This window comes from Myripristis murdjan, chromosome 7, assembly GCF_902150065.1.
Source record: "Myripristis murdjan chromosome 7, fMyrMur1.1, whole genome shotgun sequence".
NCBI lineage: Eukaryota > Metazoa > Chordata > Actinopteri > Holocentriformes > Holocentridae > Myripristis > Myripristis murdjan.
Genome location: NC_043986.1, coordinates 24,523,007 through 24,658,453, shown reverse-complemented (window position 1 = coordinate 24,658,453; position 135,447 = coordinate 24,523,007). Strand labels below are relative to the sequence as shown.

At 41.5% G+C, this 135,447-nt stretch overlaps 8 protein-coding genes across 13 annotated transcripts; 3 read left to right on the top strand and 5 right to left on the bottom strand.

The window, feature by feature from the left end:
• The first annotated feature begins 17,202 nt into the window (after positions 1 to 17,202).
• Positions 17,203 to 65,390, top strand: syt6a (synaptotagmin VIa). 3 transcript variants are annotated; one of them, XM_030056404.1, is made up of 8 exons: positions 17,203 to 17,359; positions 21,722 to 21,724; positions 55,433 to 55,829; positions 57,421 to 57,982; positions 62,567 to 62,687; positions 63,796 to 63,967; positions 64,623 to 64,773; positions 65,319 to 65,390. In XM_030056404.1, exons 1-8 carry the CDS (start codon positions 17,203 to 17,205, stop codon positions 65,388 to 65,390), a joined length of 1,635 nt encoding a protein of 544 aa, XP_029912264.1. The 3 variants fall into 3 exon arrangements, with proteins under 3 accessions (XP_029912264.1, XP_029912263.1, XP_029912262.1); XM_030056403.1 differs by lacking the exon at positions 21,722 to 21,724 and having other exon boundaries at positions 55,436 to 55,829; XM_030056402.1 differs by lacking the exon at positions 21,722 to 21,724.
• A 4,535-nt stretch (positions 65,391 to 69,925) lies between these two features.
• c1qtnf12 (C1q and TNF related 12) lies at positions 69,926 to 98,834 on the bottom strand. Of its 3 annotated transcripts, XR_003928492.1 has the most exons (9): positions 98,261 to 98,834; positions 90,373 to 90,477; positions 90,158 to 90,269; positions 89,716 to 89,900; positions 88,860 to 88,968; positions 88,584 to 88,677; positions 87,346 to 87,424; positions 86,720 to 87,258; positions 69,926 to 69,937 (listed from the first exon to the last, which is right to left on the bottom strand). XR_003928492.1 is itself a non-coding variant. In XM_030056406.1 (8 exons), exons 1-8 carry the CDS (start codon positions 98,438 to 98,440, stop codon positions 87,160 to 87,162), a joined length of 963 nt encoding a protein of 320 aa, XP_029912266.1. In that variant the 5' UTR covers positions 98,441 to 98,834; the 3' UTR covers positions 86,090 to 87,159. The 3 variants fall into 3 exon arrangements, 2 of the variants coding, with proteins under 2 accessions (XP_029912266.1, XP_029912267.1); XM_030056406.1 differs by lacking the exon at positions 69,926 to 69,937 and having other exon boundaries at positions 86,090 to 87,258; XM_030056407.1 differs by lacking the exon at positions 69,926 to 69,937 and having other exon boundaries at positions 86,090 to 87,258; positions 98,279 to 98,834.
• On the bottom strand, positions 70,127 to 74,666 carry olfml3a (olfactomedin-like 3a). The gene is made up of 3 exons (XM_030056405.1): positions 74,556 to 74,666; positions 72,915 to 73,227; positions 70,127 to 70,911 (listed from the first exon to the last, which is right to left on the bottom strand). Exons 1-3 carry the CDS (start codon positions 74,664 to 74,666, stop codon positions 70,127 to 70,129), a joined length of 1,209 nt encoding a protein of 402 aa, XP_029912265.1.
• Positions 98,835 to 101,164: 2,330 nt separating the features above from the next.
• On the top strand, positions 101,165 to 107,873 carry sdf4 (stromal cell derived factor 4). 2 transcript variants are annotated; one of them, XM_030056302.1, is made up of 7 exons: positions 101,165 to 101,393; positions 102,373 to 102,708; positions 103,917 to 104,053; positions 104,738 to 104,851; positions 105,023 to 105,181; positions 105,890 to 106,065; positions 106,329 to 107,873. In XM_030056302.1, exons 2-7 carry the CDS (start codon positions 102,398 to 102,400, stop codon positions 106,503 to 106,505), a joined length of 1,074 nt encoding a protein of 357 aa, XP_029912162.1. In that variant the 5' UTR covers positions 101,165 to 101,393; positions 102,373 to 102,397; the 3' UTR covers positions 106,506 to 107,873. The 2 variants fall into 2 exon arrangements, with proteins under 2 accessions (XP_029912162.1, XP_029912163.1); XM_030056303.1 differs by lacking the exon at positions 101,165 to 101,393 and adding an exon at positions 101,409 to 101,537.
• A 2,873-nt stretch (positions 107,874 to 110,746) lies between these two features.
• ubxn10 (UBX domain protein 10) lies at positions 110,747 to 111,706 on the bottom strand. The gene has a single exon (XM_030054794.1). The coding sequence runs from the start codon at positions 111,704 to 111,706 to the stop codon at positions 110,951 to 110,953; it is 756 nt and encodes a 251-aa protein (XP_029910654.1). The 3' UTR covers positions 110,747 to 110,950.
• A 781-nt stretch (positions 111,707 to 112,487) lies between these two features.
• cptp (ceramide-1-phosphate transfer protein) lies at positions 112,488 to 115,071 on the bottom strand. The gene is made up of 3 exons (XM_030055871.1): positions 114,962 to 115,071; positions 113,863 to 114,027; positions 112,488 to 113,680 (listed from the first exon to the last, which is right to left on the bottom strand). The coding sequence occupies exons 2-3, from the start codon at positions 113,994 to 113,996 to the stop codon at positions 113,158 to 113,160; spliced, it is 657 nt and encodes a 218-aa protein (XP_029911731.1). The 5' UTR covers positions 113,997 to 114,027; positions 114,962 to 115,071; the 3' UTR covers positions 112,488 to 113,157.
• On the top strand, positions 114,563 to 122,632 carry ints11 (integrator complex subunit 11). The gene is made up of 17 exons (XM_030055869.1): positions 114,563 to 114,752; positions 115,036 to 115,133; positions 115,832 to 115,905; positions 116,005 to 116,233; positions 116,353 to 116,451; positions 116,543 to 116,577; positions 116,674 to 116,812; positions 116,977 to 117,041; positions 117,503 to 117,692; positions 117,836 to 117,919; positions 118,016 to 118,105; positions 118,663 to 118,825; positions 119,025 to 119,135; positions 119,843 to 119,904; positions 120,107 to 120,249; positions 120,502 to 120,631; positions 122,267 to 122,632. The coding sequence occupies exons 1-17, from the start codon at positions 114,725 to 114,727 to the stop codon at positions 122,330 to 122,332; spliced, it is 1,806 nt and encodes a 601-aa protein (XP_029911729.1). The 5' UTR covers positions 114,563 to 114,724; the 3' UTR covers positions 122,333 to 122,632.
• Positions 122,633 to 122,706: 74 nt separating this feature from the next.
• LOC115362087 (lysophosphatidic acid receptor 6) lies at positions 122,707 to 124,365 on the bottom strand. Its single transcript, XM_030055870.1, has 2 exons — positions 124,294 to 124,365; positions 122,707 to 123,899 (listed from the first exon to the last, which is right to left on the bottom strand). Exon 2 carries the CDS (start codon positions 123,741 to 123,743, stop codon positions 122,787 to 122,789), a length of 957 nt encoding a protein of 318 aa, XP_029911730.1. The 5' UTR covers positions 123,744 to 123,899; positions 124,294 to 124,365; the 3' UTR covers positions 122,707 to 122,786.
• Between the last annotated feature and the right edge of the window lie 11,082 nt (positions 124,366 to 135,447).

Below are 135,447 nucleotides of genomic sequence, written 5' to 3'. Positions count from 1 at the left end.
TCTGTATAGGTAATGTCAGAAGAGAAGATGGAGTTTTTATACACCACTGTTTTTGAGGCTCAGACTTTTCATGCAGAGATTGTGAGATCAGTAAATCATGTGGATCAGTTACAAACAGCCTATACACCACATAGGCCCCTATTTAACTTTATAGAACTGTAATAAGACACGGTGTTATTGTGGGTTTGAATCAGCACAAACACAGTCTCAAGAATGTCTGGTTACTTATAAACTTTATTTGGCTCATGCACACATGCTTTTCAAACACAGATAATGTTTGCTTTGTCGGTTCCTCCGCTCACCTGCCCGGTCTCTCTGGGGGGGCGTGCGTTTCCTTCTGTTAAACATAAACGTGAATATCACAGGGTAATGAGCCGTCCCCCTCTGTCTCCACCATGTGTCGGGCTCAGGTCCAGCATTGTTAAACAACAGGTAACACCTGTGCCAGTTAAGCTCAACCTGGCACTGCTCATATGAGCCACTCCCACCTAACGCTCCCCTGCAGCTGAGCTCAGACCACACACGACCATCACAGTAACAAGGTCGAGCAAGTACACTACATGGACAAAAGTATTGGGCCACCAACACATTACACTTACTGGAGTTTTTATAACATCCCATTCTAAATCCATAGGCATTAATATAGAGTTGGTCCCTCACAGCAGGTATAACAGCTTCCACTCTTCTAGGAAGGCTTTCGACCAGATTTTGGAGTTTGTCTGTGGGAATTTTTGTCCATTCATCCAAAATAGCATTTGTGAGGTCAGACACTGATGTTGGATGAGAGGGCCTGGCTCACAGCCTCTGTTCTAGTTCATCCCAAAGGTGTTGGATGGGGTTGAGGTCGGGGCTCTGTGTGAGCCAGTCAAGTTCTTCCACACCAAACTCAGCCAGCCATGCCTTTATGGAGCTGCTTTGTGCACTGGGGTACAGTCATGCTGGGAGACAGAAAAGGGCCTTCCCCAAACTGTTCCCACAAAGTTGGAAACATGGAATTGTCCAAAATGTCTTGGGAAGCTGAAGCATTAAGATTTCCCTTCACTGGAACTAAGGCTCCTAGGCCAACCCCAGAAAAATAGGCCCATAGCATTATCCCTCCTCCACCAAATTTTACAGTAGGCACAATGCAGTCAGGCAGGGAATGTTCTCCTGGCATTCACCAAACCCAGACTCGTCCATCAGACCGCCAGACAGAGAAGCGTGATTGGTCACTCCACAGAACATATTTCCACCACTCCGGAGTCCAGCGGCGGCGTGCTTTACACCGCTCCATCTGACACTTGGCATTGTGCTTGGTGATATAAGGTTTGCGTGCAGCTGCTCGGCCATGGAAACCCATGCCATGAAGCTCCTGGCACGCATTTTTTGTGTTGATGTTAATGCCAGAGGAGGTTCGGAGCTCTGCAGTTACTGAGTCAGCAGAGCGTTGGCCACTTTTACTCACTATGTGCCTCAGCACTCAGTGACCCCGCTCTGTAACTTTACGTGGTCTGCCACCTGGTGGCTGAGTTGCTGTGGTTCCTAAACACTTCCACTTTGCAATAATACCACTTACAGCTGATGGTGGAAGAAATTTCACAAACTGACTTGTTGCAGTGGTGGCATCCTATTACATTACTATTACAGCACCATGCTGGACTTCAGTGAGCTCTTTAGAACGAGCCATTCTTTCACAAATGTTTGTAAAGGCAGACTGCATGGCTATGGGACTGAATGAAACACCTGAATTCAATGATTGAGAGGTGTGTCCCAATACTTTTGTCCACATAGTATAGGAATTTGATCTGCAGTGTGATTTCACTCAGTGAAACTCTACTAAAAGTGACTGATTAGTATAGAGTTTGCATTATAAACATAAAGGAAAGTGACATAACATCAGGCAAACACGATCCTCAGCTGCACAATTGATTCAAGATGGCAGTCTCCAGTGACATCAACCTCATAAAAAACATAAGTTATACCAGGCTTCTTAGACCAGCAAGAGTCTGTTGTATTTCAATGTTTAAATGCAAATTTATACAATCCATTGAGCAACACTTTTGACAAATGGTGCCATAAGCATCAGTGAGCCAAGCTCATATTTCATGAGTCTTCAGAGTTTGGGTGTGAATTCATTAAAACCTTCCAGTCCTCTGTTAAGCCTTGGAGCGGTTGGCCCTTCTCTCACATCTTCAAATTACAGCCTGAACTCAAACCAGACATCATCATCACCATCATCATCATCATGTGCTTTCTCCCCTTTGCCCACATTTGGAAGATAAATATTTGTGCATATGGTTTTTGCTTAAAGGAAAATCTGCTATCGTTTCATTTTATCTGCACTGGATGTCAAAGCCACTCAGATTTCACTGATCCATGGATGGACTGACTCTCTGTCAAAAGCATTTAATCATACACATGGCTCTTGATATGTGCTAGAGATAGGCTGTTCTGTCAGGCTCGGAGAACAACAACCAAACTGATGGTATGCCTCTGCTCTCCACCATGTCACGTTACTTTTGTAATCAAAATGACTGGGTAGACTTGATAGCTTTGACAAGGAAGAATTTTGTGCAACGGAGCCTCCAGCATGTTAGTGCTGCTATTCTGGAACAACACTCTAACAAGCATGTTTTTTGTTGTTGTTATATATATATTTATATATATATATATATATATATATATATATATATATATATATATGGACCTGTAGGTGCTTATGTTAATACAATGGAGAGTCTTAACACTGACTAATAAAGCTGTTACAGAATTGTTACAGGATTGGTCTTTAAAGTTCAAGCAATGCAATTCCTATGGGAATTAATAAATTCATCCTTCAGGTGTCCTCACTCAGTCACCCTGCATGGATTTTAACAAGCAGAGCGGTGATTGGGAACAATATCTGCCAGGGCTATCACCATGTTTAATTCAAGAAACTGCTTAAAATTCACTCCATGGAGGATACATGTACATCTATCTACCCCTTCCTCTCATCCATGAGAGGGGATAATGAGGAGGCAGGAGAGAGATGGGGCCCTGGAATGTAAAATAAAGGTGAATTAGCCTTCACAGTGCAATTATGACTGGCCTGCAGCTGAACTTTCTCTGGCCTCATTGTGTCTCTCAGGCAGTGGAGGCCAGGGAAATGCTGACAGGCAACTCTTACAGGGGTCACACTGACATTGCACCACTGGTGCCCAATTAGATACCCATAGAGACTCTTATGATCAACATATTATGCAAACAGATCCTGGTTTGGTAATTCACAAACATAATTTCTGACTAGATTTATTTACACTGAGCTACAATTTGTGCATGATCATACTTTTTTTTTTTTTTTTTTTTTTTATATCTGAGATGGATATTCAGTTTAACATAAATAATTTGAAATCAAGTCAGCAGTGTAATGTCTGCCCATCAGTGACATGCATAACATGGTCAAACTCTATCCACAAACCTAATTTGCATTTACTTGATTAAAAAAAGTGAAAGCCCCACTAAGAAAAAAGCCAAGCTCCTTAGTACTTTAATCAACAAATTTAATTATGATCATGCTAAGATACATAGTCAAAGAGATAATCTTTCTTTTTTGTGACTTAGGTAGTAATAATCCTCCAAGAAAAGACCAGTAAGTGATGAATTCAACACCACTATGCTATAAATCAGAAAAAAAGTAGATTAATTGATTTTATTTTGGGGATTAAAATATGCACCTAGAGGATAACACATAAATGTGTTCAACACCTATTTTCCAAGGCGGTCCTTGGAATAATAATTTCATGCACATGTATGAAAAAAAAAAAAAAAAAAAAAAAAAAAAAAAAAAAAAAAACCTCCTTAAAAATAGCTCACATAGTTATTATTGTTTCATCCAACACACATCTGTATCAAATCATCAAAGCCACAACTGTAGAAAAATAGAAATACCCTTCAGAAATATCTGTCACAGAGCAGTAATTTATAAAAACGTCCATAATCATAAACTACCATGGTATCACAACATAGCTTCCCCCACAGCTTAACATATGTTGGAAGGCAGTATCATACTTGCCACACTTTGATTAAAAAACAAACAAACAAACAAACAAACAAACAAACAAACAAAAACAAAAAAAAAACAAGCATGCATGTAAAATCCTGTTTGGTCACTAGATGGAGATGTTTTATACCTTTTGGTTTACAGCCAGAGTGACATTTCCTGAAAGTTCACCAAGGCTCTTTGGAGAAAAATAACCTCTCCCTCATGAATTTATAATGGAAAAAAGTTGATCTAGGCACTAAAATGCTTTTGGGCATCCCAGGCTACCTTGGCCTGGCCGTAAACAAGAGCTTCGCTTCTGTGTAACAATCATCATTATTAATGTATTCCTGTGCAAGGTTGCGTGTGCAGCTACTTAAAAGGGTTTGGTGCATTTTGGTCCAAAATATTGCTTGTGTATGCTATAGGAACCATGCTACAGTAATAAAGTATGCAGCAAAAAATAAAACACAAGAAAAACAAAGTCCAAGACATAAAATAGCATACTGGAGAAGCAGGTCTGACTATCCTAGCCTGTCCTACCCAGCACCACCAACCTTGCACTGTCTGTGCACACAAGGAAGTTCCAAGAAAACCTTATTTGGATAAATATTGGAAGAAACCGCAGGCAGGCTGAGTCAAAGAGGGATCCTCCACCAGGGTGGCCGAGTGTGAAATACATACCAGAAAATCATGCCAGAATGACAAATATTCTGTCTTGTTAGCTGAATGTTGCATATTCTTACTGTTGCTTTAAAAACATAATAAAAACTGTATATAAATTACATGAATGCACACATGACAGCTCAGTGGTATATGGTTATTTATAGTATTTGAGTAAACTGACTTTTCCTTCTTTTCCTGTCATTGTTAAAGTTAGTGTAGGGAAGTCAGTGTAACACAGTAATTAAATTTAGGAAAAAGTCTTTCCTGTCAATCAGCCATTAAAAATCATAATATTAACAGTATTAAAAGTAATATATTAAAAGTAAAAGCTATAAATTATTAGATATGATTTGATATGATTTATGATTTTTCACTCTGTGCATCAATAATCTCTAAAGTTCCCCATGTTTTAAATTCCCAGTTTTCACTAAAATGAGTCATAGACACACACACACACACACACACACACACACACACACACACATACATACACACACACAGAGTAAACTTTTCAATGGAGACAATGGCTGTTATTGTTCAGACTGTCTGTCGAGCATCTGCTGTGTCCTGCATCTTTCCATCTTTTCTACATTAGTCCTGCTGCCGATTTGCTTTTTGTCAAATGTCCCCAAATCGAATCAAAGAACATATCGAATCACAAACAAATCAGTCATTGGAGCAGTGGCACAGCAGTGAGTCAGCTGGACCTCTTCTGTAACTACATCTGTAAAAGTGATTGGGCTTAATGGATATTTGTCCTCTTGATGCTCCATCACATACTTAAGGGTGCAGCACAGTCAGTGTGTGTAAATTATTGATATGACAGACTGCCGCTTTGAATGTCAATAGATCCCTCATGAGCCAGAGAGGAGAAAAAGAAACACATGCAGCCGCAGAGACAGAGGGATGGCTTGAGAGAGGTATAGAATGAGGAGGACTAGAGGAAGAAGAGTGACATTGAGGGGAGAAAAATAGAGACACACTCTCAGAAGGAGTTTGGGGCAGGAGGTCAAATGAGCCTTGTAGAAACCACAGCTGGGACTTGCATGCACAGTCCTGCATGTCCTATCTGATGTCGGACAGTAATCACTACCTCCTCGTGTTGTGTTGGGGTACAATGTGATAAGATATGATGTGCTATGGCTAACTGAATTATTAAAGCAACAGTGATTGAGGGCTTCAGTGATAACATACCTTGACTGTCCTGAATCAGGCTGAGAGTCATTTGAGAATCTGGGTGTGTAGGGAAAGCAAAACACTGGGTAGTGCCATAGAAAAATGGAAAAATTCACCTTTATTGCACTCTTTTCTTGGTTTAACTATCATTTCAAAAAGCAGGGTGTTGCTCAAATGCAGCAGGCTTGGTCAGCAAAGCCTCCCCATAAATAAAAGTTGTTTTTTTTTTTTTTTTTTTTTAAAGTTCAGTTGTTACTCTCGCATTCAAATTTTTATGAAGTCATGATTTGATGTATGGCCTCTGGTAGAAAAATTAAGGTCTACACTTGGAGGATTATTAATGATTATCTCTAGTAGGGTATGTGCAGAGTATTTTCTTCCAGCAAAGATAAATAGCCAGTGGTGCAGTGATAGTGTAAGAGGTTGTTATACTGTGACCCCAACATCTATTTATTTGTCCATGATAATTAGGCTGCTCCCACTGTTTTGCTCCCTCCTAAAAAATAATAAAAAAAAAAGGTGCATTCCAGGTCCACAACCAAATTACTCTCAGACCTGCGCCTCTGCTAAATAGGCATGCAAAAAATGACAAACCAATTATTTGTTTAGGGAAGTTGTTTTCCCATCACGCATTACACCCAAAATAAAGTAATCTCTATTTCTAAATATGTAAAAACTGTTGTTGTCATTGGCAGTAATGGAAAACCTTGGGTTTATATGGCTGAGCTCATCACCCATTGTAAAGATCTTTTCAGAACTGACAAATTTAAATGTAGCAGATGATTAATTGTTCATTTGATTGAGTTTATTATCGTGTCATTAGTTGTTATTGTATAAATATGCCCAAGACACCAGACATGATAAGCCAGATGAGAGTCCGGCACACATATTGACAAATATAATACAGTACATGATCTAGAGAAAAAAAAGAGCTACACCAGTTTTACATATAATCAGATAGTCACAGCTTTGTATCAAAACTACATGGACAAATGACCCACATTGCTTGATTTTCCAACCTTTTTGGTTTATTATTGCTTATTAGTGGGAAAATTAACTTCAGAGAGACATCAGACTTAAAGGTGCTCAGTGGAAAAATGCAGAGGGTTGATTTAAGTGTGGAATTGTGAGACTCAGCTGCCAAAAAAGGGGAATAAGCTCATAACGTATCAGTGTGATGGGCCAGTGATGAGAACCATGTACACTCAACCATCAAATTCCATGCTTAATCCACATTTTACGTCACTTGAGTTTAAATTTCCCTTGTGAACCTTTAAACAGTTTTATTGGATTTTTTTCATCATCCCTACATCCAAAAAAACTGAGTTTTGATGAGACTTTCATTAAAAAGTGTGCTTCTTAAACCAGCTTGTGCAAAAGAAAATGCGACTCGCACTCCACTCCTGCCAGATCACACAGCTCGCCCAGTATATTTACATTTTGATGCCTTGCAGCTGCACCTCCCTTTTGACAAGAGCGTGGTAAAGGAGAACACAGTAGAACAGTGCAACGTTCATCCCTGTGCCTGAAGCTGATCGATGTGATCCCACATTTGTTTGTTGTTCCATGTTGCTGGGGCCCCGCCATACTGCGACGGCGCTGTCAACCGTGCCATAAAGAGCATCTTTCAACGAGGCGTCGCCACGGCTGCCTGTGTGCGGCTCCTGTAGAATCCCATCATGGTCTGGAAATCTTTTGCCTTTGTGGACTGTCAAACCTCGGAGTTATCACCTATTATTTCCATGAATCACTCATGTACAGTAATACACAGTTAATGCCAAATTACACATTGAGGCCATCTCCCTGTTCTGGCAATTTTCACTCCTCCCAGCCAGTTGGTGTTTACACACTGTGTTGAAGTCACAAGGGAGAAAGGGAGCGAATGGGAGAAACAATTATTACATCATTTTGTTTACATTCATCTGCGACTCCTGCTCATTATTGGATGTCATCTTTCTGCTTGCTGATCATTTCTGCTCAGTGAGCTGCAAGGGAAAACAAAATCATTAAACCTAATCGTGGAATTTATCAGCAATCAGCGATGAGATTGAAACTCAGAGAACTGAGCCGTAGATAGTTGGTTGTAGTTGTGGTCTCTAGTGGCTTAGCATCATACAAACGCACAAATGTGTTGGACCCAGTCGTCGGTGTAGGTTGTGCTGTGTTTGCAGTCACTTACAGTAGTTTATCTTGTGTAAGGCAGTTACTTTCTGTTGCTGGTGTATTCATTGGAGGAAAAACACCTTAGTGTTGCTTCATTGTGATTAATAATTTCTGAAGGCATGGTTATCTGCTGGCCTGATGCCCACCGCCTACATCATAATCTGCAGCCTAATCCAATCATATGTTGCTGATGAGTGGGACAGGACTTGTGGATATTACCTCCGCTGGCACGTCTGCATTCGCTGAGTGCACAGTAAGAGGAATAAATATAGAGGGAATTTGCAAAATCCTCTCCATTTTCTCTGCATTCGCAATAAAATTGCCTGATGTCCCTCCTCAGTCTTGCGAATGGAATGTGACCAAGATGGTTTATGCTGCCATTACAGGGGCCATCAAAGCTCCTCAATGGGACATTAGAACCCATTTATCCTTCTAAAAAATATATTATTTGATCATTCCTAGACAGCGTTTTTTGAAGACTTCAGCAAAATGCTTCTTCTGGTTTCAAAGTCACATTTATCATTATACCAGTCCTCTCTTTCACACAAAGAAGAGAGAGTAACTGCCCCCCCACCGCTAAGAACTCACAGCCATCCACTGGCTTAGTTTGCCTTCTAACACGACACAATTAATCATGCTGTCACACAATGTATGCATGGGTGCTAGATGGCCCTGGGTTACCAGGCACCAGAGTGACACATTCAAACAAGATAGCAGGGGAGGTTAACCGCTGTTGCCTTATGTGCAAAAATTGTTCTTCATTATCACTTGGACCATGCGAGTCTTTCAGTATGCAATTCTCGTAGTGCGTATTAGTCATCCTCCCTTACATGATTATTTTGTAATGTGTTGGCTTTGCAAAATCCACTCCAATCAGTCACTTAGTTGGCCTCACAGATGTCACAGTCTTCCAGCAGGCCAAGTAAAAATAATAAGACAGGGTGGGGGACAATTTGAATGCTTGGATGGATGTGAAAAGCAGGAGCTGTGAATGCTTTAACATATGCTCATGGATCCTGTTACATGTAGCCATGCACTGACAGTCACCTAGTTAAAATTAGAAAACTCCCCTAACCCAGCTATGAGTTAAATTGAGGTTAGAAGATGCATAAAAGATGTGTCAAGCTCTTCCACATGGCTTTTTGACATGGACTTAAAAGAAATAATTGGATAACAAGGCTCTATATTTATGTATTCTAATCTTCTGCCTTATTTAATTCTCACTGAGTTCATGAGTAATCCCCCACCATCATCCCCCCAAAATCATTTTTAGATATAAGATGCCAGCTAAATGAACAGTTCATAATGAGTGGGGAATTTTCTCCTATTTTCCATCATTTCAGCAGCCAGCTACCCGCCTCACTGCGTGTACAAAGGAAGTGACATCAACACAGTAGCGCCCCTGGTGCCAAAACTGTTCATTCTGGTACTGTCCGCGGAAAATAATAAGACATTAAACCCTAGGAGGGCTGGGGAGCCTTATGTTCCTCGCAGCCTGTTTTTAGAAGAGCAGATTTACCTCCTCTTCACCCAAAGGCACTTAGAATCGGGGGCTCCTGCCTCCTACCACATTTCAGAGGCAGCTGTGTTATTATGGATGGAGATTGCTGAGTGTTGGTGGGCTGCAGACAACCTCAACTGATCATTAGGGAAACAATAAGCCAGCCTGCTTAACCAATGGGGAGGCATGCCGGCTTTATGCTTGAGTGCAATTATGCTAGAGAGGTCTGATAGATAAAGAATATGATTCAGCTAAACCTCTCCAAGGTTGCTTTACGTCTCACCTTTGGATTAGACAAAGGCCAGCTCTGCGAGTGTGAAAGTCGCATTTAAAATGTCACAACATTGTTATTTTCAATACATCAATAATGCATTATTTCTGTCAATGTGGCTGTCGCAGCAACAGAGAGGTGTCAGAGGTAAAATATCTTCAAGACTAGCGGCGAACAAAACCAAGGCCAATTAGGTGGGTAGCTGAACCTGTTTACCCCTGGTGTGATTATTTTCAGTCAAGCACACTTTGAAATTGAAATGAAAAGTGTTCTCAATCGCCGAGACAACAGTGAAGGCTGTGTTTATCCGCACAGAAACAAATCTCATGCTCCTGCTCCACAGCCAAACATCCTATCATTCTGCTGGGATGATTTCATGCTCCGGGAAGTCGAGGTTAGAGGGAATATATCAGGTGGGAAGGGGCGGCATAAGGACTCTGAGCTGGCAGTGACTTCTATAGGCAGACAAGCCGGCGTGCTATGTGCATGTTGTAACACAGGGACGTTATTGGTGTATGGCTTTGCAGTTTTGCAGGGCGGCTGGTGTCTCCACATTGTTATTAAAGCACTATCTATATGCTTGAAAGGCTGTGTGAGCTATTTGACTCACCCACTTAAACACTGAGAATCTGAGTTGCCTCAATCAAAATTATAATTGGCTGAATCAGATGGCTGCTTTGGTGTGGATGGTGGCTGCTAGGAGAGAGTATCAGTATTTTTAAGCGGACAATAGAGCTACAATTTCTATGGATTTATCGCACAATATGTAAAAAAAAAAAAAAAAAAAGGAAATATTTTTGTGAATTTCTTGAACTATATCACAGGCATCCCTCATCCTGACACATTTGTAATCAAGTCTTGCACCCCCCCAACTCTTAAGGACCCCTCGAGTTTAGATTCTTGATCCTGCCCATACCCTTGGGTTCAGTTGCCGTGGTGACTCGTTCACATTTCCTCCTGAGGAATGAAAACAAGCTCATTTAGTCTCTCATCTCCCGGCTCTGCATTCCTGCAGCTGTTCAATATGACGCCACACACATGTTAAATCACACATCTGCTCACACACACACACACACACACACACACACACCTTGGAGTACCATTTATGTGTAGCCTGGGGCAGATGATCCATGGGATTGACTCTGATGCAGGCACATGAGGAAGAGGGAGAATAAAGCTTGGCCTCAGTATCAGCAAACACTGTACACTAGACTCTATTGGAAAGCTTCAACAGGTCTTTCACACCAAAACCAGCCTAATCCCTTGAAGACAGACACATTTTGAGGAAGTGAACCATTAGGGTTGACCCTGACAGGTTTCAGTGTAACACAGGACAAACTATCTATGTATCATTCCACTTAGACATAGAATAGTTGTGGCTATGCTTAGTTATTATGCTTATTTTTTTCAGTCTGCCCAGTAAGTTAATCAAATTGTCAGATCAGGCAAAAACCCCCAGTCTTTAAGATGCAGACTTAAAGGAATAGTTACAGTAATGCCCCAAAATACTACCCCAAAATGAAAATTCAGTCATCTGTCAATCAAACACAACAGAGCAGGTCCATCTCAGCCTTCTCCCAAACTTTTGAAGTCAATGGCAGGCCAGCTTCTTACATGTCCAAAAAATGCATAAAATATTAATTAAAGTTCTTGGAACAGCTAGAACCGCAATTGTTTTGTAGCCAAATGTGTACACAGCGGGTTCAGAAGTTCAATATTTATCTCATCATCTCCCATATTTCTGCTGTTAAAGACTCTGTTAACAAACTTTAATTTGACTGTCACAGAGTGACAACATAATGACTGTATTTTCATTTTGAGGGAAACTGTTCCTCTAATGTTGGGTGGAAACATTATATTCCTTGCTAAATGTAAGCAGAAAGCTTACAGAAAGCATCTCTTTGCTTTATGCCTGTTTTTGGGGAACATTACATAATCCCCTGTGTTCAGCACTTTTACAAATATACAACAATCGGGTTTATTAATGTATTTATTAGTTTATTACTCATAAAAATTCCTTATTAGGTTCACTTTTTTGCAAGAATTCATTTTATACAATGGATGGTATTTTCTTGTAGGTGCAAGCATTTTCAAGGCTTCTTTGTGAAGGCCATGTAACTGTGCGCATGTTTATTGCATGCTATAATGCTTTCATAAGGGATTATCGACCTAAGTATAAATATTTATGATTATGCATGTCACCTGATAATAAGGTTAATGATGCAGTGTAAGTAGTACCATAGTGTATTAGGGATTCTAACACCAGTGCCAAACAGACTCCAGTGTATGAAAGAAAAATGAGCCTCGTGCTGCATGGTGTATTACAGCTACCGAACTTACTGTCCTGTTCTGTATCACTGCAGATTATGAAGTACAACTGTCTTAAGTGGAATAATGTCTCATGAATATTAAAATGCACTATTGCTTGTCTGTGCAAACTCTAGGTAAAGTGACAAAAATTGCCTACTATTATCATTTCATCTTCAGTTAACATTACTGGAAATTGTGTGATATGATAACATAACTGTAAGAACGTATAAGCTTCATACAAGTTTTATTTTGCACAAAAGTTTGTGAAAGTCATGTCTAGTGTTTATTTGTAAGCAGTTTGGTAGCTGTAAAGTGCTATGCAGCCCTAAACACAAGTGCCTCTTCAATACATGGGATTCATTTTTGCACCAGCAATATGAATGCATCACGTCAACAATTTCTATAGTAAACCCCATTACAATGTGTCATGCATAATTATAAACATATATAATGATGTGTATAATGCCTTGTAAATGCATTATTGCACACAATGAAGATGCATTATGGACATGACCTCCAGGAAAAGGTTTCATTTGTGTTCTTTGGCCATAAGCCGACCTGCGTTGCCTTGCCTGCACCTCAGGGTATAATAATATTCACATAATTTACTTGATTCAGAATCTTTATTGGAGGCACAACGGATATATTTTAGAGCATTTTTACAAAGCCTGGTGTTGTTGTGGGAATGCCTGCCCTTTGTATTTAAAGTAGCTTGGGGGTGTCCATTAGAATGAAAAACAGAAAGTTAATGTGGAAGTCGCAGGCTGTAATATTGTTCCGCCGTCTGGCATTTTGAGGAAATGATTCCTTCTCAGATTGACTCTGTTCATTCAGTTTCTAAATGAATTACAGATAGAGTCAGTTTGGAGTAAGCCTTACAGTATATCCGCTGGTACAGCAAGTAGGTCTTTACACTATCATCATATAGTAATACATAATACTTCTTTAAACTGTAACCTGAAGCCCTGATATTTTTAAGTGGCACTGAAAATGACATTTTTATGGGACTGTATTGTTAACAAAAGCTTGTAATAAAATTTCAACAGCTTGGTCACGGTGTTTGAATTTTTGATGTGCAGTTCAATAGTGCTTAAGATGAAGACCAGCTCCCTCGTCCTTGGTGTCAATGGATGTGCGGCGCTGACACCTCGCTGTACTTCACGTTGCAACTTTCAAAGCCGGCCCTTTTGATTTTTTTCCGCCTCTCTGCCTTTCTTCAGAGAAAACCTAGAGAATAGATGAAAGATGTCATTGATGCTCCCGCCTTTATTTTGCTCTCAGATCTGAAGGATAATAATTGCATCTCCACAATACACCAGAAGAAATGCTGTAACACACTGGAAGACATGTGGTAAGGAAGTAATACCTGCTCTGATTTCAATTCTAAGCGTGTGCTTTCTGTTGAATGTTTGTGCTCTGTCAGTGTAAAGCAATTATGAGTGCATTAACAGGAAGGAACACTGCTGCTGACATTTACATTACTTGGATTGATATGGGTGACATGGGGTGCTGGGAATTGACTCCTCTGGACTCTATCAGTCTTGCGGGCCACGCCAACGGGGGTTCAATTAAACGCCTCACCTCAATGACATTCAGGACATGTTTGCGCGAGATACCGCTCTGCGCACATTTCACCTGGACACAGAATAATTATCCAGATTCCTATCCATACTGGAGGTAATGTCACTCTCATTCATCACAGTGCTGAGCGCTTGGCTTTATTGAAAATCACGTGCTTCAGCTCCAAGTATTGAAAGCCCTTTGGAGGACCTCACTGAAATAGCATGTCCATATTCAGCTGTTAATCCCTCAGGCTTCTGTGAAATATTCATTGGCAGGTCTATTTGTTCACAGATCTTCATCTGTTCCATTGTAGCGGCTGAGCATCATCCATCACACACCGCTTACACAATTTAAGACTGTTACTAATGAGCTTAACTATGAGTCAAAATGGAAACATTTTTTCTCATTGCCCCATAGCTCAGTGGAGAGCCTTTGATTAACACAATGTGACAATGAAGCACGCCCATGCAAAAACACATACACATCACATGCACACATGCTTCCGCAGGCACACACACATACACATACACATATATAACCGCACACACACACACACACACACACACACACACACACACACACACACACACACACACACTTGGTGAAACTCACTATAGAGAAATCCTCCCATCAGTTCCCTCAGGATAAGTTTGGAAGTGCTGATGTTGATTAGCATAGCTTTGAGTGAGCCAACCCTTTGTCATGCATTTGCCACGATGAATCAAGTTCAACATCTGCAGCCACCGGGCTGTCACCACACAAAGATTTGCCACAGATGAAGCTGATTTGCATATCAAACCAAAGGACCCCATGTGCCACAACCTCCTCATTTGCTGTGAAAAATATGCCCACACCTGCTACAAAATGATCAATATGGCCATCACGACCATCGTCATTTATTTATAGTTTGAAGGCACAACCGTCGATGACAAGTGAAAGAATTGTTTTAAGGGCAAATATTCTGGATTATTGGTTAGCAGGACTAGCTCAATTAGCTGCAAGTGCTCTCAGCAGTGGTCTTGATTACCACATTAATTCACCATCAGCACAAGGAAGGTTAATGTTCGTTTCCTTTAAAGCACTTTTTGTAGATGTGGCACGTTAAATTATTCAGAGGAAGAAGTGTACGTAACTGATGCTATTTTGTGTTTTTTCTAACTGGGCCCCATGAATAATTAACAAAGAAGACCGAATATATTGCACAATTAAATCTGAGCTGTTTAATCAATCCTCTCTTGCCTGGATGAAGAAAGTGTTCATATATTTTATTTTATTTTATATCCTGTGCTTTATTGATATTTTTGTGCAGTGGTTGCTTCTGTTTGTTTACCTCAGTTAGAACCTCTGTCCCCGCTGATATCAATCTGCTAACTTCCACTGTGTGTTTTATCTAGTTTAGTTGACTGTATAGAATTCAACACTCAGATGGTACTGTACTTTTATACTGACTAGAGGTACAGTCTGTTCTTGTCCAGCTGTCTCACAGTGGTGGAATATGAGATTAACAAGGAGCCATTACACAGCCTTTGTTTGACATACATCATTGGATATTACCATCCACATGCTGTCATGGCATGAGGCTTTAAGTCAGAACTCCTACATGCAAAGTCTATTTTCTTCCTGCATATCACCTCTAAAATGCAGAGCTGTCACATTGATATTGTTGGCAGCAATGAATGGAGTCATTGCAAACTGTTCAAGTCCTTTTGGTATGAAGTTATTTTGACGCACTCGCTTGCGAATTGTGAATACAGGTGGCTGCGAACCTGTGTGTGCTAACAAGATGCAGCATAAATAAAGAACAGAGTCGTATCAGCTGCAGCAGATGCAGAAAAGTAATTGAGTCCTTTGATGGACCACGGTCAGAGACGATTTGTTATTTGCTTGTTAATCAGGACTGGCCAGGATAGATGCAATCTACATTAACAGGAAGCACACTAGATCCAAGGTCTAACCTGGGTGAGACAAGAGAATAAAGACAGGGCTAAGATTAGCTTCCAATTATCTAAGCTGTAGCCCACCAACATAGACAGTGCAGTCCTCAAGCTCTGTCTCAACTCAATTAGGAAAGGGAGTCAACAAAGATCTGGCTGAACTCAATATCATTTTGTAATTAGATACGCATGGAATCATTTTTCTAATGTCCCATTCATCACTGAATTTATTAAATTACTTTGATTAATGGTGAAGTTAGTTATAACATAATGAACGCTTAAGGTCATATAAGTTCACAGGATTCAATATAATATGGTGGAAAAGTCAAGTCAATTAGCGAGACCATTTTTTCCTTTGGCTGGGCCATTTTGCCCATTGCCACAATCCTGCAGGGAATAACTATGGTTAATGTAAATGAGCACGATACGTTATGCATCTTGGAGTTCAGGGCTGTTATGGCAAGGACTCAAAAATAACTACAGTTGTGGGCGCCGACTTACTATAGGAATCAGATATGAGAAATTAATTTCGATGGTGTCCACTGGGGTTTATGGAAAATAGCACAGGAATCTTCCAATGTATATCTAGTCTCATTTATTGGGGTTCATTAGCTGCAACATCCCAACAAATATGAGGGTTCAGCATCTTAATATGCTGCACACGTGGCTATGTACACCTACACACATCCATACAGTTGTAAACACACAAGCACATGCACACACCTTTGCCAAATTATGTGAATACATTGCCACATTGCCAGGATCTCTCTAAAGGGTCATTTGTGCACATTGTACAGGATACAGGCAGATATAATGATGCTGTTCTCTCTCTCTCTCCCCCTCTCTGTTTTGCACATACACACAAAGTTAGCCCGTCATCATCACAGGTTGTAAACACTAAGCACCTTGCTGATCACAATCAGAGTGATAGGGGTATGTCGGTGGGAGCGGTGAGACCTTCCAGTCACAGGTGGCGCAGCTCAGGGAAACATAACACAGGAGACCGAGTCTGACCTGAGGGACCAGCAAGTCAGCCGACATGAGAAAAACAAGCCCAGTGGTCTTAACAAGGGTGTTTTGGTTGTAACATTCAAACAGGGAGTGGGAGCGGTGCTACAGCCAGGGTGTGGGGGCTGTATGGGGGATGGAGTGTGGAAAAAAGAGGGGAAATATGGCAGGAGGAGGGAGGGAGAGATTTGGGTTCAGGCTGTTGTTGGCGTATTGAGTGTTGCTGAGTGAACTGAGTGTTGTGCCTCATTCGACACGCTTCTTTAACATTGATGTGATGCAATAATCCTGTCCCTGGGAATACCTGGGGACACGAGTGATTCATTAAGCCACATCCACACATGCACACACATATACAATTACATATTTAAAAAAAAAAAAAAAAAAAGCTACTTATGCACACATGATCTTGGCCCAGCTTACGCATGCATTCATGTTTGGACACACAAAACACACGTGCACACAAAACACACACTTGAGAAACCCTGCAAGAAGGAGAAGAATCAGCGGATGGAGACAAGTTGCATTTATCTTCTGCATGCCAGGCTGCTGCGTGTGTGGGTGCGTTAGTCCCCTTGGATGAGCACACACGACTGAGGATGCAGCTGGGAGCATGAGTTCTGACCGAGAGGAGTATGACATGGTCTGTCAGAAAGCTGTGACCCTAATTGTTGACCTCTGCCTGCACAACAGTGCGCTACTTGATCAAGATACCTGTCAGGATTTCCTCTTCCTGCTGTCCAGCCAGAGCTCTGATCATAAAGAACCAGGTAAGGACTGTCATTAACTCCTGATCTGCACTGAAAGGAATACAGCAGCTTTCCTGATGTGCCCTGTGAGTCTCTGTTGCTTGTGCTTTGCTTGGAAGTGAATGGATTTTAGAGGATTATGTAAATCAGCGCTTAAGGTACAGAAAAACTTGCATGTCACTGTCAAGGGTAGCCACATTCTGCGTTCTTTTTTTTTTTTAAGGCTTTACATGTGTTTTCCATTCTCCTTTTTCTTTTTGCACATATACAGTCGCAGATGGTTGCCGAGACAGGGCTTAGTCTGAGCTCTCCATAAATATATCCTTAATGAGTTTTTGTGACCCCAAGGCAGACAGCACTAGGTATATAAAACAAACTCACACTGACCCTTCGGTTAGCTTCACGGAACCGAGCTCCTATACCATTAATAGATAAGCCTCTAGGCTGACTAATGCCAGCTGATGCTGTCTTGACCACTCATCCTTACCGTAAAAATGAAAACTGATGAGGGTAACACAAATAAGTCTTCTGTGAAATGTATGTTTTGATGCCTGGGTAGATAGCACTATATGAATTCATGGAAGTACCGCCACTAGTGCAAGTACAATCTACTCTATGCATCCACTCTTCCCAACAAAGTTTCCTTCTCCTGAAGCCTTTGACTTATTCATGATGGGTGATTTACATATCTGTTGCAGCCTTGTGCTTGTTGCTTTGACGCTTGCGGTGGGCTTCACCCTTATTGCATTTAAAGGAATAATCTCCATTAACAATGCACTGTTAATGGAGCAGCTCTGGGCTCTACCACATGTGTGTCTTCTAAGTTTGTGAAAAGTGAATTCCTGCTGTTGCAGAGCTGTTTGGCTAATATTGATGGAACTGTGTGAATGGAGAATCATATCTAAATTCTGTTTTGTGATTCATTTACAGTTTAACAGGATATAAACTGTACATTTATGGATGTTTGAGGCATTAAAACATTAAGGATTAAGAAAGTCAAACTTCATTTATTACCCACTGCAAAGAATTTTTAAAAGTTAGGGGTTGAAGATTGAAATGTTTCTGTGCACCGTTTGAAGGGAGCCAAATTATATTTTTAATGTGTCTATTTATACTCTAGTGAAGATATCTCACTGAGTCACTGAACATAGTATAATTTCAAATTGAGTTTAAGATACTAATGCAATAGTTCAACTGTTCAGTTTTACAGGACTTGCTGTATAATTTCACACTGATGATTTATTGTGTAGCACATGTCCATGTCTAGACAGAGATAATGGCACCACAATTAGAATAAAATAAGATATGGATTAATAGATTGCTTAGCTTTGTCTTAACTGAGCAGTGCTGTCTTGGTTCTGTCATCAGGTATGAAGGAAATAAGAGATATCAGTCATGCCTGCATTTTCAAGGATGGGTCCCCGTTCACAGAGTGCATGTCAAACCAATCCTGACCAAATCCTCTGTCACCTCACATCATCCTCAATGCAGGAATTGAACGTACATCACAGCGCCAGTGGCATCTACCACTGAGCTGTGGGGACATTAAATGCCATTGCATGTTATCTAGCCATCCATGTGAATCACTTCTGCCACATGGAGGCTAAACACAAGCTGCTTCTTATATTGTTGGATGATACAGTATGCAGGGTGGGGGGATGTAGCAAGTGTCTGCTTGTATGTGTGTATTTTCAATGGCATACATTGTTTAGACCTTGCAGATAGCAAACTGGTTGCTGCAGGAGCCACGCTCTCCCACGTGAGCCATACGACAGGGGATGTTATGGAAGGCGCTCATGTAAGCCCTCATTGAAATGTATTGACAGAGATGTATATTTTCATGTGTTTGAATCAAATATCCACTTTGTAGTCATCTATCTTTTTTATAATGCAAAGACCCACCTCTGTTTCTTATGGAATACTGTTTGCTGACAACTTTACTGTACCTCTGCTGCACCAGTATATCTATACCTATATCTATATACTGTTATTTTTTTTTCTTTTTCATTTCAGCTGTTGGGGAGTTCATGGGGAGAAGTTATTGTTTTCATTTGCACTATTTTCTCCTCTGTGACAATGCAAAAGAGCACTTTAGGTTTGCGAGCAGAGCGGTACATCTGCAGCTCCCAAGCTCGCAGCGGCACAGGCTTTTTACCAGGGTGAGATTTCTCACTGAACACCCCACTGTTAGCCGAGTATCCCTTCAAATTGATCATGATAAAATGGGAAGAACTAATTAGAAGTCCTGGGACTTTAATATCCCTCGCACTGATGTGGCTGAGAGATAAAACCCATTGTCTTTATTGAACAATTTGTTGAATCAGAGTTGGGCTGATTGTTCTTCCAATCAAGATTGTGTGTGTCACTGCCCGGGACCCACATGCTGCGCGTGAGAAGCAACACAGGACTTTTTTCAGCGAGATAAATGAGAGTTCAGATCAGCATCTCGCACTCTGCTGAGTGAACATTTCCCACTGATCAACTGCCTGCCTGAGATATTGATATTCACTTCAGAGTGTTAATACAGGCTACAAAACATGCCCCTCAGTCCTGTGTGGCTCCCAGTGGCAAGATGCACCTATAAATACACTCACTCACACACACACACACACACACATGCGCCTGTACAAACACGCCCTCATACTCATTACAAATTCCTCTTTCATTATCAGCTGCAGCTTCAGGTGTGTGGGCTTGAATTGACGAGGCTTATTTTGATCACATTATTTCTCGCACGCCCGTCTCATCTTGAGGTTTATTAAGCAAGACCTCTGGCTGGCAGAGGACATTAGCATCACCAGAGCATTCATTTAGTTCCTACTGGTTTGCTCCTGTTTCCCTGGTATTTGCAGGGGGGGGATGGATGGTGCATTGCAGGTTGAATCCAAAACAGCACAACAAGAACATCAAATTAACTGCCCTGTGGAGATTAGAACCCCAGCAGAACCAATGTGTGCCTTTCAATAATTCATACGCACTGTCTACGGCCTCTGTATTTTATTGATACATTTCACTGCAGACCACAAAAGGACATTCGCGTGCAGTCCTTTCCTGTTGTGAAAGATAACACGTGGATGAAAGCCCGGCTCGCTCTCACTTGTCATGGAAAGAGCGAAAGCCACTCCTCCAGGAGCTGTGACATTATCGCTGGTAATTGTGAGAATAATAAACACAATGTGTGCTCTTTTTTTTTTTTTTTTTTGCTGCAAAGCGGGCAAAAAGAGTCCCCAACCTGCAATGCTAACACAGAATTCTACACACTCTGATGTAGGTATTCCCACTCATCTGCCTTTAATCCTTTCTTTAGTCCTCAGTGCAAATAGACATTTATAAGGTTATTCAGTTCAAGGGTGGCTGGATGAAGCCCGGGGATGAAATCACATGGCTACTCCAGGGTTGGGTCACTAAGTAAGGACAGGAAAGAACAGGGACTGACCAAATGGACTGATTTTTCATTAAAATTAATGCACTAAAGACAAAAGTCAAACAGTGCGCTGAATACCAATCACTTCTTCTGTAAGCACTCTGTGAACTGCATTTTAAATCGCAACGCCTTCTTTTCTCCTCTCCTCTGGAGGCTCTCTCTGACTTTTTTTTTTTTTTTTTTTTTTGCCCCCCCTACAATTTAATTTTGAAGATCAATAGCTTCTGGAAGTCCCCGATGGTGCTGATTTCCTGGGTTGTTATCTTCTTTGTAGTTGAACAACCGCAATGCCATCATGAATGTAAATCCATCTGCATGAATGAATAATAAGGAACCTTGATGCTGGACACAATAGCACAGACAACCTCCGAGTGTGCCGCACTTCACATGAGTGTTTTACAGTCCGACACACTCAGACTAGCTCAGATGTGCTCCGGTTTTTCCAACAAAATAGATTACGGTCCTGAATGACAAAAGGGTTAGGGGGATGAATAATGTAGAAGTCTGCTGTGTCTTACGCAGCCCAGCGCACTGGGCAAAGCCTCCGCTGGGTTACTGAGCACTAACATTGGTTTATTGATTTAAGAATCAGGCCCCAGGCGAGCTCAGTGGTGGGAGCTTTACACAGCAGGGAGAGACACAACAAAGCAAGAGAGCATTCTTATTTTGCCATTTGCACCTGGAGTATAACACTGTATGACAATTTAGTATAGAAATACAGCGCTTGAGTGTTTATATTGTATTTAAGCATGCTCTAAGTGCAGTGTCCAAAAAAACCTGGACGTGAGTTAGTATTTTTCAGTTCCCCTAGGTCAATATTTTTATTTTTGAATTTTTTTTCTCTAATGTTTTTGATATATGCTGAAAACAAGATTCATGTTTAGGAAATCTAAGAGAGCTTAATATATGTTCTATGACATAAATTACACTCCTTAAAGGATTATGGAAGTTTGTTAAAGCATGTTATTTTTTGCAATATAAAGGTATATTGCTCACCTCTTAAAGCTGAAGATTTCAGTTCAGGCATCTCCCTGTTCACCTCACTGTCTTCTGCAAACCGAGTCAGTAGGAGCCTCTTAGTGGTGGATGATTACTTTACCTGTGTGGAACTCGCATGTCGCTGTTTATTTTGAAATTAGGGCTAATATTGGATATATTCTCAGACAAACACAAACCTGTGACTTTTTCTGTACAATGCACTGGTCATCATAAATTACACTCAAAATACGAGTGTCGAGAGGTGGCGACAGAGTCTGTAACCAATCTCCAACCATAACTACAAAAGCGCACAAAACTACTGGCACAGTATTATCACATGCGAATTATTCACATGATATCAATAGTTCATTTTTTAAATCATGATTATCGTTCATACTGGTATATTTTTGGGTGAATAAATTCCTATTATATCACGAAAAGTAACATGTACAGGCCAGTGGCTTTACCAGCTTCCATATTCCTTTGACCTCTTAACAGCAACATTTTAAGCTGTTATATGCTTTTAAAAAGTAAGTTGCTAAGAGGTGCTATACTGCAACTGGAGTGGCTGTCAGAATAAATACGTCAAGCATGTTAACTCACATTGTTGCCCTGCTGCTCCATGTGCTGCTCCAGAGCTGCATCTTGCTTTTTTCCCTCTGTTCCACTCATTTTTGACACAGTCACGACCACAACGGTCCAACATGAAGGAAGCTACTGTGGTCGAGGTTGGCAGTGTATCCATCAACGTATGATGTATCGCATTAGAAAAGGCTAATGGAAATGGCAAAGTTTGAAAAAACGTTCTCAATTTTCTAAAGTTGAGGACCTGAACTTGAACTTAGAGATGTTCTATGACAGGGGACAATCTGCATGACAATTTGCATAATGTAGTTAATAGAAACCTGCATTAATTCACAATCTCGTTTATCAAATTCTCTAAATGCACTTAAAACATGCAAAACATTTTGGATGGAAAGCCAGCTATTGTCGGAAAGAGACTAATGCCGGGTTCAGTTGCACTTAGACATCAGAAAGTTCTGGGTCATGACTCAGTATCTCTGAGTTCCAGTGAAATGAAAAAACACAGACAAACGCAGAGAAAACTCATGTCTGATGCGACAGTGTGCCACTTAGGCTCATTTCTTGACACTGTCAGTCAGGCTAGCAGCTTGCATACTGCACTCTAGAAACGTATATGAAGAAATCCTGTGCAAATTTCAATAGCAAAGATGTCACATTATTGTTTTTATAGTGATAAATTTAAAAAGCTATGTAGTCCAATCAAGTTTTATCATGAAAATTTGACGCAATGCGATTTTTGTTTAATCCACCATGCTGCTGTGACTTTCTTTCTCCTTTCTCAAAGCCTCTGTGGGTAAAAACTGCCCAAGGAACACATGTTGGAAGTAACTTTTGGGTTAGTCCATGAAACCCATCATGACCAGAGCGCTCTACATGTCAGGCTGCATGCAACAGAACACAAAGTGGCTCTAATTAGCCTCTGTTTTTTTTCTTCATTTGACTCCTTCCCAACCTGTCTCAAGCCTCGTCATGATCTCTAACGTAGCTCCGCCGTGTAGCTCCTCAGTGTTCAGCGGTGTCGACTTGCCTGGTGTACGTGTTTTGTCATCGTGGCTGTTGTGCCGTCTGTCATGCTGAAAGCTTTAGGGCCTCTGGGACTGACACTTCCTGCCACGCTCACCGGCTTGATGGTGCAGAAACACTTGCAGCCAGATGTGAGCCTGTACAGTTCATCACATAGATTAATGTGCAGTATCATTAAATGCAAGCAAACAAAAAAATATTGTTCCAGTGAACTCATACCCAAATAGTTTAATCATTATTTGCCAGCATGAACAACATTATGGAAATGTACAAGAATACATATGTTTTTTTGTTTTTCCTCTATCTCTTTTGTATCCAGAGGAGCTTAATACTATGGCAGTGTTCTTGGTGCTAAGCCAGAAAATATACCCCCATCCCCAGAAAATTACTGGCACTGTCGCAGCCATTTTTTTCATCTTTGACAATTGGTTCTCCACGGAGCCGTGCATTGGTTTGAGTATTTTCGCAGAAGTTGAGACAAACTTTTCTCTTTTCTTTTCTCCTCAGTCACTGGCTATGGTTGACAATCGTCATGATTCACTAATACAAGCCAATACTGTTGAAGTTCAGTGGCGTTCCCATTTGAGCTGGCACCACACTGACTTTCCATTGGAAACCTTATTGAGTTTCTCCACTTCACTGTGAGACGCTTTGGGTATCAATATGAAGCACGAAATGTAACCATCATCATCATCATTATTATTAGGCTATTATTATTCTTGATGGTAGTAGTAGAAGTAGCAGTAGTAGTAGTTGTAGTAGTAGTGGTAATACTGGGGCATTTTTTTGTGTCTTATTGCAACAAATGATCATAATATTCTTCTACTGTGTGGGATTTCAAAGGATTGTTGATGCCTGGTGCTGAGATCTCAGATCTCGCTTTATAGCCCCGCTCATTGTAATCTCAAGACACTCGACTGCTTACTCAAGACACTCAGCTGCTAAAAAATGAAAGGTAAAGCCACAGGCAAGAGGCTGTTGTTGCTACAACCAACTTCAAAAACTCAAAACCCTCATTCTCAAGTCATAGAAGTAAATAACAAAGCAGTGTTATTATGACAGCAAATTGTATTGTGATAAGTTATCTCTTCAAGAGGTGCTTCTGTCAGATCTCGGCTCTAAGTAGCTATCTTAATCTTGATTTCGTTGCGTGGGTCAGGGTGGGTGAGGAGATAGGCGGAACCCACAGAGACAACTTCAATCAGTGTTGTTGTATTTAGTTCTGCTCACCAACAGAGATCAACAAAGACCATAGATTAAGGAAATTCCTCTCTCAGATCCTCTAACACTGTTAAACACACTCAGCTTGTGTTATTTTGGAGTTATTCTGTGCTGAAGTGTCTTTTCTGATGCACCCCACTTGGCCTCAGCCAGCCTTGTCTATTTGTACCACAGTTAATTATTTTCTACACTTCACAGAATGGCTTTTGACATCCCCCAGAGAACCTGCCACGACAAAAAAACACTCAATAAATGAACATGATGCATAACCAACTGGCACCAATGATATGAAACTGAAATACACTGCCTGTGTCCTCAGTAGGTCCAGTTGCCTGTTTTTTTTTTTTTCTGTCGAGCGGTGTCTCTGCAGCAGGAAGCACCAGCAGATAGAGGTTCGTTGAAACAAAGCCGGGCTCAAATAGAGTCACTTTCCTCTTGATTTGTTTTTCTGAAGAATGCCAATTTAGTGCCGAGATGCTGGGAAGATTTGTGGCTTGTGATAAACAGCTCCAATATTTACCTCTGTGACTACGGGACATAGCAATCAGTCATAATCTGTATTCAGGTACGTCTTTTTCCACTGAAGTGACTCGACGCAGGACCTGCCACTTGTCTCCTTAGGTGGTGCTGCAGCACAAATACAAGAAATAACTTGGAGCTGGGCCGCCTCGCTTCTGAACTGTCTCGGGCCTAGATCTGTTGCACCCAGCACTCAGACGCTGTGGAGAAAGCTGCTCTCCTTCCTCAGACACATTTTGTGGCTGCATTATGGTCTGCTGCTGCTGCTGCTGGAGACATTGTTATCTCTTCCTCCTCTATGGTGAATTTCCTCCCACATGATTGCTGAATGTTGTTGCAAAAGAATGAGTCGAAACTGTGCTCTTTCCCGTAAATAGTGAAAAAGTGACACTAAAACCTGCTGTTTACATTGATATTTCAGTCCTCTTTTCCCCAGCTATTTATCCACAGGAATAAGAACAATTACACCACAAAAAAAAAAAAAAAAAAAAAAAAAAAAAAAAAGTTTGAGGGTGGATTTTCCCTTTTATTGCCCCTGGTATATGATAAGATTTTCCCTTTTATTGCCCCTGGTATATGATAAGTAAGTATGGGATAGAGCATAATGACTCTTTATCTTTGCTCTCTTTATCTGTGAAACAGTAATACACCCATATAATTCTATAAGCTGAAATTGAATCATTTCATATTTCAACTGCACACTAAATAAGGGGATAAAAATAATGTAAGTATAAGGCATTATTTCTAACTGAAAATGTAATGAAATAGCTGTGAAGGCAAACTATTTCGAGCTTCAGAGATGGACCAGAAACCATCTTTTGATATAAATTAATTGTTCCTATTCTGCACAGACATAAGGAAAACTGTCATATAGAGGTTAACCAAGTAAGCAACATCAGTCCAGTCCTCTCCTGCTGAACAGAGAGGTGTGAAATGTTACATCTGTGGCCTGTGGGAGGAGTGTGTGAGATGTTTTCTATCCAGCCTGTCAATACATTGGGGGCTAAACCTATGACAAGGTAATGAGGAGGAGGTTGAGTATGCATGCACTTTATTCACTAATTGGATAGAAATGTTGCATGAGCAAAAGTCTGTCACTTCTTAAAGGACAAACCAAGGGTGTAAATCTATATAATCTATATGCAAAGCTGTATTTTCAGCTAGTTTATACTACTGGCAAAACAACACTGCAGCCATATGACATCCCAGTCAGTGAAGGTACAGAACATGACATTTTGTTTTCCTCATTTTTTTCCCCCTTATGCATCTTATATATCAGTTGGAATCTATTATGCAATGTTTTCTCAAGCTTTTTTTTTTTTTTTTTTTTGAATAAATCCTATGTTCCAGTGAGCGACCAGAAAATGTGTTAGTCACAGTGCACCTAGAACATATGGTGCCGTAGGCCCTCCATCAGTTCAGACTTTATCATTCCAATTTCCTGGAATCTCTGCTGCTCGCTATATTTTGTGTTTTCACTTATACTGCCATTAACAATACCCTGAGGAAACATGACCCAAAAGAAGTACAATCAGGAAGATGGGGGGGAGGACAAATTGAATAACAACCTCATGACAAAAGACTAGAAGGCATAGCAAAGTGTTTGTATCTGTGCCCTTGTGTGTCTCTGTGTGTGTGTGTGTGCTCATGTAGTGTTGTGAGCATGTGTCATTTGTGAGGTTTCAATGCACTTGTAGGGTCATGCATTTGGCAAGAAACAAGACCTTCGAACAACGGGGTGATCATGTTTCATTAAACCGAAAGACAGAATTTGATTTTTTTCCCCCTCCTACCTCACACTGAATGGGAAGATGGAGTGGCAATTTGAGGTTTGCTGTGACATTTCATCCACTGATTATATTAGAGCCTTCTGCAAAGCAGCACCGCCTGCCCTAAAGTGATGTTATCTAAGCTGACAACAATTGATGGAATGACCTTACAGCTTGTCCACCAGCAGAAAATGGCTCCACGCGTTGATGGTGAGAAATAAGAGATGTAAAACAGCCAGGCAGCTCCGTTGCATTTTTTATCACTCATGTATCAGTGGGACAGTACTAGAGAGTGGTGCAGGGGGACCACAGAGGCTCCACAACTCACAGGCAAAAGTTCCAATGCGACATATCGCAGCAGAGACTGTGGGGAATGAATGAGTGACGTGCATGCAGGCACAAGGCACTCAGTCTGGGAGCTGCTTCCAGGATTAATCAACAGACAGAACAGATTTATGTGATATATTTCTTCTATCTGTTAGATGCAGTAATAAATACCGTATATAGCAATACTGAGTTCTCCTATAAGATTAAATGGTTGAAATCCATTCATTTTAAGGCAAAGAGACAGACAATGCCCTGAAACCAGCATGACAAACAGTTTTAGAAAATGGAACGAGTAGAAGTGGCACTTTTGTGAAATTATTCTAAAAACTGCGGCAACAGATTCATACGTAGGTGGGTGCGCTACTCAATGACAGGGCATGTTGTGCATGGCTGACCAACATGCGCTGTAACAGCCCTCTAATTTAACAGGCTGATGAGCACCATTGGTTTGAAAGTTTTCTCTTTCGTTTGCCGCTAAACCCTTATCCTCCTCTGTCCATTCTGGTTTGAATCTTTATCCAGTCCAAGACAGACCAAAAATGTAAATTCATGCATTTCCGTCAGAGTCCTTTTGCCACTTCTGCTTCAATTGAGAACAAAGCCACCGCAATTTCTGATCAGTGACATTGTTTCAGAACCTTTTGGATGTGATGAAAGAAAGAGGGGGTGGTGGTGGTGGGGTAGGGGGGCAGGTGGTGGTAGTAGCCATAAATGAAACTAATATCGTAGGGGCACTGGTTCCTACTTGTAGAAAATAGTTGTGCTGTAAATGGATCATCCATCATAGTTAGATTATGATTATAATTATAATATTAATCATACTCTATTTAATTACGCATATCTGTTATTGTCATTGGTATTGTAATATCTCAGTACTGAGCAGTGAGATGTAACCAATGCTCAATTAACATTTAAACAGGTAAAACATGTTGGGAGAGGGATAATAATAAGTCACCCTAATTTATGAGGTATTAGTAATGACCTGGTGGGTCACTTAAAGAAGTCTCTCTGTGTAAATAGGTTTTACAGATGGCAATGCATCCCCTGATAGATCATAGCCCCCTCTCTGTCAAGCTAATCCTCAGTCAAGCGTGTAATTAAGAACAGAAGAGGGTATGATGGGAATGTAATGCATACCTACGACATGACAGTGAGGCAGAAGCTTGTGCCATCTGCATGGCAGCCAGACCGCCGCTGTTACTGACAGAACACAGTCAATAATGCATCAGGTTTTGATGAAAACAGACGGAGAAACCATGCTTACCTGATGAAACAACCCCATCTCATCAATCTGTGTACAGAGAACACCACTTTACACTTTGAAATTGTGTGCAGTGCATACACCAAAGTCCAGTTTTGCATGCAGGTGATACATCAATCCTTGGTAAGCCGATGCATCCAAATACCATGTTAGCTCCTTACCTAACTTTAACCACCAAAACTACTTGGTTAAGGTTAGGGTTAGGGTTAGGAAATAATGGTTATGGTTAAAAACAAAACACCTGTCTTACTTAGTAGGTGGCTTGAACTGAGGGCTTTGATGGTCTACCACCACCCCAAACCCACTGCCTTACATGGTTTTAATCACTCCCTTTATTATGTCACATTACCAGTGGCTCTATTACATGGTTTGGTGTGCACTGGATTGGTGTAACTCAGTGGCGGTTCTGCCCATGTTGCCGCCCTGGGCGAAATTCCTGCCTTGCGAAATTCCCTACCTATTCATGCCCTTAAATGCCGACCGGTGCCGTGCCCACCCTGTCAGGTCTGCCGGATCTGACAGGTGAGCGGCGCACACAGACTGCCATATACCTTTCATTATAAATCAACTTTTGTTCATACGCGGCTGCAGCAGCACAGCGGACAATGACACTGACAACTTGGTTGATTATTGACTGCGCAATGCGGTCATTCGCCGGTAATCGCGGCATCAGGCGAGCCTACCTACTGGTTTACATATGCAACAATACATGTGTATTTGCTTAGACCCCAATATTAGAGGAGGGTGTTTTTTCAGGGCATTTTCAATGGAAAAAATATCGTCTTATACAGGGACGGTTTTTGCTATAGGCAGTGTGGGCAACCGCCCAGGGCGCAATCTACTTGGGGGCGCACAAGAAAAAAAAAATCACCAGTTTTCTAGACTACCGTATTGACCCACAATATGCCGCGGCACCATCAGTCGGCATCACGCGAGCCGGCCGCGGCACCGGCCGGTACCGCACCCACCCAGTCAGGTCTGCCGGATCTGACAGGTGAGCGGCCTGATGCCAGCTGGTGCCGCGGGGGTGGGGGGGTTGGAGTAGTAACATGAAAGGGTGCAAGCCAGTAATTTCGCCTAGGGCGGCAACATAGGCAGAACCACCACTGGTCTTATATTCAGATGAATACGGTTATAGAAAACTGCTTTGCAGCGCTGATGATTTTTTTTTTTTTTTTGCGCTCGTGCCGCCCCCCACATGACATGAAAAAATGCCGCCCCGGGCGGCTGCCCGGTTTGTCCGTGCCTAAAACCGCTACTGGTGTAACTGCATGCAAAAATGAACTTTGGTGTATGGAATGCAATCTGAAAGCTGAAGTTGTGTTATTTCTATGCAGATTGAGGAGACCACATTGTATTAAAAGAGCTGGAAAAACCTGTTTATATGCCCAATTTTGCCTGTGAGAAAAACATCTGCAAGTAGCCAGTGGTGTCACTGACCATAATTTACTTTGGGAACCCAACTGTCTTGAACCTCCCCCAGCAAAAATGCTCTGCAGAGAAGGCAGCCATCTCTCAGTGTAGAGATGGCTAGTTCAAATCCTCTGTCCCTTCTTCTCTTCAGTGTTTTGTGCTACTTTCCTCTAAAGAAGAAGAGTGCCTTCAACAAGAAGAATGACACGGTCCACCTCTGCCTGAGTCGTATGGGCTGTATAATGTTAAATGACCTCCACTCTGGATGTGACTCCTGCCTCGGTGCACCTCACGGCACAATGGCGTTGAGGCCGTGGGCTTCATGTCAGTATTGCGCCCCCGTCTCCACAGGAGCTGCAACGGCGGGTGAAGCCTGCTGATCTGCTTCATTTTACATTCACAGAGGCAGTTTTACTTTGATTGTAAACCTAAGCAAACACCCCCGCAGGCCAAAGATATTGCCTGCATAACATTACATAGACAACAAAACACTTGTAAAACACCTCAGCTTTATTAACTTCCTCGATATCTTCCCATCGCCTCAACCATGCTGGCCTGAGGCTGATTCTCATGTGACTCCGTTAACATAATGATACACTGGCAAATTTCAGTGCAGTTTTGGAGAAAATTTTGGCTGCAGTGGGCGATGAATACAAATGGCACCAAGCCAAATGAAAACAGTAGAGAATATGTGGTAAGGATAACTATTGAAGTACAACCTACACTGAGCCACAGAACCACTGATGATTGTCATACAAGAATTGTCATATAAGGCTTTGTCGATCTCAGTTTTTTCATTTCAGTGTCCATATGTTGGCAATACTTATTTGTTTAGTGATTTTTTCCACTGAATAAATACAAAGTGTATGGAAAGCTGTTGTTTCCCCTTGGGGCTTGCCATACACATGCAGCTACAGCCACTTACCTGTATACTGAATACTTGAACTCGACTTGATATGGCAGTTGAGTATAAAAAGCTCTTAATGACTATTAATAATGACAAAGGCAGACAGGATGCTGTCCAGAAAAGTTATGAAGATCAGTCGCTCAATCTAAGGAAAAACCTGAAAGTTTTATTCACTATGAAGTACAAATAATCAGAAACAGTAAATCTGCCCAGCACTGAAAAAAAAACAAACAACAACTGAAACCTGGAATGTGCGTTCCCTTGTCAAATTCAGTCAGTGTGCTGTCCCAAAGTGTTCCAGTGACAGCCCCATTTCCGCAGAATATTTCATTTGCATGAGCCTTGCTACTTCCACTTGCTTCATGCTGAAGTTACCAAGAGATATGAGTTGATATGAGTTATTACTGTTGTGGTCTGTACCGGGCACAGACCACACTTTATTAAAGATGCCAGCGCTGCTTATTTCTCTGATTTGTCTCTAATCAGCATAAACCTAGGTTCCTCTTCCAATGAGCTTGAAAACTGTGCTGTATCCCCTGTTCCTATTTTTTTTTTTTCAGAGTGATTATGATTTTGTATTTCTTAATTTATAATTTTTTTTCCCCCCATTGATAGCAGATTACACCCTCACCTTTTCAGCACATTGAGAATCCTGTCTGTCCTGTCCTGAGCCAGCTTTAAGCCCTATGATCTCTTTGATGTTATTCCTCATATGCAAATAACATCTAGTCCCTTAAATGTGCTGCCATCTCTCCTTGAAGAGATCTTGCTATTTGTTGCTATTATCCCAGGCTTTCCCTTTGTTGTGGAAAGCTCTCTTGTTCCTGGCTGTGTCCCTGATTGTTTCCAGCAGGCTATCATTCACCCTGAAAAACTCAACCTTGATCCTTTACATCCTAAAAACTACAGACCCATCTCCTGGCGTCTAGCTCTTGTCTTAAGTCCTTGAAAAAGAGGTTTCTGTGCAACTCGTAGACATGCTGGAAAAGAACAATAGATTTGATAAATTCCAATCTAGCTGTCATCTGCGACACTCAACTGAAACCTCTCTTCTTCCTGCTGGATAAGTGAGTGGGATTATCTGGAACTAACCGTGCTTGGTTCATATCGTATTTGTCACAGACAAAGCTCTGTTTCTGTAGGCATTTCTGCTTTATCATCAACTCTTCTTTTTATCAGCAGAGTGACTCAGGGGTCAGTTCTTGGTCTGGCTTTATTCGTGTGCTTTGCCAAGGCCAAATAATTCAGCACTTTGAAAATATCTCCAACCGCTGCTATGTAGTCAGTACACTGCTGTATCTCTCAGTGGATCTAGAAAATTGTTATTCAAGAATGCCTAATGCTTTCTTCTCATTGGTTCAGACAGCATAGCCAGCGGTTTTCAGCAGTGGATTGGTGTGATGGTTTCAAATGTCAAATCCACTTCTAAAAACTTTGGCATTTTTTTCTGTGCAAGAAAATGATGCACATTTATGCCTCAACTACTGCAATGCCTTGTTCACCAGCCTCTGCAACATATTGCACCATGTCTGGCCTTCATCCTCTGGCTCCTACAGAAGTATAGCATTGATTTTAAAATTCGTCTTATAACGTACAAGGCATTGCATGGATACCTCTGCAAGGTCCCTGAGCTCCTCAGTGTGGGGACTTTTAACTTTCCAAGACTCATACCCAAAAACCGAAGGAGCTCTTGTCATTGTGGGCCTTAGACTTGTGAATAACTTTCCTCAGAGTCTCAGGGAAGCCCAGCAGTCCATAATTTCAAACTGGATCCTATTGCTCATTTATTTTCATTGGTATTTTATTAATCGTATGTTATTACAGTTATATATTATGTTAATATAATATTATTATCTCATACTGTATGTGTATTTGTGTAGTGTTTTGTCCATGTCATTAATTTATGCCATCCATGGCATTATTTTATAGGTAAAAGTTTACTTACTTACTTAATAATGCTGTTGAAAGCTGGATCCCAGTTATCTCACTCCTGTATTACCACACCGTCACCACTTCATTTTGCCAAAACAGGTGTGCAGTTGAACTGGGCAGGTTCATAGAGAATGATTGATTTGATGATTGGATAAGTAAGAACTAAAACAAATGCAAAAATATAATTACGCCATATGATGAAGAATTATTTCACTCTGGGTTGGGTAATATAAGCCACTACTATTTCTCATCTGGTCATGCCAGCCCAGTCTCATGTTTTGTGTATACTTATATTATATTGATATTTAAATCTATGTGTATTTATGAGTACATTTCTATATGGCTAATATAGCCTATTTAAGGGTTACATATTTACATACTGTATGCTGTTCTTATATTTATATATGATAAACATATTCATCGGACTCCCTCAGTTTATTTGAATCTTAGTGCGTACACATGCACGGGATGTCTTCATCAGTTTACCCCTCTTTCATTATTAACGGTCAGTTTCTTTATGATATGCATCCAGCTGCCCAAAGCAAGTGTTTTATCTAAACTGCACCCTCTTATCAGCATCATCGCCAAGTGGGGCTACAGCAGGGAAGAGCATCTGATCCACCCTGATGATTTAACCGATTTCCCCAGATGAAACTCGGGGATGTGCATTTTTCTGCCCGCAGAAAGTGATAATTAAAAACATAAACATGAAATCCAAAGTTTAGACTAAAATGAGAGCAAGCAGTCTGTTGGGAGAAAGACTGGATTCACCCTCATCAGGCCTTTTGACTGTTTTATCAGCCTGGTAAACAGTTTACTAACGTCACATTGTACGGACTTTGGGTATTGAGGTTCAAATATTTCAAACGGTTGTCTCTTGATGCCATTTTGAGATGCCAGGGTTTAAGTTGCCTAGTTTAGCTTCAAGCAAAGTTATGTTTTAACAGCTGTGCGAGGATTAAGGTGGAGCTTTTTGCCAGCATAATGTTGCCACTGATTGAATCTCATTTTCCTCAAATGGATTTACTGCAGGCTCTCTGCACTCTAAAAACACCCATCACACAGCCAGGTATCCCCATTACAACAAGCTCTACATGGTAATGAACCTGTCTCTGGCATCCTATACAGTGCAGTGTAATATACCTCGGGTGGCCCTATAGCCATGGCCCACTGGAAATTGGCCAAGACTCAAGTGTTAGCGTTGGAGAGCTGCCCCGCATTCAGAGTGGGGCAGGTCAGTGTGAGGGCGCAGCAATGGAAACACTCTGCTCACACCACTAGAAAAAGACGTCCTGTAATATCCGGTCCCTACCTGCCCACTGATCAGACACTGATATATCCCTCTGTGGCTTGGCAGCACTATTTACCTGTAGTGCTGCATCAGGATGAGCATGAAGACGAAAAGCAATATCAATCAGCCTTTATCCCTGAGTTTTAGACTTTATTGGCAAAAATAAAGTGATTTCTCATCGCCCAATTAAATTATTCACCTCAGTTAAAACCTCGATTTGAAAATGCAATTATTCCATCATACATTAAACTGTTTACAGGCAGGGGGTTTTACACACTGCAATTAGATGCACTGACATGATCAAAGGAGGACTGTAAGCAAGGCAACACTTATCCTTTGTGTTTTCTTCTGACTAAAAATAGAAGCATGCGAGATAGAGATGAGTAAGGTCACAGTCAGAGACTGCAGCAGCACTACAGCAGTCACCGAGTGTGTCACACTAAAACAGGAATTCAACTTGCTTATGCAGAAAACTCCCAATCTAGTGATTTTTCAGGTTATCCAGGTGATTCAAGAAACAGAGGTTGCCTCTTCATGTGGCTTTGTTTGCTCCTGTTCAATTAAGAGGACCTTTATTGTAATTGGGTGCCCTAGGGAATCGTGATAAGCAGACCTATAAATGCAGGGTTACCTTATATTGATTTGCACGTTGTGCAGATTCACATGAGGTGAGCATGTGCTGAAAATAGATAAATTCTACAGCGATGAAGAGACACCAAAGAGGGAAAAAAAGGACTTGAGCATAAAACATTTCCCATTCCTTCTTTTTTTTATCAGCAGAGGAATTCCTCCATTCGAATTCACTCTTATCATGCTCTTTCCTGTTAATCTCTGTTCTCCTCTGGACCTCTTGAGTCCACCCTTACTTAACTCTATCCTCTATCTTCTCTTCCTTTCTGAGGTAACACCACCAGGCCAGCGTTGCCGATGCATGGAAGGATTTCCAAAGGCTATATTAAATCTCCCCAACGGTGTCATGAATACCTGAGTGGATTTCGATTTTGATTTGTATTCTCAAAGCCTTGGTCCCTGAAGAACATACACCTACAGCCTGAGCTCACTTCCCTTTGAACTCTACTTACATTTCCCCGCTGGGCTGCTGGCCATAAGCAGATCCAATGTGTTGTTTGTAGCTAAGAGGACAAGGGGCTGCTGATGTATGGTTCATTAGAAAGATGAATTGCGCTGAGTGTATCCCCTCTGAGGCTTGACCCTGCTGGATGTGGCAGAGCTTTTCTTGAGACTGTGTGAGGATTCAGGCCATTGCCTTCTCCAAGTTCACTAGACACCAGGCATGGTGTCAACTCTTGACAAAAATGAAAAGTGCACCTAGTTTACTTTTCAAAAGCTATTAAACTAAACAATTGTCAAAGACTAATAAAAATCATACTGACAGTGGTGACTGTAACATTTAAGACATTTAAAAACTAGTATTATTTCATCCCCAGTGAATGATGCAGGCTGTCCTCGGGCTGCTCTATAACAAAATGTACCATTCCTCCAAATTTCATAAAAAGCAAACAGGTGGCATCGGAGTTATGGCTCTTGAAAGTTTGAAGTTTCAGCCTTAATTGATAGCATACTTGTCTGGCCAATTAATATAAAAACAAACAAACAAACTAATAAACTTAATTAAATCAAGTTTAATAGCACTTGAGCGTCATCTGAAAGGGTTTCATGGTGCCACAACAAAGGAAAACTTCCACAAAAAAAGGAAAAAAAAGAAACCTTGGGTGGGTTAGTGAAAGGTGGTCCAGCAAGCAGTGGCTTCTGAGAGCTGGGAAACATTACTGAACTTTAATAACATGCACAGAATTAATGACTCAATTTGGCAAAGTGAAATGTACTTGCACACTGAGGCAGGACAAGGGCAATTGCATGCAAGAAGAAGAGGTTGTGGGCACATCCTATTATATTTTTTATCCCATGCACGCCCTGATTCAGCACCAACCGCACTGTAAAGTTCGCTGATGACACGACAGTGGTGGGTCTCATCAGCAACGGCAATGAAACAGCATGCATGACGGAGGAAGAGCAGCTGACAGGGCGGTGTAAGTGCCATAACCTCTTGCTCCGTGTCGACAAAACTAAGATGGTCATCGACTTCAGGAGGGACCATATACAACACTCCCCACTGAGCATCAATGGTGCTGCTGACCCTTTCCACAGCACTTGGGTGCATTTGGTGGACGACCTGAGCTCAAACATCAACACCACTGCCATCATAAAGAAGGGCCAACAGCGGCTCCACCCTCTTTGAAGAATAGAGAAGGCAAGGCCCCTACCTCCGGCCCTCATCACCTTTTACAGTGGGCCCATTGAAGGCGTCTTAAGCCACTGCATCACTGCAAAGTTTCTGAACATAAAACAACCGGACAGGATGGTGAAGACAGCTGGGAACATCATTGGCACCCCTCTCCTCCACACTAGACACTTTCAGATTTGGACTGACTTTGCAATACTTAAATCTTTTAAATCCACTGCCACTTTTTAGAATTCTTAAAGGAGCGCTTCAAAGTTTTGGGCAAAATACCCTTTTTTTTTCAACCTTTCCCAGCCTGAGACAAAATGCTCGATACCATTTTCACCTCTGCGTCCAGTGGGTTGGTTCCTATGGGTAGCATTTTGTGTTAGCTTAGCATAAAGCCTAGCTATGGCAGAGTGAAAAAATAAACCCTACAGCGTTTTATTTTCACAATGTATCATGGAGGGTTTTTTTTTTTTAATACTAGAGAAGAGACTAGAGGTTAGATGATTGGAACTATACGCACTGTACTCCTTTAATCATACTCTTACTGTTATTTTATTTTACGATATATTATTTTACTATATCTAATCTCTCATTGGTTGACCATCAACAGATGGAAATTAGCAACATGAATGAACAGGTGGGCAAAGACCGGGAAACAGGTCAAGTTGAATGAAGCCCAAGCCAGTGCTAGCTCAAAATAAGATGGAACTCTGCAAATATCAACAAATGTGTGAAGAACACAGGGTTTAAGGGAACTATTTTCATACAGGTCGAGCACATGGCCATGATAATTTGGTTGCGCACAGTCCAAATTTTGCCTGCCTGCCCTGATCTGGTAATTTCACCCCTTGCCTGCGCCAGAATGGGAGAGTGTCAATACAAATCTGCATGTATAGTGTCATTTTGTTGCCTAAAATATGACTGAGCCTCTGCCTCTTCAAACCACATCTTAGGGCAGATACAGGTGCTCTTGGCTAGTTTTCGTGACATAGACCACCCCCCTAAATCATGTGACCCTGTTTATGTATGCCTTGTTACATGTCACACTGACGTAAATTCTTACAAGGGAATATTGCCAGTAAGGCAGAGTCTGTGCCAGGAGCCGATCCTTACCGGTATCTGTCATCCACAGCTGCTTGTAGGATATATGGAGGCCTTCTGTTTTTGTTGATTAAAGCCCTGTAGCCATCCAACGGCAGCAGGACTGGTATGTTGTTCCAGTCTGAAGCCAAGCTGATGGCTCTAGTGCACAATGCCATGCAATAGCGCATGCATTAATCCAATGTGGACAGATTACATCTCTCAGCACCAGGCTTTTGCAGAAGTAAACACACTTCTTTGCTTTGATGCATATCAGATTGGTTGTCTCAGTCAAAAATCGGTTGGCTGACTCACCCTGAGACACCACGGGGTCGTCTTCTTTCCAACAGGTTTTCCGGAGGTAGCACCTGAAGCATGGAGTTTTTATTTACAATGGAGAAAGGCTGACAGCGGCTACAAACAACACTGTGGTAGAGCAGGAACGTGGCTGTAAATGTTTGGGATCAATTTGATAGTGGCAGATTGGGAATCAAGTGTATGCTTGTGTGGGTGTGTGTCTTTTTGAGAAAACTCCACTGGTTCTGAGAAACTGGAAGAATTCTTGCAGTATTATTGTCAGTTTAAGCCGATACAATCATGTAAACAACATAAACAACCCATATTGCTTATTGACTGACAGTGTTGGTAACTGTCCTTCATGGAAACTTTGTTTGTAACAATTTGTTTTATTGGGACAATTTCCCACAATATCACATGAGCATAAATATTAACATACTAACCAGATTTACAAGAGAAACATGAATTCACTTTGCCTTTGGTAACATATTTTGGGTGTTGTATAACATTTGAGGTGCTGCATGTCTGTCTCCATGACAAGGTTTATGCATCTCTCATTGCTACTTTGGGTTAAATTTCAGCAATGCCACAAAAATGGTAAAATGCAATTGTCGTAAGATCCTTTGTGTCCTTTGTGTCCTTGTGTAGTAATGGTTGTTGTAGTGCAGCGATAAAAATTACCGCCAAGTTCACATAATCTCATCAAGAGATGCTATTCAGATAGACAACAGCAACAGGCAGAGGTGGCACACAAGGTCCACATAATAAAACTACGAGATACTGTTGTGGAAGATAAAATGCAGTCGTTTTAGGAAGAAGGACCTAAGCCATGATGACACCAATCCTCAGACACAAATTTGATTTTCCATATTACTTAAAAATATATAACAGTTGACTTTTTTGACAGGGGCACTTCTAACAGTACTGAGTGCAGTTTTCTGAATGCAGTTTTGATAGCACAAAGAGAAACCATATTGAAACAGTTCAGATAAGTTTTTCTTAGACAGGTAATCAGTGTGTTGGCTGGCTACAATCCCTGTGAGTATATTGGAAAGCAGGGAGGTTTTAGATCAGCCCGTATTGAAAAACTTCTGGAACAAATTTGTTTTTTGAGGTGTGACTCACAGCTGTTCTGAAAGCAAGAAAAGCAAAAAATAAAATAAGCAAATTGCTAATGTTAAAGTTCCCCTCCAGCCATTTATTAAGGCTCTAAAAATAATATCTGAGCATCAATATTACGTATTTATACTTTTTCCCCTTACTACCTTAAAATGGTTTAAATAAAATTTTAAATTTTGCCCTCAGTAAATATGCACGGATCTATAAATGCACACTTTGTCTCCGCCCACCTCCCTGCCTGCTCGTGCACTGGCTTCTAACCAGAGTTCCGTTCATGAAATGTGAAGTATCGTCCACGGCACTAGTGAAAATCATGCCATATTTGAAAACCTAACCAGGAAAAAAAATTCCTCGTAGTTACACTAGTATTGTTCACATGAAGCAGCTATTTTGAGTTGATCTGGTTGATCTTCTGAAAATACAAAGCTCATGTGGATCAGCTCGTGTACACAGAACCAGGAAGTCCCACTCATGAAAACTGTTGTTTGTTAATCCAACCCAAAAAAACCCCAAAAATTTTTCAGCACAAAAAATAATGGGACAGCTCTGAATACACTGACAGCAACCGGTGGGGCTGGTAGTAATGATATGCCAAGCCGCTCCCCGTCAGCTGAAGGTCAGTATAGTCATGGTTTCAGGACATTTTAGTGACATAAACATATTTTCTGTGGAAGGGGGCAAACACTGAGGGTCCAAAAGTTAGAATAAGTTCTTTGAAATATTTTGCAAGGAGAGACTCAAGTATGCTTGCTGCAGGTATAGAGGTGGGCGCCAACTTGGATAGACTGTCTACAGGGGAAATAATGTGCACCTTAAGAGTAGGGAAACATCCTGAGAAACCCAAAGTGAGCTATCCAAAGCGTGGACTGCACCCTGACTGGAAAACATACCATCGATCTTATCTCTGAGAAGACTGATCGCACAAGTGAAAAAAATAAACTGTTGGTGGACAGGCTTGAGCCATTACTTGAAGAATGTTCTTGAGTGAGTTTTCCCATGATGTAAAAAAGAAATTTCGGGTTGCTATTGTTGGCACTGAATAGCCGAGAGAAATATGCAGTTTTGGCTTCTGACAGTGTGTTTATAATTCAGTAGGCTATTACTCAAAGCAAGACGGAGAACTTTAAGTCTGGGTGAGCACAAATTACATTCTAGTTTTCTGGAGGCTAGTGCTCATCAGTGGTAGCAAAAAATTTGACCTTTAATTATAGTAACCCCATTAGGCCAATCAGTGTAATGTGTAAAAAGAGGCTGATTTGTAAGTTTCATCAGTAAGACGTATGGCGCAAAAGTTGGGACCTTTCAGCGGTTAAAATTTGACCTTTAATTATAGCACCTCCATCAGGCCAATTAGGGTATTTTTTTGGTAAATGCTAGAAAAGTGCCAAAAATACATCACCCTTCAAGTTTCATCAAACTCACACCAACTGATGTGTGAGATATTGCAATTGAAAAATGTTGACCTTTGTCCTGATTGAGCCAAACAATAGAATGTGCAAATATAGCAAGTTTTGGGCCAAATGGACTCAACGGTGTAAGAATCAGGGCTTTTCTACGATCAAAAAATTAACCTTTACTTTTAGCACCCCCTTCTGGCCAGTTATTGATTTTCTTTTTTTTTTTTTTTTTTATTTCCAAGAAGTAAATGTAAAAAGGCAATATCCCTTCAAACTTTGTGAAAATGGGATCAGCAGTGTTATTTCAGTAAAAAAATGTTTAACCTTTAATTTTTTCACCCTCTTTACGCCAATCAGTGTAATATGTTAAAAATTCAGATTACATTGTCAGGATGCATTATACATTTAATCAAGTGGAAGACATTTATTTTTCTCATTATGGGCTCTTGGATATGCTAAGAGGACCACTGCACTCAGCTAAATACTGATGTTTGTTTGGCTACCAGTCACCACATCTCTAGCTGAGGCGTCACTATCACTCTGCTTTAACCAATCTTTGCCTCGCCAAGAGCCTGTCCCGCCACTGTCAGCCCGTTGTCATACTGTCGTCTTCTTTAAACCAATCTGTCATGGACAATTAATGCTTGCTTTACGGGACATGTCAGTGTATGCTATCTGCACCAGCTACATCACAAAGAGTGGAAACAGTTGCAGTGCCTCTAGATTATGGGTAGACATATTATTGTGGTTAGTTTACATATGCTTGAATTATTAAAAGAAAGGACAGCACATTAAATTAAAATCACAGTCATTTGTGATTTTTCCCTCAACTGATCCCGTGTTGACTTCACACCGACACGTCCAGACAAACTGGTTACTGATATAAGTCTTGCTGTGGTTCATCTGTTACACCAGTGACTAATGCTATCACTTTTTCACTCATTCCACATCATGCTCGTCATAATGGTCTGTGTGTGCTTTGCAAACAGAGCCAGAATGATAGAACAGACCAGAGAGCTGTCCTAGGTGCTTAAATGATACATGAATCAAGGACAAGCCAACATATTGCAGTCTCATGCAAGACCTTTATAACATTCTGCAGGAGTGTTTTGTAGTGATGTATTATGCATTAGCCAACAGTTAGCGCAGGATGCAGTGGATGTGTGCCATTCATCTGATACAGGACAATCGTTTTGGGATGGCAATTTTGAACACTTGCCAGCCACACCATTTCATATATACATGCTGTGCTTCAAATCTGATCAATTTCCTTTTATTCTGGAAGTGTTGTTGCACAACTGATTGATTTCAAGGTGTCTCCCCTAAGCCTCTGGTCAGAGTCGCACCCTCTGCAGACCACAGGCTGTTGAGGAACTGATGCTAATCTAGATAGAGGGAAGACTGGGGTTGCTCTCTCTTCCCCCCCTTCTCTCTCTCTCTGTCGCTGGTGAAGATTGTACTGATTGTGCCGCAATATCGCATGACCATGGTCAGAACTGCAGAGTGAGGCGCAATTTCTCCCAAGCTTATTAAATCAATGTTGTGTGCCCATTGCAGCAATGTGTGGCTATACATGCGTTCACATTACAGCAGCTTAACACCAGCTCCCTGACACGGAACAAAGCGGATGCTTGCATGTGTTGCTCATCAGAAAAGACTCTTTTGATCCATCCTGATGCATTTGCCTAATCTCATTCTATGCAGAAATAAAAAAACTCTTTGGACGTGCTATCTGGACATCTATTCAAAGAAAAGCTTTGATATTTATGAGGATACCCTCATCAATATTCATGCCCCTAAACTTATGCATGTTTCCTTTGTTTTGCTGCATTGCCCATATATTTAGGTATCAAGCAAATATTCCCTAAGTGGGTTTGTATTTTTCTCTCTGGTCCCTAACTGCACATGCATTCTCCACACTGCTCTCCGCGACAGAAGTTGAAGTGGCTTGCGGGTGTTTTAGCACAACAGGGTTGAAGTGAGAGGCTATTGAGCTTGTGTGACTGTTCTCTGGGCTGAGTGAGGGATCTGCCCCTAGACATTTGCACTACAGTATCCTGCTGACTTGCTTGCTCACACTGCCATAGAAACAGGGTTCCCGAGTGCAGTAGAAGCTCATTCCGTTTAGGAGCAAGCAAGGGAGAGGATCGGGGAGGAGAGAGTGAGCAGAAAAAGAGATACAGAGAGAGAGAGAGGGAGGGAGGGAGAGAGAGTGAGGGATCAAGGGAGGAAAGTGAGAAACACTGTTACTGGTGAGTACACTCTGTCACAGTAGTTAAAATCAGTGTTTAAAATCGGATGCTTTCAGCTTCTTCATCCTTTGTGGCATTTTTTTTTGGTTCATGATTGATTTCTTTTCTTTTCTTTCTTTTCTTTTTTTTTTTTTTCTTTTTGGTCATGATTGATTTCTCCAGCTTGATTTCACTGCTGGTGAGGTGCTGTGAAACAGGTTGCACGTTGTCAGTTTGCAAGGGGGATGAGAGAGACAGGGTGAGAGCTGCCTGAGCAGCGCATGGTGCTTGGCTTTTCAGATGCAGAGCAGCTGAGGCTTTTATTTATTTTGCTGTTCATTATTCTGTTCAAACCATTTAAATGATCGCCTTTGTCTAATAGCGGATGTTTACTTTTGAATAATGCATGCCAACATAATTCCAACTCGCCTGCTTCTCTTCTCCAGCAGTCTCTTTGACTGTATCATACTCTTTTTCTATCATTTATGAAGCACCACGTTAATATTTGATTAGCATGGATGTCTGCCGCTGCACTTTTTCCGCCTCTATCTCACATACTTCTGCCCATGCTTTTTTTTTTATTGCTCTGTGAACCATGGCTATATATTGACTTGTCCTTTCCACAGCATTTTTCATTTATTGACCGGCTGAGCTAATGCTCAGTGTTCAGTGCTCCACCTGTGTGATAGAGGTGAAGAGACCTGCTCAGCTGCATAGCGTAAAATGTTAAGTCAGGTCACAGCTGTGCTGGTGTGTCTGCCTGCTAGTGTTTCCACATGTGCTTGTGTCACTTGTTTTATTTGTTAAATTTAGACTGATTTTTTTTTCCTCTCTTGGTGAGTTTGATCATCGCGCGACATGACACTTTGATGAAGGGCCAGTGCCGCGGGGCTAATAGGAAAAAGATAGACCAGGATGCCCTGTGCTTCATGTCAGCCTGAGTGTGAGGAAACAGTGTCTGCCACCTTGTCAGTTATGATTTAAGGTTCAAGGAAATATGCTGCTAATTTTAGACAAAGAGTAAAGATTTCTGCCATGGATGGTGTTTATAACAAAACAAAACACCTGCTGCATAAAAGATATAATGTCATGGCCTGTTATGTTGTTTTGATGTTAGTGTTAATCCTGTCAGAGTGCTTGTGTGCGTCTCTGCGGTTCACTTGGATCCCCTGCCTCCCTTCACCTGTTCCTACAGTGCAGTTATATTCTGTCTGTTAGTCTCCCACCTGCAGCATCAGCCTCGGGAGAAAGCTGAATTGAACAAATCCAGCCAGGCTTATCAGTTTTATGCCATGCGTGGACCCTGGTGGCCCTTGCTGGCGGGCTGCGTGTGCGTTCATGGCATGGCATGTGGATGTGTGCAAATGTATAGAGTGGGTATGTGTGCTTGTGTGACTGGGTGCATGCGTGTGTGTGTGTGTGTGTGTGTGTGTGTGTGTGTGTGTGTAGTCAGCAGCACTGACATGATTGCGCCTGATTAGGGTGGCCACAGGGGTCCCTCGCTTTCTTTCTGAGAGGATTCAACTATTCTTCCTCTTTCTTTCCCTGCCCATGTGATGTGTTTTATGACTTCTTGTTAAAATGTCACTCACTCAGGGCTCACTGTAAAATGTCCTTAGGAGAGAGCCCAGTGTGTGAACAGTAATGCACAATGGTGTGATAAACCTCATAAAGCACACAGGGAGAGGAGGGCTGCAAGATGGGGAAAGATAGCCCCAGGTCCTCTGACGGCTTTTTCAAGGCACAATGTGTTTCAATTCAATAATAAGCTGGACTCGGTTTTGACAAGGCGCACAGCTTGGATCAATATCCCGGTCGTCCATGAGGGGAAATAATGTTGCTCTTGTAAACTAGAGGATACGCTGTACTGACGATGATTGCACTTGTTCAGTGGAAGTGTGAGGAGCTGGTGTTAAAGGACCTGGAGGAAAATCCGGTGTTTATGAGGCGAGCGAATATGCATGTTGTATCTCTGAATGGTGTAAGAGAGAGAAAGATCTTCAGGGTAAAGCCTGAGTGGAATTAAAATGCATATGGCAGTCGTGCCTTTCGGGCCTGTCACAGAGCTGTTAAGCAGGTAACTCATGTTGCTCTAGGTGAACGTCTTACACAAATGATTATTACACCCACCACTTCCTGATTTCATAAGAAAATAAATGTAATAAAAAAAATATGAAGTCCAAGGCACACATGTAGAGCTTAAAAGCATTTATTTCATTAGGGCTCAGGCATAAAAATCTTTACTGCTACCTATGTGTTGTATCTACATCACCACAGCATGCTTTTTAGATATCATTTTTTAATATAACTTTTTTTTTATTAACTTCAAATATTATCAAATACTCTCTCCCTCCTCAAAGTCCACAGAAAATAAATTCAGTTATCTCCAAAAGGTCACCCCAAAAAGTCAATAATGTGGGGCTCAAGCATGGTTTCTGCACTGGATCTTGCATCCCAGAATGGTTTACTGGAGAAAAAAGTGCACTGAAGCATTTTTGCAGTGGATCTATACTGGACAGTTTGCCATTGGCCTCATACAGAATACAGGACCTTTATGTTTTAGTGATTCATTTATTCTTTTGTAGTGTGGTAGCCAACTGCAATACAGATGAAGATATTTCAAATTTCAAAAACAATTTGCCTTACAGCATCATATAGCCTACGCTGTACAAAGCCTCTGACCCGCATCTGCATTGCACAATCAATAATGATTGATCAATATCTCACGGATCAAGCCAAACAGGCCAAAGAGGGGAGGGTGAGTGGATTAAGCTGCCACACACTGGCAGATTGCTGCCTTGCTGAGCAATTATGGGTTACATTTAAGCATCCTTTTGTGTGATAACAACTCTCATGATAAAACATAGGATGCAGGCAATTTTTCATGCTTGTTATCAACTCCACTGTAATGCATCATGAGGCTGCTGGGTCTGGAGCACGTGGATCCCAGATGTCAGGGCTCGGTCAGTCCAGCAGCGCGAGATTGATGATGCGTCACCTCCTTATGTTGACTTTATGCTTGTTGCCATCATTCAGGGCTCGAGGCCAAGATCAGGTCAAATCAAGGTTCATCTCCCACAGAAACTGATGTGGTGACTTTTTATGAGGGGGTTGCCAGAGCACCGTTTGATAAGGCAGAAGCTGTGGTTCAGCTGGTGCATCACTGGATGAGACGAGTGGGCTGGACTGGAGAAATGAAATATGAAACTTGATCAGGAGGAAAATCGTAGAAGTCGCCTGTCTCCAAACATTTGGTCCAAAATAGGATCTTGTAAAAATAACAATAATAATGCTACCAATACTATCCATAATAATCTGCAAGATCCACTGGTGCACACAAGTCACATCATGATCTAAACGAAAAATGAAAACAGTACAATGGAAAATTTTTCCATTGTACTTTTTCCTCAAATTCTTCTAACGTGTTCCATAGTTATGCATATCCTTGAAACACACTGTTACATTTCAATATACATGACATCCCCCGGTAAACAATCAAGCTTATTTTAATACCCTGCTAACAGTGTGCCAAAACATATTACTATATCAATTATGTTTCACCCACCTGCTTTCCAAAACTTAATGAGAGACAATAAAGGCTATAGTATCTTCCCACACTCTGAGTAGTGAGTCATATCCTCGCTAGACACATGACAGGCTAGCTGGTAGACATTATTTATATTCATGATTAACACTGCAATTTTTCAGGGCAATGAAACATCATGGAGCAACGCTTTCATCGTGCAATTGCACATACCTATAACTTCCATCTGTGATGGATAGGGCACATCCATTTCAAATCCTGGGTGATGAAAATTGCTGAGATGGAAAATGAACTTAATCTATTTTTACAGGGCCAGAATGGGTCCTGCTACATTTATTGTGATACCTTTGGAAATTAAGGGAATTACAGGATCCATATATTGGCACATGGGAGGCATGGGCCAAACTGATAAAGGCTCTCCTCTGTTGTAATGTTGTAAATTGTCAGACGTGATGATATACTTGCACTCTGCAGTCCACCTGTTCGTCCAGTCTCACTTGAAGCTGCTGCATTACAGAGCTTCCACCTCCAGCCTGTTTGTGGGCTTCAAACTCATCTTATAAAACAAAATATTATTACTTCACGCCGAATAGAATATTTGTAGCTCTGTGTACAGCATCAAATCATTTGCTGGAGACTGATGTGCTAAATCTGCAGGACCAAGCTGAGAGAGCTGATGAGTCAGGCAGGATGCTGGCGCACCGTAGAGCACTTGAGGAACCTAACTGGCTTGATTGGAGCAGTGATGTCAGGTTAAAGGTTTGTAGCACTATCACTGTCGTGGGTAAAGTTACCAATGCTTTCAGAGTGATTCAAGCAGAACATGTTGCATCTGTGTTAGCTGACACCAGGTACAGAGCACTATTAGAAGAGTGTGTCTTGAAGCATTGTGATTGTGTTTCGCAGCCAAGCAATGCAACCAAGCTGCAGACCAACCCCAAACAACAAGCATAAATGTGATTTAAAACGAGATTGTCTGAATTACACAGAGAGAGTTCACTGAGCTGGAAACTGAACTTCAACACCCAGATATGATGTCACGTGATGCCAGTAAAGGGCACCCAGCTCGCTCATGTTTACCAAGTTTACCAACCCGGTGCTAAACACGTTGCATGGCTGCAGCTACGGTGGTGTAAAATGCAGCAGCAAGGCGTCTGACTCTCTCAAGGAAACAGGATCATATCGCCCCCATTTTAGCTTCTCTTCACTGGCTTTATTTTACTTTCAAAGCAAAATTCTGGCCATTGGGTCTGACCTCAAGCTACGCCTCAGCCCTTTTAATCCTGTATGAGCCGGATCACAGCCTGAGGTCCTCTGGCGGGGGCCTCCCGGCTGTTCGTAGGTCCAGGCTACTAACCAGAGGTGACTGTGTCTTTGCTGTCAGGGCTGCCAAACTTTGGACTGCTCCACCAGAGGAGCTACTTCCACATTGTCCTTTAAATGTCTGCTTAAAACTTATCTTTATAGACAAGCTTTTATTTAATCATCTTAACTTCATTTCTAACTCTCCATTTCACTAATTACGGTTTCAACATTGTGTTGTTGTATTGTACTCCAATCGACCTTTGCGTATACACTGTAACCTTGTAAGGATTCCTTCCCCTATTCAATTTGCCTTGACTTCTGTCAAGCCATGCCTTGACTGTCCTTTGATTTGATTGTTTTTTGTCCCGTGTGCTGTGTTTTAGATGGCCTGATTTCATTGCATCAAGATTTTGTTTTATTTGACATTTTGTAAAGCACCTCAAAAATAAAGTCGTTATTATTGTTATTACTACTATTATCATTACACCAGCAGATACCAGGGGAATGACACACACAAATATCTAATGCTGATGAGTCTAAATTTCTCTTAATTGTTGCTGATTAGAAAGTCATTTGTACCGCGCCCATGAGATTAAATTTGTTACTTGGGTGGAGGAGATTTCCAGTGGCCGTACAGACATCAGATATCCGTTTGGACTAACAGAATAAATCTATGGTGATGAGGTTAGGAGTGGCAGGACGGTTATGTCTGCTGCAGCCACTTTGGGATTTAGGTTGATCAGATGGGTGTATTTTTTTTTTTTTTGCATAAAAACAGCTTTAATTTTTGGTAGGGTTTCTTTTAGTTATCTTGCTACTAAAGATGAAAACATTTATTCATGTGGGATGTGAGAAGGATTCTGTTTTGCATTTATAATATTCAAGATTTGAGTGTGTCGTTTGCTTATCTAAAACTAGATTAAATTTCAGAGTGTTCACATTTACACCTAATCTGTTCTCTCTTCTGTATCTGTAATGAGTAATAAGTGCACAGCTGTAGATTTGCGCTTGCTATCAGAGGTTGCTGAATTTTTTTTCCCCCTCCAGTGGAAAAATCCTGTGAAATTGCAGCAGATAGATTAAAAGAAAAAAAATGAGTTGAAATTTGAAATATAAATTAGCAGACCATTGCTCATTTGAGGTTTGCTTCTGCGGTGTAAGATTGTAATTTAAAGGTTAATAAGTTAATGAGTTATGATCCTGCATTACTGTTTATGTATTTTTGAAAAGGCAGTGCAGACTGACTCAACCAAATATACGGTAAAATCTGAACATTTGGCACCCACAATTTTTATTCTGTGTTTTGGATGTTTATTTATGGCTTATTTATAGTTGCAGGCCTGTGAAGCATTGTAGTCTACTGCTATGTTTGCCTTCTGTAAAAAGCCCCCATGAGTATAGGCGACCTGGCACCCTGAAAGCTGTGTGACAGAGATAGGGGCTGCTGGTCAACAAGCAGGTTAATTGCCTGATAGGACCAGATGCTAATATAGGCCTGGGCCGGCCAATCACAGCCCTGTGGGAGGTTCCCCCACGGCCTCCGATTGGCCACAGAAAACTGCAATCAAACGACATTTGACACCGTGGAGAACCCTGGAAAAATGTATTGACTTTGGTAGTCAGCTGAAGATTTTAACTTCCATGGATAGATGAAGCGTAAAGAGAATTGGATGGCGTGGAGGAGACAGAGCCTGCACTTTGATTAACTTCACACTCGTGGATGAGATAACAGCTTTCTGAGAGTCTCTCCTGGGCGGCTTATTGAGTGTGGTGCTGGCACGTTGTATGAACCCTCAAAAGTCCATTAGCAAACTCAAGTCATTACCTAGCGAGACAGTGAGAATATCAGTTGGAGGGGCCTATGTGCAGTTAGGCTGTCAGAAAATTCATTTAAAGCAAGTGGATTTCTAGAGTCCAAAAACATCAGTGGATCAGTGAGTGGCTATAAATGACTTGGCACAAGGAAGCAGAGAAGGTTTTATTCAGGACCGTCACATATGATTTATTTGAAAAGTATAAATCTCAGCAATTGCTTCCCATATAGTAGCAATGGCATTTGAAGAGTAAAACAAAACCAAGTCTTCAATCAAATAAATCAGCCCTGGGATGAAAGAGTGTCAACAGGGGCCATCATAGTGCAATTAGTGATACAGGTAGGGCCATAATAGAACAAATCCTGATCTAATCTCCATTTAGCAAACTGTGCTGTAATGAATTTGTAATTAGAAAAGGCTCAGATCTTCAGCTCCTCTGGAGAGCTGTTCCCCATCGGTTTATGAATGATATGTGCTTTTGCAGGCCTGATTTTATTTTCAGCGCTGATCATTGAGATATAATTCACAGTGACCAGTAAAGGTGCAATTGAACAATTAGTTATTTTGCTTTGCAGCTACAACATCGTCTGTAGATTAGAGAAGCATGCAATTATCAGTTTTCTGTCGCTCTAACACAAATCTGTCCCAGAAAACCAATACAGCAGGACAGTTTCAGTGAATATATAGAATATCTGATGATCAAAAATCCACTTCACATTATATCTTGACCATGGCCTTGCAAATTAGAAGTTGCAACTGGATGGATGATTTTAGTTGTTTTAACTTAACAGTGTAGCCACTGTGGAATGGATCTGGGACAACGTACACCATGAAGTTTTGTCTATACTATTGCATTTGACATAATACCCAATTTTCAGTTCCATGTTTTTTTTTTTTTTTTTTGTTGTTGTTTTTTTGCTCTAGGCTCTAATCTGTGTCTTTGAGAGTAGTGTGCTGTTTTAACCATTGCACCAACACAACTTTACAGAGACATAGTTTACAGTGTATTTACAGTTTATCCATTTTTTTTTTTTTTTTTTTTTTTTTTTTTTTTTTATCAAAGACTCTGAAATGAGATACAAACAGTCAGTGAGCTGGAAGCAATGTCGTTTCAAGATGTACTCTCTTGTAGTCATCCACTGCTGGCAGCTTGATAGGTTTCTCACAGCATCTCGATCTTAAAAAAAGTGGTTTACAACACCTCCACTACTGCAAAACACTGACAAATTCAAATGTAAAATGGTTTATTGTGATGTGCTCCATTGAGCCAAAGAGAGAGAATTTTCTGTTAATTACAAAATGCAACTTTTCCCACCTTGGTGTGATGTAAAAGTGGCTTCTTTCCACATGCTCAAATTCATCCTCACACCTCTGGCTGATCTGCTGGGGTCTAAACTCCCCTTCGAGGCATGTGGTGGGGCTTTAGGATTTGCGATTCTCAGGGATTATGGGCTTTTCAGATTGCTCTGAAAAAGAAACCATGGGATACAGCAATCCAAAAATGGCTGAGGTACCCACACCAAGATCACAGCGCATTATTTCCTCCCTTAGGGAATGAAGACAGGAAAGCCACTATTGACAGCCTTCTCATGCTTGTGAAACAAGCATGTTTTAAAGAAAACATTCAAAATCTAAGGAGACTGTCGTGAACTGCAGTGCCCATTTTGTGCTGAAATCAGCTGCGTATAGTCCAGCTGTATTTACAGTTTCCTGAAATGTCATTGTGCCTTGTTCAAAGTGAACTTTTCCTCAACCAATTTCAGCTTCTCCTTAAACTGAAAGTGCTGATAGCTGTATCAGCACAAACACGTCAGTGGCAGAGCCATTTCATCCGATGTTTAGATTGAAAATGTTTGCTGCATTTTGTTCAATACCGTCTTAGCCACCCCTTGAACTTGTACTTAATATCAACTTTTGCAGGATAAAAGTATCCACTGCAGTGGCAGCATGCCTATTTTTGAGAGGAAACTCACTGATGCCTTTTGTATTGCCCCAAAATATTAGTTTGCTCAGCCAACAATCTCTCCCATGAAGCAAAATTTCAATCTCAAAGCTATTGCGCCCCTGAATTCTATTAAATCTCCAACTTTATGTGTGAGAAACAAGATGGTCTCTTATAGAGTAACTTATTCACGCTCATCTGGATATGTCAGTATGGCTTTTGCACTCCGTTGCTGCAGCTTTCCTCTTATTCTCAGATTATTCCATAGAAATATCAGCTGTCATGGCAATGTGTAAGAGGCAGAGAGGCTGAGTAATTGTGGGCCACAGGGCAGAGATAGCACCAGCACACTCCACCCTCCCCGGAGATTGCCCTTTGGGAAAATGAGGCTTGCAGCACACGCCAGTCATTCTCCTGCCATTGATCACAGAGGGTAATTATAAGACATTTCAAAGATTTAAATCAATGCCATGACCTTGGTTTGCGAGTGTATGGAAACGCCTATATCTCCATACTGTGCTCTGCAACTTGAATAAAGCGATTTAATTACAGCAGGAAGCATTTTGATGCCTCTCTAGCATGTGTGTATCATCTTCAGTGAGCGCAGGACTTTTTTTTTTTTTTTTCTTGCTGAAGATGAGTCGATTCATAACAGCAAACAGAGAGTGCATATTCCCTCTAATGACCAGGTTACTATGGAAACCAGGTTAGATTTGAAAGCACTTGAAGAAAAAAAAAAAAAACCCTCAGGCTTCACTTTGCTCTGTGACTCCACTTCAAAACAAACCTTAATTAAATTTGTGCACCTCGTGTAATATCTTATAGTCTCTAGCCAAGTCCTGTTGGTGGGACTATCACCGGGATGAATGGGAAGCTCATTCAGTACCTCTGCTTGTCTTTATGACTGAATCAAAGCTTGTGCTGAATAGCACCGAGCAGCAGGAGAGAGAGAGAGTCCCCACTGGCGCTCACGGTGCGTGCTTTAGCGCTAGATGTGGTCTAACTTCTGTGGAAAAAGCGTGCATGGGACGGAGTGCCCAGTAAAAAATTAATCAACTCAGCCACAACTTCATGAGAATGATGGAGCTGTCATGGCGCTCCTGTGTGTCACCCAGAGGATAATGCCTGAATTTTTGATTTTATAGCTGTTATTTGTACTTTGATGTCTTGCTTCTTATTGCATTTCCCACCTGCACTAAACCTTATGTCTGAAAGGGATTTCCAGCAAAACTGAGGCAACGTCTGAGGAATCAATCATGTAAGCTTTTTTTTGTTGTGGTTTTTTGTCATGTATGGCTCTGAAAAACCCTTTTGACTGACTGCAGGATAGTGATAGTCCACTCCTATATGTTGAGGGTGTGATCAGTAATAGTGTGCTAAAACCTGAGGTCAGTTCCGTCTCACACTGTCGAGGTGGGTTGTGTCCAGAGGGGATAACAGGTTCACGCGGCTTTGTTTCATCACCCATGTCTGTCAGGGAAGGAAGAACAATGGATTTTCACTCACTCTCTCTTCCTCTGGCCTTCACAGCTGCCCCTGTCTCTGTCTCTCCATCACTGCATCATTATCCAGTTTGTGTGAGACCTCTGATCGTTAGAAGGCAATAAAAAGATGAAGAAACATGTAGTATTTCAACTCTGATATTCCTCGTCTTCGTATTGTATTCTGCCAAAGAAGCCCTTATACCATCAGACATGGCAAGACCACATATTTTAAACCCCTTTGCCATTCTTGGAGGTTATGCTTTTTTACTCATTGCATGTAACAGCTATCATATTTCATCATGGCTACAGGTCTGAAGACACTGAAGCGTGTTTTTGTGCAGAATAACACAGCCTTAGTGTCATAAATCATTGAAAAAAAGAAAAACACAAATTTAATTTATTTGAGGAAAAAAAAGGAAAAACAATGCAACCTCCAGACAGAATATTATATCAAGTCTCAGGTGTTATGTCAGGTCTTATCAATGTTTAAAAGCCACTAAGGCCTCAGCATGCTTGATTTACAGATTTACCTTTTTAAATGAGCCATTTCAGACAAGCCAATCCCTGGGCTTGCAGGTTTTTATCAGGTAAACCATGATAAACTTAACTATATTGATGAAAGGAGCATACTCTAAGTAAGCGCATATGCAGTTATCACTAAAAACATCAAAATTACACTGCCACTGCAAAATGCTGCATGGTTGGACCTCAGCCAACAACATTATAGTCATGATTGGTTCCATATCGGAAAGCCCAGTCCCAACAGTAACATCCATATCCGGAATAGGACACAGCGAGAGGGGGAGATAGCACCTTTTTCTAGCCAGTAATAGATAGCTGGCCTTGGTTTCAGCTTATTTTGTAGAGAAGTCGATGTCATCTGACTAATAATTGTACATTCAGTCATTCTTCTGCAAGACGGCTCATGCTGCCTTCATAGGTATTCAGACATCAGAATATTATCTATTAAACTTCTACAAGATGGTGTTTATGGTTTATGGTTTATGTGTGTGTGTGTGTGTGTGTGTTTTTTTTTTTTCAATAATCCAACTAGTGATTCTGTGATTCTTGGTTTGGTGCCTTGCCTATGCATCATATATGACATCTAGCATGCATTATAAGAGAATCATGAAAAGTTTGTATTTTTTATTTATGAATTTGGTATGAATTTGATAGTCCTATAGCTTTATGCGTCATGTGTGTCAGTCTGTTTACTCTCTGCTCTCCTCTGTAACAGTTGAGTCTTGTGATCACTGGATACTTCCCTTTGATGATTGCTTGACAGAAAAAAAGTCATCTAAGTTGAAATGTCTTCATACTCAAATCCAACTTTATGACCTGTCAACACATTCGTAGCAAAAGATAGCCAATGAGGGCATTTGGTGGTGTGTTTCTGTGCACCACCACGGGTCTGCTTCAATTTGCCATGATGGTGGATGAAGACTCTGCAAGTGACAGGCCAGTCAACACGATGCTTTGTAGCGCGCTGTGTGAAATTTCAGAAGACATGGAGAGGGTAGGGCTGAGGACAGCTGAGAAATCCCCCTTTAGGCATAAATCCTCCAGACTTGGAAATCCTGTCCACCTCGCGGATAAGCTATAAAATTCGCCTTAGTGGACACTCCATTTACAAACAGCTTTGGTGGAGAAATTTCCATCTTAATTTGAACAAAAAGGTTAGATAAATTCGGTCTTTTCACATCCTGCTGGTCAACAGAGGACAGTTCAAGAGGAGACGTGCACATGCAGGCCCTTTGCTGCTGTGAGTGATATTAACGAGCTCAACCAATGCTCAGTATCAAAGACAGCAACTTGCATTATTTCTATATAAATAATTAATCACACTGTTGCTCTAACAGTCCAATCCTTTGAGTAAACACCTTTCCTGCAGGATATGCTCACATTTGTCTGCTACAGTGAGAGAAGGTTTAGCCCACTGCATATTTGAAAGGAACAAATTGAACGTGCCTTGAGTGTGCCTGCTATCTGTTGAGTGTAACGTGCAGCTTGAAGTCAGGAATCCTCGGAGAGGGAGTCGAGATTCTCCTCAGCACGAGTTATGGTAGATAAATCTGAGTAATCACGGCCACATGGAAGAGAACACTGCAGTGAAATTTGGAGAATTGAATTCAATCTCTACTGCAAAGTGTGAAAGAATATTGCGAGTATCAGGTGGTGAAATATAATTACTTTGAATCAGGAATAGGGTGACTGTGGTTAAGTGTCCCCACAGGCAAAGCGATATGTTGCCGCTTTTTTTTTTTTTTTTTTTTTCCTCCCCGAGTCTCTAAGAAAGCTTGCATGGTGCTCGTCAGCATTCTTGGTGCGTCTCCAGGTCTTTGTACACGGCTTGTTCCCCAGCCAGCATATTCATAATATCAAAAAATAAATGAGCTTGAGTGTGCCCTCCCTCCTTTATCTGTTTCTCCTCACACCCACACGTACATGCCGCGACATTCATAGCAAGGACCCCCGAGGAAAGCTTCTGCCACCATAGCTCTATTCTCAAGAGTCTTTTTTCCTATTTCATACAGATTACATTGTTTGGCTTTTACCATTTGCTTGACTAAATTCTAATTACTTTTAACTGCGTCGCAAGTCTAATGTTCTCGAAAAGTGGTGCATGTGCGTGTGTGTGTGTGTGTGTGCATGCACGAACAAAAATGCTTATATGTTTCTATCACATTTGCTTCTGAGCTCTATTTACATTCATAGCCAGACGTAGAAGCTGTCCTCCTCCCATGGCTGAAGACTAATGGAGGCTGCTCTAATATTTATAAAGCACGTCTCCCAGCATTACTTGTCTTGGTGTCTTTAGTCTTACATAAAGACCAGTGATACAGCACTTGCCCATCCGAAAAATCTTGTTTTCGATCGCAACCTAATTGACTGTGTTTCTCTCCCCTCTCTCACCCTTGTAATCACCATCTGTTTGTCCATATTGTGTGATCGTGTGTTTTTGGTCCCTGCGGCTCCTCAGCAGACGTTACTTTTGGCCTCCTGCTCGGTGTGTTTGTGGTCTGTGGCCTGGCCCTGCTGGGCCTCCTTGCCTTTGCCTCCTGGAAGCTGTGCTGGGTTCCTTGGCGGAACAAGGCCCCGTTCTCCAGTTCGGCAGCCCTCACCCCAGCCTGTGGCCCAGAGCACTGCACCCTCCAGCCGCCTCTCCTCCTGCCCAGTCCCCAGCAGCCCCTGGTCACCATGGCGACGGAGAAGGTGAAGGACCCCATTGGCTCTGTGGGTTTCTTGGAGGCAGCGGTGAAGATAAGTCATACCTCTCCTGACATCCCCGCCGACGTGCAGCTCTCCATGAGGGAGCACTTCCTGCGCCGCACGCAGCGCATGCAGAGGCAAACCACCGAGCCTGCCTCCTCCACCAGGTCAGCCATTTACAAGCATGCAATCATGTTTACGCACAAATTGCTGATTCATTATGCTGTGTGATGTGTTTACTCAAGTGTGTACACTTAAAGACATATACACACATACTGTACACACATGCACACACACACAGCAGGATTTTAAAAGGTACATCATGGTGTACTCTAGAGGCTCCATTAATCAGACAACATAAAAAATTGCAAACTCAAAAAGCCTCTCACACACGTTCTCTGAACAAGGAACCAAATATCCTTGTAATTGCAAATTCAAACGTCTGAATTTTCTATCTAGGAAATTTGCAATCTAAAAAACTAAATGTAATATAATGTAGCAGTTGCATTGGTTTTTGCCTCAAGGGCATTTCTTTGCAGTTCATTATGGTAAGGCTAATCATATGTGATGGCTTCTCCTTAATAATTAACCCCTTGAACTTTTTTTCCCTCAAATTTCCCATGTAGGCAGCTTCAAAATTATTTTCTTTCAGTATTGCGTGACAATGTCACATACATATTCTGTGTCTGCAGGTTGCAACGCTTCACTGAAACTACATCATGCTGACATAAAGTGAAATATTCAAACCCAATATGCCAGTGTTTTAAGATTTGCACCAGCACATCAAATAGAAAATATGATGTAAAAAAGATGACTGGTGCATCATTTCATGCACATTTCCCTGTAATTCAGCCAGACATGTTTGGCATCTTTGGAAATCTGGGATCTCCATTAGAATTTAAAATAAAGTTCTGTGGGTTTGGACAAAGCTCGGCTGTGCAGCCTGCATTTGTAATGACAAACCCACCGATGGGACCGTCTGCGCTGAGGAATTAAAGGAAAACATATATTTATGGGAGGGAGAAGCAAGCACTGCATGGATCTCATGGCTCATACGCCAGGTGCTCTTTAGTGGGGCAGGTACAAGTCCATTTAGTAACAAAATCCTGGAAGTCTTGCTCGATATCAATCTATAAGTGATGCAGACAACCATGGAAAAAACTAAGGCACTCTTTGAATGAAGCAAAATAGTTGTTTAATTGCTTGAGCGAGGTAATCTTGCCTTGCTCAAGCAATTAAAAGACAGCGGACCGGGTGCCTTTTCCATGGTTGTCTGCATCACTTATAGACCAATATCAAGCAAGACTTCTAGGCTTTTGGTTCTAAATTAAAGAACACAGTCAGAGCCAAAGGTGGTAGCATACAGAATTGCTAAAAATGTGACTGTGGTTAGGTGAGAGTTCAAGCGAGAAAAAAAAAAAAAAAAAAAAAAAAAAAGAGGAGGGACTCAATAGAGGTATGTTGATAAAGAGAGATGTGTAAGTCTCTTTTAGTAATATCTTTTCCAGGAGTCTTCTCTGCTTATAAACACACAGACACTGTTGTAGTACTTTAAGGGCAAACCTATCTGTCCTTGGACAAAAGCAACAGAATCAGCAGAAGCACAGTACAGCTACAACAGAAACCCCATTAAGATTCAAGAATCGCACAGAGTTTCCCTGCTCCGCTCCAGCACAGCGCTTCAAATACCGACTTCTCTATGCACTGCAGCTGCTCACTTTCTCTGTCTCTCCCTTTAAATCCATCCTCTCCCTGCAGGCACAGTTCATTCAAAAGGCATCTACCCAGGCAGATGCAGGTAGGGAGTCTGGACCTGGGAAATGACTATGTCGTGGACAAAGATGAAAAGCCCACCAGCATTGGGCGCATCCAACCGGAGCTCTACCAACAGAAGACCCAGGAGTCTGAGGACTCATCCAAGAACGGCAGTGCCAAGAACTGTGGCCGAATTAACTTCTCCCTCAAGTACGACTACGAGAACGAGGCCCTCTTAGTCAACATTCTCAAGGCTGTGGACCTGCCTGCCAAGGACTTGTGTGGCAGCTCAGATCCTTACGTCAAGGTCTACCTGCTGCCAGACCGCAAGAAGTTCCAGACACGTGTCCATCGAAAGACGCTCAACCCCACATTCAGTGAGAGCTTCCAGTTCCCTGTGCCTTACGACGAGCTGGCTGTCAGGAAGCTTCATATGAGCGTCTTTGACTTTGACCGGTTTTCACGGCATGATATGATTGGAGAGGTGGTGGTGGAAAACCTGTTTGAAATGTCAGACCTGTCCAGGGAGACGGCCATATGGAGTGACATCCAATACGCCACCACTGTAAGAGTCTCCTGCTTTTGAACCTTGCTTTAACTTTAAAGTCAAGTGATTGATAGTATAGAGAGGCTTATATACTATATACTGTACCGTATGCAATATGTTACCTATTTCAGTGGTTTTAATGTGGGGTCCTGGGCCCCCAAGGGTCCTTGAGAGACTCCCAAGAGGACCTCAGTATGAGACATAGTTTAATTCACTAGAAACTGCTGCAAAATATAAAACATATGCGTTATTATTTTAACAATATGTTTATTCTCACCACTTTGATTCTGTTTGTCATTATTAAAGCATTACATCCAAGCAATTTAATGCTTTGCTAAATCCTAAATTAGCTTTTCATATTAGGGTTTCTAGGGCAAAATCACGCCAAATAGGGTGTGCAGCTCATTGAGAGTCAACTTGAAGTACTGGAACATGGAAAGGTTTTAAAACACCTGACCTATCTCACATAGGTTGCCGAGCTCAGAGCAATCCACCATATTAGTTACGTTATTTTCTACCAGTGTTGTTTCATGTCTTGTGTTTCTAGTGCCTTTGAGTAGAAACACATCAAACATCAAGTACGGTGTTAAGAACCAAATACCTAACTCAACTCAGTTTCATATTCCTGTAAAAACATCATTTTCCCTCATTATGGTGCATAAAGGGAGCAGCAGCAGTCACAAAGGGCGTGTTTAATACTTCAAACTAAAATTAGACTACTGACTAATGGCTTATTCAAGCGATCATTCTTCTTGACTTTCCTACTTATTGATGATGTCCAGGGGCCAGTTTGGTGAACTAAGTGTTCTTGTCTCTGGCATCACATTAGGCTGCTCTGAGCCTTCATCACTTTAGCATCTCCACAGAGCACTTAAGTTTGACAACACACACACACGCACACCCCGCCTCCCCTGCCTCCTCCGCCCCTCTACCCCCTCTTGAACTTCAGCCTCTTCGAGTGTTGTTCAGTAATCTCTGCGTTATTGCTTAGGAGGCAGAAAAGCAGTTGGGCCTCTCCTTGGCACACAAACTTTATTGAACCACCAAATGATTTTATGACAAAATCCCTTGCTCACCTTAAATCCAAGGTTGGCAAAGTAAAGAATGCACAGATGGTGGGAGTCCAGAAGATACCAAAAAAAAAAAAGAAAAAAAAAACACACAAAAACAGAGGACATAGCATATAGTATTAGTCTTGGGCTGGGTAAAGACACATGCTTATGCTGCACAGTTTAATGAGTGGAGGAGTAGAATCGAGCGGAGAAAAGGTGGAGGAAAAGCTTGAGTAGCTTTCCTCTGTTCATAGATCAAGGCATATTCATCAATAACACCAACCTACAGGCATTAGTAAGATAAAGAGTCTAGAGGGGACAAAGGCACTTATTGATTTCGGGCACTTTCTCGGCCATGTTCGCTCTAGTCAAACTATTTTGGAAAGGTGTTTAAATGCCAATCAGTGCCATAAAACAGATTATACAGATTATGCAGTGGGATATAAAACATTATTCTTCAAGTGTGGACTTGAGTGAAAACCAAGAGGCAGTGCTTCTTTTGTATTCATTTAGCAGTGATGTGCCACCACAGCAAGTAAATTACCACCACTGCAAAAGAAAATGTGAAATAAAAAAAAACTGTAACTGTGGCTTTTTATTATCTAAAACAAAAAAAAAACATAGCTCAGTGTTTTAGAAGTAATATTTATATTATGATTAAAAACACTTTTAGTGCCAGAACTGCAATTAGAATGATAATGTAGGCCCAAACAGCAACAGATACTGTGACAAAATGTAAAATTGCTGCTCAAAAGCACTGCAGTTGCATAAAAAGCAAACACTTACAGGTCTCTAATAAGAAGTCCCTGTATATGTTGAATAAATAAAGTAATAAATATTGTATTAAGGAATAATGTAAATAACACTATATTTATGATATTACTGTAATTGAAATGGATGCGAGCGACACCAAAACAGCATATGATTGCACAGTGGCGATGTAAATGTCACTTGAGGCTTTTAAGATGTGTGATGACACTTTTGCTGCGCTCTCACATTATGGCTGAACCCTCACACCCTTCAAAACAAAATCCTCCATTTCCACCGCAGGCAAAGCTGCATCATCGTTCTATGTGTGAGAGACATTAAGACTGCAGCACGCAGGAGTGTTGGGATTTGCCCATCAGAGAGCTTCTCACCACGCTCATTCAAAGTGATTAGAGGCCTGTGCCACCCAAATACTGTTTACAGGATGAGGCTGAGAAGTCTCATGGGGCAGATTTCAAGACTCCCATTTCACTGGAGACTAGAAGCTCCCATAGGACTGCCTATATATGAGCAAAAACCAATATTTTCATAAAGGTTTTTAGTCAGGGGGATGGTTGTCCTTGGCACCCCTTTTTTTGTCAGAAAAGTCCTTTAGTATTAAGATGTCTCATGAGTGATGGCAAACATCATAAAGGCTGCTAGCAAACTGTGCATTTTAATAGGCTCAAACTTAAATTTTTCAGCAAGTCATTCTGCTGCAATGTGCATTAAGAAAGCTGCTTACTTTGCATTACAAGGGGGTACCAGAAGATGGATAACTTAGGATCTGAAGTGTAGCAGATAAACATACACTCAACTTCAAATGTATTTTTTTTTTTTTTGCCTAGTGTATTGTATGTTTTGCCATCCACACAAAATGTTCAGTAAACAAGCTTTAAATTGCATCCTCCTTCAATTTTGCATTTCTTTTTTCTTATTCACTGTGGTATCTACATACAGTAGTTACTGGTTTAATTAAGAACCTTTAAATTAATCCATGTCAATAATGTTTCCCCATTGGGGGAAAGCAAAAGAACCCTTAAAGTTTTGCTTTGTGTTACCATAAGTGTTCAGCAAGTGAAATTTAAACCCCCATAGCACAAAATCATTTTCTATTTGCAGGAGGTTGATGGGGTTGTCAGTCAGCATCCCAAATGACTTAGCAATTAACTGTCTATGCTCTCGGATTTCTTTCTTTCAAAACTAAGTTCCTAGCCTGGGCTTTTTGACCAAAACCCTCCAGGCACTGAAATTTCAGAATGCTCCCAATGCCCCTGCTTTCAGCATGATGATGTATTACCTCTTCACGGTGTATTCCTGTCGGATTCCTGATGTAAATACCTAGCTTACTCCAAAGGGGATAAAGCATATGGGAAAACACTTCAAGTCTGGCTCACTTGGCCCAAGGTAGTGTGTCAGGCACAGAGAGGCCATGATAAATTGGTATCAGCAGAGGATTTGTACAAAATCAGAAATCCTGACAAGCTGAAGTCATGGGAGCCTTTTTCCCTGAAAACTGTCCTCACTGATACTATTACATATATAATACTGACATGAGATATACCGTAAATTACAGACAAAATAGTGTTTGTGTTTACTAAATTGTGAATACACTGCAAAAACGCAAAATCTTACCAAGATTATTTGTCTTATTTCAAGTCAAAAATGTCTTATTTCTAGTCAAAATATCTCATTACACTTAAAATAAGACATGATCACCTCAGAAGTAACTTGTTTTTAGACAATTTTCACTTGTTTCAAGTGAAAATTCACTTGAAACAAGTGAAAATTTGCTTGTTTCATTGGCAAAATTTGCCGGTGGAAAAAGTGAAAATTCACTTGAAATAAGTGAAAATTAGCTAGAAACAATAAACAAATTTTGCCAATGAAACAAGCAAATTTTCACTTGTTTCAAGCAAATTTTCACTTGAAACAAGAGACAATTGTCTAAAAACAAGTTACTTCTGAGGTGATCATGTCTTATTTTAAGTGTAATGAGATATTTTGACTAGAAATAAGACATTTTTGACTTGAAATAAGACAAATAATCTTGGTAAGATTTTGAGTTTTTGCAGTGTAACTAACGAGGGTGTCACTAGTCACACGTTAAACCTGATTTCCAATGCGACTTTTGTTCAGTCGAATGTACATTTTGGACTTTTCGTTTTAAAAGTGTGCTATGTGATGTTGAAGGTAGACTGAAGTAAGAACCATTAAGACTCAACTGAGAAAAAAACAAAAAGTCTACAGGGTCCTCATTTCAGTTGGCCCTTAATTTTGCATAATGCTCCTTTAATGCTGCAAGTTAATTACCTGCCACTGTAAGCTGTTGCAGAGGCCGGTCACTGTGGTCACACTTGGCCGCCGAAAGACGTCGGCAAAACTTATAGGTTACTTCATGCCCCTTTCACGCTAAGTTTCAGATGTGATAATGACCTGCACAGTTGTTGTTTGTGGCGGGCAAATGGCAACTTGAGAAAAAACAGCGCCGAGAATCTGTTTTGCCAGGTGTAGATGCATGCCAGCGCCCCTGTCCGGGTGCATCTTTATCATCAGGCCTCTGTAGCGACTCTGAGGGGAGGAAGCTGACAGAAAAATTTGGACAGGGTGGGCTAGCGGTTGGAAAGACAAACCCATAATCAAATTGTCACAGCATTTGTTCCCAAAAGCAGACATCTGTCCCATCGGCTCGTCCTCTAGCATGACACCGAACCCCAACTTGCTCACTTTTTGTAAGTCAAGAGAATCAGTGTGAAATGTAAATGTGAGTATGAAAATGATTTGTGCTTGTTCGCTCCCACAGGAGAGTGTTGACCTTGGCGAGATCATGTTCTCGCTATGCTACCTGCCCACTGCAGGCAGACTCACACTCACTGTCATCAAGTGCAGGAACCTCAAGGCCATGGACATCACTGGATACTCAGGTAGCGTGTGTGTGTGTGTGTGTGTGAATAACTGTGGCTGTGTGTTAGTGTGCCTTACATGTCTGAGTGTGTGTATATGTGTGTATGTGCTGCATGTGTCCATATACACAATGGCTCAAAGTGATGAGCCCATTTTGAATGTTCAATTCTGAGCATGTGGAATAAAGCGAGCCGCCAGCGGAAATCCCTCTCCACCGTGCTCTGTTTATTTCAGCAGTTATTAATATTCAACGCTCACCATATTAAGACATTGTCAGCAAATAGTTGCAGGCAGTCTGTTTATTTTAATAGAGTGTTGCGCCACATTCCGGGCCGTGTCTATAATACTGATATCACGTGTAAAATGGTGGTACTTATTGTGTATTAAATCCGTGTGTTGAGGTGTAATTCAGAGTGATATGACATTTTTCCTTCTGTTTAATGACATTTCATAATTTTAATGCGAGTTGCAATGTTAATCCCCTGAGTGTGGGGAGGGGGGGTTTAGCTGTCTACCATTATGTCAATCTGTGCCTCATAAACCAAAGCTATCAAATTGTGCCTTCAAGCATATTGGGTTGCAAAGCAAGCACTCTAGTTTGTTGTATTATGGATTCAGGCAGCTCACATCTGACTAAAACGCTCACATAATGGATCACATGAGGCGCACTGACGGACCAAGATTGAAATCAGCGTGCACCAGGAAGCTTTCTCAGTTATGCCATTTAAGCTCACTATCAATGACCCCCCATCCTCTGTGTTTACAGGAGGTGTTGACTCATCTGCTTTAATGCACAGATACAGATACCAGGCCTTCCAGGGTGGCTTTGTGCTTTAATATAAAATTAGATCATGGGTGATAAAATTGACCTCCGATTGCTGCAACTTAATGGATGTCTTTAAAATGTTTTTTTGACAGTGTAGGCAAACACTATAAAAGCTCTGTTCTTTGGATTTTCTCAGAAGCATGATTTGCATGCCAATCATTGCATTGTCTTTTTTTTTTTTTTTTTTCTTAACAAAGGCATGGATATCAGAGAGAGTGACCAAACATTCTGTTATTTAATTACTAGCAATTTATTCAATTACTGTTTAGATGAAAGTTGTTTCTTTTCCTCTCACTGCTCAGATCCTTACGTCAAAGTGTCGCTCATATGTGACGGGAGACGCTTGAAAAAGAAGAAGACTACCATAAAAAAGAACACCCTGAATCCGACGTACAATGAGGCCATCATCTTTGACATCCCTCCGGACAGCATGGACCACGTCAGCCTGCACATCTCTGTCATGGACTACGATTTGTGCGTAACACCATTCATCAAATTTTTACTCACTGACAAATGAGAGGCAGTTCTTCAGAAGAGCATCAACCATCGCAGTGATGTTTACTGAAGTGATGAGTATTTGAAATTAAAAAAAAAAAAAAAAGAAAATCAACGCTGATAGAACGAGAATATAAATGTTAAAGGTCAGGAGTCATAACGCTTCAGCAGCTGTCTTAGCCCCAGTTTGTTTGTTTACTATCTGCCAGGATAAATGTTAGGATTAAATCATGTTGTGCTGGTAATTTAAAGGTTATGGCATATACTACAACAAACACCACCTTGGGCACAGGGCTTTCTGGAAAGAAAAACATGAGGTTGCTTTCATTCCCACTTGAGACATTGTTAATGGAGAGTGCTCACAAAGAGCCACTGGATATTAAAAAAGAAAAAAAATCCACCCGTGCTTTGATGGTCGTGTAACTACTGAGATGAGTCAATTCTTTTGTCACAGAGACAATCAGCTGCAGAATCCCTGCAGAATTTGGCAGGGCGTTGTCAGACACTTCAGAATTGCATCTCCTCTGATAACGAAATGACACTCTGCAATTATAAACAACAATTGGTGGATGTCATGTCATGTCAAGTCAAGTCAGATGTATTCATCAAGCCGTGTGTGTGTTTGTCCCCACAGGGTAGGTCATAATGAGATCATTGGTGTGATGCGTGTTGGGTGCAACGCCGAGGGACTTGGCAGGGACCACTGGAACGAAATGCTGGCATATCCGCGCAAGCCCATTGCCCACTGGCACCCCCTGCTGGAGTCCAAGAAATCTGAAAAAGAGGTGGGTTCCGGGAAATTTCAAAAGGGTTATTCTGTAGAAGATGATGGTAAACTTTATTATCCAGGAATAGGGGAATTCATGTAGTTATGGCGCCTGGACAAAGACACTCAGCAAAGAAAAAACATTCAGGGGGATAATAAAACTTTATATTACTGTACATAAAAGGATGAGTGCAAACACAGAGGATGAAATGATGCAAGAAATAAAAGCACATGAGATTGGATTCAGCATCTCCCAGTGCATGCAATGAGTCGAGATAAAGTAATAGATAAATATCTAAGCCTGCAGAAAAAGGTGTATCCAATGCACTTTACGCGATAGTGAGGTATATATGAGGATATTGCACATGGCCCTGATTGAGAATTATTTGTATGTGTTGTCTTTTTTATTGACTGGTCTTATTGCTTTAGGGCTGAGGGAGGTTTATAGAGCCTGGTTGTTCTTATACATATATTTATATGCAGTTTTAACATCTAGGATAAAGAATAGCACCAAGCAATGTCCTGTGTCCTTTACAAAGCATCGCATTGTGTTTGTGTGTGCAGTGGAAAGCGAGGACGGCCAGCTTTGACAGCCAAGGCTCTTGCCCCTCTCCAAGGCCCCCCGCTAGTCCCTGAGCAGAACCACCTGTGACACAGCAGCCCAGAAGGGGGTTTCCTCCCTCCTACTGATCCACTTCCCGTCTGTCTGCCTGAGGAGAAACACAACCCCACTGTCTGTCTCTCCCTTCCTCAAGTGTAGCCCCAGAGCACTCCCAATAACTGATGTAGGATCACTGTCAGTCAGTTAGTTGTGCGACACGCAGTCTTTTTTGGGTCAACGTGAAGTTAGGTTCACTGATTTGGACTGATCTGGTACTTGGGCGTTATGTGCACCCAGATCTCCCCTCTCTTTGTGCTCTCAGAGAGAACGGCCTCTGAGCAGGCTGGACATCCAGTCTACAGACGTTTGACATCAAGCTTAACTCTGTCCAGATTGAGGCAAATGGCTTGTGATCCCAGTGCCCTCGCAGGAGACATTCGGCATGCTGAAGTTTCAGCTTTGCGCTGTAGAGACTCTTCTTTTGGAAAGCACTCCCTCCAAGTGGTGGAAGTGGCACCGAGGGAAGCTGAGGACACGGCCGAGGTAGAAATTGAGAGCATCTCAAATGGGATCTGAAGCAATTTTAAAGCTCCACGGCTCTCACGTCGAAATCTTACAGAGCTGTATTAGCATAATGATATTGTACTGTATCATTTTGGCACTATTTGGTGTGAAACTGCTCCATCAAGCATTATTGTTTTGTGACTAACAAAAGTGACGAGGGCGGCAAATGAATATCAAAGCTCCAGCTGAGTTTACTGTACTTCCAGTTTTGTCAGTAAAATAAGCAATTATCTGTTCTCTAGCTTAATGAGAAGAGGCTGGATCGGGCTGAAGCTAAAACATATTCAACTTGGCAATGTGCAGCAACTGCTTTAATACATCTTCACTTGCAGCCAATGTAATAACTACAAAATGTTTCATATAGCATTTACAGTGGGTGAACAAGAAACAAGAACAGCTCTCATAAAGCCAACCGGTTCTTCTCACTAACTTTTGGGCAAACTGGCTGCATTGTGTTTCTGGTTCAGCTATACACCGATGCACATTTTGTTCAAATTCACCTTTTTTTTTTTTAAGGACAATAAAAATATCTGACCAAGGCACAACGGATTGAGACTGCTAGATGTGACTTTAACATGTATGAATATTGTAACAGTAAGTGTACCAAGTGGAAAACATCGCAGAAACCGGTTTCAGACAGGGCCAAGAAGGCACGGCCGTCGCGCCGCTGTTGTCACAGACAGAAATAGCACACAGTCAAGGAGGCTCTGCAGGTTTCTGTCAACGGAATTTGCTAGCACACTTTACACACCCTTACCTCCTTCTCTGTTTCTTATCTGTTAATAACTAATCTCACCCTTGAATCCATGGAAGTGAAAATTCACAAAGTCAATATTTTCCTTCAGCCAAGCACCGCACTTCTTTGTCACCTCTTATTATCGTCTGTACAGGGTTTGGTGGATGTGTATAGTTTCATGTACAGCTGTCTGTTGGCTACTCTGTGTATGTTTTGTTTTCCTTAACAGAAAACCAGAGAAGATAAGTAAGGCCTAGATAAAATTATTGACATTTTCAATGGGTGTAGCCTTGACGATGGTGGTGGGTGAAACACAGAAAAAGGTGGGGTTTTTTTTTCCTCATGCACACTTTATTGATGTTGATTTTATCACATGCTCTGTGTACAGAAAGGCCAGCCTATATGGTGCATTTGTATTTGTCATCTGCCCGTTTGATCTGCAACAATACTGCCATATGGTTGAATTGATTAAAAAAAAAAACGGCTACATTGATGTTATAACTACACCCTTTGATTCGGTCCGACACAATTAAATGAGTCCCTTGTATTATTTGCCCTTTACAGTTGATTTAAGTTGCATTCCAGTAAAATCATACAGTATAAGAGAAAAGAAACAACACAAAAATTGTAGTTACGGCATACTATCTATATTTGTGTCCTAAACCCTTATTCTGTATGCTCAAATTTAATACTTTAATGCAATAATAATTTCCATTTAAAATCCCAAAGTCACTGTTTGCGTCATATGAAAGGAGACATTTTGGTGTAAAATGGAGGGTCCATATGTGTTTTATGATGACATTCTTTAGTTTCAGATTTTCAGGCTTTCGCTTCCGGGCAGGGGATATCCGGTTTTTATCTTATACTTCCCATGGTTTTTAAAGTAATTGGCAAGCACACATTCAGGCAGGGAATCTTAAGCCATGGAGCTAATTTGACGCTTGGAAGGGAAAATTGTTTGAAAGATTGCATTTGTTAGGGTGTGGAGATTATATTTTCGATATGAGAGCCATTTATTGAGCAGCATCCAGTTTTTGAGTGATCTGAACAGCAGCCCAAAGCAGCTCTGTGCCCTAATCTGGTATTAAACAGCTGTTTCTTGGCACTAGACTGGTCTAGACTGCTGATGCTTCATGTAGCAATATAAGAGTCTCCACCTGAACAAACTCTGGAATAGTAATACTTGAGCTCAAACCAATCTAAGTTGCACACCATAAAATGAGCATAGCATAAATCACATACTCTGCGAGGAAGTCATAGAAATATGGATGCCAAACATCAAGAAGGAACAGATGCGGTTTGCAGAGCCAGCAGGAGCTGTTTTAGCCATTTCCTTCCTCAAGTCCACCCAAAGCGAGCTGTTTACGGTCCTTACCTCGATGTATCTGCAAGGCAAAGACAAGAGTGTGGGGGCAGCTGATGGGTGGACAGGCTAGCATCTGCACAGCAGTGGTATTTCTCTAATTGGCACTTGCTATACCGAGAATGAGTCAGTGCATTATTGTTCTAACTTGACGTAATCCTTCATACTGTAGCATTAACATCTCTTCACAAATGTGACTGTTTGGAATTTGCTCACATTCACTTGAGTTGATTTTAGTGGTGAAGCTACTTTCTTGACAAATGCCATTATTCATAGATTTATTACGTCTGATTTGAGTGTAATATTTGAAACAAGTGGTTGATTAATGTCGTTTTTGTTCATCCTTTTTTTTAAACACGTGATGGTCATATGTTTCTCTCTCTGACAATGTGGTGTGTTTTCATAGTAGATAAAACTTGTTAAATCAATTGCCTCAGTTTATGGACTGTTTTACGACCTTGTAGCTTTGGCTAATATTGTAATGTTTCTTGATATGATCTTGTGCCCCTTCCAACTGTCATGGATAGCACTGAATTTACAATTTTCTATTGAACACTTTGTATTTGTAATAGAAATGTTTGAGAAAATGTTCTGGTGATTGAAATGAAAAGTTGTTAGTTCAGACAAGGTCTGTTATGAATTCCTCATAGATCGTTGATCATTATCAGGACCCATGAGGCGCGGTGTGTAATAAAACTGATCTGAAATTGCATATTTCTGCCACAAATTGTCCTTCTTTATGAGCAGTTTGAAAATCAGTGGAGACAAAACAGTTTGTTTTCCCCCATGGGGTGTGATGTATTATTCCCTATGGTCCTGTGACATGTTTTTTTCTCCCTTTGATTAAAAGACTTATGCAAAATGGATTGTGTCCTGTTAGTTCTGTGACAATCCTCCGTAAAATGGCAGCATTGCCAAAGGCCTAACAAGCAACAGGGAACAAAGGGAATGTGGTTTGGACAAGACTGAATGAAATGGTCAGATTAACTGAGGACACACACTACATACTAATGAGATTTATTAGGCTAGCTTCTGATTAACTAAATGGCAATTGCAGTTTTTGTTGTTGTTTGTTTACTACACAGATAAAAGGCAAATTCATCCAAGGATTACATTGATCAGCTGTGGTCAAACTGTAATACATCTGATATGAAATGTGTGATTTTACAGTACACCTGATTTAAAGGGATAGGCCACCCATTTATAAAAAAAAAAAAAAAAAAAAAAAAGATTTTATTTCACTTGGCTGTTATGTAGCACATTACTGAAAGCTAGATACTGGCTGGACGCTTCACATGCTAACCGTTAGCCTCCTGCCAATGAGGTGGACTTCCCCCCAGCTAACACACTCAAAAATAACTGCTTTAATTCACTCAAATTGTTAAATAAACAGGTTTGAGTTTGACAATGTGTAGCTGAATTTTTACAGCCCAAAATGTCAAGAAATCATAACCGTTATAACTAAAAACAAAAAAACAAAACAAAAAAAAAATCACCAGCAGAACTATTGTCTTGTGTGGAGGAAAAGAAAAAGCTAACCACATCATGACTTGCCAGCTATCTTTTAGTACCCTGGAGAAAGTTTTTTTTTTTTTTCATTTGTTTTGTTTTGTCCTTGCAAACTAAAGCAGTCTGTTTCTGTCTCTGTGGTGTCTCCTGCTCCTCTGGCATGCAGTGACACAGAACATGCAAAAGATATCTGATCTTTGTGGATGTTGTTAACAGGAAAAATACAAACAACAAAGCTAATGGTCCCTGTGCAGTCAGTTGTCATATGTGGATTTTACGTTTTACTTTTTCTTTGAGTGGTTAAAAGTAGTTATTTTTAAGCCACCTGAATGACAGGAGGCTAAAGGTTAGCATTTGGAGCAGCCAACTAGTATCCAGCACTCAGTCACAATAACAAAACAATAGATTCACTACATAACAGCAAGGGTGTAAGTGAAATAATATCAAATTTTTCATAAAGGGTGACGCATCCCTTTATATTTTGAAGAGTCTGCAGCTGGTAGTAGGAGTGCAAAACTAGTGTAGGCTTGGGAGTCTGGCATGTAGCATCTATTTATTTGATTTGTCAGTGCCATTGAACGACCATCACTCCCAAGTCGTCACACCAAGAGTTTCCTCTTCATGGTTAGTCTGTAGAGAATCTGGTAGCCGTCGTCCCATGCATAGAGCTGTTTCTCCTCAGGGCTGTACTTGAGGCTGGCGTGGGCTCCGTACCTCCTGGGGAAGTAAAGCAGGGGAGCCTCCTCACTGAGCACCATGTCATTGACGTCAAACACACACTGGACACGGGAGCGGCTGGCCAGGCGGGTGTTGTAAACCACATAGACAGTCCCACAGACAATGAAAGCTGCTTCGGCGTTCTCCCGTGGGCAACGGGTGTCCCACATTTCTTCTATATCGAGGGTGGCAGGGTCCATCTTGGCTAGATTGATGTTTGGTTCGCTGTCACTGTTGGCATACAAAAGCCAGAGGCCCTCGTCATCTGCTGCAAGGTCTGCAGTGGTTTCTGGGTTGAGCGTGTAAACAGGAGCGTGACTTTCCACCGGGAACATGGCAGTGTCTGTCACTGAACCGCTCAGCAGGTCATATTTAACCACCTGGACCTCGGTACCAGCCTCCTGCTGAATGTAGTACAGATAGCCGTTATAAACAGTGCTGCCAGGCCCCATCCACACAGAGGGCAGCTGGATCTGCCTGCTGTGGTTGACGCCAGGAGAGCTGGAAAAGTCCAGGACCGAGCTGAACTGGTAGATGCTGTGTCCCCTTGTCCCGTTGAAGACATACACCTTGGAAGACCTGGGGTCCCTGATCCACATGCCCTTGGGACTGCCCACTCTCTTCAGGATCTTCACTGATCTGATGCTGGAGAGAATGTCCACACAGTCTGGAGAGAAAATACAGCAGATGAAATTATGGTGGATAATGTTCTTGGCTCTTAATAATGATGGGAAAATGATGTTTACAGTCTCTGTAAACACACAGTGATGAATATCGGTTTGTTGTAAATAGGCTCCACACTAATCCTGATAAGAGAAAGCCAAATTCTTTTTAAATGAACACTGGCGCATGCTTCATCCAGATGCTATCTCTCGGATCACATCTATGTCTGTTCCCAAAACTAAATAAACCCTTAATGTTTTCAACATTTTTAATAAATGTAAAAATGTATGAATAAACACAGGTGTAAAGTGTTATGGGATTAAACTGTTTAAATGTTAACTTTGTAATTTATCCGCCTTGTTGAAATTAGTTCCATTAGCATGTCACATTAACAACATGACCCCAAAATGTGTTTTTGATGTGCAACTTAACATGCAGCACACTTCATGTAGCCGGCAGCAGTCAATATCTGCCTATCCGAATTAAAGCAGATTCAAACTGGGCAGGGGGAAAGTGAACACACAACCACATAATGAGAGGAAATACGAGGGGAGCACACAGATAGTATGAAGTTACCTTCCATATGAGAGCTCATTTGATAAAAAGTAATAACTTACTATGCTTTCAGTATAATGCATGGACAAAACATGCCCCCTGATGTGCCCAGAAGCTAAATTAGCATTATGCTCACAAATATGTACTGAGCTCTTGCAATGCAAGGAAGTTGACATCAGGTCAGTTTGAAAAATATTCACAGCGGACCGTTGTATGCACGGCACAGTCCGCTGAACAGGAGCTGCGACAGTGATACCACTGACCTCAGGGCAGCTTCCCGTCCCTCCTCTCTGCAGATTACACAAGAGACCATCCACACAGAAACTTATAGAAACAACCCTGCCAGGCTCATCCACTCTGTATGAAATACCTGATTGAATGTATTCAAGTATTATGACACATTATACATGAATATAAACTGTTTCACAATAGTACCACTCAAATCTTGTTATGTGTGTTATTGTTTTTAGAGGTGCTTTTATTTATGGACATGATTATATTTTAATTTATCAGTGAGGGGAATCAAGAAATTAGTGTTGCCTCATTGCTTTCTTCTCTAACAATAGTCAAATACACATATATGGTATAGGAGCCAAATTCCTCATGTAAGAATATTGTCAAGATTGTATCTGCAGTGCCCTACTAAAGTTTAGTAACTTCTTTATGAATGTCTTTGTGCTTTGGGTTTTATTATATTGCGTTATAGAAATCCAATATGGAGTCTTACCTGGGTCTACTCCCCTTTTTTCCCCTGTGTTTCCCTTTTACCACTCCTATAGGCCACATAATCAGAGCTCTCGGAAGCCCCAGGGAGAGCACTAACTTACAGTTTATTGGCTTATCTTACTTTTTTGTTTGTCCGTTTGTTTGTTCATATTTAGGTTTTTACTCGTCCATAATCCTGGATTCGGTATTTTGCCTCTGGAGCCAATTATATTCCAAAGTGTAGTGTAGAAATATATCCATATAAAGTCCATATGCGTTGAAATGTGATAACAGCTGTAATACCGACAATAGTTTTATGTTGTTTTACCCATGTAAATGATTTATTTGAGCAGCTGTGTCTTGGCAGTGTTTGTTGCAGCACACTTTGACTGGAGAAGATTATAAAGACAAACTCTGTGCCTAAGCAGCACAAACAGGGGAATAGCCCCACTGATATAAATGAGTTGCAGCAAACCATAATTCTCCAGGAAAGCGTGGCTGCCCACTGACTCAAAGCACTCTGCTAAATGACTTGTAACAACACTGTGTTTGTTTCCCATTTTCCAGTAGCATGGCTTTTCCAAGACAGCAAAACTGCAAAAGGGATGGCATAGTATTTAGTGTACTGCTAAATATAACCATGGCAAGCCCCATGACTGTGCCGGGAATGAAAATGAAGGTAGCAGATCAAAGGCATCCGTCCTGCTGAGGACGGTTGGCTGCGCTCAGCACCGCCCTGCTTCTCACCAGAGACTCTGGCGCGCACCTCCTCCCAATCCTCTTCCTCCTCTTCATCTGTTCTGCTCTCTTCCACGCTCCAGGCTCCCTGCTCCAGCACCTTGTCTGCCTTATTCGCACAGGCCCGAGGAGCTGTCTGGGTTTCAAGGTAGTCCATCTCCCGCTCCACATGGTCCACCCGGGCCGCAGCGCCTTCCAAGTCTTTGAGCAGCAAGCTGTGATCCTTTCCCAGTGCATTCATGGTTTCAGCGGTTAGCTTTTTGAATTCCTTTAGCTCCGAGTGGTAGCGGTGGGTCTGTTCATTCCAAAGCTCCATGCGATCCTGGGTGGTATGGGTGGTATCAAGGCAGAGCAGAGTAAAACTCAGAATTAGGTTTAATTATATCCCCCCGAAACACCTCTTTCACACTAAGTACAACTGAAGGTATCAGTGCACACATCAGCCAAAGCATTAACATCCCTGAAACAGAATACAGTTTCATGTTTCCCCGTGTTGTGACTGACACCATCAGATTGGCAGGTGAATTATTCAGGATGGGAGGTAATAACTAATGGCAATCTCCTCTGTCTCACTTTCATTTTCTCCCTGTGCGTGCTGCGGGCCTGTGGTCAAATGAAAATGAAAGTTCAATGAAAACTTTCTGATGAATTGTCATGTTCATTTCAGTGCAATGAGCTGATACAGGGAATGAGCTCGGTGAGAAGCCACAGGGGATGAAGCCAGAAGAATTTAGCTGTAAATAGATTGTTCATTTCAACTGGGTAACAGCTGCTGGTTCTCATTGTTGCCGTGCATGCACATGGTTGACGAAAGAAAATGATATTCATAATCTTAGTCTGGAAATATATTCTACATGCACTGTTTAAATGAATGAGCGGGCTTTGAGGAAACATTTGCTATTTGCATTGCATTGCACTGAAATCACTTCCTTAGTCAGAGAACAGACAGGCTGCACACAAGAGGGAATTATACATTTATTCCCGTTATTTCACATAACAGCCAGTATAAGCAAAGAAATGTGTTTACCCAACTGAAAACTTCGCTTATTTTCCATACAATGAATCTGCTGTCTCCCATCTTTTGCATTAAAAAAAAGAATAATGGGCTTCAAGTAATTTTGTTCCCTCCCTAAGGCGCTATGTTGTGATACAATTTCACACTACCTGTGCAGAAAACCTCTCCTGATTAGAGCATTACAATGTTTGATGTTACTTCCACCGAACAAAGGTTGGTCTTGTACTCATCATTAGTGTGTCATCGCTCTAAACACTGTCGAAACTGCAATGTTGTCGGGTAGAAATCGACTGTTGCATGAGAAGGCGAGCTCTGAGGCACAGCCTGTATGCATCAATTGATATTCTCCCGGAGGCCCCTGCAAATTTGATGAGCTGGGCAGAGATTGCATTAATTGGACTGGTTCGGTTAAGACATTAAATTCAGATAAATACGGAAGGAAACCTTGCAGGCAGCAGGAACTTGGTTCTCATAATCTTAAATCTTAAACATCTTATGAGCCAGTCTGTTTTATTATTCTAACAAGTGTTTCTCATCCTTACCTTTTAGTGTCATGGCCATGATGTGCAACAGTTTTCATGCATGGAAATGAGTTTAATTGATTCTCAGTGATTCACTGGGAGTTTGCCTCTTACCTCAATAGCAAGCATTCTGTTCTCCAGATAATTCATCAGCTCCTGGTAGTAATACTGGCCCCTGGTGAAAGCCCAGGCCGTAGAAACAAGGAAGACTAAGAGCGGCTTCATGGTGGCCAGATCCAGGGGACTGCTCTCGTCCTTTGTCTGACCAGCTTTTTGAAGATTATTTTGGTATCCCTCCTGGGCCCAGTCGTCTTTCGAACAAGCTCCACACGGGGTGTGAACGCTTTTTTGCAGCTTAACTTGCAGTACTGCAGTGCAGCATTGTAGACGCCAAAAGGTGAGGGGGACAGAGAGCGTGTGAGGCCTCCGCGAGAGTTTCCAATTCTTTGACCGCTCTCACTTTGCTGGAATGTTTTCACAAACTCTCAGGGAGGAGCCTTGTGCCTCTTACCCCTCTCTGTCCTCAAAAAAAAAGTGAATGTGCTCCAGCCACTGTGCCTGTGTGCCTGTGTGCATGCACGTGTGCTTGTTGGACATGGTCTGCACAGTGTCTCAGGGATGTAAGCAGGGATTTGCTCAAACAGAATACAGCGAAATACTCTTTGTGTCATTTTGGATGACACTCTATTCAAATAGGCTCTGTAAAACCTGATATGTTTTAATTCAATGCTGCAATGCGATTAACTAAAAAAATCATCAGTGTTTCATGAGAACAGCACTGCATGGTTTTGTAAATAATTCTTTTTGAAAGCGTGAAGTACATCATAAATACCTCACATTATAAAGACAGAAAACAACTTGTGTAGAATTGCTGTAAGTAAAGAAAAAAGAAAGAAACATATTTGCAGAGGCATTCTGCTCCACTAAACAAGAGCTGGGCATTTGTGGCTTCACTGGTCCCTGCAGTTAATCTGTCTTGCTGCCGACAGCATATAGTTTGCCTCCCACATTGACAAGAAGAATTAGTCAACAGCACTTCTCTGCTTCTTGAAGAGAGACTCTGTCGCTCTGATCTGAGGGAATGCCATACTGTACGTAACGCATTCTCTCTCACTGTAGGGGCAGTGGTGCATGTGGGTTTGATTACATAGGCTATCACACTGGGAAGGCCGACCTTTCACCCCTGTCATAATGGATCAAACAGAGCTCCGCAAAGGCTATACCAAAGCGTGCATTTCAGGGATAATATGCCGCTCAAGCATCACTTCTGGCACGGCGAGGTCTCACGCTTGGCAAGGAGCAAATCACAAAATCAGAAAAGTTTAGCCAGCATCTGTTTCTGCAGCAGAGTTTGACTAAAGGCCAATCACAGTTCAAACTCATCCCAGTCGTGCTACTCCAGCAGCCTTAATGACTGTCTGCGGTCTAATGATATGTTTTTGTGATTGTCCGCTGCCCACTATCATCTCAGCCGGTCTTGATGTGAACCAACCACAACCCTCTCCGTCTATTTTTGTGCCTGCAGACAGCTGAGCAGACGACGAGTGTCGTCATGGTAACAAAGTGCTGTACAGCTGCTTGTAGAATTGAAATGGGCTACCTGCTGTTTGATCTAATCTGGACCACATTGCCTGTCTGGAACCGGCTGGCTGGGGCATTGACAGGCCAATGTCTGCAGGCTGTGTGTGTGTGTGTGTGTGTGTGTGTGTGTGTATGTGTGCATTTGTGTGTATTTTATGCCCCGAGGGATTTTGTTCAATCATAGTTTACCAGTGATGTGAGTAATTACATTTTTATCCTTTTTTCCTATCTTACTAGATCAATTTAAGGCATGTGTTTCATGCCTTGTGGTTGACCTTATAGGCATAGTTTAATTTATTATTGATCATTTGTTTAATTGTAGCACTGACTAACATGAGGTAATCAAAGGGCAGGCATCACTGATGATGCATTATTCGCTACAGTGGCCTTTCCCAGTCTCAAAACCTTTTAGCTTGAAGCAGATGCATCACAACAGGATGTAACTGTTGCTCAGAGATTTCCTTGGGGTAGGTTTTCATTGATTTAATTTATTGAGTGAAATGAAGACCAAAGCATCCTGTGGCAAGTTTTTGGAAGCCAAAGCCGACTGGTAGCGCATACATACAACTCAACAAATCATCCACAAGATGGCAGCATATGTCTTTATGTGGAAAAAGGCAGTGAGGATTGTCTGAGGCTGGATAGTGGCTTATATGAGAAATGCTTCCACTGGGGTAGAGATTAACAGAATGAACTAAATAAAACATCTCATATGCAGAAATGAAGAATTGATGAGCAATCCTCTTTTAATAATTCATCCATGTAGATCATTTGTCTAATGATCATTTGGTCATATTGCACAATGTTATGTAAAAACATGTGAAGTGTAAAAAGAATCCGAACCTGGAGTTGTAACTTTACAAGGATACGTGACTATATGTATGTACAAGGTCCCGTGCATGTGTGTGCTTGTGTGTGTATGTGTGTGCAGAGCATGTGGATCCCATGTAATTTCCCATCTCTCCATGTATTTGCCCTCACACCAGGCGTCAAGAGCCACCCATAAAAATACCCCTCTCCTGTGCAACAAAACAAAAACCCAAACACGCCCATAAAGGCAACATTCTTTATTACCCTTTCGCGCTGATTGAGGGGGTCAGAGAACCCAACAACCCAGCGCCAGGTCGTATAAAACAGCAGACTGTATAGTGAAGCAACGTAAATCCTTTAGTCCCTTGTAAATAGCTTTAATACACCCAAGGCGCCAAATCACTTGACCTGCGTTAGCCCTGCCGTTTGGGGGCTTTCTGGCTGACTGAGCAGTGTGGAGCCAGCCCCTCTCCTCCCATTCTCTGGCTGTCAGTCCAGGTAATAGTCAAGGCCTTATTAGTGACACACTCACTCCGCCTGGCTCCAGCCTGCGTGGCAACTCCTACATTTAATCAGCCACTGTGAGGCAAGGCCAGTGATTCTCAATCTCATGATTGTGCTTTACTGTTTTTTTTTTTCAGTCTCTGTAATCAAATCCTTGCTTCTTTTGATTTTTTAACATTCCTCCCTTATCGCCTCTTGCTGTCTTATGATTCCACCCAATTAAGATTACCACAATGTAGCCCAAGCTCCTGTGTATAACTGTCAGGAGATGAAACTCTCTCAAGAAGCATCCACAGAGTCCAACTAGTTTTGTTGGCTGCAGAATCAAGGACTCAAAGTTGGCGGATTATCTTGACTAACAACCAAATACAGGAACATCGACGTAGGTTTTCACTGAGTCATGTAACTACCAGGAATTGTGAAATGGTTTGTTATGAGGTGCATCCAGCTCTGTGTTTGAAATTGGTATGCCTTATGTACACATGCACAGGTGTGTCTAGTTTTAATGGGCTGCACACGGGGACATCTTGAGAAAATATTTTTTTAATGTAACATCTAGAGTAGGCTGTTCTGTATAATGAAAACTGTCTGTCATCTCGCATGCTGGTTTCTCCAGGCTCTGACAGCCGACATGCACTTGCTTGGGTTGCTAAGCAGAAGAGCGCCTGAGGGGCTGCGGACAGCTGCTCAGAGGGGAAAACTCTGACAATGCAGCATTTATCCACGGTGGGTGCTGCATGGGGATTCAGCATGGCAGCTTGACCACTGGAAATAAAGACACAGTATGTGAGGGAATATCCAAGGAAATGCCGTCACAGCCAGTTGTCCCTGGACAGGGGCACACAGCTGTTAGCCATACTCCACCTCAGACTGGGCTGCTGTTGCTGCTGCAGCATGATGTTAGAGTTGCAAGCAGGGCTGGGAATTGAAAAGCAATGCAAACTCTCGGACCGAAGCCAACGTGACTTTTTTTATATTGCATTTACAGTATAGTGTGCATGACAGATAACAGGAACTTGTCAATATAAACCTTAGGATTACGGCTGGCACAGTAGAGTTTTGTTTAAGGCAACACAGCCACACTCAATCACAATTTAGAAATTTGATTATATGGCATGCACCACCCTGCCAATCCATCCTCGAGCCCAGCGTGCGTTCTGAGCTTGTCGACGTGACATGTTCCGGCATTGTTCTTGTTGCTGTTTCTGCCTCTGGAGCTGAGTGAGGAAACATAGCGGGGAGGCGGGCTCGTGCATACCATTATCTCACAAAGCACTCATTACAGGAGTATCTCCCATATCCTCTATACCAGCAAAACATGTCACCTCATGCTCTCCGCCTCGTTCGGAGCGCCGCAGCACTCAAGCCCAGCACCTCTTTGGCACGGCACTCCGCTCCAACCATGACTCACTTGAGTGAAATGCCTCAAACTCTGATTAATGACGGCTTTATGGTTGCCAGGTTATGAAGTGAATGGAGACGTATGCATGGGCAAGGCCTGCTCTTCCTGGAAGCAGGGGGGGGAGATGTCAGCTCGACACAGCCACTCGTGGACCACCTGTAGGCCACCTTTTCGTCAAAACATTCAGCCATGTTTTGCCACCATACATCATGAGAGCATAGATCCCATTTACTGTAAACACCGGGGCAATAAAAAATGTGTCTGCAGATGAGAACATTCAAACACTGTTTTTGGAATTCCTCGAGCTCATTACCGAGCCTGTGTGCAATATATTTGAATGCTGATTAGTGCAAAAACAGTAGATCTCAGTAGTTATCTTGCTGAAAATCACCCTATTGTTTTACCTTCCCTTATTATTTTTGGAATAATCTGTGCACCCAACTGAGGCAAAGGTACATCCAAAAAAAGGGGCGCACTGCTTTTTATAAGGTAATTACATGTTTAGTGGCTCCATGTCTGGAATAGTGAAAGTATTAATGTACCCTCCCCTGAGATTTATCCATGATTGCTCTGTAATTATCGCATGTCTCATATAAAACCCCTCCAATACATCAGCCATGAGATCCACGGCTTCACCTCAAGGTTAAAAGCTGTGATCACACTGATAAGCAATGCAACCCGCTACACCTAGCTGGGGTGGCAACAGTTTGAACTTTCCCGAACCTCAGTTATTAATTTGCGACTAAAGTAGAGCCGATTAGATCATAGTTTATCAGTGGACGCCTCCCCCCTCAGGTATGTCCTGAGAATACCTTATCCGAAAACTGAAGTCACAACGAGAGCATCACAAGCACAGGGCTCAGGAGAAAGGGGCTTGTCAGCAGCTGTTTCAGTACGGTGCGGAAAAGCTCTGTCATGGCCTACCTAATGGTAATTGCTTGGAGCGCTGAGAGCCCACCGTCTTGTCTGCAGGCTGGTATCTCGACGTTTGGAGCACAGGCGACGGCGTTGGTAATCAGGGGTTAGCAGAGCGGAGGGAGACTTGTTGTTGGGAGGGGTACTGTTTTTTTTTTTTTTTTTTCAAGATCTCTCATTGCTTTCAGATTTCCTCGGCTTAAATAGACATTTCTATGGGCTTACATGATACAGCGATGCTTGTGTGTAATACTTTAAAAAATTGGAGCTCATGAGCTAACAAAACAGCTGAGACAGGGGAGTAAGACAGAGGGGAGTGAGGAAAGAGAAAAAGTGGGAGACAGTGAAAGAGAGGGAGAGCGAGTGTTGCAGAGAGAGAGAGAGATGGCGTCTCAGGCAGACTGTCTGGCTGCACCAGGATCTCCAGCACTCAGCGTCATATGATTCTGGGGTCAGAGGTTATCCCCACTGATGAATATCGGGCCGAGGCTAGTCTCCCTCACAAAAGAAAGGGAGTTGTTTTCACTCCCAGGGTCTGGAAAGTTTATTTCAGGAATTCATTCTGCCAGCACGAGACTGTAAACCTGTCTCGAGCCAGAAGAGTTATGTCCACAAATATTACATTTTTTTAAAAAATGTTTTTTATCGGCCTGCCAAAATATCCAGAGATGCTCTTTTTCATTAAAGCACATCCATGGTTGCCATCATGTCGTAGTGGGAGAAATAAAGGGAATGTGTATATTCACTAGTGAAACATACATCCCTGGGATTTTGACTGGATTTGGAAGATTACAGTTTGCAGTCTGTGAACTGTGTGAAAGTACACTGGTGTTTTTCCTCTCATTCTGAATGTCTCATCCCACAGCCCATCTCATTAGATCAAAGTGTCTTAGGGGTGGTGATGCAGCGGGCATGCAAATTTTTGGGCAATGGAGATGGGCAGCACTCCCACAAACAGGCATCAAAGTGAACAGGGCAGTGTTAAAATAGCATTCAAATAACCAGGTGATCCAACAAGATGTTTAAATCAAGGCAACAATTGGCATTGTCGCCCAGCACATCGCCCTGCACAGCTTTACCTTTAGAGATGTGTAAACTGTACAGCGAATAATCACAGGGCTTTTCAAATAACACTGTCAGCAGGATTTCTACTAAAAGCTTCGGAGAGATTAGGCCTGCTCAGGAAAGGCAGGTGTGATATATGAGATTACGCATCTGAACAAATGGATGGCAGAAGCCTGGGCGTTTATGAGCCTGCTAGATCAGCCTCTGCCTGGGTATATACAATCGCTTGACAGTTTTGATTTGAGTAATGAAATCCCACATGGGCTCTCCCTGCACGGTGAGAGAGGCTGGCCTGAGTCTCTGGTTCAAGCTGTACAGGGAGGAGCGAGCCCTTTGCATGGGCAGAAAACAACACCAGATTGCATTTCATCCCCCAGAACTGAAAGGGAATGCATGGCGCTCACGAATCTTAATGTGGCAGAGGGTTGCCAGGTGTGCAGCTTGTGTATTACTAATGCAAGGAGAATGGGGAAAGGTGAGAAAATGGAGTTTGGGATGAAAACTGATGGTATGAGGGATGCATAAAGCACAACCACTTGCTACATTTTTACCTTCATGCAAAAATTGAGAGTGAAGGCTCTGGAAAATCAATGAAATATGGTTCAGCTAACTAAAAAACAAGGAATAAACACAAAATTTAGTGCTGGAGCCTACATGGTTCTCATCATCAGCTTGCCTTGCTGATGAATTCTATCCTTTTGGTCAGCTGAGTTTAAAGGGTCTTCACTTCCACACCTCCTACAGTGATTTCATGATTTCATTTGGTGTCAAGTTTATCATCTATCAAGTTTCCCAGCAGGAAGTGCACATGAACACTCCAACAAACTGTATAACCAAGCTGGTTAAATCAAGATGCTTGATGCAATCTGAGATGTAAAAGTGGGTTTTCTGTGAATGATAATACATTTGCTCTGATACCTCAGTTAGCCACAGCTGAGATTACACAACATAAGCTCATGCTGGATACATATCATTGGCTTGTTGGTTAAAGCTAGCTAGCATTTCTCTTTCTCAGTTCTGAAGTGCATGCACGCAGCTGGATTTTTTTCAAACCCAGAAGTGAACCAGCCCATGATTCCTATGGCAACTCCTCCTCAAACAGAGCATCTCAGAAAGTGATGTAGGATTACGTCACCAGTCACAATAAGTCTCCTGTACGCACATTTGTCTGTAATTAGTTGTGACTCCCATTTTCCCAGGTAAACCTATGATTTACTCTAAGGCGTGTTTAAAATGATTGGATGAGGCGTGGTCACACCCGTTGCACACCTAATTTTGACCCTCAGTTTTGCACTGCGTACATTTAACAGCATTATTTTTCAGCTGTGTGGCCCACTGCTTATATGACTCATTCCTCCGTAAATCTGTATATTTTTGGAAATTGTGTATTTTGAGTTTTCTCAGGAGGCTGAAGCCGCAGTCTCTTCACCTGCACTCCCCTCTGCATCTCCTGTCACTCGAAAAAGAGATAACGGGGGATATTTGCCCTTATTAGAATCATTATTAGTGTTTTTCTGGGTCGAATTATCCTTCCCATGAAGAGGCACATATTACACTGGACGTTGGACATGTCTTTCATAATAACCAAACTTAGTGGCATGAGGACGCCTGAGAGCCGACTGCGCACTCTGCTGCTACTACGGGTGTATTTTTGATGCTGTTATATATTCATAGATTCACACACACATACACACACACACACAGACACACACATCAAAAGTGGTGAGACATGGACACGACAGGTTTCAAATGAGTACAATAGGTCTGAAAATCTCAGGTCTGCGTGTGCAATTGTCCCTAATTATGACAATGATTCATGGGAGCTCCACATTCCAGTGCCTCTTATGGTTTTGCTGCTATGTATCTTGGAGCCTGCGGAGCCATTAACACGATACCAATCTCACCAATGGCTCCAGTTTGGGCCTCCCATGGGTTCCTGAGGGCAACCTGTCCAACTGCAGGGAATCCAAGCACCCCACCCCTCCACCCCCCGCTCTGCTTTTCTCCCCAGAGAGGTGGGCATCAGGACAAACAATCAATGCCAATGACAGATCCATGTCAGACAGAGCGTAATTATGGGAACAGCGCTCTGAAAGATACTGTGTCATTACAACCCACCGTCTCCACTCCAACTGCAAGAGACTCTCCTGTTGCCTGTCCACACCGTGAGAGGAGTGTGTGTGTGTGTGCCTATATATGTGTGTGTGTGTGTGTTTGTGTGTTAATGTTGGGAAGCTGAGCAGTGGGGGACTTTGGTCGAGTTAACATCTAATGCATCTCGTGTCCTCATGCAACTTTTGTACAATTGCACCAGAGGCTGTTTGAGCAGTTTCAGCAAGGTAAAAAAAAAAAAAAAAAAAGAAAGAAAAGAAAAAGAAAAAAAGAAGATGAAGCGACGCAGACATGACAGAGACATGAAACACAATTTGAGGAGCCATGTGTGAATTGAGGGAAGCCTCAAATGCACCTGACAGCAGCAATCTGAGAAGAAAATTACTGAAAATGCATAGTTGCATAGTGATCCTGCCTCTTCCTGAAACCACACTCACCCAAACATCATTAATGCAAGGCCATTTAGAGGAAGGTCTGACACATTCAGTTCACACTGGTTGCAGAAATGTGGTCATGACATGTTTTTTTGCAGAGATGCATTATGGGATAGCTTCCTTCTGGTTTATCACACTACAAGAAAAGAGCAAATGGCGATGTCTCTCCCTCTCCTACGCAAGTGTTTACGTTGCTGAGCCAGAAACAAGCCATAAAAACTTTTGCCGCCTATCAAAATAGTGAGATGGGAATACTACATGAATCACACACCACAAAACACCGACAGCAATTATTTTTTTGGGCAGGTAGACAGTCTCTCTCTGACAAACTTCTCTTTGTGGAGCTCCACTTAGGTGCATATTGTTGCCGGGAGGCAGCGTCAAAATTCTCCAATAGTTTAGAACAAGTGGTGAAGCAGACAGAAAGTCAGAAAGGGTGAAAAACAGAGAACTGTTATATATTACTGTGAAAACAAAAGTTACACCCCATTGCATTACCTCTAACCTCTTGTCTCGGGCTGGAAAGACAGAGAGGGCTGGGACGGTATCATAGCAACAAGTTTGTTTAGGGCAGCCTTGGTATCAGTGGGACTTGGACTGTGTGGATCTGTTTGGAGTAACTTAGGTTGCCGTGAAAAAATCTAAAGCATGCTGAAAACATAATATACAGGAGCCTGGCATCTCCAAGGGAGAGAGTCTCGCTGTCTGTTCTTCTGTGCTCCCTGCAGGTAGCCATGTTTGGAAGTGCTGACAAACAGAGAAGAAAGACAGAATGCACGGGGTCTGGGCCGGTGGTCGGCGCTTATCCAAAATGTCACATCCTCTTCGTATCTGGACTCCAACTATGGTCACTTTTTATAACCAGGGTTGATTGCGTGTGTTTGGACTGATATAATAAGAGCTGAAGTGGATTAATTTTTCCTAATATGCATTCATTTCCCAGTTTGTAAACTAAGTTTTCTGTGTGCCAAAGGCAGTGCAAATAGTGTCTTGTTGACAGTGCATCTAGGGTCAAATTTAGCCTTAGTCTCCCTTTGTCTCGATGATGGCTGTATATGGAGGCTTTGTTTAAAGCCGTCACCCACCAAGTTAGTCACTAAGGTACAGGAATCTGATAATTAAGGCCTCATTAAGGCGATACAGCCCAACTATGCCGGTTTACACAACTCAGGGCAGACAGAAACCTCATAGATTCACAATGGGGCTATTCATAATACCTCACTTCTCTAAAGGAAAAGAGAAAAAGCAGTTGCTCTTAGCATTTGGGCAGATGTAATTGCAATCACTCAGCTTGTCTGATGCTGATAATGGGGCGATGGGAAATTCCTGTCAGAGTCGTGGCGCAGGGTGGTTTCGCAACCACTTTGGCAGGCTCCATGTGTTCCACGGCAGGGCAGCGAATGCGTTACGGCATGCTCACATAGCTGTCATTAAACACGTTTTGAGAGAAAAAACATAAGACAATCAAAACTCGCAAGTGGGTGCCATTCTCTCAGTTCTTGAGCAATGAAAGGGGAAATATTATGTTGAAACATTACTGGTCTGTCATCTCTATACTGTTGCACATGTTGATAGACCACAGCTTTGGCAATAAGCAAAGTGAATATGCTTCAGCAATCATCAGTCGCCTAATATACTCCATGAATTCCAGCTGAGCTGTAGAGAATAGTAGTCAAGGTCTTCTTTTTCATTTTCTCATTTGAAAAATATCTCTATTCGTATGAAGATTACAATAAAGCTCAGCAGAAATCAAGATATGCATATAGATATACATCCATAGGACATTGCCTGAAAAAGTTGAGCAATTCATTTCAAAGTAAAATCTTAAGAAAAGAGTATTGCAATTTTTTGGTGCACTTTTCAGCAAGCAGCCGAGTCATGTCTGAAGTGTGTGCAAGGTACAGCTGCAGTAGCACGTGGGTGCTAAGTTCTTGTGGTTGGTGCTCGGGTACAGTATGTGACACTTGGCATCTCAGCAATGCTTCCATGAGAAGCCTCTTTAATAAGGCATTCATGCATTGATGCTAACAAGCTCATTTAGGTGGCTGGACAAGCGTTCGAGCCATAAAGTCTGAAACCTTCTGATTTGTACCTTGTGATATACAGACCACCCAAGAAATATATAATGCTATTATCAAAGATTACCCTGTTTTTTTTTTTTTTTTTAGCCCAACCAAGTTATTTATCTTAGCAGTCTACCTTTGTTTATTATTGTAAAAGTATATAAGCTGCAACTGAAAGTGTCTTATGTTCCTAAAGACTAATCCAAAAACACAAAACTGGTAGAAATTATTTATCTAAAAACTCTTTCTCATGTATCAATATTGAATAATCACAAAATAACAACCATGAAGTCCCATTTCTCACAGGTTCGCTTTGCTGCAGTGGACCACAATTATTCAGCATAAATAAAACTGGATACTTGTGGTGCAGCAAGCTCAGTCTGGGAAAGGTAATAGCCCTTCGATTTCTTGTTCCCTGGACACCGGATTATAAATGACATGCAGAAGATTTCATCTCAGACACCAAGATGTTCTAGTAATATTTTACAGGCTGGTACGTAACCACAGTCATTCACTTGGCAGCCTGCCACTGTTTGCAAAGGTATTTGAGGTATTTTGGGTAATTTACAATGCAAATTGCGCCATGGAGAAATGCAAACTTTTGTTGCATTCCAAAAGGTGTTTTTATAAGTTTATTATGTATTTTGGGGGAAAAAACATGTTCTGGAGATTTTGATAGTCCCTTTTCTCTGAGGCACTTGAAACAGTGAGAAAACAGGCACAAGACCAGGACTTATTATGAGTGGAAAACAAATGGTAATGTGTTTTTTGAATAGTTTAATTTCAAATTATAGCATATCATGGGCATTAATAGAAAATAGTAAAAAGATACCGTGTTATTCTTGCAATCCAATCCATTGTCTCAAGAGTCCATGTGAATCAAAATCAAATCAGGATGGATACATTTTCCACAAAACATGTGGATACATTTCAAACATAAATACCATATCAAATTTCAATGCTTTTTAATGACTTTCCAATGTTACTGGAGTATCAGTTATCATAAATTACAGACAAAACTATATGCCAGGAAGAGTAATAAAAATACAGCAAAAATACACATAATAAATGATAACGCAAATGGCATTGTAAAAAAAAAAAAAAATACTTAGCATAAAAAATCCTTCTCAGCTCCCTTACAGTCACAGAGCTTATCTGGATTTCTCTGACACTTGAAAAAAACTGTAATAATACAGCAATAGCTATGTTACAAAAGGTGTAATTACATATATGGGACGTCACTTTTCCAAGATCTCATAGGACCATATTATGTCTACTGAGCATATTTCTATTGTCCAGTGTACTCACAGAGTCTATGTATCATACATAATGCATATAAATGTGACTTAATTCATAAGAAAAATAGCTATGTTTCAAAAGTGTTGTACACACTGTAGACGAAATACATCAACATATCAGTATAGACAGAACACATTTTTACTATTTCGTGTTCACCGGCTTTTCCAACATCTATTCAGAGAACAGAACGTACAACGCTGACATTTGGTGTACCGTTAAGATTACTGTAACGAGCTTCTCAACAATTATGACAAAGTAACAGACACATTCACCGTTTTATTGCTCAGGTTATTCTGTTGGTGTGACAGCAAGCAACAAAGTTCCCTGGGGAAGTGGCAGTGCACTGTGAAAGACAAACTGAGTCCTCGAGTTTTTCACTCCGTCCTTTCACCGTTTGCCAAGCAGTTAAGTCCAGTGGCAGCCTTACTTTCTCTGAAGCTAGACTCCTTCAAATCTCCGCCATGAATGTTTACTGTATGATAGTGCTCATAAGTAGTCCATTGAAGAAATAGCACATAGGGCGGGGTGTGAGGCTATACACCAAGCAGCATGCCCATAAAATCAGAACCGTTCTGTATTGTAATGGATGCTCCGGCTGCATTATCCACAAATATGGATGTGTACTGTCCAGCCTGCAGAGAAAAATATATATTTATGTAGAAATGGTGCACATGTATTGCATCAGAGTGTGTGTGTGTCTGTGTGTGTGTGCTGCATACCTGTAGCTCCAGCAGCCCTTGTACACTGACAGTGAATATTTTGCTGTTACTTTCCAATCCAACAATCATCTCCAGCGACCTGCCATCAAATTGAAAGAAAAACTGCTAAGCAAATATTATGAAATATGTTTTCAACAGTTGATGCCAAATATGTTTTCCATAAGACTTGGCTAAATTAACATATACAACGCTTTATATTAGGAATTGAATTCTACATGGGCTTCGAGGCTGCATAGACTGTGGTTTCATCGCTGCAGGCTTCAACCACACAGTGAGAGCACTGGCTCCTGTTAAGTGGAAAATGCTACATTTTTATGGCAAATCAATCATGTTTGTCTTCACTCTAACTGCCATCGCAATGAGCCTCATTTCACATTCTCTGCATTTTCATGTGTGGGAGGGCGAGACTGGCTGGAGCTTTGGCTAGAAAAGCAAAAGCCAAGCACTCTTTTGGGTTAGGTAACCCATCATAATAATATTATTTATATGTTCCTCTCATTGTACCATGCTAGGAGGGAGGCTGTTGAGCTCTGCACAGTCCGGGGGAGAGTTTAGGGAGCAATTCATTTCAACAATTTTCGCTGACTTTATGTAAATAGAAATTTTGAAATATTGGAAAGAACTCGCAACCATTCCCAACTGGATATGCAATTTCTGCCACGGAGAACTACTGCGTCAGATATTTGTTCATTATCTGCCTCCCACATCCCAAACAAGGGCATTTGCTGCTATGCTGCTGGACACAACGGGCTGCCTGAGGTGTCAAAGGTGAGCCTATAAAGATTAGTTAGGCGACAGGGACGAGAGCCTTGAGTGAGAGGACATTTCCTTTAAAGACCTGCTCCACTTTTATACAGGAAATGCCAAACTGGTTCCACACAAACTATAACAGACAACACCTTTAACAGCTCATAAATTCTGGTGACAGTTAAAGTGGCATTAAACACCAATAAACCATCTCTGTCAAATGGTGGGAGTACACAAACTGTCAAGGCAGAATGTCTGGCTCAAAGTTATATTAATTAGTTCTCAAGATCAGTTTTACTAACTGTTATTGGCGGGAGGTAGAGGTATTTCTGACCACAGCATGTGTTACAACCATAACAAATGAGAACCACATGGTTACAATTTACAAACATACTATTACAACTTACTAAAGAGTGCTTGGTCAAGTGTGAATGACATGTGCTGAGGGGATATATTCTCCAGAGATTCATCTCCACCCTTGGCATACTCACGTGTATCTGTGGCAGAGAGACTCAATGCAGATCAGTACCCGAACATTGTCCCTGGCCTTGAGCTGACTCTTGCTCCTCTTCACATCGTTGTGGTCTGGAAGGAGGCAAAGCTCTCATAATTACCTGTAGATACTGGCTTAAGTGTGGTTCTCATTTTAAAAAAACCCTGTTTTTGATCAGTATCACATCATAATGTGCAGTCAGGAATTTTCTCTGGCCAAACTCTAAAGACTTGTTGTAGGCTACATCTCACATGGGTCAGATACTGTTATTTACCAATGTGGACATTGGCAGAGAACTGGTAGATCCCTGTGATGGGCGCTGTGAATCTCCCAGTGGATTGGTCCATTCCCGACCCTCTGAGGAAGGCTCCTTTAGCTGGAGGCTGAAAGTACAGAAAAGTCATAGAAATGGGATTTTTAGATCTTTTTGTGGATCTGTATTGATCCCTGAAGGGAAATTCTCCTTGTTGTCTTTCTCGAGGATATTTCATCAGGGTGGATGGCACAAAGGCCTGGATTCAAAGCCTGCTGTAACCCTCTTCATCTTTTGTGTCTTCCCTCATTTGTCTCGCTCTTTACTTCTGACGCTCTGGAAGAAACATTTTTACTATGCAGTTCAAAAGCCATAGTAACAGCTCTGCAATAACGTAGTGCTGTATTAGCTAAGGAAGGCTAAGCCTAAGCCTCCCTCCTCCTGCCTTGTCAGTGCGTCCCAACGGGGCATAGTTCTTCCACTACAGCATGCTGTTTCAAACAGTGTCTATTTCTGTCCTCTCCACACTTTATTCCAAGTCACAGACAGAGTGCCTTTTGTATGCCGCCCAGAGAGTGATGTGGAGAATTGAAAAAGTAGATATTTTTGACCAAAGAGCCAGTCTAAGCCTCACAGTGGCACTGCTTTGCCAGTGCCAGTTACCATTGACGGGATGATCCTCTCATAATTCCCCCCATGCAAACTAAGCAATGATTACTAAACTGTTGTTCTTTCCAAAAAAAGCAGAAAAAAAGCAAATGGGTCAGAAACAAAGCAGGTAACCTTGTAGGGAGGATTAGCCAAAGCTTCACAGCCATGCACTACAAGTCATGCTGAACCAGTTCATAAACATTTCCGTGGTTTCAAACAAACATACTGTCTGAAAGTTCTGGAGCTCCACCAAAGTCTTCTTGTCGACCACCACAGGTCCCTTCAGCTTGCAGTGGAAAGCCTCCTCTATTCGCCTGTAGGAGGTCATCCCCTCCAGGGTGAGGAGAGCCATGGGTAGCTGGCTAGGGCTGGTTTGTCTGTCCAGTGCTGTTGCTCTCCTCTCTGTAGCCTCTGATGGAAATATATTCTTGTTATCACAATGCAGGCCCTACCACATCTGCTGGAGCTAACCTTGAAGTCAGTTTTCAAACTATGTTTTTGTGATGGTGCGATTGGAAAAATGGGCGTGTTCTTCACCTGATGCTTTAAACAGAGTTTGAAAGGTCTATGCAAGGTTATCTCTGTGAAACTAATAAAAACATTCCTGGGTAACCTCGATAGGAAGTGACATGTCTGTTCCAGGACTGGAAATCAACCTGTTCAGGTACCTTTTATCATTTCTTTGAACTCCTGGAGAAGAACTTCCTGGGTGACTTCTGCCCCAGGAGAGCCTGGAGGTCCCTGTGGACCTGGAGGACCTGGGGGACCAGGTGGGCCCGGCTAATGGAGGAAAAGTGGACATTGGATCCAAAATGTTAATGCACTGTGATGATGGTTTGTAGCAAGCAAAGACATGACAAAAAAGTCCATCTGTTGTTCTCACCAGGGGTCGTTTCCGTTTGCGACACTTTGCAGGGAAGTTGCCAACAGGTCGTTTGACAAAGTCCATCCATGATCCCAGTGGGTCCACTCTCTGGTTGTCAGAAATCTACGGCAGAGAAGATGACACAGAAAAAAAACAATCAAAACCGTTCTAATTGCAAGATTCATGAGATATTTTAGTTTGAAATCATTTTACCCGATGGGGCATAATGCAAACTATTGTACCTACGTAACTAAATCCAGTGAGTCATAATTTCTTTTTATAAACCATCTTTGGAAAATCTTGCCCTAAGATACTATTAAATGGTGCCAGACATCAAGGAAGGTCACACAGGGAAACGTCTTTCTTTCTTTCTGTCTTTCTTCCCTGCCCAGTGTACTGCAATTCCTTGAAGAGGAATAAGGCTAAAGCCAAATTGCCAACTATGTTCAGTCACCATTCCACTCAAAAAAAGGTTCACTTTATGCTTATTTTTTCATTCCAGATAATTCACTCAGGTGCCACGTCAGTTCTTATTTGCCCAATAAGCTTGGGCGAATATAAACAAACCTTCTCAAGTGATTTTTTTTTCAACACATGAAAATTTCCATGAGCAGCCTGGTGAAAAATGAGTCTGTCCATGTGCGTGTGATGTAGATTCTGTGGACTGCAGACCTCAATTAGTCTACAACAACATGTCAAAATGGCCAACACTTTCTCCCATACCCAGAGAAATAACATCATTTTTTTAAGTGAACACTGCAGTCTGTGAGTAATGTAATGACTGAAATATTAATAAATGAGATAACAAATGTGTATTTGTATACCATAAAAGCCAAAAAGGAGTGTAATGATTTAGGGTTGTTTGTGTATTTCCTAACCTTGTGCATGCTTGTTCTGCTTATCTGAAAGAACTTGGCTGTTATGAATTACTGTATAGGATGGTGGGATGCATTGGGGAGATAACTAATCATGCTCTTACACACTCCAAGAAGACCTCTGGAACAAACCTGCATATGCATAACACTGCAACCGGTTTTCTTTTTTTATGGTAAAACGTGAAGTTGTACAAATTCCAATTACTGAAAAAAGAAAAAAAAACCTTGAATCTTACCCTCGCCCTTCCCCAAATGTCAAGTGACTGTGGTTGAGATAGAAGAGGAGATAAAGACGAGCCATGGAGGTGAGCTGTCTGAAATGGAATTTGTTTAGGTTTGGCAGCAGGACACGGATCACTTATCTGCAAAACCAACATGCCCCTTTCTTCACTGTTAAAGACTCGCCTCTTGTTCCACCGCAACAAAGTAACTCCTTGTTTGTCTTTTCAATATACCGGAATTAAAAAAAAAAGGTTTCATATTTTGGGTTTGCCGCACAGTCTCTCCCTCGCTCTCTCTGACTTTCTCTCTCTTTTCTCTGACAGCAGACAAAATAAACAACTTAACAGGCGCAGAGCCTGCTGCATGTTGGATCCTTCTGTGTTTTTGTTGTGATTTTGAGGCTTGGAAACAGATGAAAGCGAGACTGATTTTGTCAAGACAAGGATACTTTTACAGTACTCAGCACCGTTTCCATAAAACTGGGAGGCTATTGGATGAAATGCTTTTCCCTTTGCCTTATAAACTTGTGCCTGACAGTGTTATTCATTAGCATACCTGTTCTGGATGCTTTAGCAAATATTAACATGATGACTGGGGACTGCGGGAGGCGTGGGGGGGGGCTCACAAGTATTCCATGCCTCTGGCAATTTTAGTATATTTCCACTGGGATTAATTGTGAAAGTGTCTGTCAAATAATGGCGTGAATCATCACCACAAAAGACTCTTAGACAGCTCTGTATGTTCCAAAAGATCTACCCGCCCCTCACTGACAGCCAGTGAGAAACAAAGGCTTCAGTGCTGTGGCCGCTAATCCCAAGAAAGTCAGAGCTTCACATTTCTTCTCTGTGTTCATGTCACAGATGATTGTCTGCTTTTTTTTTTTTTTTTTTTTTTTTCAAAGATATTAGGCAGCGCAAGTTGGCCCACACATGTGACTTATAATTATACATCTTAGCTATTCCCTACATAATAATAAAAAAGACAGCATATCATTGCCAGGAAATCAGCCACATACTCTGGGCTTGTTATCCTCTTTAACACACGCCATTGTAATTAAACCATTAAAACCATGCCCTCAAGGATTTTCTGTGCTCTAGGAAGTAAGGCTATGACCAAGGTAATTATTACCTTCATTTCTAAGCTGCAAAATAACAGCAAATCTCTATATAAATAATTTAATCATCAGCTTAAAGAATGTTCAAGTCTTTCCTTTATATGGGTTTTGCCCTACACCACGTATGTTTAGGCATTCTGTGCTGCCAAAGCATAACATGCACTACATAACTGGTGGCTCACACAGCTTGCCAAGGAATTGTGATTCATTGTATCCAGGTGAGTTTCTACCTCTGCACAGAAAACATCAAAGACGTGTGTTAGGAGTCCACACATGCAGACATAAAAACCATATTGCATGATGACACAGGAAAGCCTGTCAGGAGAGTTCAATCCCTCACTCAGTGGTATTGACTGTGGCACAAAGTAAACCATAGATTCCCTCACACAGCTCTGTATCAGCACGTACAGCTCATGAACAAAGTGGGGAGGGAGCCGGTCCAGGTATCAATCTGAGAGCTGATGAGGAACACCAGCTCTCTGGCTTTGATCGCTGCTGATGTGTGAGCGCCTCAAAATGGCCTCGTCTGTCAGCAGGTGTGAGCGCACGCCATTCCAGCACTGACTGGGAGAATGTGTCAGGTTTTCTAAAGGTGGGAAACTTTAAGTCCTCTTGACACTATAGACTGTGTTTTTCCTCAGTGGCAGGGCTCTAAATCACAACACAGGCTGGTATGTTATCCAGCGCCGAGTCTTAAGAATGAGATGAAACTTGCCTTCGCACCATGGCACAAGATTAAAGTGAACAGAGTGCAGAAATGATTGTATTTTTGTATCATTACTGCATGAAATACAGCGCTTGAATGATGTATAACATTTGAGTCAATTAGTGAATCAAAACAGCAGCTTGGGTCTGCATGAATAAAGCCTTTACATGCATTGCTTTAAGTATGTTTGTTATGCAGTTTGGGAAAATTAAGTTGAATTTATTTGAGGCAATAAAATGGGAAAATATTTCCCCGGGGCAGCATGCCACCAAAAACACAAACACAACTGTTAAAACTTGTCTCTGGGGCTGCAACTGATACTGAAACTCTACTCCATTGTAGGCAGCTCCTGAATTTTTCAGATGTAGGAGCTGAACCATCTTATTTTTATAACCTGGTTACCCACCAGGTTATTCTGTCTTTCCACACAAACAAACTGTACAATGAACAACTTAACGCCACGTGAAACTTCAGTTGCAGGTAACAAAATATTGCGCACAAGCAGGTTTAATGCTGGACAGGATGATGGAGAGCCCTCCATAATCCCTTGTTTTTACATCCCTGTACTACTCCCTGTGCAGTCATCCATGCATGGGCGGATGGGGCTAACCCTGGGCCTGTCCCATCCTGGGAGGGAGGGATCCCTAGGCTGTGGAAGACGAGGGGATCCTGGTAGCCTGCGTGCGTCCCGGTCGTCATACACCCACCCCCGTGTTCCCCACCGCTGCACTTCACAGACACAGATTGCCTTGAGGATTTATCGCCGAAGAGCTAAATACAGTTAGGCATGCAATGTTGACTCTGTTCTCTTCTCACTGTGTTATTACTCAATTGGCAAGCACCATGTGCAAAACATAATTACTCTTTCACACTATGTGTATGCTGCTATTAGTTTAACATATGTTGACAGAGAGTTGAAACTATTTTCAGAGGAGCATCATGGGGGGTTGTTGTGCTCCAGTATGAAGTTAGTTATTGAATAATAATAAATTTGATTATCTTCTTTAAAGTACAGTGACGGCATGTTTTATGTTTTGTTTTCAATCATTTCATTGTTGTCTGTGCACTCATCAAAGTGCATGTGTGAGAGAAAGTGATTAAATTTGTGCTTATGTTTAAGAAATTACCAGAGACAATCCTGGCTTCCTCCCGATATATATATATAAAAAAAAAAGTCAATAAGCTGAAAGAAACTTTGATTGCTGTGTCACATCTGTTTTGTGTACAAATTATAGCTTTGAAAATGGAGTGAGTGCTCATTTTCCCTGTGGTAGGTAAAATGAGCTGTTGAAAAGTGCGGTGGATCCAGTTCCATATCAGGTACAGGTATGCCCCATGGTTTTACTCTGGGCTCCACTACTTTTTATGTGATTCATTTGTGGTTCTCGTCTACGCCACATAAGTACATAGATGGTTCATTTTACTTCCCTTTCAGTATTTTTATTATGGTGTTACTTTGTTCCTCTGTCCTGTGGGGTTATATTACAAATACTTAAATTTCAAATAAGAAATTTGAAAGGCAACACTAAAAGGGTTACAGGGTAATTATAGAAATGGCAAAGCAGCAGTTTCATCTTTCATTTACCAAAAAGGTATAATGCATCATACAGATTCTTATAGGATACGTAGTAAATACCAAACATCATTACTATGATTATGGCGACTTATTTATCATTAATCTGACCACTGCAGCAGAAACTGCAATCTCCCCAAATACTGTATTATTGTGATTTGTTTTGAGAGAAATGTCATTGTATATGGATATGGCTCTCACGAGGACCCTGAAACAAGTGTCCTTCAGTGCAATTTAAAAAAATGAAATAACACAGACCATCATAAAAACAGACCATCATATTTGGAGTTATCAGCAGTAGCTGTCTTTGCTAGAATCCACAGTTGGGCTGTGTGCTGTATAAAAGAGTGGCAATAATGGTGAAATTATGGTTTCACGACTCCAATGTGAATCAAAGCAACATGACCAGCACATGATAAGAATCAGGCAAGATTAAGGGATTTCTATAAATCTGGCATCAATCTGAAGCTATTAGAAATGAAATGAAATCCAAATAAAACAGGCCCTCTATGTCTGTTGTGTATAAACAGAATTTCTGGCGCTTAAAGGGGGCTGCAAGGGGAGTATAGTCCTGAAAGTTTATTTTGCTTGCAGATTTCAGATGTAATGACAAAGCACTGTTTATTATCTGTTTTTTCATGCAGTTCATTAAGTAATCATACCTCGTTAAATAAGCGTGACCCTTTGAAACCTCTGACATCATGAAAGGAGAGTTCAGTATCATGTAAGAGGGCAAGTATCACAGGCTACAGGGCCACACCATCAGTAGTGTGTGAGAGGTGTGTGCTCCCACAGTGGCCCTGTTTCCTGTGGGACGTGGTCCTGACTCAAGCACGTAGGGTGATCCAAAAGGTCCCACACACTGCTGCATTAATCATCACTGGGGATGAGAGAGGGGAAACACAAACCCTCCCCTAGGGCTAAACCCAGCCATTACTCAACACACCAGGCGTAATGTTTGACTTGACTCCCTCAATTTCAGCCATCACAGATCCTTCACTGCTCTCAACAATGACAGATTCCTCTCATCTTTAGAGTGGAGAGTAATAAGGCTTACACATGACACCCCTGCAGTGTTTATCATGGTATTACCTTTAACACAGTGCTCCAAAAGGATTAATTAGTCAGCATGCTTTGTCACACTGCACAAAGTTCACAGTTGTTTAGGAATTCAGTTCTGCTATCATCTAATAAATATTCCACTCACGGCTCAACTCCACACCTCGCTATTGTGATCAATTTCAAATGGAAAATCTCTTGTGGAATGCAGTCGACTACAGCGCCCTGCCAACAGCCCACACACGGGATTGGTCAGATAGAAAATGAATGCCATCATAAGAAGCACTTTCCACTGTTTCCACTGGGCACAAGGAAAAAAATGTAAATGTGGAGTATAAAATTCTGGCTTGTTTAAAAATACAAATACAGTGCCAAGACAGCTCAAATGAATGTGTTGTTTTCTCCAGGATTTAAAAGCTACCTATGTGTAATGGGATAAACTTACAAACTACCCAAGAAAAGCAAATTTGCCATTACTTGCGTGGTGTGTGGTACGCTTTTTCTTTAACTGGATCCTGGGTAGAGTGGCACCAGCAAAGGCATTTTCCAATCTTGAACACGAGTGCTTCCCCACCTTAGATGTTAAAAGCTTAAGGCTCAGATTCTCATCAGAGGTGACAATGTTTGGCATAGACGCTATCTGACATAACACTGCGTCTTAGGAGTGATTATGTCATTACCCTCTGATTGTGGGAGATGAGATGAAAAGAATGTTAGTGAGGGGGGCACAGGGGGCTAATCCTCACTGAGGTGTTCTCTTTCAGGACCCTTTCTATGGGGCTTTGTGAGGGGCTTACACGACATGCTGCCCCAGTTTTCGGGGCCGCACCACCCCTATCGGATGTCCCAGACACAGCGGAGTCAGACTAGGCCTGTGAATGACAGAATCAATGGGCTGGGAACAGCGTAGCCATAGGTCTTTAAATATCTGCCCACCTAACTTTCCCAGGAATTACATCATGGCAGCGGGCCTGTGAGGGATCTCGAGGGAAATAGTGCGAGGCTTGTGAAGATAGCAACACACCCCACATCTTGTGGGATGCAAGAGAGAGAGAGAGAGACAGAGAGAGAAGTGAAGTCCCAATAGGGTGCAATCTTCAGCAGGCCTGAGGGTTGACACAAGGTCATCCCTCATAGCCTCTGCTTTTACAGGGCAAACCAAGTCAAATAAACATCACTGGGCCACAACCAGCTACAATATGTTCTAAAAGACACAAAGAAGACCTCACTGCTTGGTTTCAGACAAAAAGAAGGCACTGGAAGCAGCTGCCTGGTAGGAGCTAAAGGGACAGTTGGTATATAGGGCAGTGAGAGTTATATGAGAATGCCAACACAATGGGTGGGCTGAGAGCAAAACAAATATCCTGTTGGAAACCCCAGAAAATATGCAACAACAGCAATAAACCAATAAATAACAAAGTCAAAGGTCAACGGCTGTTACTGAAAATGTAACCGTGTCAGTGTAATGTGATTTTGCCAGAGGAACATGTTTCTCATGAAAACAACCTGCAGTTGTTGTTGTTGTCAGTGATCAGCATAATAACAATTATGTTCTAGCCAATAGGAACTCTTTATAAGCGCCATGAGAACATTACATCTTCAATCTAAATAATTTTACAGTTGTGTTTAGTTTATTTTTGCTGCTGAAATGACTCAATTTCCTTTCAGGGATCAATAAAGCTTCTTTTCTCTTCTCTACTCTCTTCTTTTCAGAAAATTATCACTATCTACTATTTTTGTTTATTCAGAGTGTGTCTGTCAACTTAAAAATCTAATCATAGATAATCCCAGTCAACTGGTAGGTTTTTGCTTCACTATTGGACAATGCTAGACATCAACTCCCATCAAGCCTGATTTATGAAATCTTCCTATGTCCTGATTTGTTCACACAGCCTGGAAAATTGGTAGCAGACACCCACTGCGTGCACTAATTGATGCATTGATCAGTCTTTAGATGTCCACATTCCAGGCATTCCTCCGGAAGTCATCCATTTAGTGTTTCACACATTTCTGCCCGTCTCACTGTCTGAGGCTTGACCTAGCGGGGCAGACCTGTCCCATCTTAGCTTTTTTCTTGCCACACTCACTTGCCCTGAATATTGCATGTGTTGACAAGAAATTACACATCTCTGAAGTTTAAATGCATTGCAGGCAATGGGTATAAATCTGCCACATACATGCAAACTTTAACTTAAGCTTTCTCTTTTTGTTTTTTATCACTATTTTCTCTTTCAAACTGATAGCACCATAAGATTGTAGTTCATAAAAGACAGTATGTGCCAATTAAATCTGAAGCCAACCTGAAATATACACATCTTAAGAATAGTGATTTCAAAGCCAAACATTTCAGTTACTACCTTGAAACTCCCACCGACCTCTTCACTGTTGGAGAGAGTGACATTGTACGTCTCTGTGTGTTGTGGAGTGGCCTCCTTCTGCCTCTTCCTTTCCTTCTTGGCATCCACCCCTTCCAGAAGGACACACTGAGTCCAAAACACTGCTGCCACAACTGCCAGAGGCCCGGCCCCACACCACATCTTCACACTCTTTCAATCAGCACCAGGATCCCTGCAAAAATACTCTGGTTAGACAGAGACTGAGGATGGAGCTCGTGCTGGATGCAGGCTCACAAGCACAAAGACCCAACCAGGGAGCAGAGTGGACTGGAGGAATGCAGCTCCAGAAACTCCCTGTCCAAGAGACTGTCAGTCTGCCTGCTGCTGCTGCCTCTCCTCTTGATGAGCTCTCAGGCTGCACAACGTTGCAGGGGCACCGTTAACTCTAGCCAGAAAGCCAAGAGGCTTACTCAACTATGAAATGTGTCAAGCAGAATGGTCCCAGGGAATGACAGATCGGCGCAGATCTGACAGCAAATAAACCCATTAGTGAGATTTTTCACGCTCTCTGCTCTGTTGGGGGGTGAGGGGTTGGGGGGGCACAGGGGGCAAAGGAAGAGGCAGAGAGGAGGGGCGTCCAAAGCTGAGGGTGGGGTACAGGGGAGCCTTGGGATAGAGATGGATGGCAAGATTCTCTTTTCCCCCCTCTCTCCTGCTGTTTCTCACTCTGAGCAGTGGACCCCCCTGACAAAGCTGCCTGGTAGTTGGAAAAACTTCAAGATCCACCAAACTTGGGCTTCCCTCAAAAGGTGCAGTGCAGCAATCAAATCAGTCTGTCCATCCTCGTGAGCAAAGTCCAAGAGAAGCTGGATGAGGTCCAGTTTAGGTCTTTGCCCAGCCTCCTTCTTTTCTCCTTGAAGTGTGAACTGGTTCCTCACTGCTATCACAGTTCATATGAACTGTGCGGGTAGCAGTGTGCCTCTCTGCCTCTGGCCAAAACAACTCAGGTGCTGTCTACTGACTGTCCCAACAAGTCATCAAGTCCAAGGCCATGTGCAAGTTTCATGTCAGAGAGCCCGGTTTGGAGTGTGTGGTAGGTCTCTTTTTACCTGCCCTGTTGCACTCACTCTCCCTCTGGTCTCAGTTGCTCCTTTGCTCTCTCACTGAGCTTACAGGAGGGCTCACAGTGTTTTATCATCACCCTTATTCCCTCCCTCCCTCGTACTCCCTCTCTCTCTCCCTCTCCCTCGCTCTCTCTCTCTCTCTCTCTCTCTCCCTTGCCTCTATTGGCAACTCCACTGTCGTATTCAGTTCTGTTTTATCTCATAGATGAAATGCACAACTCTGTAGCAAGCTGGAGAGGTTCTTTGGCAGACGAGCTGTGTGTGTGCGTGTGTGTGTGTGTGTGTGTGTGAGAGAGAGAGAGAGAGAGAGAGAGAGGGAGAAAGAGAAAGAGAGAGAGATGTGTATAAGGGTGTGTGTATCTTTCTGAGAGTGTCTGTCATTTGGCTCAATATTAGCCTACTCTAGTCTACCAAAGCCCTGTGTTTAGATCCAAGCAATAGAGAAGAATTTATGCTCTTTTTAGGGACCCTCAGGCAATATCTTCTACAATCTGTCACTTGAAAAACTGCCAGAGAATGAACACAGGCTGTGCTTTACCGTGCAGAGTGCAGGTTGTACGCATATCTTTTGTGTTTTTATGCTGACGAAGATGTCTTACTTGTTTGAAGTCTCCATTAAGAAATATAAAAGAGATAATGCAAATATTTCTCAGAATGTACATCTCAGTTTCCAGTACTTTTAAATAATCTGAAGTGTTGGCCTAGACATACCTACAATTAATTAAAAGGTCTTGAAATTCCTATATCTCATATATTATTATCAGGGTAAGTAACATGTTGGCTCATGAATGCCTGCCAGCTAATTACTTGTTAATACTTCACAACTAAGAATACTACTTCACGCCATGTATAAACTGCTACTCGCCTGCTGAGTAAATATTAGATTTGAACACAGCGCCACCCAGCGGCAGAAGCTCAAATTATAAAATTGTACTATTACCTTTCCAATATGGCTCCATAATAAGGCCATCCTATTTCCTGTATCTGTTGGCAGCACAGTCAGCAAGGCAGCGGCAGTCCAGCAGCGTCAAGCTAAACACAAAGAAACAAGGTCATATGGGAAACTGCGCGTTTTTTCCTTCAAAACAAAAGCGTAAATGTTACATTGCTTGATTAAAAGGCGTAAAACGGCAGACAAAACAACAAAAATCGTACAAGGACAACCGTTTTAAAAATAAATATGAGCCCAAATGACGCGCAAATACATAAGGGGACGCAAAAAGCTGAACCATTAGAGCTACTGTCTGTCTATAAGAGAGGTGAACAGCGAGGACTTCCACAAGCTTACCTGCTGTCCTCTCAGAATAAGACTTAAATTCCTGTGGCTAAATTACAGTTATTTCACAAATAAAGCCCTCAGCATGCAACATGCAAGCCCATTTTTGTGGTGGGTTATTCTGGCCGACTTGACACTGGAATTATTCAGTTTCAGGGAAATGTGTCACAACCAGAGCTTATACAGCTTAGTCAATTTTTTTTTTTTTTTTTTTAATGTCTTGGAGGCTTTTTGCGTGTATTTTAGTTTGAGCGATACACGGTATATGACTCCTCGCACACCTAATATGCAGTGCTGTAAAAAAAAAAAAAAAAAAAAAAAAAAAGAAAGAAAGAAAGAAAGAAAAAGAAAAAAAGTTGTATGGTACTTAGCTCATTAACTACAAACTCATCAATGAAAGTAGCTTTTATTTTAAGTATGGTACTATATAAAGTTTCAACACAATTGTCAATGTTTAACACACGTCATCGACAAAGGTTTTCCTTTGAAAGTGCTGCCGGAAGAGATATTTTTCACTCTAACCAGCTTGATACTGGTTTTCGGAGCAGATAGAGAGGTGCCAGCAGCCAGCTACAACTGAAAGCGCTTGTCTTTTGCCGCAATATTGGCGTGGAGCTGACAGCCGAGGTTTCTCCCACCGCGGTGTTTATGTTTGAGCCGCCTTGCATTTTGACCCGGGAGTGTGGGAGTGGATGAGCCACGTGTACAGGAACTAGCTGGAGTCTGACAGCTTGCCTGGAGGGAAGCACCGCAGGTCTGTTTGGTTTTCTCACCGCTGACATGAAATAACGCTACCAGCTAACATTTAGCCAGCCGCGCCGTAGCTAGCCGTATCTCATTTCCCAGTTCTCATTTCAGCGACGTGTCCGTACTTTGGTTTATCCGGCGTGTTTGACAGGTTGGTCAGCCTCGGCTTTGCCCTTCGACGTCGCTTTAAAATGCTCATTTAGCAACTACAAGCCTGTCGTTAGCCTGTCTCTGTGTTAGCCTCTAGTTACAGAATTACCACAATTACGTTGATACAGTAAATCAACATACTAGTGACGTTCATTAATTTTAGCTGTCGTTTGAGCAAGTAGCTAATTTCACGTTGACAGATATTATTCAAGTCAAATGAATGTCAAGTAACGCTGACGTTGTTACGCTGTAAAAGCTAGCGTTAACTTACAACCTGCATGGTGCGTTTAAGGAAGAGGCTCAAGTAATGTGATATTTCGCTGCTGCAACTTGGAAACATCCCCATGTTTAACGTTACCCGGTTAACATAGCAAGCCCGGGCCCAAGACATGTCTTATTTATGAACTTAAACTCAACCACAGATTAACTGGAGCAGACATAGCTCCATCTCTGCAGGCTAAGCAGGTTGAACTTGTTTGAGTTACTGAACAGAGATGAAGATTTTGATTGATTGTGTTAACAGCTTGTGGTGACACTTGACTGACACATTATGTAAATTTTCTATATATATTTTTACCTTGAGTTGCCGCTAGGAGGAAACCGGTTTCATGTTTTGTGGGCGGGTTGTGTTTACAGTAAATCTTGTTAGACGTGAACGCTTCCTGTCCAGGCGCAGTGAAGGATATGTCTCTATAAGTCCATTATTTAAGGCTGTATGCTAACATGCAGCACCACATTATCCAACTGATGCTTTCACTTTGACAAACAACTTTACCTTTTCAAGTGAAGTAGCATGTCATTTAACTAATGCTATTTTTATCTCCACTCTTCCCTAGGACATAGGGGTAAGCAGTAACCATTATGGCTGCTCAGAGGCAAGTGTGGTGTAGACACCCCCTGGCTGTGTCCCTGCTTTTTTACCTCCTGCTCCACACCATGGATGTCTGTGCACGGCCAGCCAACATGTCCGCCTTAAAAGATAAGAACCCAACCGGCAAGGATGATAACGAGATTCTCCCCCCGGACCACCTGAACGGAGTGAAGATGGAGATGGACGGCCACCTCAACAAGGACTTCCATCAGGAGGTGTTCCTGGGCAAAGAGATGGAGGAGTTTGAGGAGGACTCGGAGCCGAGGAGGAACCGGAAGAAGCTGATTGAAATTTTCACCAAGTAAGATGTGCTCATTATTCTTTCAGGTTAGGTCTTGCCAGTAGCAGCATCCCTGACCTAGATAGATCAAAGGAGCTCTTAAGCTTTCTGCTCATATCTGAAGAACTGTCAGGTAGGTGCAAGCAAATAATCAAAATGTTAAGCACAGTGCAACGTCTCAGTGCATTTGGTGTGTGTGTGTCATATTCTACTATCAGTTGTGCATTTGGATATGCAAATGTAGCAGGGTTACCATCCTGTTAGGCTTCTGGCTGCAGGCTCTTAAAGAAGCATGGATAATTGTCATAAATATATGGAACAATGTGTTGTTTGCCAACCCCAGATGTTTCACAAATAGAATAAAAATAGAACGGCTTAACCTCTATAAATTATCTTCAGCTGTTGTACTAATCACCTTGATGACAGCCTGAAGATGTGTGGGATGCCAGTGTGCTCTGGTTATGTCACACATGCAGTGTGACAGTGAATTTAGTGTTGTGAAAATCATGTGTATTGCCTAATCATGATGCAGCATGATTTCTACTGAGGCTTATTCATTCAAAAATTGTGAAATTCTTACAGTGTCTACACAAAACCTTACCCAATTGTGGCAAAAGTTAACTGAGGGTCAAAGGGAAGAAAAACTGCATAAGTGGTTGGAGAGTTTTTTATTTACTGCAAGCATTTTTTTTTTTTCTTTAGAGAGGGTAGAACCCAGATATAGGGCAAATTCTCTTTTAAATAAAGAACTGAATTGGAGTGGCACATAAAAAGCCCAGCATACCTTTATTCCTGAAAGAAGAAAAGCACTTTAGGTGCAATAGACCACCTATGGCCATACATTGTAAATATTTCTCCTTACAATATACAATTGTAAAGCTGTGAGCCACAGTCTGATATATTGAGGCAAAAGTCAGTCCATATTTTATGCTAATCCTCCACTGTGACTTGACAAATTTCTCTTGTCAGGAAGCAAGCTACTTGACAAATCCTCACTGATTGTCCCCTTATTTTGCCTTGTATGGTAATGGTTAGGCTATGTTAACACTTTTGCTGCTGGATACATTTAAACAAAAGCTCCAGACTGGACACAAGCCAGTTAGATAATACAGTGTTATGGGTTACATAGGCACTAGTTTATAATTAGCAGTTTTATCCATCTAAAATAAAGGGGAATAATGACATTGCTGAGGCCAGTTAGCAACTAAAAAGTTTCTCCTCTTCCACAGAGTTGATTTCAACAAAGACAGGAGTGTGAGTGCTAAGGAGATGCAGCGCTGGATTATGGAGAAGACAGAGGAGCACTTCCAGGAGGCTGTGAAGGAGAACAAGTTGAGCTTCCGTGCTGTTGACCCAGATGGAGATGGTGAGCTGAGTCCATACGAGGTTCAGTAGCTTGATGCATGAGCAGAAATTCATATCAGCTAATATTTGAAGGCACTGATATCTGATTTGATTGTGAGGCCTGTCAGGTTTTTGTTGCACCACTGTGCCACAGGTTTACAATTGCTACATTTAATATGCCTCTTTGGTGATCCCATAACAAGTGTACAGTGCTAAATACAGGTGTAAATGGGGTTTACACCTGAAGTGTTTCATAGAGCAGACTGTTGGCATGAAAGTTAAATCTGAATGAAGTTTGCTCTTGGGGTGAGATAATGGAGTTTTTGTCAGGTAATCCAAAAATAAAAAAGTTGCTGCTGGGAACAGCTGCTTTGTTAATGAGCCAGAGATAAATAGCATAGGACAGTAAAAGCATGGAATATAAAAGGGAGGAGGAAGAAGGGAACAGGAGAGAGTTAAAGTAAGGTACAGCGTAATCAAATTAAGAAGACAAAGGAAAGAAGTAATTCTGATGACTCTGCGATCACAAATCACAAGCGGTCACTGGAGACACATTTGAGACACGTGATAATGCCTGGTGTTGAACGGTTATCTGTCTCACCTGTCCACCTGTGACTACATCTCCCGACACGGATGCCAAAACCAACTCTGGACAGAGTCCTTGTGTAGAATCAACCCCAATCCTTATTTGATGCTGTTTCCGTAGGTCATGTGACATGGGATGAATACCGAGTAAAGTTTCTGGCCAGCAAGGGATTCAATGAAAAAGAAGTTGCCGAGAAAATAAAGAACAATGAAGATCTGAAAGTGGATGAGGAAAGTAAGTATAGAGCAAAATGTATGAAGCACTACTGTTTTCTCAAGCAGTTCACCTGTTTGTTGCTGCTCAATCTGAATGTAATTCCCCTCCACACCCTAATTTTTGATATGAAGAGAAGATGTACTGCAGAGGTCTAGTCGCATTAACATTGTTTTGTCTTTGTCATTGCAGCGCAGGAGGTTTTAGAGAGTCTGAAGGACCGCTGGTTCCAGGCTGACAACCCCCCAGCTGACCAGCTGCTGAATGAACAGGAGTTCCTCTCCTTTCTGCACCCTGAGCACAGCCGAGGCATGCTCAAATACATGGTCAAGGAGATTGTCCGTGACCTCGGTAGGTGTTGCTTCCCTCAAATAGAGGCTTGATTTGTCCTGCTGTGTACTGCTACTGTAGTGAGGTGGATGTTGGTTATTGTACTCTCATCAAGTTAACTTTTTATTGGTGGCAGTGCAAATTATGCCATGTTCAGTTGCCCCTGTGGTAGCTGTGCACTTTTTATTCCAGTCTGTCTGTTCACAAATGCCATTAAACTTGACTCTTACTCTGATGTTAACTGGACAGTTCCAGCACATTTAGAGGTTTTGCTCATTTCCTGCATTGCCTTAAAATGTGTCACCATAGATTGTACTCCAATACTTTTGTCACATTGAGATATTTTATGTGTGGGCTTTTCTTATGTTTTCCTCAAAGTAAATATTTTGAAATGATTGTTGTCTAAATATTGCAAGGTAATAAAGAAGCAGATGCCAATTGTAAACCATAACTGTAAAATCAAGCTATATTTTGTGTTAGAGAAGGGGCATTGATGAATAGGAATGTTTGTAGGGTTTTACCATCCTCTATATATTTATGGTTATTAATGTATCAGTTTAGGTTTTAATTTGTTGCTGTTAAATTGGTACATTACATCACTTTCTACGTTGATGCTAATTGGTATTTGAATGAGCCTAGTTTTATGTTGAGGTCTATGTTGAAATGTATCCAGCAGTATACATGCTTGTCGAGTGTGACTTAGATATGTTTATTGTGCTTTGCCGACAGACCAGGATGGTGATAAGAAGTTGACACTGTCAGAGTTCATCTCCTTGCCCATGGGCACTGTGGAGAACCAGCAGGCTCAAGACATCGATGATGACTGGGTTCGCGAGAGGAAGAAGGAGTTTGAGGAAGTCATTGATGCGAATCATGATGGCATTGTAACCATGGATGAGCTGGAGGTAGGTAGAAAGATTGTAACATCAGCAGTCTTGATTTGGTCTCACACTCTTTATATCCTTTGGGAAAGCACAGCGATGTGAAATTTCCAGTCAATATCTCTTAATATATAGAGGACCCATTCTGTTTAAGTGTTATCTTGTGGTCAAACAAGGACTTGATAGGTGGATGTCTCTTTTCCAATCGCAGAATGAATTGAAACTTGTGTAACATGTACCATTTTCCCCTCTTCTGTCTTCCCCCATGTCTTCCTCTTGGTTTACAGGAGTACATGGACCCGATGAACGAGTACAACGCATTGAACGAGGCCAAGCAGATGATTGCTGTTGCAGATGAGAACCAGAATCATAACTTGGAGCTGGAGGAGATTCTCAAGTACAGCGAATACTTCACAGGCAGCAAGCTCATGGACTACGCCAGGAATGTTCACGAGGAGTTCTGAGGACAAACCCGTCTTTGAAGAAACCTCGCCTCTCTCTCTCCGCTCAGCAAGGCAGAGGGGTGGGATCCCACATCTGCTTCAGGGACAGGCCTTTCTCACTGGTGGGCGGAGGGGGGCTGACGATGGGATGTTCCAGTGTGCAATTCTATGTTTAAAAGCCTAGCCTCACCGGCCTCTTCACTGCTGACTCAGATTCAAGGTGTTCAAATCCTTCCCTCATCTTTGGACTGTCTGCCATCAAGGTTTCCCGTTGCCGCTGCTCCTGCCTTCTGTCTTCTGTCAGACTTGCTTTGTATGGATGGTACATGTCGGGCGTTTCACTTCATTTACAAAGCATTTAAGGCACTGCATCGACCCCAAAATCCATTTGTGTTGATATATTGTGAAATGTGTGTATATGAGGAATTTGACCCAAGACTAGATTTTCCTTTCCTAGTGCAGTAGTGAGAAAGACTTGGCACATCTAGGTCAGTTATTTGTACTGCAAGATCTGTTGTTTCTCCGGCAAACTCTTGTCAGTTTTAGCTGGCGCACCTGTAAACAATGTAAATATTCATTCATTCACATCTACTAATTCTTCTGTCAGATGGAATGACTGAAAATAAATGTAACATAATGCTGCTGAAAGGAATCGACACATACAGAGATATCAATGATGAATTGAGTTTACAGCTGAAGCACAAATGGTTCTTTACCACTTCATTCCCTATACACTGTTGATTTTATCATCAACAAGTTTCCATGATTGATTATTATCCGTCCTCCTCCTTATAGACAGATTGTCGTCGTTTAAGGATATGAAAATATTGGTGACCCTTGAGAGCTGTAATACTAAAACAATCCCTAGCATAGCCTGTGTCAGCTGTGTGTTTTGAACTGCACTGTGTATCTGGAAAGTAATTAAAAATTACTAAAAATGTAGGAGATGATGACACTCCTATCTTTTTCTTTATTTTCAGTGCCAAGTCATCAGAAATATGTGCTCTTGTAAGACTTTGAGAAAGTCAATCTTTATTTTTTCGGTATAATTTTGGTTTTGCTTCACCAAAGCATGCACTCATGGATGCTTCATTCCTATAGAGGTCAGAAAATTCCCTTGTGTGTGTTCTCTTGGTTCATCCATGCAGTCACAACTGTATGTTTTTTTTTCTTAACACTTCAGCAAAATGAACGAATTATATGCATTCCTTGATTTTCCTTTATTTACAATATCCTGTGGAGTGCTGTTTGGATCCTGCTTTAGTCCTTTACTCTCAGTCCTCTCTTTGAATTGTAAGATATGATGTATGATAACAGAATGTGACACAGCTTTATACAATGCATTGCAAATTTACTGGTAAACAATAAATATTTCTTATCAATCACTGAGCACCTGGTTTTCATCAATTCACCATGTTTTAGATTATCATAGATTCTGTAAATATCAATTATTTTTAGTTATAGCAAAGAAATTAGCATTGTATTCTTTCAATATATTAAGTATTATGTTTTGTTTAAACTCAGTCTTGATTCAGTATTTTTCCATTGCCCTGGAGATAACTCTTATTTTCTGAATCAAAATTCTGTTGATTTGTTTTGCGTAGTTGCCCATCAGAAAATCTTTTGAAAATAACCAGAGTACTCTCTTAATTTCCATATGAAGTAGTGAATGCATGAAAAATAGATTTACAAATGCCTGAAAATTGGTTCAATTGTCCTACAAACGATCTCTCTGGAAGAATTCTTGCACAGCTGTATTCAAAGTCTTACTAATCCTTAAAAAATATGTGGGCTTGTTACTTCTTAACACAAACCATGGCTCGTGTATTGTTAATGTGACCACTACTGTGACATTTTTTGAGAAGGGGAGGACACATTTTCTGGACATGAGACATTGGGGTAGTGATGTGGGAGGATACTGAGACCCTCAAGGCCTTGAGAAAGCAAAGAGAGGTGAGGATGTGGTTTATTAAAATCATGCCTAATAGAGAATGATGATCACAGAGGCCAAGTCTTGCCTGCTTTCTGTTTTATTGTAGCTTCAGGAACTTGAATCAACTCTCAGAGCCCAGAATGATTTCATAACACATTTTCATTGACCTAAAGTGAGTGAGTTTATATATTTCTCTCCGCCATACTATAATACACAGTATTTCAGGAAAAAGAGATGATGATATGGGATGTAAGAATAAAGAGACTGTCAAAGCAACATGCCAAGGTGATGAAAGAGAAGGAAGAAGAGCTCTGTGCTCTTCGAGAAAAACTAAAGGCCTTGCGTGATTTCAAGCCTCAGAAAAGGGGATGGGTTTGCATTTTTCTAGAGTTTCAGATTTGCATCTCCCTGTCTGTCGGTGTCTCTCCCTGTGCCTTTCCACAGCTCCAACATGTCACTTTGAACTCGACCACTGTACTACTGGAGTTTGCCACCCAGCAGAGCAAGGACAAAACTAAAAAGGCTGATGCCGTACTGGCCCAAATCATTCAATCCCCCCTGCAAAAACAAAAAAAAACAAAAAAACAAAAAAAAACAATAAACTGGCCCAAATGCAAAGCCACTTAGACATGTTTGAGGCTGAGAGGATGAGCTTGGTGAAGCATCGCTTTATACAGATCACTGAGTTTCCCAATAACATCTGAAAGATTACCTACCATTTTAAGTCATTCAAACATAGAGTTAGTGATGTTATTACTGGTAAATGCTTGCGGGAAACTAGAGATGATATTTGATTGTTTCACTGTCCAATGTCATCCGTTAATATCCTGTTCATTCAAACCCCAGCTGAATAAATTATGGCAAAGTCTGTGTTGGCAGGAGGAGGCGCCAGAGACCGCTTTGGAGCTGTGCACAAACATGTCCATTCTCAGTTTGTACCAGACTCTACAAGAAGGTTGGTGTTGGCATTGGGGGTGACGCTGTGCAGAAAAAACACACACAAAAAACATCTTGAAGAATATAAAAAAAAAAAAAAAAAAAAAGGTTGAGATTTATGTGTGAAATTAAAATGTGAAATTTATTTGCAGCTCAAAAGGTTATTTTTTAACATTGCATCATTGGCTTGTCAGTTGACAGATTTTTGGCATCAACTACTGAAACCACTGTGTTGGAAGTATTTAAAAGAAGAAGCTTTACTGAACAGAACGCTGCAAAAAATGTGTGGTGAACATGCGCTATAATCATATGGCAATATGCTTCACTGTTTGCAAAAGCTGATACAAATAAGCAGCCTTTAACCCCTTTGTACTTTAAATGCGGTTTGTAATGGTGGAGTAATAAAATTTCACACTTAAGCTGGTGTTCAGTTTTGTGTGTGAAAAGAGACATTTGAAGCAGATGTTGAAGCATAGTGGTACCATTTATCTTCATAATAATCAGAGCTCTTAATCATTTAGAAAATATGACCCATACTTCTCTTAGTATGATTAATAATGACAGCAAAGGCAGAGAGGAACAAAAATTTGATTACTTCATAAAGAAGTTATAATTTGAAATGGTTTCTCTTCTCTATGCACAAACTATGAACTTCTCTAACCCTTGTCTAACCTCTAAAAATATAGAGAATATAATATATAGAAATATAGAGAATACAAACTCCTGGTACTAGAGCTTAAAAGAAAACAACATTGTTATTCATCTAATCACCAATGGCCCATGTCCATTTGACTATGCATAACAGATTTAAAAATTAAGACAGTGTCAAGATTAATGCATATTCTAAAGATCTTCACATTTACACACATGAGGACACTGATATACACTGAGTGAACAGTTGTACAACAGCTGGTATCAGTCAAGAAATCGTACTTGCAGGACCATATTTGAAAGTTAAAGGTGAAGCGTGATGCATCTCATAAATTCACCAACCCTCTCGACTTTCTTGCACTCTGTTGAGAGATTTTATTTGGCATGTGAGAACATCAACCACAACAGAAACAAGTGTGAAGTTGTAACAAGTCAACTGCGGGAAAATATTTTTGTTGGTGTTCACTTGCTATTTTTGTCAATCTGTCAGCAGGCCTGTTGGTATTACAAGAACCTCTCTGCTTTGGTATTGAATGCCAATACCACACAGAGTTCATCTGGATTTTCTTTTTCCAAACCAACCACTGATAGCTGGCAAAGCCCCGAATCTGTTGGCAATTCTGATTTTTAAAAAAAATATCTTGTGTGATGATATTGTCACATTGTCACAATGTTTTGTCAAATAAAACAGGATGAACTCTGCTCTGTTGCTGTGATAAGCCAAATATAAAAGCGTCCAGCATCACTTACATTATGTGGATGAGTGACAACCAGATAGGGTGAGCAGGGATATTTTTTTGCGACTGCCTGGAATATTATGTACATCTATAAAGAAAAACACTACTCATAATGTCCTCAAATCAAATCAAACTTGAGCAATGAAAAAAAATATTTGTGGACCTGAATATCAGCATATTTACAATTTTTTCATTCCACTCAACACATCCTACTTCAAGCTGTCTTCTTGGTATATACACAGCACTGATCTGTTCAAGATGCCACACTGAGCTAAAGTCATATTCAGGTCTGTGAAGGTCCTGCGTGGCACATCCATGGTCTCAATGCAAGCCTCTTCATACCTTGTCCCATATCTGGCCTCTGCACTGGCTTTCAGAGTGAGCAGAGTGTCTGTGGGCTGAAAGTGCTGCTGAAACCTCCTGCTGCAGGGGGCTCGGATAGCCAGGAGCAAAGAGCTTTCTTTGTGGGTCTCGCTGCTCACCACAGAGCCTGGATCAGACGGCTGGGTCAGGACCTTGCGGTGCACATCAGCCCTGCTGCCTATCTCAGGGCTGCTCTTGGTTCCGACTGTGGAGAGATACGAATCTCTATGCCTCTGTTGTTGCTCAAGGAAATCGTGATCACACAGATTGAGCTCTGACATCTTCTTCTCTATGCCACTCCCAGGGTGCACTTCTGATCGCCTCCTCTCGATGGATGGCAGGACCTTGTACTTGTTTAGAGAAAGTGCTGGGGGAGCCGAGGCAAACTGCAGCATGTGGGCCGCTTCCTCCTGGCTCACCTGGCTGCTCTGCCTTATCATGGGCTGGGGCTGGGAGCACAGGTAGCTGTCTGAGCTGTTGTGCTCAGGACATTTTGGAGTCATAGGTCGGTTTTGGGTGCTAGCTGTATCACCTCCACACTGAGTGTGGTTTACAGTGGGTCTAGTTCGTCCTTTGGAGGACTTCGGCCTCGTCAGATGCATTGTTGAGCAGCTGCTAGGTTTCTTATGTCTGAGCTGGGCTTGGGTCTTGCCAGTGTGGTTTCTTAGCTGTTACTTGACTGCAGTCTTTTTTGGAAAAAAAACAAACAAAAACAAAAGCAAAAACAAAGGAAGACTGATTAAATATACATCATCCTGAGTAAAGTAACTTAGTTAGCGAAATTAGCATTTTTAATGTGAACTTTGGCCTCACCAAAAAGTGACAGTAATCACTTAATATTGAGTTAACACATACTGGCCTTGGAAGTGCTATCATGGCTGGAAGTGCTGCAGTACACCAGCACAATTTTTTTGGCAGACACATTTAGCATCTAACTTTGTACATGAAAGTATAAGACCATAATCCTACTGGGTAAATTTGTGATTTAAAAATATACAAGTACCGTTCCTCCAGTTTCCAAGCTTGAGCAGGAAGTATTGCTCCTCAGCGTGGGTAAGTTACCATGACTACCTGGTTGCTTTGGCAACCAGGCAAGGAAAGAAGGTAGTGAGGGAGCTCCCTGCTGTTGGATGCATGTAACTGCGGGTAACTGGATCAGATTTTTTCACTATTATTTCATTTACTAACACTGGAACCACCTGTATATGAATGTCTACTTTGATCAAAGGCTTCACTTAAATTGCTGCTATAACTTAACCCACATTATGGACTGATTACAAGACTAATCTCAGTTGGGAGTTCCTGAAACACAACCTTCATTCAATGTGGATCAATGATAAAGGGTCAAATAAACCTAACATCACACAAACTCATATCCAGAAAGCGAGTCAAAATTTTTTTATTAGGCTACACTGTTTTGGAATAGGTAGCCTACAACTGCAATTGTTGCAAAATGCATTTTGTAATGTTTATACAACATTCATTCACATTAAATCATTAACAACTCATTGAATATACATAGAGATACTGTGTAGATACTGTGTAGAGATACTGTAAACTATTTCATGAGGTAACTATAAATGTTTAAATGTAAAAATTACAGTGAGATCATACTGTTCCCTTCATCCATTCTCTGAAAAAATAAAACTACTCAGGACAGCTAAATTTATGAAATCACACAGAGATACATCATCATGATTAATGATAAACATGACACCATTACCTTTAACAATTTATCAATATTAGTTACACATTAGACTGGACTGAGTAGCCTGAACAGATTCAACAGGTACATGTAATGATGCATCAACATTCATTGGTCTGATCGATCCCACCATGTCTGACTTGGTCTAGCATCTGTGGAAAACTATACCAAATCGTCAGTGCCCAAGACAGTACAGATAATATATACACCTTGATCATAAAATAAAAAGAGCAGCTGTTGTAGTTTGACAATGAACAAGCAGGGCAACATCATCCAACACATCAAGTTAACAAGAGGGACGCATCACTTCTGCACTCCTGTGCTAGCTGCAAAAATTAGTATGACACACTAAGGTAACTGAAGCAGATTATGCTGAGAATAAAGTTCTTCAGTAATCTGGTACACCTCAGAGATTAGAGGCAGGGCGTCCCCGAGCATGGCCACCACCTGCTCTGGAGTGCCGACATTCATCACCTCAAAGAAAGTAGGGCGCCCAGGGAGGACGCAGAAGGCCATGCCTGCAGCCTTTCGCACCACCCAGGGGTGGTGCTGGGCCAGAGACTCGTTGTAGGCCTCTGCACACATGACAGACGTCTTGCTGTCCTCAGTGCTGGTGCGGAGGCGCTCCAGGAAGAGCTCCAGCCACCTCAGTGCCCGGTGGAGCCTCAGCAGGGTACGGCAGCCTGACTCTGGATGGCTTCCTCTCTTGTTTAGGTCCACCAGTCCATTCTCCAGCTCATACTTGACCATAGACTGGATGGTTGCATAGTGAGACCCGTTCTCACCATTGATGTAGTTGACCAGGATCTGGATTTTGTTGACAGCATCCTTAGAGATGAAGCTGAAGACACTTCCCAAGCTGTTCAAAAACCTGTTGCGGCAATCAACAAATACATTTTATTAGCCATGACAAGGTCTATTGCAGGAGCACATGTGAGTGGCTTGACATATAGTAAAAAAAGGCTGTATTTTACTAGAGTCAGTCTATCAAACAGCAACAGGAATCCAACAAAGGAGGATCTGGCGCATTAGTGTTGCCCCTAAACCACTTACCTAACAAGACCACGCCACCCAGCAATGTAGTGTTCAATGTAGACTTCTTTATTTTCCGACAGACATGACTTGAAAGTGTCGAGGACCTCTCGAAGACAGAATTTCTGTTCCTCGGCTGCCACAGAGTCGGCCATAACGTGCTGTATATTACGCTTCGAGGAAGTGCTGTCGACAGGTATGGAGACGGATAAAAAAATGAAGGGTCTCAGGATTTACATGGGTTTGGGAGGGCGACACGGAAATAAGAGCGTTGTCAGCGGTGAAAGACTGTGTGCACAGCGACACATTACCGGAAAGAGCATAAAGTGAAAGAAAAAACAGACATATTTTCCCGGCTGACAGCTGGACTCTCCTCGGTCTGATCCCAGTTCACTGCGCAGACTCCAGGCGGATTCACGCTCGCGAGGAGACAGGAAAAATACCGGAAACAGGCGATTTTTCATTCAAAGTAAAAGCATAGACTTTGGTCTAAAGTAAAAGTCAAATGGAGTCATAACATATCATAGCTGATGTGGCTACGCACATGTTGCGTGGGAAGAATCCTGAAAAAAAAAAAAAAATCGTGTCCCAGCTACTTATTCTTCCTAAATATATACTATTATTATTTTTGCTCGTCAAATAAGGGTTTTATTTTGAAAATTATCACGGGGATGCCAAGTGTTAAAAACCAAGAGGAAGAAGAGGAAGGTTGTCACCGGAAGTGTAGCTGTCCATAACAGTTGACTTGACACACACTTGACCGCATGTATACAAGATAAATAATGAACGTTTCTATGTAAGCAAAGGGTCATTCATCGGAAACAGCCAGGCCAGGGCAACCTAGCCGGCACCCACTTATGTATAAACTCCCAGATTTAGGAACATGCCTGAAATAAAAGTAACACCACTGGGTGAGTACAGTTTCTGGCATTAGCAACATTAGCAAGTTAGCGCAAACCTGAAATGAGTAAAGACAGCAACTACCATTATATATTCAGCAAGTGCCTGGGTTTGAACCGCAATAACTTTTGCGCATAATGTTGCTGAGGTCGTAAACAGCTTGGAAAACACGCCCTTTAGTCACTTCTTTACGTAACATGAGCTAAAGTTGACTTTTTACCTGCTTTATGTTAGTGAGTCGTGTTGTTTACTGTACAGTTTCCCACTTCTTTTCTTTCTTCTTCTCTCTCCAAGGTGCTGGACAGGATGTCGGCCGCAGCTGCATCCTTGTCTCCATCGGAGGAAAGAACATCATGCTTGATTGTGGCATGCATATGGGATACAATGATGATGTACGTAGCTTACCTTTTCAAGTTAAAAAAAAAAAAAAAAAAGACAAGTCATGTTATGAAGTGCACTAGATGCTGACCTATGACTGCCTTCTACGTGGCTCTATCTGTGATGCAGCTCTGTTGGTCCTCGTGTTTTGCAATGTTGTTGCCCGCCGGCTCCTGCTGTTACTTTACAATAGCATCATCCAACCAGTCCTGCTGTGCTGCTCCCCTGTTTCTGTACCATGCTGAACATCTCCAACAAAGAGCAAACTGAGCAGGATCACACATGCTGCCTCCAAAAGCATCCACTCCCCCACACCCAATATCTCAGACATGAACGACAGCACCATCACATGCTTTGCTCTCACCACCTCAACCCACATTTTACTCTGCTGCCCTCAGGCCGTAGATACAGGACTGTAAAATGGAGAAGATCTCACGTTGGCATAAGTTTTATCACCTCTGCCATTGCAGCACCAAACAAAGTGCCTCGCTGAGCCAGTATAGACCCAGGCTCATGTGTGTGTGTGTGATATACGTATATGTGTTAAGATATAGGAAAGGTTGAAGGTTATATTTGTATCTGTATGTTGCAGTATGGTTATGTGTGTTTTGTGTGCTTTTAGGGGCTGTGAAAACAATTTTCCTGTGGGACAATAAAGACTGTATTTATATCTATAATCCCTACTGATGACAAGTCTGTATTGTCATTTCAGAGACGTTTCCCAGACTTCTCTTACATCACTCAGAATGGCCGTCTGACAGAGTTCTTGGACTGTGTGATTATCAGGTTTGTCATCTGAATAGCTTATGTACCTTTTTATCTAGGAAAGCAAACCAACCAGATGTCCCACTCAGTTTTACTGTTCCTTCCTGCCGCCTTCCCTAGCCATTTCCACTTGGACCACTGTGGTGCTCTGCCCTACATGAGTGAGATGGTGGGCTACGACGGACCCATCTACATGACCCATCCCACCAAGGCCATCTGCCCCATCCTGCTGGAAGACTTCAGGAAGATCACTGTTGATAAAAAGGGAGAAACCAACTTCTTCACTTCGCAAATGATCAAGGATTGCATGAAGAAAGTGATTCCTTTGAACCTCCACCAAACTGTCCAGGTGTGGCGGCTGATATCATTTTCATGTGTCCTGGTATCCGTCCTCTAACAGTGTGTCTACACCAGCTGCTGATCTCTTTTGATGGGAAAGCAAGTTGTTTCTGTTTGTGCTGACGGCAGGTGGATGATGAGCTGGAGATCAAGGCGTACTATGCAGGCCATGTTCTGGGAGCTGCTATGGTGCACATCAAAGTGGGATCAGAGTCTGTGGTCTACACTGTGAGTACTAACAAGTCTGGACTGAACTTTAAAGGCAGTTAATTTCATAGCCCTTGTCTTTGAATAATGTTGCATCTCTTTTCATTTTTAGGGGGATTATAACATGACACCAGATAGGCATTTAGGGTAAGTTACATTCATTTATGGATACACCACTGGACCCTACACACATGTGCCAGTGATTGGGTTTTCTGCTGCACATTCTGTGTTGTGTTTTCTTAGGGCTGCATGGATCGATAAGTGTCGTCCAGACATCCTCATCTCGGAGTCAACGTACGCCACAACCATCCGTGACTCAAAGAGATGCAGGGAGAGAGACTTCCTGAAGAAAGTGCACGAGACCATTGAGCGTGGAGGAAAGGTAACAACACATTAATTGAAGATACTGAGGTGAAGGACACAGCGGTTAAAGATTGTTTTTCTTGTATTGTTGTGAGGTATCGTGGAGAGAATGTTGGGATGTAATAACAAGATTTTAACCATTTTCCTATTCCTTTTACATTTTTTTCAATGTTTTGTTTCCAGGTTCTTATTCCAGTTTTTGCCCTGGGCAGAGCACAGGAACTATGTATCCTATTGGAAACATTTTGGTAGGTGCAGGCTAAAATTTAAAAAGAAAATAGACCCTAAAACAGAATTTAGAATATTCATTTTTTTTTTTTTTTATAGTTTTGAACATCCAGTTTAAGTTTTGAGCAAATCTATCCCCAAGCTTGGAGCAAGGACTGTGATGATAAAGTCAGTGTGAGACAATTTTGTAGCAGTGACAGTGATTTGTGGAGCCTGTGACAGCTTTCTGAGTAATACGATTTATAAGCTGATTTTAAGCTTCACAGTTAAGCATTCCAGTGAATAACACTGGTTTGGATGGAAACTCTCAGATTAACACTTGACGGCACGTAATTGATATCTATGAAGTTGATCCTATTTTCCAATATTATCATTTTCTTTGTATTAAACTTAATGGAATCATGACAGCATGTAGTGTTTTCTGACTTACCTGAGGTTTCATTGGTTAGATACTAACATTACTGCCTCTCTCTCTCCACAGGGAGCGAATGAACCTCAAGGCCCCAATCTATTTCTCCACCGGGCTGACGGAGAAAGCTAATCATTACTACAAGCTTTTTATCACATGGACCAACCAGAAGATCCGCAAAACCTTTGTGCAGAGAAACATGTTTGAATTCAAGCACATCAAGGCCTTTGATCGCTCCTATGCAGATAATCCTGGACCTATGGTGAATAGTTGTTTTTTTTTCCCCTCCAGAATACATATATATATATATATATATATATATATATATATATAGACATATTTAAAAAAAAAATACTTAAAGCTTAGCGCTCAAATAGCAGTGAACTAATGTGTATACACTTTTAGGTGGTGTTTGCCACACCAGGTATGCTGCACGCTGGTCAGTCTTTACAGATTTTCAAGAAATGGGCTGGCAATGAGAAGAACATGGTGAGTTTCATGGGGAAATGGAGGAACTTTTTTTTAAAAAAAAAATAGCACTTACAGTATAATTTGACTGTTTTTTATTTTTATTTTTTTTGCTAGGTAATCATGCCTGGATATTGTGTGCAAGGAACAATTGGACACAAGATTCTGAATGGGCAGAGGAAACTGGAAATGGAAGGGAGAGCAACAGTAAGTCAAAAAAAAGATTATCATTTGTCTCTTTTTTCCTAGGGATATAAGGATTCAATTCATTGCGTTGATTATAAATTATGCATCTTAAATTGCATTGATCTGCTTAAAGAAATTAATGGAATGAATCAGTTATTCTGACTTCACTGTGAACTCATATGTGTTTTGTGTTAAATAATTCCTGATACTTAAAAAAATATCCAACCATTGTTTTTAACTTTTCTTTTTTCCTTTTTTTTTACCATTATTAACCTTTTTTCACATTCTAGAAGAAAATTGATAAATTTACACTATTGTTTGTTTATTTAAGTTTTGAAATTTAAGTTTTGAATCAAATCGTTGACTCCAGTTGTCATTAACAAAGAAACTGTGCCGAAACAACAATAACAAAACTTGTTCCCACCAAGGCTCTGAATCAAATCACCACTTAGTGAATTGTGAATCAAATTGAATCTCTGTTAAATGGAAGATTCTCACCTGGCAGAGAGTCTTTAAAAAATAGGTCAAAAACCACATCAGGCTTGTTTATTGACTTCGTTTTGCTGTGATTCTTACAGTTGGACGTGAAGCTGCAGGTGGAGTACATGTCCTTTAGTGCCCATGCAGATGCCAAGGGCATCATGCAACTCATCCGGATGGCAGAGCCTCGCAACATGCTGCTGGTGCACGGCGAGGCGGCCAAGATGGAGTTCCTCAAGGGCAAGATTGAGCAGGAGTTCAGTAAGTGCAGCTTTAGCCACAGTTCCCTATTCACTGTGTTTTCTCCAGTCTGCTGGTTAAGACAGATTTCCATAGCCAACTGGTGCACCACACATTTGTAGTATATAGATCTGGAAAAGGTGTTGGTTTCGTTGGTGCATGTATCGTATGCTCACAGCAGGATTTCTACAGTAAGTGCCAGTGTCTTCTTGAATTTCAGACATAAACTGCTACATGCCAGCCAACGGGGAGACAGAAACTGTGACCACGAACCCCAGCGTGCCAGTGGACATTTCACTCAACCTGCTGAAGAGAGAGATGGCACTGGGAGGTATGTCCTGTTTGCATGCACAGCTTCGGTGTCTAAATACCATTGTTTTTCCAGGCCTGTTTAGTTCAAAGATTTCCAATGGTGTTGAGCAGGACTTACACAATATCATGCCCCCACTAGCAATGCCATATCACCCTATAAAAAGATTATTCTACACAGCAGCAATTTAAAAAAAAAAAAGTAAGTAAGACACTAGGTGTAAAACCACAAAAAAATATAATTACATGTCTGTTATGCAACTAAAGCAGTATTTCTTGCACTCACCGAGACTTTCTGAAATTTTAAAACTTATGAAGACCCAGCTGAAAATTACTAAATAATTTTTCCATATATTCCAAGACTTTGGTTATATTAGTATATACCTAATTTGCCTGAAATTCCCTGACTATCTTACCTGGCAATTGGTGTAATAAGGTAATGACTAACATTTCTTTTGTGCTATTTGAGCAATGAGTGACCGTCCCTGCCTTGTTAAGGTCATTCAAGTTATTCTTGATAGCTCTCTTATCAACAAAGAAGTACACATCCGCAAGAGGAATTGTCAATGATAGACAATTCGTGGCTCTCTTAGGGTTGATGAGATGGATTCCTTGCCATCAAACTGCACACAAACCCTTTCATTTTTGCAAGACCTGAAGAAGTTGTTTTCTTTTCTTTTTTCCTGTTTGTTTGTTTTTCTGTTTTTGAATTTTTCTCTCATTTCAAAGGGCCCCTGCCTGATACAAAGAAACCTCGCACCATGCACGGCACCCTCATCATGAAAGAAAATGTAAGTTTGCTAGTATGTATGGATGTATGCCTTGACATGTGCACAGAAGACACTGTACTGTAAAAATAGTGTTTATGTAGAATGCTTATGTAGAATTGTGTTACTTTTTTATTATTATTTTCTACTATGTCATAGCTTTGAGAACCTTTCTTAGATGACTGACTGATAATGTATTTGTTGGTTCTCGCTTATCCCTGATCAGAGTCTGAGGCTGGTGTCTCCAGAGCAGGCCCTGAAGGAGCTGGGCCTCAATGAGCATCAGCTACGCTTCACCTGCCGCGTGCAGCTTCAGGACCCCCACAGCGACTCCGACACACTCCACAGAATCTACACACACCTCAAGAGGTGAGAAGAAAAAGGCAGGGTGCTGGGTCTCCCACTTCTTCCAACACTTCAGTATCATTTGAGTTAAAGGTTATTACTTTTGCACTCATAGGTCACTCTAGATAAGTGTGTCAGCTAAATGCTTCCAAGTTAATGTCTGAAAGTCAAATTTCCATTTCACCTTTTCTGATGAGTAATCCCTGTTGATTGATGTAGCCATTACCTTTTTAAATGCACATCTTAAACAATTGCTTGTTTTTGTTTATTCCTCAGTGTGTTGAAAGGCTATACTATCCAGCACCTCCCTGACAGCACGGTCATGGTGGAGTCTATAGTCATTAAATTGTCCTCATCAGCTGAAGACCCCAACACCAAGGTTCTGCTGCTGTCCTGGAGTTATCAGGTAATCGATTTATCATACTCACAATGTTAATTTTACAACAGCATTTAAATGAACTTTGTCTCAATAAGTCAAAGTGAAAACAAGTTGAAAGCAGGGGAAGGGGGAATTTTGATGCATTGAATTAATGCACCTTGTAGCAGAGTGAAAGGTCTGTGGTTGTGGTGAGCAAGAATGCATTTGACTCATGAGGCTGTTATAGATCTTTCCTACACATGGACAGCCTCAGTGTTGCTGAATATTAGAAAAAAACTAACTTGTTCACGGTAACAATGGTAGATGACCATCACTGGGACATGTAGCATTAGATTTGTTCCTATTTCATATCTTTTTAACCACAAGATAGTAACAAGGTATGTGACAAACATTGTTATTACAAAACATTAATTCGCAGTGTCACTAGGACTGTGACAGTAAGGATTTTTTTTTCTTATTGCAGTGAAAAGACAATGTATCGCCACAGTTCGGTGGTTAACCGCATAAGCCCCATGTCTGTATAACCAACTGTTCTGGAGATATAACATTTTGATACTTTTGACACTTGACAATTTTTCACATATTTCAAATTGACTTTTGACCCACATCTTCAGCACCAAACCTCCTAGTGACTCGGAACCAAGATCTGTCTTGGGGTTTTGGAGGTCTGTGAATGTGGCCTTTGTCCTGTGTCTCTACGGCCCTCTGTTATGGAAATATACAGTTTTAACATAAAAATGTCCCATATCTCAAATTGACTTTTGGCCCATAAAAAAATGCGGTGATGGCGGTAATGCACTCAACCCCACAGAATTTATTACACAACCACAGTATTGTGATAATGTGGTTATCTTTACAGCCCTTGGTATCACATAGTCTGTAACATTTTTTTATTTTTATTTATCTGTAACATAGTCCATCGGTTAGTCTTTGCCAAAACTTGAAAGTTATCAGGTACTTATTAGGATAAGAAGACCTAAGGAAAAGTTCTTCGGCTAACATTGTTTGACGATAACACGCAGACATGTACAAAAAATGTCTTTCACAAAACTTTCCAAGAATATTGGGCTGCCGCTCAGAGAAACCTCATTCAACGTACTGTAAGAAGCTCAAAAGAAATGGCACCACTGGCATTTGTTTGAGGCGTCTAGATGAGAAAGTGATAAGGTCACAGAAGCCCAAATAGGTCACCTGTGGGTACATGGGGGTATTCTTTACAGTTGATGGTGTACATGAACACACGCAAGTTGTGTTACCTACTCTGCCTGCACTGCAGAGGTGTCCTCATTTTTAGGTCATTCTGACAAGCTTATTCAAGTTTAACAAAACAGAATACAAGTGTTATTTAATGAATTTTCATCAAAGCCTCAAGGTAGTAAGACGTAGAGACACATGAAAGGCTGTCCTGACTTTTTATAGTCATTAAAATATTAAAATTTACACATACTAATCCCTGTGAGAAAAACTAGTTGTTTAGAAGCTATCTTGAATTGATTTCTTTGACTTCTCTGGTTACAAAGAGTACTGTACTGTGTGCATGTACAGATACAAGTCTCAGTGAATGATTGCATGTGATGTATGAATAAAAATGAAAATCGTATGCTTTGTCTATGCTCACAATCCTTATTGTTTTCCATTTTCTGTTCTGGTTTCTGCTGTCAGGATGAGGATCTAGGGAGCTTCCTTTCAACTCTGCTGAAAAAAGGGCTTCCATCTGGACTGTGCTGAATTATCATCCAATCCAACCCTCAACTATCAAGCATTTTTTCTGGTTCTGCTCCATTTTATAATGGGGATAGTTTTTCCACAGTGATGTACCAATATTCTGTGAAATTCACTCTAGATACTAGTAACAGTGAAGGTCTTGGTCTTTATTTAGTCTAAAATGACTCATAAACACAAATAACTCATTCATAACCACAAGTCTGAACAGAACTACTCATCATCAGAGGAAGTAAATTCTGTTTTTATTGGTTCCTTTATTCTGTTGTATAAAGCCAGCTTGAATAAACTTTTTTTTTTGTAGAAACAAGCTTTTTTTTTTATCATTTTATTTCTTATTGCCGCTACAAGTTACATAGGCGCTCCATTGCAGTTATGCGAGATAAATCCAAACAGATAAATGTAAAAACAATAATACACATATGACATCACGTCCTCTCCTGCTGTCCTCGTGATTCACCTAGTTCACTGCAATCGTATAAACCCCTCTGGTCCTCCTAATCCCTCTCCACCGCCACCTGACTTTGAAATGCTTCCATTTGCAGTGACTTGTAGTGACGTAGTAAAGCAGGGGGTCCAGGCATGTGTTGAGAGTGACCAGGGCCATGGTGACCCGCCTGGCATGGTAGATGGCATTGGCGCAAGGGCACGACCGGATGACTCCCAGGTGTCGGAGCACGTGCAGCAGGTACGCCACGTGGTATGGCAGGAAGCACAGGACAGTTATGGCCAGTATGACGTAAATGATCCTCACCGCTCTGCGGGCCACGTTGGTCTTGATCATGGAAATGCGGCGGGCAGCTAGCGGGTAACACACCAGGGTGATCGCGGAAGGCAGCAGAAAGCCAAAAATGAGCCCAAGCAGGCTGTACGGCACCACACGCCTGTGCCACTCCCGCTGAGCAAAGTTTTCAAAGCATCTATAGCTAAGAGACCCGTTGACCGGATTGGTTTGCAGGGGTCCCATGAAGATAAAGCCCAACACGGCTGCACCAGAGACAGCCCAGAGAACCGCACATGTAACAGTAGAGCACCAACAGGTATTCAGCTTCAGATAGGTGTGTGGATGCACAGTGGCTATGTAGCGATCCACACAGATACAAGTCATGAAACAGACACTCAAATAAATGTTGGTGTAGAACAGAGTCCCTGTGATGCGGCAGGCCATGTCTCCAAACACCCAGTTGTTCCTGTTAACATGGTAGTGGATGCGAAAGGGCAGGGTGCAGAGGATGGCTGTGTCTGCCAGAGCCAGGTTGATGATGTACACGCTGAAGGCAGTGCGGGGAGTGATCTTGAAGATGAAGACGAAGAGGGCAGCCAGATTCCCTGGTAGCCCCAGAACCAAAGCAAGGCTGTAGACCGCTGGGAATAGGTGGTACTGGTACTCTGGTTGTGTGATATTGCAGCCTTCCATGTTTATCTGTTTTCAGATTAGTGGAGACAGTCTGGTGTTGTGTGAATGTAATGAAGGAACACTTGAGCACCTTTGGTTGATCCTCAGCATTAGCACTCCAGGCTGGATCAGGAAATGTGTCTTCTGCTTTGTAGAGTCTTGCTTTGTCACGGAAAACTGTAGCAAACCAAAAATTGTCCCCATTTAGTTTTCACTGTTACTTAACCCTGTAAAAACACTAATTTCCCCTTGATTGTTGAATAACAATTACAGTTGTATTATTCTACTTTTTCACTACACATGAATTATGTATTTTTCTCAAAACCAGAGAAAATTCAGACGGTTTCAATACAGTTTCACTTGCTCCAGACGTATGAAAACAAATATGAATATGTTGATATAAAGGCAGTACAACTATTTAATCCCTCCAGCAGGTGACTGGCACGTAAACAAAAATGAAGCGGTTGAGAAGTTATAAAATCAAAGTGAAATCTCTTAAGATCTACTACTCTTCATATGCGACACAAAAGTGAAAGTATGTATAAAGAGTGTTTAAAAAGATACTACTTACCAAGCTGCACGTTCACTCGTCTGATCCCCAAGTACAGACAAGCAAATGAAATTGTTAACACAACCCGTCCTAGTCATGCTCATGTTTTTTCTGAGCTCTTTTCCTGTTCCACTGTAGGTGGTTGATAGTTAAGAACAGGAAATTGCAGCATCAAACAAGATGCTGCAGTGGGTTTAACCACCCACTCAGTACAGTTCATGTGCATGCTCAGAGCAGAAACATGACGTGACATCAGCAGAGTGACACTTAAAAGCACACCTCTAGTCTTGCACTTCATAAAAATAACTCAGAGTGGCCTACCAGGGTACAGTATATAAATACCTGCTGCATGTTAGATTGTTCTGTAAGCACACAGGTTTTTGTGAAATGCATCACGCCGCCACTGTGTGATCGTCTTTAAAGCAGGCCTGTCAGTGGACGGGGCAGAAAAATTTCGGGCTTTTCTGGCATTTTTTCACAGGAGATCAAAGCTAAAGTTCAGAATATTTCTCAGACTCCTTGGTGCAATGGCATCAGCAATGGTAGCCGTTCCATTTGATTGCAAGTGCATGAGACCATCTCAATAGTGGATTGCATCGCTCAGAGTGACCCCGATGCACCATGGTCACTGCCATGACCACGTCATGGTTTCCATGGCGTATGCCCTCGCTTAGCGTCCATGGAGGCACACAAGTTTTCTGACCTGAAGCGTCACCACGGGCACAGTTCTTGTGAGGAAAGCTGTTAACAATGGATGCCTCTCTGGCCAGCTGGGAGGCCACACGTGGAGGCAGGGCAGTGAATGGTACATTCATGTTCTGGTCAGCACAAACAATGCCACAGTGGTGGTATGTATCAGCAGAAGTGGGAGGGTGTCAGTCATGTCATCTTCACAGATTGTGTTAAGCAGCTGGCACTCTCTGTTTGCTGAGAGCTAAGCCTTTTCCTGAGATCTGGGCATTTTGAGCCTGGATGCACATTTACTGTCCAGGGTCAACCCTCGCTGCAGGGACTGGAATTTCCACAGTTAGGCAGTGGTTCCAAGATGGAAACTCAGTCAGCCGGACGTATAAGATCAGAGAACGTTCAGTGTCCTTTGTTTTGTTCTCTGCATGATCTGAGCACTTTGACGGGGGTGGACGCACTGCAGCCCACACCTTTCCCCCATTAGAGTGAACAATTCAAAATTTTGCCAGGGTGGGGGAGAGGTCTTAATCTGATCATAATAGGTCTCCATTTGCCAGGGGAACATTAGCTAGCAGAGGTATTTCAGCTGCTGGATGGCCAGATGTGGACCCCAAAGGTCGAATGGTGCAGGTGCGCAGGCAGGTCTTCCATTATCACCCAGGATGCACGGCACAGTGGCTATTATGAAAGGTTAAACTTGGTCACCACTGAGCTTCCCTGAAGCGTTTTCACAACTATTCAGAGCACTAGAGCTTCATCTTCATTCTGGCATTTCTACACAAGCTGCTGGGTAAAGGCTTCCCTTCGTCACTGTCAAAGTGTACTTAGATGCTATATCGGCGTGTCAATAGGTTTTGGGGACCAAATGGCAGGGCAACACCCTCACATTTGTCTGTTCATGAAAGGAATGTGACACCTTTGGCCTGTATCAAAAGCCTTGACTGCCCCATGGGATTTATCAGTGGAGCCAGATGCACTGTCACATCCACCTTTATAACAGCATTGTGCATGTTGGCTTCTGCTAAAACATGACAGTGACGTCCATGTGTTGTCAGTGAATACTTTCTAGATACAGTGCAATATAGTGCAGCTCTTACTGGGGGATTCTAAGGTGTCATTGAAACCCAATGCCATGTTAGTTCCCAAATTTACTGTTTGCTGTTTGTGCCTGTTTGTGTCATGGCTGTACCACAGACCTCTCATGAATCAGCATCTTTCACACTAGATCATAGGGGGTTATTGTCATGGCTTATAATAGTAAGGGTTTGTAGGTCTACATGGTACATGCACTTGTGGTATGGCAGTGTGGTGAGTGCTGGCTCAGGGTGTTTCTGTTCAAGAGATATGTGTAGCTGCCAGCTGGGCAACGCCTCATATTTTAACCACATTTTATATATTAGATGTTACTGTGCCAGTCATGACTAGCGTACTGGAAAATAACTTTTCAGGGAGATGTTTTCGGAAAACCAGGGTTAATTTCTTGACCTAAACCTCATAATATATGAAGAAAATAAACAATAGAATCTTATATACTGCATGCACCCAACCCTACTAAAAATCAGCACTTGTCTGGTCTTGCTCTGTCCAATATAAAACTGACAAACTGTGGGTTTTATAATCAGAATTAATTTTCCTGGAATGAAATCTGCTTTGTTAACTTAATTTTTATCCAACATTATGGGAAAGGCATTATTCAGGGTTTCCATCTGTGCATCAGCAGATCATGGCTGTGTTTTGTTGTTGTGCTGCCTGGACATGTAGAGCAGCCTCTGGTTTTCCTCCTCCAGTAAATCCACCCTTGAGATGAAAACATAAAACATCTCTTATTTAGGAAACTGAACACACGAAAACTCCAATGTTCAGGAAATTAAGTAAATCTCTTCTGATTATTGAAGCATGGTCTTATATCTGACAGTTTTCTGTCTGTCTGCGTGTGCACTGGTCACAAGGCGATACCTGTGTTTGTATGAGGAAGCTGCTAAGCTGCAGTCACTCCTCAGGTGCTCCTCTTCAATAAGCTGTCGCAGCAGCTGTCCCTTTTCAAACTGCAGCGTCTCATTTTGCACAGCGATGTTTGCTATAATGTTTTTCTTCTGGAGAGGAACCAGATGTCCATGCGTTATTCCTCATCCTTTATATCAGGTCAAATATACAGTGGTGGAAAAAAGTTTTCGGACACCCTTAAAATTTTACACAATCTTAAATATTATCATGAAATATTTGTGGAAAAATCTTTTTTGTGTTTCAAAAGGTGTTGTTGCATTAGACAGATACAAAGAAATACAAATTATATTTTGTTGTTTATTGTTTACAAGAAAACTAACAAAACTAAATTCTTGACAAATTCTTCTGACCACAGAATCTTCTTCCAGTTCCTGGCTGTCCAGTTCTTGTGTGCCTGGGCCCAACGACGCCGGGCTAGCCTCTGTCTCTCATTGATCAGGGGCTTCTTGATAGCCTTGTAGGACCTTAAGCCATGATCTAAAAGTTGGCCACGTACAGTGTGGGTGGAACACTGGACACCAGTTTGGTTTGACCACTGCTGCTGAAGCTCCTGTGATGTCATTCAGCGGTTTTGCCTGCACATGCGGATCAGGATGCGGTCATTTCTTGCTGAAGAAACTCTTGGACGCCCAGATCTTGGTTTGTCTTCCAAGCTGTTGGTTCATCTGTGTATCCAACTGCTGAAGGACTGCATCTGCACTTCCTGGCTATCTGGCGGCAGCTGTACCCTTCCTGGCTGAGAATCTTTATCTTAAGGCGTATTTCCTGCGCTAGGTTCCTTGTTTTAGTCATTTTTGTGTCTGAAGAACTTTCAAATGTGCTGGCTTTATATAGACACGAAGCTTGGCAACAAAAATTGTGTCTTTTAATAAAAAGAACGACCTTCATCTCTGGTACCAAAATGACCCAATACTCAAAATTTCTTATGTATTTTTATGGAACCAATCAATTTTCAAGTTTTTAATGGCTTTTTTAATATTTGTTTAGTATTTTGGCTGTGACTGTACTAAAAGAAATTGTACTTGAAGACCTAAGAGTGATTCTTAATGCAATATTTCACAAATGCATGGGGTGTCTGAAAACTTTTTTCCACCACTGTATTTGAACGTGCAGCACAGGTGTGTCAAGTAAGATAAGGCTGCCGATTTACCTTTTCTAATGAATAGATGCACAGGGACAGCTCTCTCTCGAGGTCCTTGATCTTCCCATCACGCCACTGTAGCTCATCCTCAAGCCTCCGATTGGCTCGATACAGTTTGGTCATGGATTGTTCAATCTCATGACACTTGCTTTAGTGAACACATGACATAAAACTGAGTTATGATAATGCTAAAACTTCTGACTTATAGAAAAAGAATAAAACAACACAATATAATAGAATCATAATAGAATTGTCATATGAATACCTTGTAAGTCCAAATTTGGATTGACTGTAACTGTAGGATAAATGGCACTCTGGCATAAAATGGCCTTTTGGTTTATAAAGCCCTCTCAAAAATTCATGTTCACCAATCTAAAAAATATGTCTTTTTGGTGATATTTTAGATATACACAGTGTTTTCACCCAGCAGACCCTTTACCTTCTCTCTTTGTCAAGGCATTTAAGGGTTTCACAGATTTCCTCTTCAACCGTCTCACAGTCATCTTGAGCGTGCACCTCTTTGTGACTATGACAATATCCCTGTGGCCCAGAAGGACAAACATCATCGGTGATAAAACCTTAAAACCAAAATGACTCTATGGAAGAGAACTTGCAAGAATGAATCTTTCCTGTCAGTTCGTAATACTCTCTTATAGCATGCTCTTCAAAAACGTCTCAAGCCGTTGCTGTTTGATTCTAGTAAATAAAATTCTGCTATGTGTGATGTGACATGGTGACAGAGCAATGCAGTGGCACCTACTTGAGCCAGGCTGTCGGCCTGGTCAGTCTGGGTCTGCCCAGTCTGGAGTTGCTGTTTTTCTTGCTGCTGACCTGCTGCTTTACCCGCCGACGCCTTCTGCAGTAATTCCACCTGAGACAAACATAGAAAAATACTCACCAATGAATGCAGGCAAGATTCAAGATTCAAGATTTTTATTTGTCACATACATGAATGTACGGGTACAGCAGCAGTGAAATGCGATTGCAACAATTCCAGCACTGTGCAAGCAAAAAAAAAAAAAAAAAAAAGAATAAAATAGATAAAAAATAAAATAAAAAATAAAATAGAGAGTATATATAACACTCCTATATACAATATGCAACCTATGTACAATATACAACAATATACAATAAGTACAAATAAGTAGGCAATCATGTCTCTGTGTATCAGGCCACCAGCAAAAAGCACAGGGTATCTTAAAAGACTGCTGTTTTCATTATTATTATTAGTTAGTTAGTTATTCCTTTATTTCAGACCCAGGGGATCCATATCACAATAAAAACAGCACAGTAAAAAAAAAAGATAAATAAAGAGCTTTCCACCATATTCAATGTCTAACATACAGACATGTTCGCCAGTGACTCCACAGAAAAATCTGACAGAACTGCATACAGGGTTAGCCAGAACAGCATTTAAGTCATTTTCTGACTCAGATGCCCTACACATAAATCTATACATCAGGTTACGTAAAACAGCAGGGCAGGTAGGTACCCTGACACTGACAAACATATGGCTTGCACTGGAGCTTCTTGGAGCTCTCAGCAGCAGCCTCATGCTGTCATAGGCCACTGTGAGTTTTCTAATGCTGCCTTGTTCATACCGACACCACAGGGCAGTATACATGGGTGTACAATACACTCTAAAGAGTGAGATTTTCACAGATACAGAACACATGCTAAATTTCCGACACAGCATATTCACTTGAGCATACAACTTCCGCCGCTGCCTGTAGATATCTTTGTCATCAGACAAGTCATCTGAATACGTAATCTCACTGCACACACTGAGTGCAGTGCCACACAAGTAGAAGTCAGGGAAGGTTGCCTGTCTGTCCTCTCTGGTTCTGACCAGCATGATCTTACTCTTTTTAGCGTTGTACTTTATATTAAAATCTGCACCATACTGTGAACATACTTTCAGCAGCTGCTGGAGACCAGCACTATATGGACTAAAGATGACCAAGTCATCGGCATACATAAGGTGATTGATTAATATGTCACCAACCCAACAGCCTGTACCACATGCATTTAAAAACAGAGACAAATCATTCATATACATATTATTATTATCATCATCATTATTATTAGTCATGGTAGTTGTAGTAGTAGGGGTAATATTAATATTACTAATACTGCCTTTAAAAATTTAGTTTACACCCATCAAAGATGTTAGACCCTACACCTCTTCTAAAATTAGCAGTGATTCACAAAAAAATGCCCATGCATGCTTGCAGAGGAACATTAATGCCTGTCGTTTCAGATTTAATAATTAACTACATATATTTTAATAATAAACCACATTTGCAGTCAGGCTGCATGTGGACAATCAATCTTATCAATTAAGTAGGCTGATTTTTTTTGGTGACATCTACCAGTACCATGTCATCAGAGGCCTCTTGTTGAAAACTAAGCATAATTATAGAAGAATTTGAACCTATTCTGCAGCGTTTTACACCATCAGCACAGATGTCTTGTTCTTAATAGGAAACACTGTTAAAAAAAAAAAAAAAAAAAAAGAGGAATCCATGCTATAAAGAATTTTTGTACTTTACCACTGACTGAAATTGACTCTGCAAGATAAGTAGCTCCTGGATGGACAATTTCCTCTGTACCCTGCATAATATGAGACCTTGAGACCTTGATGAGTTAATGATGAATTAATTCTTTAATCTTTTCACTCACAGTTGTCTGCATTGCTTGAAGGCATTTGCTCTGAGCGCTGAGGTCCGTCTGTAAATCACTGCAGGTCTGGTTTCTCTGGGACTAGAAAGGCACAGTCATAGCAAAGCAATATTCAGGCACAAATATAATTTCCTAGTTATGCTTGCTGAATTGTACTGAGTATGATATTTTGGGGGTTGTACAATCAAAATTCAGTACTCTTCGGTATAGCGAAGTGCTGTTTCGATTTGCTATGGAATATGTGCAAGTAAGTTTATCAATCTATGGCTTAACTTTAAAAATGTAGGTGACAGTGACTGTAGGCTAGACAGAGAGACAGTTTGAGCCTCCTTTAGAAATGCAACTGGGACTGTGCCATGTTACCTACTTTAGCTTGCTCAGTGGCCTGCTGCATCTCGTTCTGCACAGTTACCATCTTCTGCTTTGCCTGCTTCTGTTCCTGCAGGATGGATTTCAGCTGCTCCATCTCCTTCTGCAGACAAGCCACCTGTGAAAACAGACATGTGATAACCCATGCATGAGTGTGTCTATCTCAGCAAAAAGCAAACATTCACAGTGCGTCATAAATTGCTTATTTTAGATGGTTGTCGCCTTTTAACATTTTTTAGGCAGTGTGGCTGTGATCGGGCTGTGACTGAGGTTTTTTTGGTCTGTTTCTGGCACTAATACCATCATGATACGCAAACATTATGCGTATCAGTCTTGACTGATTGCCTGAGAGGCATGGTACACGAGGGCTCCTGCAGCTTTACACTACCCAGGCTGTCAGACTGACATGTCTTAATATGGTAACATCATATCACAGATAATTTTACAGAGTGACTTCTCACTCCTGCCGTCTCTCCAGTGTGCTGTGAGTGCTTGGCGTCCAGGTCTCGTGTAAAGATGGCCAGTTGTCTGTCCCTGTGCTGGAGGGCCCGCCATAGGAAGCCTAGGTGATCCTTCACGGGGGCATCAGGAGCAAGTCCCTCCTTCTCGAGCCATGTGGCGATCTGCTGTTCATCCTGGGGGAGAGTGTGGCAGAGGTGGTGTGAGAGGAACGGATGCAGCATCAGAGAGGCTGCTGGGTCAAGTGTAAGCCCACACAGACAGACCAGCAGAACACAGCATCTTTTGTTGTGGGAGGGCGCATACTTTCAGATGACCTACCAGGAAATCCAGCCGCAGCTAGGCAGTAATTCTCTGAATGTTTTTAATAACATTAACAGCAGTGACACCTTTATGAAAAGATGCACATATTTCCTGCATCTTGCATCTTGCAACCCTTGCATCTTTCCATTCACTGACATCACAACAGAGGAAGAGAAACTGATAATAGTGTAGGTTACAGTTTAACCTCAGCAATACACAACTTTTTTATGCAATAGAGATGAGCAGTCATGACACATCACTATGTAGTAACAGATATTAGTGTCAGAATAATCTTTAATAAAATACTTGATGCTTTTAAACTTCTTATACTTCAAACAGAAAAGACATATATAAATAGCTTTTCATTTAGCTAATGAAACCACCAACCACCATTTAACCACCAGCTTTGAAAAGTTAGCTGACGATTATCAAATGTAATCTGCACAATAGAATTTTTAAGATGTAAAAAATGAGGAAGAGAAATCTGTTGTCTTTAGCATACCTCCTCTGGCTCCATGCACTCTTGCAAAGTGGAACTTGTTTTCTCAAAGATTTTGATGATCATTTTTCTCTTAGTCATTCTAAAAAATCTATCACACTGACTTGGAATCCGTGATGCAACAATGTAGCCTCGTTTTCCATAATGAAGTCACTCAGTACCATTCAACTGGCATGATGTGCAAGTCAGTATAACCTTTAGCAATAATCAGTAAATTTAAAAATAAAGACAACAAGTCAAACAAAAGAGAGAGAGACTGATTTTTTGAGCAAAATGGATTTCTTAAGGCAACAGTCTTTACAGATCATACGTTTAAATACTTAGGAAATAAACCAACTTTTTCATGCTATATTAATTTCCAGAAAGCCTTTGATTTTATGAGTAGGGAGTCACTAGCCTATTTTCTGCTGGGGAGGTTGATGGCAGATTTTATGGTGCTACTCAGTCATTCCATTAAATGTAATGACTGAATGTCAATAAGACATCCAGAAGGGTGTTAAGGAAAATAATTATGTATGACTTCTCCTTTAAGTACATTGACTATATGATAACCATTAAGATGATCAATAAATTTGCAGTGCGTAATGCTTGCCAGTAACCATAGATTAAGAATGTGAAGTTATGGCACCATATCATTGACTGGAAAATGACTGTCATGTGTCAGCATTAACAAAATGCACACATGTACTTGCACAGCCTTGAGACAGCTATGCACAGAGAATCATGGTTTCACTAGGTATGACATGTGACTTCCTTTCCACAGACTGTGCAAAAACAAGACAGAAACTGCCTCCACCTTTTCTTAAACCTGTTGCACGCTCCACTTTGTTCTCTGTTCTTCCCTGAGTGTCTGGCCACAGCTCACTGCAGACACTCCTTATTGCAATAGTAGATCCATTGATATTCAGATGCTAGAGTATGAGGCTGCATCAGTGTAGTCTTTTTTCAGTAATGGGTTAGAGAAATTGATGCTGATGCATGACTAATATTACCTGGAAAAAACAAACATGATTTGTAGAAATTAATACAATTGTTTTTTGCAAATGAAATAAATGGATATAAGTGCACCGTAAACATAACTACCTTTTTACAGCTGTATTTCTTCACACAAAATATTTGATGTGTCTTGGGAAAAATAGTCACATGTGGGTTTTAGAATGAAAAAGTTTGGGAACTGGTTTAAAGCGTATAGCAATGAAGAGGTTTTCCTTAAAAATGTCACTTGGTTCTGAAATTAATGGGCACATAAAAATAAAACATCTAAAAATAAAAGGAATGCTATAATGAATCCATTATCCATACAATGTATGATGCCTTCATGGTCATGACTTGAGTACTGTTGACAATTGGGGCCTTTTTTTTTTCCACTAGATGGCGCCAAGAATACAGGATAACAAAATACACCAGGCATGTGAAGCTGTCAGTGTCCTGCACTGATGCCTCTCAGTCCTCTTGGTTATCTCAGTGCTGAGGATCAAGTTTTTATTCTAACATTTCTTTCTCACTGAGCCGTTATGCAGATGCTTTGTACTGTGACATAAAACGATGTCCTGTTTCATGTCTTCATGTCTTTCAAGTCCTTTGCTGTCATTCACGCACCATTTATAGCTTTAGCCCAACATTGTATAATACAAATGTCATTACTTTATCAACATTAAATGATTACTGATTACATTTGTAGACCACACAAGACAGTATAATCCAAGTATATCTTTTTGTCTTTAATTAAATGATGTAAATTATGTTGTAAAACACATTCATCAGATGTTACATGCCCATCACCACAGTTATGAACTCAATAGTACACAGAGAGCAGGTGGACTGTGGAAGAGAGGTGTGAGGGGAAACTGGGACGTCACACAATCAGAGAGCATGACTTCGACAGGGAGCAGCTCCTGCGCCCATCTGCAGGATTCCCCCATCATCCTGCCTTCCTCAGCACCGAGCCATTGCCTAGCAACACCAGCCTCTCAGTGCCTCTCAGTATCTAGTCCATCCATACCCAAGAGGAGGCTGCCTCATTCAGACATACTCCGTAACAGACACAAGGCACTCCCTCCCCCAGATCTTTTGTTTCTGGTCATTTGATGGTAAATCTAACCCATCATGTCCAAAAGCATGATATCTGGGGTTTGATCCTTGATATGAAAAGCAGGACGATGAACAGGAGGTGGCACCATGAAAGAATGGGAACAGTCACCCTAGTCAAAATATCTTTAGAGGGCATAAACAAAGGAGGGGTGAAGGAATGATTATGTTTATTGAAGTAGCTGCAAAAGATATGAGGAATGAAACACACATAGCTGGGACAAACATGTGCTCATTCTGACCCCTGACATTGAGGTTATGACAAAGTTGATATAGTTCACTGCTGTATCCATGCTCACTTGAGTGTGTATGTGTTAGTGTGAGTGGGGGTATCATTGTGTGCTGTGATTCAGGGGGTGGGGACTGACAAAGCCTGCAGCTCATCTTGCCCTACTTTCCCGAAAACAAAGTGCATAGAAAAACAAATAAGCACCTTCATCGGTCCTACCTGTTTTGATACCAGACCCGGAGAAATGAGCTAAAAGTCCCGGCAGAGGCGGCAGCATTTACGACGCCTGAGATGAAAGCCAAGTCTACACAATAAAGCACTTGCAGGTTCTTGTTTTGTTGGTTAACCCTTATCCAAGTAAACAGCTTAACAGCTTCCTCACACACAGGTGAGAGCAGTTCATTTGCATTATTGATAAACTCTGCCTGCAACTAATTTTTCCGCCCTTTTCCCCCTGCATTCTGCACAGCCTTAGCTTCAGAATTTGATCATTTTTGTTATTTTCTTAAGGTTGGACCTTTGTCATCCTTACATTTTTTTATTTTTGAGAAGTGCAGGATGACCACATTACAAATCTTCCCATGAAATACTTGAATTTTGATTTCATATGTCTTATATAGAGCATGTATTGCTCAAACTCCAAAATTCAGTCATTCAAGTCAGGCTTGACAGCATCTTTACTTGCAGTTTTCTTTTTATATACAGTGCCACTCA

Bases quoted from the DNA above. Each gene is read 5' to 3' on its own strand.
- syt6a (XM_030056404.1), top strand. From the start codon at position 17,203: ATGAGTTCTGACCGAGAGGAGTATGACATGGTCTGTCAGAAAGCTGTG. The intron at 55,830-57,420 runs GTCAGCCATTTA...CTCTCCCTGCAG, and splicing joins GAGCCTGCCTCCTCCACCAG to GCACAGTTCATTCAAAAGGC. The intron at 62,688-63,795 runs GTAGCGTGTGTG...CTCACTGCTCAG, and splicing joins GGACATCACTGGATACTCAG to ATCCTTACGTCAAAGTGTCG.
- olfml3a (XM_030056405.1), bottom strand. From the start codon at position 74,666: ATGAAGCCGCTCTTAGTCTTCCTTGTTTCTACGGCCTGGGCTTTCACC. The intron at 73,228-74,555 runs GTAAGAGGCAAA...CATACCACCCAG, and splicing joins ACAGAATGCTTGCTATTGAG to GATCGCATGGAGCTTTGGAA. The intron at 70,912-72,914 runs GTGAGAAGCAGG...TTTTCTCTCCAG, and splicing joins GGTGCGCGCCAGAGTCTCTG to ACTGTGTGGACATTCTCTCC.
- c1qtnf12 (XM_030056406.1), bottom strand. From the start codon at position 98,440: ATGTGGTGTGGGGCCGGGCCTCTGGCAGTTGTGGCAGCAGTGTTTTGG. The intron at 90,478-98,260 runs GTAGTAACTGAA...TCTCTGCCGTAG, and splicing joins AGGTCGGTGGGAGTTTCAAG to ATTTCTGACAACCAGAGAGT. The intron at 87,425-88,583 runs GTGAGTATGCCA...ATTTGATGGCAG, and splicing joins TCTCTCTGCCACAGATACAC to GTCGCTGGAGATGATTGTTG.
- sdf4 (XM_030056302.1), top strand. From the start codon at position 102,398: ATGGCTGCTCAGAGGCAAGTGTGGTGTAGACACCCCCTGGCTGTGTCC. The intron at 104,054-104,737 runs GTGAGCTGAGTC...CTGTTTCCGTAG, and splicing joins TGTTGACCCAGATGGAGATG to GTCATGTGACATGGGATGAA. The intron at 105,182-105,889 runs GTAGGTGTTGCT...CTTTGCCGACAG, and splicing joins GGAGATTGTCCGTGACCTCG to ACCAGGATGGTGATAAGAAG.
- ubxn10 (XM_030054794.1), bottom strand. From the start codon at position 111,706: ATGCATCTGACGAGGCCGAAGTCCTCCAAAGGACGAACTAGACCCACT.
- cptp (XM_030055871.1), bottom strand. From the start codon at position 113,996: ATGGCCGACTCTGTGGCAGCCGAGGAACAGAAATTCTGTCTTCGAGAG. The intron at 113,681-113,862 runs GTAAGTGGTTTA...TTGCCGCAACAG, and splicing joins GGGTGGCGTGGTCTTGTTAG to GTTTTTGAACAGCTTGGGAA.
- ints11 (XM_030055869.1), top strand. From the start codon at position 114,725: ATGCCTGAAATAAAAGTAACACCACTGG. The intron at 114,753-115,035 runs GTGAGTACAGTT...TCTCTCTCCAAG, and splicing joins AATAAAAGTAACACCACTGG to GTGCTGGACAGGATGTCGGC. The intron at 117,693-117,835 runs GTGAATAGTTGT...ATACACTTTTAG, and splicing joins CAGATAATCCTGGACCTATG to GTGGTGTTTGCCACACCAGG.
- LOC115362087 (XM_030055870.1), bottom strand. From the start codon at position 123,743: ATGGAAGGCTGCAATATCACACAACCAGAGTACCAGTACCACCTATTC.